General features: G+C 39.2%; 1 protein-coding gene across 1 annotated transcript; it reads right to left on the reverse strand.

Moving 5' to 3' along the window:
- Positions 1-8,392: 8,392 nt before the first annotated feature.
- Positions 8,393-117,300, reverse strand: TOX3 (TOX high mobility group box family member 3). The gene is made up of 7 exons (XM_030925017.1): positions 116,798-117,300; positions 38,320-38,385; positions 33,951-34,205; positions 21,086-21,355; positions 16,520-16,747; positions 14,788-14,868; positions 8,393-10,370 (listed from the first exon to the last, which is right to left on the reverse strand). The coding sequence occupies exons 1-7, from the start codon at positions 116,882-116,884 to the stop codon at positions 9,618-9,620; spliced, it is 1,740 nt and encodes a 579-aa protein (XP_030780877.1). The 5' UTR covers positions 116,885-117,300; the 3' UTR covers positions 8,393-9,617.
- Positions 117,301-144,179: the final 26,879 nt, after the last annotated feature.

The following is a 144,179-nucleotide window of genomic DNA, read 5'->3' on the forward strand; positions in this document are numbered from 1 at the left end:
CCCTGCATGAAGAGTTGCCATGCTTATGAACACAGACCTGTTTTGTATATGCAATTAAAAGGAAATGAAGTTTCACTTAAAACTCGAATGAATTTTATTTTTGGTTGTTTTGTAGCTTGGGGGTGATAGGGACATAGGCTTATCTTTTTACCAGAAAACGTAAGAGATTATACATATAACAATTAGACACTATAGATTCACTAATTTCATCCAGAAATATTAAAATAAGCATTATGCTCATGTGCCAATTGCCACAATTTGGCCCAATAGAACTCTGCTTTGCTGGCTTGGAGAAAGCTAGAGAACTGTGTATTTTCCACGGAACATGCCCATTCTTCTCTTCTCTTTCGTATCTGCCAAAATATTGTTATCCACATTCATTCATTCATTTGAGTGGTCCAATGCAGTTGACTTCTCAAGTCCACAGGTGATTAGAAGGGGAGCTTGCTACTGAAGGTGAGTAAGGGCAGCTGATTCCCCTAAGGATATAAGAAAGAGAACCCGGCCTTTTATATTTGCAACTTCGCCAAACCTTGTGTAAGTTTGTAAACACCATAAAATATGTTACGATGTTTACAGCATATGTCTCTTATTGTTAAGAACTATTGTGGAAGTATGAGCAAGTCTACTTCTTAAAATATTTTTTATATAATAGTTACGGCATTCAATTATACAATAGTAATTGTGAATAATTATACCAAACCCCAGTCTGTTTTATGACTACTTCTCACGCTGAGCTCACATACTCTGTATAAACACCATCTGTATCAAACATAAAACTCTTAGTTGTTGTAAGAATACAGGCTTACAAAATGTAGCTTATTAGTTCTGGGGCCAAGCAGTTTCATGGCTATTGCCTAGGCTTCCACAATCCACATGAATCTGATGATCTTCTCCAGCTGTGTTCTGTTTCTTTGACTTGAAGCCTGGTTAGTTACCTTGATAGCATAGGATCATGGCAGAAATCATGGCCCACGTGCCCGGAATATTGATACACCTCTGCAGTTCTGTTCAGCATTAAGTGCACTTACTTTGTGCTACAAATTTCTGCTCATTTCCTATATGTGTGGTACAGATTTAGGTCCTGAAATTTGGCCAACAGGGATGCTTCCTAAATTTCCCTTCACAAAGTGCTATCAGGGTCTTTCAGTGTCCCTTCCAAGTTGTTCCTCCAGAAATCTCCAAATGAAGTTTTCCCTCTGAAGAGGCCCCCTCACTATGTAAAAAGTTTTAACGGAGAACAGCAACTTTTAAAAGATGACTGATCTCTGAACAATCTTTGGTCCAAGAATTTAAACCTCTATTGACAGCTATCTAACCTACTCAAGACAGCCTGACTTTGAGAGGACTAAACAAAGTACACATTTTGTTTCCAATAGATAAGTGATTCTTCAGCAGGAAACAAACTTCAGATACAACCTACAAACAAACAAAAATAACTTCGCAGAAATTTAACCCAATCTAAGAAAGATAAGTTGTGCCCATCCTCAAAAGTCATTGTGCTCAGATTTGTTGTTTGTCTTTAGCCATTGACTGAGCCTAATCAGCATATTTCTGGGTGTTTGATGATCTAGAAGTCAATATCATTGTCACCTTTTTAGCATTTTTTTTTTTTTTTTTTTTTTTTGAGACGGAGTCTCGCACTGTAGCTCAGGCTGGAGTGCAGTGGCATGATCTCAGCTCACTGCAAGCTCCATCTCCCAGGTTCATGCCTCCCGAGTAGCTGGGACTCCAGGCACCCGCCACCACGCCCGGCTAATTTTTTATATTTTTAGTAGAGACGGGGTTTCACTATGTTAGCCAGGATGGTCTCGATTTCCTGACCTCGTGATCCACCTGCCTTAGCCTCCCAAAGTGCTGGGATTACAGGCGTGAGCCATCGTGCCTGGCCTTTAGCATATTTTAATCTTGAAAATGTTCCTTATTAGAAGGCCTGATCTCCTTGCTAACTAAGACTTTAGGATTTAAGCTAGGAAAAAACATACTTTTTCTTCTCTGTTTTTTTTTTTTTTTTTTTTTTTTGTTACAAAATTTCTACCTCCAAGCAGTATAAGTAATGGTTTTGTTGCATGCAAAAGGATATTATTGTATTTCCCCCATGGAATTAGTTTCTGATTTGGAAAGAACTACAACTATATTCACATTCTTTGGCCAAAATATTCTGAGCATCATTTAAAAGTTACAAGCTAGGTATGCCAGCATTTGGACACAATTTATAAAAGTGTTATTATGGACAAAATGGTGCCATTCCTTCTAGGTAACTGTCCAAATATCCAAAGATAGATGTCTTAATTTGGCATCCAAAAAACACACACGGGGTCAGACTGTATGTAGGTAATTTCCGCAGATGCTATTATTTGTCCCCTGGGATCCCACATATGCAATACCAATTACAGAGGAGAGGAGTAAGAATAGTCAAAAAGGGTGAGGGCTGCAACAGCAGGCCTGAATGATTTGGACTAAAATCTTATATCAAATTTGCAAATTACCAATTAAGGCAGGTTTAGAGCATGGCATCATTTTCGCTCACTATGACAAACTGGAAATTAAGGTTCTCTCTGCATGTCAGAAGCATGACAGTAATGACACAACAAGAAATGCTATCAGAAACATCTTTCCTGGTAACAACATATCCTTTCACACAAGGCAAACTGCCTGGTAAGAAAAAATAGGCCAAAAATCTGAAAATAAACATAAGACCTGGATCTCAAAAACACCGCTACTCAGTTGCCTCTGGATAAGTCACTCAAATACCTTGCAAATGAAAGCCTCAAATACCAGAATGCTCATACCTGGTTCTGGAAGAATATGTTTAAAAATGTCATTCACTTCTACTCAATCTTAGCAAGTGACCATTTGCAAGGTAGCTTTAGTGCTCTGTTCATTTAAAACAAGGCAATAATAAAATCTTGTGGACTCGGGACATATCTCCTTTGACAAATGAGTGGTAGCATGCACTGCACTTAGTAAGGGGCATGTGGTCTCAGAAATTGAGTGGTAACTCATGAAGCAGTATACAGTGTTGTTGCTGCGTAATTCCTGGGAAGATACATCCCTATACTGTCTTAGATTTTTCATGCTCAACGTTGGAGCGGTTCATTGGATTCCATAAATAATATACAACAATGAACACCTACCCGATGCTCACCCATCTCAAGCTTCCTTAAATCTTGTTTTTCTTTTTAAACATATAGAAGGATACTATGCCTTGGTACTTTTGTAGTCCCTCCAGTCGTAACACTTGAACCCCACAAATCAAAGCTGTTTGCTTGAATAAAAAGAATGACAGAGAAGTAGAGAAAATAGACTGGAAAGCATTCACACCAAAAAAAGTGCCATGTGGCATTAAGCCCCTTTGAGAACGTTGGCTACTACTTGTGGCACTCACTCTACCTTACTGCCTGCCTCGCCATGAGGAAAGCAGAGCAATGTTTCTGTTCAGTGTTGTGATGGATGTGTCATCTAGCTAGCTACACACACAAACATATATTTACACATCTTATATACAAATATATGATAGGCATAAATCTGTATCAAATACATATGTCATACATATAGGAATATTTGACCTAGAGTGAGGACACATCCATTCCATTTCTGGCTATCTCTCTTGAAAACAGACAGATATTGAAACAAGCCGCCACCACCCCCCGTGCCTCAGTTTCCTAATTTGTTACATGAGGTTAACTCTGCCCTATCTAGAAAGGGAACCAAATGAAGTAATACACAGAAAACTGCTTTGAAAAGTCCAGAGTGCTATACAAATGCCAGGGATAATGATATGTTTCACAAAAGAGCATTATTCCTTTGCTAAGAAGGGTACATCCACATTCACATTTTCTATCTGTGAAGGTTCTTCTTTGAAATTAAATTGAGACCGTAACCAACATCTCTCCCAGTGCTGCTTGAGGTTTTACTCAGCAACAAAGCAAGGGCTTCTTTCATCCTTCATCACATTTGAGTTCAAGCACCAAGAGGTACTTTTTACCAGTGGTGAAAATAGCTTTCTTTTCACAGCAGAAACAGAAATGATCTCTCTCTTGATGCTAATGGAAGGATAAGGCTTATTCTACAGTTGCCAACACACACACACACACACACACACACACACACATACACACACACACACGAAAAAAACACCTTGATTTGATTTGGCTTTGTTGATGGTGTGTTCCTGCACCAGGAAGATGGGAATGGCATGAGAAAGAGGAGAAAGTACATGAAGCGATGGCTTCATTTATGCATATGAATAATTAATATTGACATACATTTTCAAGTGGTCATCTTGTTCCATTTTTCTTTCAGCTTTCAGTGCTCCCTGAACACTCCCTTCTAAAAAAATAGATGAAACCCTTCAGCCTTCATGCATTCAATTAATTCTCATCATACCTGCCTTATTTGGATGCCTTCAGTACTTTTTGAGTTCATCATAATTCCCCAGCAGATCGTCTACAAATCTGACCCCTCACTTGCTCTCCTGTGCTTTTCCTGCTCACCTCCACAAAAGCTGTGTGTCCGATTTTGTTTGATTTTCTTCTGCTGTTTTGAGGTGCCCATGCTTTCAACCTGAATGGATTTTCGCTGCTCTCCCCTTGGCTGGAGATGTCTTCTACTTCTACCAGGATAACTTTTACCTTGGCCTGTTGAGATCCTACACAACCTCCAAGGCACATCTTAAATGCCCATAATTTCTTTTTTTTTTTTTTTTTTTTTGAGACGGAGTCTCACTCTGGGCCCAGGCTGGAGTGCAGTGGCTGGATCTCAGCTCACTGCAAGCTCCGCCTCCCGGGTTTACGCCATTCTCCTGCCTCAGCCTCCTGAGTAGCTGGGACTACAGGCGCCCGCCACCTCGCTCGGCTAGTTTTTTGTATTTTTTAGTAGAGACGGGGGTTTCACGGTGTTAGCCAGGATGGTCTCGACCTCCCGACCTCGTGATCCACCCGTCTCGGCCTCCCAAAGTGCTGGGATTACAGGCTTGAGCCACCGCACCCGGCCAAAATGCCCATAATTTCATGTAGCTTTCCAATAGCAGCCTCTCCTCTTTCTAAATACATTTTAATTTTCTCAGATTAAAAAACACACCTTTAAAATGGCTCTTAGAGGCACACAAATCATTGGGGTCTGGTGGGTATCTTTTCCACCCCAGTAAAAAATGAAAGCTCCTAAAGTTCAGAATGGCTTTGTTATTTTATTATTTTATTTTTTAAACATTTATTATGAAAAATTTCAAACATATACAAAATAAACAGAAGGCACTGTTTGTTTTTGCATCTCTCTGGGACCTATCACAGTGTTTTGCATGTAGCAGAGGTAAATTTAAGTAATTCAGGCCTTAGGCAAATGGAGCTGTCTGTCTGCATATCTGACATCATTGTCTCCTGGATGGTTAAGCTTTTCCTCAGTTACACATACTGACACACAACCCACACACCTGTAGGATCACAAACTACAAGGATTAAACCCGCTCACTAGCTTTAAAATTCAGGGAATGTCTTTATTTTGAGGTCAGTTCAGATAATCAGTAAAGCTAACTATATTCGAGGGGATGGGGAGAAAACATTTATATATTTAAGAGTATTTTCTAAGAGAATTCAAGTCTGGTTGTATATCTGTTTGATTTTCTTAGTAAGGCACATTTTTTTATGAATGTGTAATACCTGAAGAATAACGTACAAATATGAGGGTTTTCTATTAATACCAGGTTTTCTTCACTTGGCATTAACATTTTTCAATGTCTTCCCTTCCCAAAACCTCAGACTCCTAAAAGTCTATTTTAGTATTTTTTTAACTTGCACCTACTTAGCCCATTTTTTGCTACTACTGAGTGTGTGTGTGTGCGTGTGTGTGTGTGTGTATGTGTGTGTGTGTGTGTATTTGGGAGAGCAGTCAGATCCTTAAAGCAAACCAGAATTCTGGAGTGATAGATTACATGTCCATGCTGTGTCATATCCAATTATCTCAAATTGACTGTACACTGCATTATTCTGTTAGTGCATGGAAGATCAATAAATATGGGGAAAATCCAGCCCAGCTCTCCACTTTCCCATCTGATTCTAGTAGGTCTGAGACGGATCATGCTACTGTGATGTGTACGCCACAGCTAAGGCAGGCAGGTGGTGCATAGACACCATTCAAACTTGGCCTATTCAATCCCAACTCCTCTAACTCTCCATTCATGCATAGCAAAACACCATCTGGTCCTATTTTGCCTCCAGCAATCACAGCTGACCAAAAACGATAATAACAGCTGTTGCAAAACAAAAGCCAAACAAAGGGGGTGGGGGGGGGAAGGAAAGGTTATATTGAAGTCCAGTGCTGAAAAATGCTCCATGAAGTGAGAAATGGGAAAGAAACCATTCAAATGTCTAAAGCTCACTGAATGGACACAGTGGAGGACTTCTACTTAAACTTGAGATATTAATCCATCTGTCTAGAAAGCCTTCAAACCTCCGTCAGGTGGTAATATATTGCAGAAATTATGCTCCATGAAGGCATTTAAGCTTTTGTTCTTTGAGTCGGGAACTAATGACCCCATGTCAGCTAAAAATGAAAATGCCTTATGTTCTTTCATCATACAGCAGTACAGATTAATGCAAAAAGGGAACATGTTTAGCCAGAGTAATAAAATAATGTCTACATGGCATTGGGAGAGACAAGGGGTGTGTGTGTGTGTGTGTGTGTGTATGTGTGTGTGTGGGTGTGTGTGTGTGTGATGGAGGTGGTGCGGGTGAGGGGGTGTCTGTAGACCACTTAAGAGGGAAGGCATTTAGGCCACTTAGGTGTGACACTAATCAGATACCACATTTCTCATGTCTATTTTTCATTATCCTGATTTATTTCTGACCTCTAACAAAAGAAAAAGTGCACCAAGTACTTACTTAAGTCTTAGGAATAGAAACCAGTCATATGTATAAACTGAAATGTAAATGGATACATAACATGCTTTGTGAATCCTGAAAACAATAATGTGGTAACAAGGTTGAGGAATTCTTTTCATGATTCAAGCCTTTTGACATTTTAAATATATAGTTTTGTCTGGTGATTAATTTTATAAACTGTAGTCATTAAGCTTTTTTTTTCCTCTGGAATTGACCGTCAGTGGCTTAGCAGCATTTAATCAAATGTGATAAAACCTAAGATTTATAAAAATCATTTAATAGATGTTACAACACCTGCTTCTAACTGCAAACAGTTGAAAACAGACTTCACTTGCAATTAAGTCTTATCACTAGTGACATTTTTTTCCAAGCAATACTTCCTGGGTTTTCAAAATGACAATTACAGAACTAATACACAATTACTGTCACATGTAGTTTAGCAATTAATTTTGAAGACATTTGTCTAAAGGTTTCACAACAGAATATAAAATGGTTATTGTTATGTAATGTTAGTTTCAATTCACAGAAAATCTTTTACCATTCGAGCTCTACTTCTGCTGGGTCTGATGCTAGCAGATCATTTCTTTGTGGAATACAATCACTCCCTTGTAGCTGTAATTAGGCATCATTCTAAGGCTGTTTGAACACTGATACCTGTCAACTAATACATCTTATGAAAAGCTTCAATTTAGACATAAATTTTTCTACAGCAAGAAATCCATAAATTTATAATTAGAATCTCTTGCTGTTCAATATTTGTACATAATACAGAGTAGGAGAGGATTATGAAATATTGAAAGCTGAATTCATTATTCATAACCCACAACATACAGTAAATATTCTCTGAAATACAACAACTTTGAGGGATCCATATTCCATTATTTTTGAATGTCTCACACACAGCAGCTATGGAGCGCACCACGCACACCCTCATTCTTTCCAGATTAGGATTCTGGTCAGGGTTGACACTTGCTGTTTTTAATTTTCATTTTATCATAAGCAGTTTAAGACTGTTGCCAGTGGTAATTTGCAATTTTTATCAAGACCTCTTCATTATAGCTTCTGACAGGACAGATGCTGTAATTAATCATGCAAGACAACTGGGGATAGTGGTCACACTGCTCTCAAAGAGGAACCGCTACAGAGCAAGAAAAGGGGGGAATAAATGGGCACCGAAATAATTATTTTGGCTTAAGAATTAGCATTCACCATCCATTTTAATAGTAATAACATCACAATACCCAGGTAGTTCTAGCTCCCCCCCCAAAAAAACGATTACTTTTTTCTCTATATACTTACCTTGTACTTGCATCTTTTAAAAAAGACGATTAAACAAATATTCCCAATGGGTTGTTTTGGTTTTTTCAAGGATCTTCATTTCAGGCTATGCATTGCGTATTCTTGGCCATAAATATCATATTTCCAATTGAAAAATGGAAGATGATGCTTGGGCTGAAATGAAACTTGGTATGGGGCATATTTCCCCATCTTACATGTATTCAAGGAACCAAAAATGAAATCTGACATATCATTTTATTTGAAAAGTGAACAGTTTCCTTGTTGTTGCATCAAAATACAGTCCACAGTTTTTACTGAAATGTGTTTATTCTATAGCAAGATAAAAGCATTTTTGTTTTAGTTAAGCAAAATACAAACAACTTAATTGCTGCTATCATAACTCATAAAAAAGTATAAAACAGCATAAAAACACAATAAGCAACGTAGCAATGAATGGTTTATGTCACCAGTGTTTACGTTAAAGCCTCATTTAGGAAAACTTTACAGCACATGATATGAAAACTTACAACTTTGAAAGAAAATATTTACATTGATTATTCAGATGTGGTGTGCCTTTTAAATAGTCTACCGGTATTACATCATAATAAAAACTCTTGCTTTTTCTTTTTAAATCTTAACTTTTGTAATAACTGTTCTCATTTAAGTGCATTTCCCTTTTAAAAATACAGTGTTTTTATTGTTCGAAACTTGTCACTCAAAACACGGAATATAATATTCACATTTCTTTTCTTCTAATTGGAATGAATATAATGGGCTAACAGTGGCCATAGATATTGTTACAACATATACTGTGGTTTGATTTGGAGAAGTCATAGATAAAAAGTGTAAATAAGTCAATAATTGAATTTAATCACTTGCATTTTTTTTCTGGAGAGATTTAGGAAAAAAATAAGAGCTTTGGCAAAAGTCTGTGATTTACATTATTTTTTTTCATGACAAAAAAATGCCATCAACTATTCACGTCATACAAATGTTTGTATGAAACTGGATCTTCATATTTCAGGTAGTTACAACTGTGCTTTTTATTTTTAGGGCTTCAGAAGTTCAGATAGCCTGGAAGTGTGGTTTACTCACTTCTAGAGAAATAAGGCCATTTTCTACGACTCAAGAGAGGCCAGTTTATAGTCATTAATATGTCCCAGGATTCATTAAACAGTTTGATTCACATATTGTAGGTATAGCCTGAATAAATTAAAAAGGCATCACATAAAAGAGCACAGCTTTTCTTGTTTAAAAACAAAGTGATTTATAGTCAGCTAAAAGATGTTACTCAGCTACACTGTAGTTCTTATTGCCTATCTAATAGACACTTGAGAGGACCGTTTGATCTGTTACACATTTCTGCATAACCAACACCAACTTACAGGTTTCAGCCACATATGCCTTACCCTCCTATGCCACTCTCCTCGGTATATGCAAATCCGTCTGCCACATGCGTCTTCAGAAAATACTGACCTGCGATAATACTTGAGTCTGTGTCTGAGACTGTATTTGCGACTGGTGCTGCTGAGAGGCTGGCTGGGGGCTCCCGATGGCAGGGATGGGGGATGTTATCTGAGAGGCGACGGGAGAGTGCTGCCGAGGAGAAGGCTGAGACTGGTGCTGCATGTGTTGCAGCTGCTGCAGCTGGAGGCGCTGCTGCAGCTGCTGCTGCAGCTGCTGTTGATTAATTTGCTGCTGGAGATGCTGCTGCTGCTGCAGGTGCTGCTGCATGTGGTGCTGGAAATGCTGCTGCTGCATCTGCTGCTGGATTTGCTGATGCATTTGGTGCTGCTGGAGTTGCTGCTGCTGCATCTGTTGCATCTGTTGTTGTTGTTGCTGCTGCTGCTGCTGCTGCTGCTGCTGTAACTGCATCTGATGCTGCTGGGTTTGCACCGAAGGGCTCACTTGGGTGGAGGGTGCTGAGCCAACCATGGTCGTTCCTATGGAGCTTATCAGTGGAGCCCCAATGTTCGAGGGCATGTTGGCTGCAATGGTGACTGATGTGACAATCTGGTTCATGGGGAGTCTCATGGTTAAGGGTTTGGGAGCGATTGACCTAGGGAGGGATTGCTGGAGAGTCTGAGGTGATGCTGACACTGTTCCATGTTGAGACAGTGGAGTGTTGAGAAGGAGAGAGGATGTCAGATTGGTCGACGCCAGGGTCTGCTGAACAGAACGGATGGTCTGGGCTTCTGCTGACTCAGCAGCAGCCTGCATTTTGGGGGAGAAAATTCCAGACTGTTACAATACATAAGTATTTAAAATATTTAAGCATTTTTAGATATTATAAATTGATTTTTTTAAATGGCCACCATTATTCATGCCCTCCTGTATCTGCACTCTTTGTCTTGTGACTTTTTCACTCCTCCCAGAGGTGAAGTCAAATCCCCTACCTCCTTGAGTCTGGGCTGCTCTAGTGCCTTTGCTTTGGCTGACAGAATGTGATGGCAGTGATACTGCCCCAGTTCCAAGATGAGGCCTCAAGCCTGCCCCTGCCATGTGCATGATGACAGACATGTGGCCCAGTTACCCACCCCAAGAGTCAGTTCACTGCCATCCAGTCAACTGTGATCAATGTGAATGAGTCCAGCCCCTCCAACATGCAAACTGACCCCAGACAGAAAAGCAAGACTAGCTGATTCTACCAAGCCTGGCCTAGATCTGAAGAACCAGCCAGCTAACTGGCACTCTCTGAGGATAAATGCTCATCTTGTACCACATCACTGAGCTTTGGGGATGGTTGTTACACAGCACTATTGTGGCAAAAAGATAATTGATACACATATTTAAGAGCAACAATTCTTCTGCATTTAACTCTGTACTAAGGACTTTACCATTGAGTACCATATGTTTAAAGACAACAGAGTACAGGCTGCCTGAGTTCAAATGCAGTTCTCTGACTTAATGACTCTGTGACATTGGACAAGTTAATTTACTCATCTGTTCCCATTTTCTTATCTGTAACATTGGGTTATACGGTTTCTTTCTTTCTTTCTTTCTTTCTTTCTTTCTTTCTTTCTTTCTTTCTTTCTTTCTTTCTTTCTTTCTTTCTTTCTTTCTTTTCTTTTCTTTTCTTTTCTTTTCTTTCTCTCTCTCTCTCTTTCTTTTTTTTTTTTTTGGAGATGGAGTCTCACTCTGTCACCCAGGCTGTAGTGCAGTGGCATGATCTCGGCTCACTGCAACCTCTGCCTCCCAGGTTTGTGCCATTCTCCTGCCTCAGCCTCCCAAGCAGCTGGGACTATAGGCGCCCACTACTACACCTGGCTAATTTTTTGTGTTTTTTAGTAGAGACAGGGTTTCGCCATGTTAGCCAGGATGGTCTCGATCTCCTGACCTCGTGATCCGCCTGTCTCGGCCTCCCAAAGTGCTGGGATTACAGGCGTGAGCCACCGTGCCCGGCTGGGTTATATGATATTTTTCTTGTGCAGAGGTCGTGAGAATTAAATGAACTCACATGTTAAGCATTTAAGAAAGTGCCTGGTCCACGGGAAGCAATAAATATTAGCTATTTTTATTACTTAACAATTACTATTACCAGAAAATGGCCACTGGAATACTTGAAAGCCCTGTATTGTGTGATTATTTATAACAAGGTTCACTCAAATATAAGAAAACCGTTATTGGTTTCCTCAGAGATACCAAACTGAAGTTTTCACAATTTTAGAAATGTTTTAGTTCATCAACTATTTTTGAAGATTTCCAGAATTTATTAAAGGAGTCATAGATAAGGGGGAAATATTCAACTTCATGGGACCAAATCGCCTGTTAAAAGATAAACAGCAGATATGGGGCTGAACATAGAGAGAAACTACTGCATTTTGTACTAAAAACACTTCACTGCTTCCACAAAAGGAAATTCTTCCACTAATGCAACAGCGATTGGAATGATTCATTCCAAAGACAATTTTTTCCTTGTATTCTTCATTTGATTAGGATGTTTTCAGGGGAGTGTTGTAGGGGCACCTAGGAGACATCAAGCAGCCATCCACTAACTTTAATAATTGTATATTTCAAAATTTTTATGACTCCGATTTATAAAATCCTGCTGTTGGAAAGAAACTGAGATGTAACCTCATATAGAGTCATCCAGTGTGTAGGAATAGCCACCTCTGATGTTTTCTGCTTGAACACATGTCATCATCGTAAGGCACTCCCCTTCAGTGGACAGCTCTCCACATTACAAAACTCAGTGGGGCTGCATGTTCCTGAACGGTCATGTTCTAAGGTCTTAGGGTAAGAAGCAACCTATAAATATTCAAATTTGTCTTCAAAAAACCATTAAATCACCCATAAAGTAGAATACACACAGTAAACATGTACATAATTCTTATATACTATAGTAGTTAAAAATTAACAAGCTAGTCTTAAAGAAAAAAACACAAAGAAAGTCTGTATTTCAACACCTGGGCAGCTCAGTTGCACAGTTGTGCCTTTAAGATGCTGCCTTAATGGTAAATGGAGATGGGTGGATGATTGCACAGAGTTCTTCCTTGCCTGTCTTCTTGCTCCTTTATGGTTTAATAGTAAGCTTCCATGAATCTCTTTGGTTGTTGTAAAGATTAAAAGTGATAGCAGAGTCACATCTTAAGGGGGGAGGTCTGAGGCTCCGCGTGTAGAGGCATAAGTTAAATGTGCATATGATGCAACCCTATTGATGTTTCTGATGCTGGGGCTGAACTCTCGCTCCCTGTAAGCTCACCCCTTGGATGATTTCTCCTCTCTTGGGCACAAAGATCGACTTCATTTCTCTTATATAACAGCCCTTACATTTGAGAACTAAGATCATATGCCTCCAAGTCCTTGCCTCCCTGATTCTTTCAGTTATTCTAACATGATGTGATTTTCAGTCCTCACCATCATGGAGGCAATGCTCTAGACAGACATCAGTTGATTGTCTCTCTCTTTACATTGTGGGATCCAAAACAGAACCAATTCTTTAGAAGTGGTCTAACAATCACTGTACAATTCGATGCTGCTTCCGGTGCGATCACTTTATTAGCAGCTACTTCACACTTTGGGTTCAGGTTGTAATTATTCTAAACTTATACCTAAAGGACCATATTAGTTGCCTCACAGTTCTTTGAACAGAGATTTAGGATCCTCTCAAAGTGCATTTACTGAATTAAAAAACAAACAAACAAAACCCTAGTATTTTAAATTAATTCCTTCTAAATTCTATTCTATTGATTTTTTTTTTTTCCTTTTTGGTATCATTGAATTTCGTCTGAAAATATTTCTGAATCCTGATCCTAGCATGCAATGTATAAGTTTTAAGTTATCTCTTCTAAGTCACTCACAGACTTCATGAGCCCAGTCATGGTTAATACTCCCTGAATGCCTTTTGAGATACTGGATCTTAGTTTAAATAAATCCATATACAGTCAATTATTCATGCTCTAATGCACAAAATCACCTATACCTGCTCTGGATAAATGAATGAATAAGTGATCCACTTAAGAAGTACATGCACACTGTTGCTCTATTCACTTCACTCCATCTAATTAACCACCAACTATACTTTAATTCTTAACATCTGCAGCCCATACAGTCAGCTGTTCTTTGCCAATGTACAAGCCTGAGTACAACATCAGTATATCTTCTAGTATGTGTCTTCCAGAGTCTGAGAAAGAGGTTTTGCTACTGACCTGATAAATGTTTTCTCTATCTAATGAAGTGGGAAGTGTCCTAATAGCTGTCAACAAAGAGAGGAGGATCTCTGTTGATCTGATTCTGAGCAGCTGCAAATGCTAGATCTTGATACAAGTACTTAATACAGATAACATAAAGAAGAAACAACTCAGGTAAAAAGAGAAAAAGGGGAATGAACCCTTTTAAAATGTCTTTGAGACCCTAGGTTGTACTTGAGACAGCAACAGTGACAATGAAATTATATCTCTACTTGTCAGAAAAAATTTCTCTAGAGCAAAAATATATTATATCAAATTATCCTTTCTAAAACCTCTAAAATCTATAAAGGCAAGAGAAAAAGCTAATTAAATGTTAATATAATGTAACAACTCATATTCCTTTGGATTAAGGTAATTATAATCTACAGTGACATTTGCTTGGGATATTGGTGCATTTTATAACACACCAGGGTCCACTGTATACTCTCTATATAATACATATAGTTTTTGTTTAGTACTTGGAATATAATTTCATTTTAAATGATCATGAGGTTTATTTATTTATAGGATATGGAACAGTTCGGTCAAAAATGCAACGCCCCCCCATCATAGTAATATAACCACAGGAGAATTTATAATATGATGTCCAAAAATGCCTGACAAACATACCTCCCAGTTTAAGCAGAGGACATTAACACAGGTCCCAATCCCTCACCAGAAGAAAGCATAAGAGCCTATTTAAGATTTACGTATATAGCTACATACACATATATAAAGATCAGGGAAATCTCTCAGAAACAACTTAGACTCGGCTGCTTAAGTTAACTCATATTTTCAGATCATCATTTGGGTAATCTCTAATGGAAACACCTAAGTTTACAAGTTGTTCAAGATGTCTTTCCATCAACTTTTAGGGGAGCTGCAGTTATGTTTTCAACGCTTGAGGGCTGTTTTCCATGCTGTAACTATTTCGGACCCTGGCCGCCCCTGCCCAGGTTTACCTTAGAAACGAGGCTGGCCCTGTATGCCGCCAGGGCCTTCAGGTATTCTTTTTTGGCAGCTTCTGTTTTCCTTTTATATACCTATTAAAAGACCACAATTAGCACCACCTTTAGCATATAAATTCTCAGCTATAAAACAACTGCTGCACAAATTAGGTCACATAAACACAACTCACATAAAAAGGTTGGTCTCCTTGGCTTTGATTTTTAAATGTTAGCGTGTGCGCGCGCGCACACACACACACACACACACACACACACACACACACAGATATTAAAACAAAACAGAACCCTGCCACCCTCACTGGAGCACAATTTTTATATTTACTATTGCAAATAAGAAAAAGATTTCTGGTTGCAATACGGATTCCTTGAGAATCACTTTTTCCTGAGAACAGCTGAAAATCTCATGCTAAGGCAATAAATAAGGTAGCAAGAAGAGTAAGTTTTGCTGCAAATGGCTAACTTTAGAGAAAGTAATGAGTTTCTCCATCAATGTCTTCTTTCCCTCAGATACCTTTCTAAACTATACTAAAGCCAGAGGATAAAAACAACAGGTAGAATGATGAAGACAGAAGAGAAAAGAGCAAAGCATTTCAACCCTGGTTTTCTTTTGGAGCAAAATTGAAAGTCAGAAATCATCCAAGCTGGGAGATTTCCATTAGTGACCCCACTGAGTTACATAAATAAAATTCCAGCATATTAAACATGATTTGGGCTTCTCCTTTTCTTAAGTGGTCTGATAGTTGGGTGTTCGATCAACATGCATCTTTCTCTCCAGAGTTTAAAAGTTAGGTGCGGCACTTTTCCAGTCTCTCAGAATTATATTTCTGGGACAGAAAATCACTCTGCTGTCTACAGTAATAAACTCAGTGCAAACTAACAAGAAATTTCTAATATTGCACTATCCCAACAAAACAAGCTCCTAGGAATGAGTTCCTGAAATCAGTTCATGATTTGTAAATAAAAATCAAGGACTTTCCACTCTTCGTTCTTAAAAAATATTATTCTATTTTATCACTCATAAGGGTTGATCTATTCTTCTGTGGATACGTAAAAGTTAACTTCTATTAATGGTCATTGGAGTTTCATGCAAGGAGCAAGTGGGGGGACCGACCCCCAAGGAACCCATTCTTCTCTTCATTTGTGTGGAGGAGTTGCAAGGGGAAGGAGAGAAGACCAAGCCCCTAAGGGAGTATCTCCCACCAGCATGGCTAATTTCTGAATACCTCTCATACTGCCTTGCTTTAAAATGAACTTGGAATAAAATTTCAAATGCCTGGTGACAATAATGAGACACGCAGAGGCAGCTTCAAAGTTTGGAAACCCACCAGGACAGCACAAGGGTTCAGAAAGATGATCAATGGAAAGGCAAGCGGGATGGACCTAATCCCTTTGTAGTGCCCTTTTTGAACAAAAGGGGAAACATTCCACATTATTTAAAATGAAAAGATTATCATCAAAAAGTTTATGCTTGCAGGATACTGCCTGGATTTCTTCCAGTCTTCCTCTGAATGGGTTCTGAACATGCACCCATAAGCTGACAGAGAAATCAATATAACTGGAGAGCTGTTTAGATTTATACATCTAGGTTTTAAAATTCCATCGCTTAGAAAAGGCTTTCAAAAGAAGCAATCATATTAAGTGAACACATGCACTCGGAAAAAGTGTGAGGAATATTTTAAATGATCATGAGGTTTATTTATGGAGCCTTGATGGGTCTTTGTCTCACCTGCTTTTGTTCTTCTCCAAGGCTGTCCCACATAGATGCTACAATTTTTGAGACCTCTCCAAAGGTTGCATTGGGGTTTTGACCTTTAATTGCAGCCTGTGTGTCTCTGAAAAACAGGGCATATGCTGACACTGGCTTCTGTGGCTCATTGGGATCTTTCTTTTTCTTTTTCTTTGGAGTCTTGGGCTTCTTGCCAGAGTCTGGAGCAGCTCTTTTCTCTCCAATGGCCTGCAAAGCAGGAAGAAAATTCACTGCCTAGAATGTACTTGCAGAGAATGCAACAAGACTTAACTCAGATCCATAATTGTTCTTTGAAGGTTTTGTTAGGGCATCATCAACAGATGAATCACCACCAAAACCGGGGGAGGGGTAAACTTGCTTGGAGTTAACCAGACAGCAGAGATTAGCATTTAGAACATCAATTAATGAGACCCAGAAGTATCTTCAATACATTCACAACATACGCTCTAAATAGCAATTATGAGTAATGAAAAACAGAACACTCTGTACCAGGCAATGCTATATATATGCTATACTACACATGTATATACATCAGCAAAATATTTTGTATTTTCAGAGGTTTTAGAAGTAAAACCTAAATAATATTCAAGATGTTGATCATATTCAAATATTTTAAATGAGGTCCCTAGCCATAGTCACATGCCATATATGTGATCTGTCTGAATTGATTTGTTTTTTGAGGCTGATTTTTTTATTTTACCAGAATGTCACTTTGCTAGTGGCTCTCCAGAAACTCAAATGGAAATTAGCACCAATTTCTATACTTGCTCCATAAGGACAAGGTCATCTTTATTTTCTAAAATAACAATAATTTTCTAAATATTAACGGCAAATGTAAAAATGCAAAACTACTTTAAGTGGAGATAAAAGTGAAATTGATACTCTCCATAAAATTAAAAACCTGTTAAAAAAAAAAAAAAAGGAAGCAATAGGTGATACTTAAAAATCACTAAGAAGACTAAAGAGAAGATGTTTGTTATTTGTGTCAAGTAACCCTGCTCACAAGAATACTACCATAAAGACTCACACACATTCACCAGATGAACTCTGAGAGATCAGAACCATAAACTGATACGGGTATAGTTTCCCAATTTAAAGATAACACAGCTCCATATTCACCCGCTACCATCATCTAAGTTCACTGATCATTTAATAAACTTATCAGAGAAGCAGGAAAATGATTTGTAAATGTTTTATTCCCCTAGATCACAATATCAAAGATAATTTTGCAGTTAACTTCATCAAGAATCCTGCAATGTTTGACAAAATCTGTTTTCAAAGCCAGCCTTGAGCAAGATCAACCAAGATAGATTCAAGTTACTAATAGATTGGCTTTCGCCGGGCGCGGTGGCTCAAGCCTGTAATCCCAGCACTTTGGGAGGCCGAGACGGGTGGATCACGAGGTCAGGAGATCGAGACCATCCTGGCTAACACGGTGAGACCTCGTCTCTACTAAAAAATACAAGGTGGCGGGCGCCTGTAGTCCCAGCTACTCGGGAGGCTGAGGCAGGAGAATGGCGTAAACCCAGGAGGCGGAGCTTGCAGTGAGCTGAGATCCGGCCACTGCATTTCAGCCCGGGCGACAGAGCGAGACTCCATCTCAAAAAAAAAAAAAAAAAAAAAGATTGGCTTTCAATGGCTTGAATTCTAATTCAAATTTTTCCTAGAGTATTATTTACTTTCTAAATGAGGGTCATTTGGAATTTTTACCATTTACTAAAATTCTTAGTAAGGAAATTTTCTTAGAGAGCTCTGAACCCTCAAAGAGTTAAGAAACCACGCCTACCTCTAGGTGAGCCTATTGTTTGCACTATTTAAGTGATAACAGCATCCACACTTTATCTGAGTAGTTGATAAGCTTCAGATGGTTTTAAGTCATATCTCTCCTCTCCTCCAAAATGTCATCTTTCCTAACTCACACAATTAATTCAATAATTCTCTAGAGCCCATAGTCTTTTTTCTAAATTTTCAAAATAAGTGAGACTTGTTTAATTCTACTTAATGAACGTGAATTTCCAAGACAGTCAGATGCCTTTCAGTTAGAGCTTCACTTGGAGCCAAGTTTTCCTTCAACGAAGAACATTATTTAAACGAGAAAAACTATATACAGACACACACATTTTTCTAGTTGAATCCAACTATATTCTTCTCCTGGAAGAAAATCCGGCACTGTTAGTGCCACACTACCCTGACCAATGGCAAGATGCTATTACTTTCCAGGGGAGCTTTTTTTCCAAGTGAGAGGAGTTCAATTTCATTCTCTGTAAAACAATATTCAAACGTCAAACACCTTTGATGCCTTTCTTGGATAACCATGATGTGCCCTAATCATTATTACTTTTTAAGAATAAACCAGAAACGTGGAGTGTCACCATTTAAATAAAAATTCAGAATTAATTCTCCTAAGGAAATTTTTGTGCCATTGACTTAAAAGGGTTCGGACCGAACGCTGGAGAAAAAGATTTACCCCAAAGAGACATAATCAATGATAGTTTTAATCTTCCTTTCTCAGCTAAGGTTCAATGAAGATAAATTGGCTTTATTGTCGTTACGCAAAACCTAGACCCTCACTTAAAATGGAGCAAGCTAGGAGTCCCATAGGAGGTCCTCTTAAGACGACAATTTCTGTTTGGTACAGCGGCAAGTATGAAGATCCGTGGACGTGAGTGGAGGGAAAGGAATCCCTTTGAATTGTAATGGCTAAGCGGTTACCTAACCCCATCTGTTCATATCCCTCAAGAGTCTTTAACCATTACTTCTCAATCCTCTAGACTGAGGTTCTGTGAATGTGAGAAGACTGTCAGTGCATTTACCATTCCTGGGCCCAGTGGGGGTGCTAACGTGATACTATAGGACTAAACGGTTCATCTCGAAACCCCTTCGATTTCCACAGCGTCACTCGAAACTCCCTCCCCTGTTCCTCATCACTCTTAATCTTCTCTAGCTCCTCTTCTTCCTTTTGCTACTTAGAAATAAATGATGCTCAGGGTTCTGTCCTTGACAGAAGTCCTGATTACTTTCACATCTTCTCATCTATGTGCTGATGGTCCCAAAATCTATAGCTCCAGTTCCCATGAACTGAGTTCTAGACTCCAATGTAAGCAACTCAAATTCAACTCTAAAATCCCAAACTCTCATGTTCCCCATGGGGGAGAACACTTCTCTCTTTGTGGGTTGCTCCTCTCATTTGCTAATAGCCATTCTGGCTCTCAAACTAAAATCCAATTTGTCTTTTCCTCAAATTCAGTAGATCACCAAATCCTTAAAATGTTTATGATTCTCACTCCTAAAATGCCTGCTAACCTGGTACCTCCTGTCCATTCCCTCCCTTGATGAAGGGAAACATAACAAAAGAGTCTTCTAATTAATTGCCTTTTCTTTGGTGCCTCCCTTTGTAAGGCATTCTATATATAGCCAAAATTATCTCTTTAAAGCATAAATTACTTATGCTGTTCCTTGATGCAAATAATAAATCTCCTCTTAGCTACCAACAGAAGAAAGACCACCACACTGAAGCCATTTTGTTCTTCAACTTCTATTTCTATCTTCCCCCATATCAAACTTCATTACACCTATAAATAGCATGTACATCCACCGTTCCTCACAAGCCCCCCACCAAAATGCTGGCCTCTGTCTTCTGCCTCACAAACTTTTATTCATCCTCTTAGACCTAATTCAAATATCACTTTCTCAGTAAAGTCTTCCTCAAATCATTCTCCCAAGCAGAATCGATTAGAATCTCAGCACACCAGATACATCAATTATATCACTAATCACATCTGGAGCTAGTTTTAAACATTGCTATTCATCTCCAGTGGGGAGTCTCACGAGCAGTAGTTCTCATAAATCTCTGTATCACAAGAACCAAACAAAATGCCAAGCACAGAGTAGGTATACAGTACATAATTAATGAGTGACTAATGAGTAATTATGTACTATTACAGCACTCTTTTTCATTATTCTAAGCATTTGGAAAAGTCATACCTGGAACGCAGTTTTTGTTTCAAACTATGTATCATTTAAAATTATACATTTCCCATGACGAAGGCAAAAATGTAAGATGATGAGAATGAACTCAGAGATAAACATCACCGAAGGCTGTCAAATGTGGCAGCAGCTTGACCGACACACTGTATGAAACTTGCTCACATGGACATTAATTTAGAACCAGAGCAGTTTAGAATTTCTGGAATGTCTAGAATTTCTAGAAATTTTTAGCAGGGAGTCCAAGCCCTCCTTTTGCAGATTAGAAAAATTGGGCCTACAAGAGTTAAATAACATGTCCAGTGCCTTACAGCTATACTAGGAGAAGCCAGATCTCTCAATTTCCAATCCAATATACTTTCTACAGAAAATAAATGAAACACTGAAGTAAAACAACAAACCATCATACATTTAAATGCTACTCCAAATCTATGAAGAAAAACAAGGTAACACCATGAATGAAATTCAAACAGCATGGGGTGATCCCATATTCTCTGGCAGGTTACACACTAAGATCCCATATTCTCTGGCAGGTTACACACTAAGGCAGTTCTAACTTACTCTGTTGGCTTCATCAGCATCCTCTTCATTGATGGAGCTGGAAGGGGAGGGAGTGGCCGATTTGCTTGCTGGAGGTGAAGGAGATGTGTGAGGCATACTGGCACCTCCCAAATTCAACCCTAACTGGGCGCTGAGCTGAGACTGGTTGATGGTGGTGAGCTGGGCAGGAGGCATGACCCCAGAACGCACAGCATCGGACATGTGGACGATGGACCGCATGATCAGGGAGGGATCCTGCCGGTACTGGGACACTTGTGTGTGGCTCTGATCCTAGAAAGGCAGCAGCAAAGGGGGAAAAGATATCAGTTTTTCCAGATATCAGCGAACTTATTAGATTAGCATCTCCTCAGATAGGTTTGAACTGTTGCAATGTTAATAGGTCTGACCTATTGCAGGATGATGGTCTCCGTTCATTTATTAAATGTAAGGACCCATGCCAAGAAGTTGAAAGGTGAGAAGCACAAAATCCAAGTATCTAGTCCAGAATATTTCATTATAGAACTGTCAGTGGATAAGGAAGGCAGGAAGGAAGGAAGGAGGGAGGGAGGGAGGCAGGGAAAAAAGAAGGAAGAAAGGAAATTAGCAAAACTAAATATAATCTTTTAGCTCTTGTTTCTGATTGAGGAAACTGGTGGCAGAGAAAGGAATGAAGCAGAGATCCCACCCATTCAGGCTCATCCATTAGTTTACCATCCTTCCCACACACATAGCTGTTATGAGAGAAGGCAAAGCCATTCTTTATTTTATTCTCCCAGAAATGCACAAGACATGCAGAGGATGAGCCAGCAAAGCATAGAGCTTTAGTTTCACAGAGCAAACATCTGTTTGCTTTAGGGCACCCCTTCTGTGAAATCCTCTGTGGTTAACCAGACGGTCATTCCGATTCTGAATTACATTGTCAGCGGCATCTGGAAGTCATTCAATGTCTTTTGGTTTGGATATCACTTTTTTCATTTAAACCTACTTTGTTTTCTTTTGTGCAATCCACCATGATTTAATGTACTAATGATTTTTTTCGTAAATATGTATAAGAAAAAATCATTAAAAAAAGATGGTAGAGATCATCAGAAATAGCTTTTTCTGAAACTTACTGCAGTTACTTTACATGAAACTTTCTCTGTTCTTGGTAGTCATACAGAAAGGCCTTAGAGTTGTTGCTGCTTGTTCTCTATTTTTTTTTTTTAATTCCAAAGAATCAAAAAATGAAGACACACTTTTCAAATGACTTACTTTAAGACATGTCATTTGGAGTGAGTCTGTGATTTTGCTGAAACCAAATTCTCTTGACTCACAGTGACCCAGAATCTAATTTTATACACAAGCCTATGAATTCTTAACTGTTCCTTTTTTGAGTCCTTCTGATAAGGCTTATTTTTGCTCTTTAAAGAAGCAGAATGAATTGTAAATAACTAAATTGGAGCATTTGGTTTCTTCATATTAAATATATAAATGCCACTCAATAAGAAGATCTATCAAAGAAAACTAGTTGAATAAATCATGGTCTACCCATACGTCAAAGTGTTATGAAGCTTTTAAAAATAATGAATTAGATTTATGTGCATTGACCTAGGGCAGAGTTTCTCAATTTCAGCTCTCTTGACATTTTGGACCAGATAATTTTTATTGTAGGGGCTTGTCCTGCACATTGAGGGGGCTTGTCCTGCGTATTGTAGGTACTCAGATGCATCCCCATCCTCTACCCACTAGATGCTAACGATGTCCCTCCCCGTACCAGTCATGACAATGAAAAATGTCTCCAGACTTTGCCCCGGCAGGGCAAAACCACTCCCAGTAGAGAACCACTAGCCTACCCAAGATACAGTACATAAAAGGCAAGTTAAAAAATAACTATATAGGACAGCCTCATTTCCTTTGAGGAAAAAAAAATGTGTATCCTAACATTAACAATGGTTACATTATAAGGGGTAGAATGGGAGGAGCCGGGGGTGGGGGGAGGGGGGAGAGTTGCAACTTTTTCTATGTACATGTGTATGCCATTTTGATAAGCTGTGACCACAATACAAAAGTAAACAAAAACTAAAACACTTTAATCAGAAAAAAAAAGAAGATAATGCAAGTGGTTAAAAGAGGCCGTCAACAAGTGTTAGAATATTAAATACATACATTTTCCGTTTCTTAATAATTTTTCAATAATTACTGTGAAATCCTGGAGGAAAGTGTCATGAGTATCAGAACACCACACTCCCTTGTATCACTGGCAATGTTCTCCTTCATTATTCCTACAATATTACGTTCTACTTGCAGGTGTCTTTCTGCAGATTGTGTGGATTTTATGTTATCCGTTCATCCTAATTTTTTTTTTTTTTTGGTTGGAATTTTACCACATTTACTCATTTCTCCTAGAAAATCTGAGCTATCTGTTCAGTCTTCCATGTTCTCTTAAAGTTTAACCACTGCTCCCTGATATAACTTCCACCCCAAAACTACTGGTAATTATGCCATCTAGCTTATTCTAAATTTTCTTCTTCCTATATGTCTTTCAGAATGCTTTTATTTTTTGTTTGTTTGTTTGTTTTTAGATGGAGTCTCACTCTGTTGTCCAGGCTGGAGTGCAATGGCACGATCTCGGCTCACTGCAATCTCCGCCTCCCAGGTTCAAGTGATTCTCCTGCCTCAGCCTCCTGAGTAGCTGAAACTACAGGCATGCACCACCACGCCTGGCTAATTTTTGTACTTTGAGTAGAGATGGGGTTTCACCATGTTGGTCAGGCTTGTCTCGAACTCCTGACCTCAAGTGATCTGCCCACCTCGGCCTCCCAAAGTGCTGGGATTACAGGCATGAGGCACCGCACCCGACCCAGAATGCTTTTTAAAAATCTTTCCATCTTATTTAAATCTAGATGTTTTAAAGTATCTATGGCAAATTCCAGGGCACATGTAAATGAAGTATTTTAATTCTGACTGTATAATTCTAAATTAGTTAACTGGTATGGCCATGAGAATGTGATCATCTGATTTCTGCAGTGTTCTCATTAGCAGAGAATTACTTTGCTCTCTTTGCTCCAATGCCTGTGAAAATCTGCACATATAGGTGCTCGATTGACTCACCCCACACCCAGAGCATTTTTTAGCTGGCTCTCATGGCCAAACACAAGGCCAAGAAGCATGTCTCCTTGGCTTCATCAGCCCTTCCTGAATTCCATCTGCAATTTACACCTTTATTATGGATCTTGTTGCTGGGGAGCTCTTGTTGATGGACAACCAAGGTTCACTGTACTAAAAAGGAAGTTTTACTGTGTGTTTATTACTATGTGCCAGCATTTGTGCTAAGCTTAATATGCACTTTCTAATTTAATCCCCTAGATTGCTTTCTGCATTAGATACTAGTACTATACTCATTCTTAGACACATAAGAATGATTCCCCAGGCCCCCAGGCTAGCAAGTGAATGCTTGACAGGAAACCTGGGCCCTAGAGAGCCATGGTATCTTCATGGTAGAGGTGTGTCCTGGCAGAGAGAGATGAATGAGACTCTGGGATCTCCACTGCCATCATCCCCCTTTAACAAAATCAACTCCATTTCCATGTTTTATAAATTGAGGTTCCTCATAATATTTCATTACAAAAACAAAACAAAACCAAGGTTCTTTTGAGGGTGACAGTATGGAAACCATTCCTGAAGAGTACTGGGTGTGGGGCCAAGGCTTTGCCAAAACTTAGAATCATCACATAGTCTTCAGATCCAAAAAGATGCCATCTCCCACTGGACAAGATACCAAGGACCTCTAGACTATTTGTAAAGTAACCTCTGACCCACATAATTGATGCATCAAAACGTGCTACCACTCACCATGGTTCACAGTTAGTTGATAATAACTTCCTATGAGTGAAGATTATAGTATAAGAAGATCAATGGCTAAAGTGTCTCTTTGGAAATTCAAGCTCCTTTAGGGCCACCAATTATTAACAACTGCCTTGGGGAACTTGAGGATCCTCAATAGCTCCAATCATTTTCCATAAAAGTAACCTTTAAAAGATGTTACCCTTGATCTTAGGACTACCACATAAAAAGAGAAAGATGTCAGCTCAGCACAAAAGTATTTATTGAGCACCTACTATATATTAGGCCAGAGAAGGCAATATATCAAACCTTCTATCTTCAAGAACTAGGAAATTACCATGTGATTATTTTACACATTAAACAAAATCCTGAATGGATGGACAAATTTACTACAACCAAGTGTAGGCCAGAATAATTTTTATATACCCCCATCAAAATTGCTCACAATTTTTCCCAGTAGTAGTGACACAATAAGGAAATGTATAACCATGAATATAGCCCAGAGAAATTTAATGTGCTTTTGTTAATATTACTTCTCACTTACAAAAACTAAGTCCTGAAAGATTTACCAGTGATCATTTAAAGGCAAAGCAGCTACTGGGTTATAAGAGATTGCCCACTCTCATAACCAACAATAAGAGTTGAATGCTGGTAGCTTTTTCAACTCCTTTCACAATTACATTTTATATGTAATCTTCCTTTGTATCATTTCCTAAATTTTTCAGTATTTGGGAAAAACTCATTCTCTCTTCCTTGTCTTGTTTTGTCTTCTAATTGGCGATATTAGATAAGAGTTTCTCAACCTAGGTGGTACTGACATATTGGTCTGGATGATCCTTTCTTGGGGGAGGGATATTCTGTACACCATAGAATATTTAGCAGCATCTCTGGCCTCTACCCACTAGATACCAGCAGCCGCCCCGCCCTACCAGGTTGTGACAACCGAAATGTATCCAAACAGTGGCAAATGTCAAAATCCCCTTCATTTGCAAACTACTGTATCAGACCTAAAATATCATAAAAATCATCTTCTTGGGGGAGGCAGGTAGTGAATGTTCAAAGCTTATGTTCTGAGGTATAAAGGGAAGTAGAAGCTAACCAAGCCAGGGCATCCCAGACAGAGATGAACATGTACCCAAACCTGGGGCAAGGGCAAACATACCACCAATAAGGAAATGACAGTCTAATGTGACTGGGCCAGGAAGAGCATGGCCAGCTGGCTATGAGGTTGGAACAGCAAGTCATGGCTATAAAGAGACAAGGTTTATTGTCTGGGTTAGGAAGTCTGGATTATTATTCACAGTGTAGAAGGCTGCCATTGGAATTTAAAGCATGGTATATATCTAGTGGGACTATTCATTGCAATAAATATTAACTGACCATACCTCATAGGCAACCAACCCATCTAAATCAATTGCGGACATTTCTATTTAGTTTAAATATAAATGTACAGCCTATCACCTCAATCTGTGTCTCTAAGAATACCCAAAGATTAATTTTTGCAGTCACAGAAGTTCACTCAGAATGGGTGGGCCATGGATCTCATAAAATGCTTTCACTAATAGGAGGGGCACTGCCTTCTATCTATTGGCCTGTATGATTCATGTCTGTGGTGTTCAACAAAGCCTTCTGGTTTCTGTATGTCTTGGTGTGGGTAGGGGAGTGCTTGGCTGAGGCTCGCCTCCCTCTCCACCTGAAGAAAGAGGCTCTTTGTCTTTTTTAAACAGGAAAAATCCAATGAATGGATATTTTGGGTAGTAATCCCTCATTTTCTTAAATTGCCTGAAACCCAGTCTATTATTGAACATTAATCATTTGAGTGAGCGGTTAAAATTTGAATAATGTTATATTAATAAGGAAACTTTAGATCACTAACATAAATGAAAAATTAAAATCACTCATGGCCAATGGAATGCCAAATAAACACCAGGAAAAGAAAATAATACTGTTATAGTCAGTGTGGATACTGGGGCCTGCCTAAGGCTCTGGGCCTGAGCTCTGCTTTCTTTAACTTAAGAAGGCTAAAAGAAAGGTGTGAAAGACTTAATTAGCCCCAAACTGAGTCTTTCTCCTGGACTTAATCAAGATTAAAAGAGAATTGAAAGGTGAAAAACTTTCTTACTGTGTAAATCACTATGTTATAATATCGTGTTTGTACTTCATATGAAGGTATGTCCTAGGGTAAGAGGATATGAGAAGAGAATGGATAAAACTTGCTCTAATTTCCTTAAAAGAGAAAACTCTACATATTTAAATCTTTTTCACTCATTTTTTCAGGCCGGGAGCAGTGCCACATTTATCTTTGTGCTGCACACTTAGTAGTACATAGTTATACATACTATGGTCTTGCTTTGTTTTGTTTCTTTTTGCAAATCTAAGATACAAGCTTTCACATTGACATTTTATTTTAAACATTATACATTATTATTCCATATTACCTGTTTATACTTATTACAATGGCACTTACTTCCACTTGGGTTGATTTCATCATTAAAAATTTTTTAAATTTGAATATGCAAATATGTTTAATGTATCTTCTATCTATACTTGCACATAAATATTCTCTGTAACGATCCAATATTAGGTTTTCAAAATAGAGCATAACATCCAGTTAAGAAGCAACTAACCCAAATATATTAGAGTGTGACTAAATATATTTTCACTGTGCCAGTTTTTTAATCAATATGTCTGGAGAAATGAAGTAATTAAACAATTATCAGCAATAAAAATTACTTTGTATTCATAAATATCAGAGTTAACTGCAAATAGGAAATGCAGGCCAGTAATTTTATGTTCAATTATTTAGTTATGTCCTATAGCAATGTTAAAATTTTATTTCCAAATTAACAACGATCAAATAGTTATGCATAACTACTACGTTTGTAACTCCAATGAACCCTGACACAGTCATGCCAAAAGCATACCAATGATAATTACAGACCTGCGTGCCACCACCTTTATATTCATCAAAATATCTGCACTGAAATAGATCATTTTTACTTAACAACTACTCTCAGGGTTGTAATCAGACATACCTACCCATGAAAGTTTTGTAAAAAACAGTGTTCCCTAAAGTTAATTAATAGTTTATTGGCAAAATAAAATTTTCAAGAGTTTATTATGAATACTTAATGGTAGTTTACTCATGTACCTGTAATTGCTTTTGTTTTACCAAAGGGACAGCTCCATGCTTATTTTATTCAGTTCTAAATTGACATGTTAAAGAGCAATTCCACTTTTATAGCTGGTGATACTTTGAGCCCCCTCCCCTCCATTTTAACTTAGCAGTCTAGGTATGCTCTTAATAACAAGTAAATATCCTTTCATTATCCTTTTATTCATTTATATATTGAACAAATGAAATATTTATTGAGAGCCAAGTATATTCCAGGCCCAGGGATGACACCAAACGGACCCAAGGAGCATTTGCCTTCCTAGAGCTTCTATTCTGGTAAGGAGGAGACAAGTGGGAAGCAAGCAAAGGAAACCATAGCAAAGGACGACAAGGGCAGTGAATAAAAGGAACAGGGGTAATGGTATACACAGTAATTCTCACTTCTCCAAAAAATATTTGAGCCATCATGTCAGTTTTACGTGGGAATCTGAGTGCTGTAAAAGGGTGTCTTTGCTGTCTCTGAACCATCGCTAAGTACTACAATACTTAACTGTAGATGATCTATGTTAAAAAGAAGAGACAGGGAAGTAAACCACGACCAGCCTTCTCATACCACTTTCCTCTAAATGTTATAAACCAAACAAGTAATCATGTATCACACTGCACAAGGGTTAATTAGGTTTAGTATAAGTTTGGAACACAGTCCTACTTTGACAGATGACCCTCAAGTTAACTCAACCCTAAAGACAATTCCTATCTGTTTAGAGTCAGTAGTATGCACAGGCCAAGAATAAAGAATATTTATTTTAAGCTCAGTATGGTACAAGGCTCTACAAAGAAGGCAGCTTTTAAAAGTGTCTGTGGTCTGGGTATTTTTGGCAGACAATTGTCAAGGTATAGTAACAGCTAAATTAAAGTTGGCTTTTGACAATAAGCTTCTTTCAGGCAGCAGTCAGACTGAATCTCTGTAATTCGTTGAGGGGACACTGGTAGTCAAAAAAAAAAAGGAAACACAAAACAATTTCGCAAACAGTATAATCAAGCTCTAATGATTTAAAACAGGCCAGGTACAGTGGCTCATGCCTCTAATCACAGTACTTTGGGAGGCCAAGACAGGAAAACAGCTGGAAGCTAGGAGTTCAAGACCAGTTTGGCCAACTGACAGCAAGGTCCTGTCTCTAGAAAAAATTTTAAAAACTAGCTGGACATGGTGGCACACACTGTAGTCCCAGCTACTCAGGAAACTGAGGATCACTTGAACACAGGAGATCGAGACTGCAATGAGCTATGATCACACCACTGTACCTCAGACTGAGTGACAGAATGAGATCCTCTCTCTAAAAAATATGTAAAATTAAAAAAAGAAAAAGATACACAGCACTTAGTAGGTGCTCAGTAAATATTCATTGAAGGTCAATATATGGTTTCACTTTTATAATTTAGACTTCGCGCAGATAGGTCTTATTCCATTCAATGTATATTTTTGCCTATATAAGTTGTGACTTTTATATCGTTAATTTATAGTAAAATAGCTTTTGACCATAACTTGACCAAAGTTATTCAATCCGTAAGATAAATTTGTAAGCATTCAATTCGTATGAGAAATTGCTTGTCCCCCCATGGCTAAATAGTCATCATCCTGTGGACTGTAGCTCCGCAGCGTCTATTGACAATGGCAATGAACGCGTTCATAACAATAATAAGGGCTTGTTTTAATAGAACGTTCCATGCATTAAACACATTAATGACCCATGAAATAACTGCTTTATCTGTAACACATTAAAGCAACATTGCTAAAAACAATGCATTAATTGAAAGTCTACTATTTCTCTAAACGTAAGATTTTTTGAAGTATAAAAATGGCATGAAAGTCATTTTCTTAAAAACAAATATAATAATTCAGCTTCAAAATTAGAGCCATGCCAAATGATGGTATAAAAACTTCTAAAATAAGCTTGGTAATTTTAGATATAATATTTTGATAAATTGCCATTTTTCTATCAGAAATGGTATCTGTCTGGATTATGACTTAAGAGTCTTATGAATATTTTAAAAGCTCATAATTTTCTTCTCTGCATAAGTGTCTCCTATAGGACCTTTTCCTCTCTTTTTCTCTTCCCTTTAACAGGTATGAATACTACCATACTCAAACACTTTTCTTACTTCCATCTTTTTCAATTTTCTAATACTACATTTGATATTGCTAGAGCACCACTATAGCATTTTCTGTAAATATGTGTGATCACAATTAAATCCAAAGTAGTATCAAACAGAAAATGTCAGTCCTCTAAGTATGGAAATATAATATATGAAGAAAAGTATGTGAATTATCAGTGTGTTTTATAAATTCTCTTTTGGGGGGCATACAAAATATCAGACCAGAGACAATTATTTTACTGTCTGTTTCTTAGATATCAAAGAGAATTTTGAAATTCATCAAAGCTAACCTTCTGTTATGTACAACAGGCTAAGCTGAAAAGAATGTTAACAAGTTCAATTTTCATTCAATCAGCACTACTGCTCTCTGAAATGTTTCATTGCAGGAAAGAAATAAAAATAATCTATATGGTAATTATGAGGATGAATCCCCCAGTAACTTTCAGCTACATGAAAGGTCAGTTCTATTCAAGATATTTTATCAGTCCCCTGCACATACTCCTGTCCTGTCATTTTAAATCTGAACAGCATTTTATTTTCCCATTTACAGCTACCTGCAGAATTAAGTACTTAAGCCAAATAAGAAAAAAAAAAAAGAAATGTTGAATGCTGGCAAAGGCTATAATAGCATAGAGATAAATCGTTCATCTGCTCTCTCTCAAGCCTCTAGGGCTGCAGATTTTTCTTCTCCTGGTGCACTGTGGGTATTCAAAACTTGTTCAACATGATTTCATTTCATTTCAGGCACTGCCTGAGAAAACTAAATTACAGAATCAATCATACAGAAGGTCAGAGTGAGACTTCATTACAAGTATTGCATGCTTGCATGAATATCTTTCATTTATGACTGACCCAATATGTCACAATAGCTGTCTAGTAAAAATAATCCACTTTCTGAAATTGATGTACTACTGATGTCAATGCTACTCAGCAGGCTGGGCAGATTATAGAGAGGTGTTAAAAACACACACACACACACACACAAAACCCTTTGGAACGCACATTGTAGATTTTTAGAATTGCAATCTTTTGTGGATTAAAACAATTTCCAGGTGATCATCTGAACTGACAATAACGCTTAGAGGTGACAAATTTTTAAGCAAAATATACTGTTGATTTTGACTTGCCAACCGCATCCTGTTTTAAGATACACGTATTCACGACAAGCAAATCAAGGTTGTTCTTTGAAGTCACAAATGCATCGACATTCAATTTTTCAGCAATTCGCTTTTGAATACTGGGGCATTATTTGCATATTTTGAAATGTGAATGCTAATCACTGGACTCTTTTTAATCCCCCTTTTTTGTTCCTGCCTTCTGTTTTTAAATATAATGGCATAAATTTAAGGAAGATAAACATGTTGTGCTTGTTGCCAACAATAATGCAGCTAATCAGTAATGTGACAAACTGTCACTCTTTCTAAAGGAAAACCGATGAAGCTCTGAAGAAAAGCTAGTTCAATACAACATCAACAAGCTGGCTTTTCTTCTTATATGATAGTCTTAATTCACCATGGCAATCCTTAACAGACAGCCATATTCATTTGGATAATAAAAGTTCTTACTTGCATAAGGTATGAAATATCCAACACACACTCAGAAGCTGAATGCATGATGTATAAAGTATTATTTATTATTTTTCTGGTGACCTTCCTAAGGGAAATCTCTGAGGAGGCTTCTGTGGAGTGTTATGATGTAGCCAGCCAACTCAGTACCCGGAAGGAGATACAGAAGAACCTTGACATAACCAATTTTTAACCATGCCTCTGGCGATTCTGAATTCAAGTTTATAGGTGAACATGTCAGGTAGTACATAGAACAAAACCAACGACACATTGTATTCATCATAATTCTGTCCTAGTACTTTTATTTTTTCCAACATTTGTGATTTAAAACCCCATGACATTTCTTCAAGGTGAAATTCTACTAGAATTTTCAACAAGATTAGTTTGTTTCAAGCCAAAATAAATATCACTCAGGTTCAGCAAAACTTCAAAAAGGCACCAATAAATGTGATGAGGTCCATGTAAATACCATGACAACAGCCTGCACTTAGCTAAAGTACCTATACTTTTAAAAATCAATGAAATAATTCAACTGCTTTAGTGATTAGCCATACATTACAAAAGAAGCATTAAAAATTGAGTCCTCTTTCCCAACACCAGTCCGTGAAAGCATTGTTCTTTAAGTGTATGTGAACATCATAATTATTTTATGATTCCATCTTTAGTTCTTTCCAATATAGTAAATTCAATTGACCATGAAATGAAATTTCATAGTCAAAATGCCTCCTTTACACTTTTTTATGGCAGCAATAACAGTTTTATAGCTTTAAGGCAAGGTAATTCATCAGATGTTTAATTTAAAGGCAGATTCTTATATTATTAATAAATATTTACCAATTTAATAAACTACACATTTTAACATACATTTAACTATTTCTGCAACTTAAACAAGCCTCACAGAGCATCTGTGAATGACGGTGAACCCTGGCAAACTTCCTTGGTGACTAAACACACCCATTTTATTTTTATTATTTTCTTAGCAAAACACTGCAAGCCTGGCTGTAGAGAAACAGAGAATAGAACCCTCCATTCCAATGTCAAAGGTAAAAAATATAAGAAAGTCCCCAGGAAACAATTATTTGTGATGTCGAGTAACGTTTATGAATACTTAATGACTATTTCTCGACTGTTCACTGAATTCTTTTCTGACAACAATAAAAAAAGTACAAAATTAAAACCCCGATGTTCAGCTCAAACACAAAAGATCACAGGCAAAGAAAATTATGTTGCTGCAATCTTATTTGGGCAAGTAATCTTATATTTCAGAGAGCACATTGAATCTTTGCCCCACTAATCCACTACATATTTTGCAATCATATGTTGTTATCTAGAGAATTAACAATGAAACCAATAAACATCACTGGCATGGTCCTAATGCGCACAGAAATATGTAAACAAGCAAGAGGATTTGTTTTTTGTTTTACCAACACGTCTGTTTCCTTTTATCAGGGTTTTTTAAAAAGCCCTATAAACTATTAATCTTGTTTTAAAAATGTCAACTTAGTACCTCACCTAGATAGACACAAATGCATTATATGCTATGATGGAAAAAAAAAGAAAAATCCCAGCAGAAGAGTTTAAAATACTTAAGCAGATTTACTCTAGTGATTGCTGACTATAATTGCACACTAAGAAAAATAGAACCAAAATTATTGCATTAGTTATCTTGGCTCTCTGGAGTGCCTTATTCGATGTTTATGACAATAAACAACACAATTAGGTGTATTTCACACAATCACTTGTTCTATATTTTTCTCTGCTGGGTATAAGCAATTATACTTTTTCCCTTTTTTGGTATCTCAGTTTGGTATTTCATTTGCAGTAAGAGTAAATTATGTATCGTAAGCATTATAATTCTAAAAATTCAAAAGACCTAGGCACCTGATAAGGACTTCCATTTGTAAAATCTTGCCTGGGCAAACTTTCAACGCAAGCACACTTTTGTGTTAAACTAACAGCAAGGCAAGATTAGCTACTTCCAGTCCAATGAGTTGGACTTTAAAAAAAAAAAATCATTTTAAATCACCAGAATCTTTTTGGATCATCTTGTTTTTGGTTACTGTCAACCAACCCAATACCCTTTTGTTCAATACCAGGCAGCGATCCAGTACCTGCATGTAAATAGCACTAGGATCAAATAGCACGTTTCAGAACATGGACTCTCAGATCTTTACCATGATTTGTGCAAATGATAAAAAATAATTTAAGTAATAAATGTGGGGCCTACCATATGTAACCCACTGCTATGAAGTACGCCATCTTGTTCCACGAGATTTCTTGAGATTGTAATGGAAGGGAGATCCAGGCTTTGAGGGGGAAACTGGGGTGTGAATTCACTTCCCTGGGAAGGCAATGGATCGCTGAGGGCTTGAAAGGGTAGCAGTACATCCGGCATGCCTAGGGCAGGGTCTGACTCTGGAGGAGGTGTGATTGGTGGAATTTCGAATTCCTCGTCCCCAAGGCTTGGTGTATGGAATGTCTGCTAAAAGGAAACAAAATATAGATATCTTCATATTCTGTTCCTGTATCTTATTCCTCCTGGGAGGGAAAGAGAAAGACATTGCATGAAAACACTACATACATATCTAAGCCAAATATTTATTTCTCAGATGAAAACATCTTAAACACAGATTTCCATATATAAAGTTTTGCTGATCATTCTGATTAAAGATTTAAGTCTCATTATCATATGGTTTTAATGGAGTATCCGTATTAACAGTTTTTTAATGCCTACTTAATTAGCAACATCTGTCTTTGTTGTTAGTTGGAGCATATAACAAATTGCTACTTTATTGATATGTTAGTGAAACAGCTCAAACCGCTGACACTATGCACATGCTTTATAAAATGCTGATGATTTTGTGGCATGTACACACACACACACACACACACACACATTAATCCAGAAGTGAACATTACATATATTTACTTTCTGCCACAACATATAAAACAAGTAATATTAAATTTGTGGTTTGCTTTTTTAATTTCCTCATTGGTATATTCCCAAGTGCAGTGACTACTTCTATGGAAATTGTTACTATGCGTAATACAATGTTTTATATAAGGATTATCACAGCTCATATTAAAAAGATGCCAGCGCTTTTACTTAAACTATAAGGAGGGTTATTTTCTTTTACATGAACATTTTAATATGCATTTATCTGAACATTTTCTACCAGTCTTCTGCTTTTTAAAGATAATCTAGAGAGCATAGAGCTATATTGATATAGAAATACTAACTAGATTTGATGCTGTTCACCTACTTAGACAAGTATTATATCTCAAGACCTAAATAAGTCTTAATGCATTGTTTTTCTTCACTGATACTGAGATTCTTAAAGGCAGTATTTTAAAATAGGGACTCATGATATAAATCAGGGTTGCTCTACCCAACCACACTAACCATTTTGGGGGGGATTTTTTTTGGTGAGAGGTTCTGGGGGAGTGGCAAGGTCTAGGTTTTTGGGGGTTTTCTTGTTTCTTTTTCTTTTTTTCTTTTCTTTTCTTTTCTTTCTTTTTTTTTTTTTTTTTTTTTTTTTTTTTTTTTTTTTTTGGTCAGGTGAAGGGTTTGGGGGACTACTCGTATTTTTTATTCCTAGCTCAGAGGGTCAAATTTATAGTTCATTTATTATTAATAGTATTTGAAAGAATGAACTGGTGCAAGATAATTTGATCTGCTATTAACAGTTAAGAGGACTAATTAAGTGCTGAAAATCATCATTCTTCAAGCTATCAATCATGATATAACGTAATGACCACTTGAGAGGAAAGAAAAACTCAAGAAAAAAAAAGCAACAAAACACATTTCTTACATATAGAACCTGTCAAATGTTATTTGTATCTCACCAGAAAAAAGAGGTCACGAGCTATGGCACTCTATGGTGGGACAACTGAACATCTTGAGGTTCTTAGCAGGCTCAATACATGCAAAACATCATAGCAGAATAATACATTTGAATGCTAGACTAAAATATTGGATTTTCTGACACATGCATTCTAATAATGACCCCAAAAGCTGTCAGTTTCTAACTGTGGAACCCCTAGTTCCCAAACACAAAGGGATGAATTGGCCACAAACGTGGTTGGCTAATGAACATAACCCTATGGTTGCATTTGCCGTTATTTTGGCACTAATGTGGTCTAGTAACAGATGCAACTGTAATTTGTGACTCATTTGCTACCCCATTACTGCTTAATGAAATCTAACATATCACATTAACAATACGGATAAACACTCATTCTTGATATGTGGCATTTGGCTGTTTTCATTACCACTGTAATTAACACTTGAAATATTATTTCAATAAATATTTAAAGTACTTTAAAAATGGTCAGGGTAATCATGACACAGACAGAAAACATAAAGCAAATGTGTGAATTTCAAACTCAGAGTATCCTAGTCCCTGTAGTGTTATCTACAGGACAATATCCATGAGAAGGGAATTGGTTTCAGGCACAATTTAGACTTTACAGCAGGCAAACCTAAAGTCTTCCTGAATTAGTTTACACTCATTAAAATGTTAAAAAAAAAAAAAAAAAACAAGTAAATTTACTTTTAATGCAGTGACTGGGAAATTAGGCACATGCTATAATGTAGCATTAACATTTACTTGGGCTTTTTTGTTCAAGAAAAGATGTACAGAAAAATCATTATATAAGATTACTTCCAAAACTAATATAAAACATATCTATGTTAAGCAGTCACAATTAGGCAATTAGGAAGGTTTTTATTTTTGTTAAGGAACAGAGAGAGATGTCATATGCAATATGTCCCTATGGTGTAATTTTTTTAATGACAAATTAATTTCAATTTAGGATATTACAATATCCTAACCTAATACAATAATCCAGTGGAATAACCAAGAAAATGTTAAAATGTTAAACTACCTTTAATGACAGATAATATATTAAAGTTAAGCTTTTCTTAGAGAAAAAAGGAATCCAAAATGCTGGATGTCTAAGATTATAAAAAAAATAACCATACATGGCATCAACAACAACAGCAACAACAACAAAAAGACACACTGACTTTGGTAACTGTGCCATCTGACCAATATCAGATTAATCATTTAGAGTTTATGCGATTATTTTTTACAGATATTGACTTTTCAATGTTTACCTTGAACATGTTAAAGTAGTATGTACATGGTTAAATACCATCTGTACTGAAATGTTCAAAACATTTGTTCCTTTTGATAAAAATGCAAATCTGGAGAACTGTTGTATCAACATATAACAGCCAATGTCTGACACGGTGAATTATCACAGCTGGAATTAAATTGTCTCTGAACAGCTGCTGGCAGTAGAGCTTTCATCAATGTTTGATTCAAATGTAGGGAAAAAAAATCCTACAGAATGAAACATCATGTTGTCCTTACAGATGGGGTTTGTGTTCATTATCACAAACAACACAGCAGCCAGTGCCAAACAATATTCCCTTATCTAAGCTGTCTTCTTGGTTAGAGAGAAGATGGTCACTATAAAAATGATTAATCTAGGAATACCCTTAATTCTTGATTCCCCATTTATTCTAACAATTTCTCTAAGTTAATTTCTTTCATAACACTTGCCTCCCTTTACCAAGATCATTTATGAAGCCATTATTATTTTCATTCTCTGGGGTCAAGCTAGTTCAGTTTCCTGTATTTGAATGTATCTGGAAAATGAGGACTTTTTATTACACGAACTGCAAGAGGAAATGTTCCATTTGGGTCAATTTCACTTCTGTTTGTTCTTGTTCTAAAATCTTAAATCTCACACAGTCTACCATTTTTAGGAAACCATTTTTTTATCTAATCAAGATCGAGGTTTTTCTGGAGGGCAGGCCAATGAGACCAAACAGCAGTCCAAAATCAGTAATAGGAAATGCAGTAAAAACAGCAGCAAGAAAACGATGCTTGTTTCATCTGCACCCGTAAACTGAAGATAGACCCAGAGATAATGAGGTGCTGCATTTAGATTCCATTACCCAGTTTCCCCAGCTGCAACCAAGTCTTGGAGCATGCCAGCCACTCATTCATTCATTCAATAAATATTTATTGAGCACCTACTACTGCCACGCACTGTAACAGGCTGTGGGGATCTAGCAGCAAATTACAACACTCATTTCACATCACCCCAAGCCCCAAGAAACTACAATACTCTTCTGTCACATGGTTTCCCAAACCATGGCAACTTAATGACAGTTAATTATCTCTAGATATATGTGAAGGTAAAATAGTTTCCATTAAAAGTCACTTCTAGCCTAGTTTCTAAAAAAGTAACCACTTATCTGCTTAGATACCAACACTGTATGTGTGTGTGTGTGTGTGTGTGTGTTTTAACATACATTCTTATATATTTATTTTTTGTTTGCATTTTTTTTAATTCAAAAGATTTGTATGAAGTTACTATCATTAGTAACAGTCTACAGAAAAGTGATAAAAGACTTATCAGGTTTTCTTTTCCAATAAGCTTTTCTCGTTTCTCCTCCAAAGTCGTTACCTTGTGCCACATAGGAGAGAGATAAATTTGATACTTTGTTTTTCCCTTTAAGCCTATTAAATTATCTCAATAACACAAAAAACAGGAACAAACATATTAAGACAGTCACCTACCTCACTGGCAGTGAAGAACCCATTGTTCGCCTCAGCCATATTCATATAGTTATTATTATTTCCAAACTGAAAGAAAACAGATTGTTTTATGTTAATATGGGGCATAATAAAGCATTCTGGCTGTGATTTGGAAAGAATGCTGGTATTGCTAAATAAAAGAGGGTTTTATCAGCCCAAATGCAAAACATGACAAAGGTTTCAAGGCACTATGCTATACTGTCAGCTGGTTCCCTCAGAAAATAAAGCACAGAGTTAAGATAACTCAATAACTCTATAAAATAGTTTTGTTTCTCATCAAGACTAACTGTGAAGGGAGAGGATTACAAACATTAAGCTAACTGGTCACCAGCGTGTGTTGTTTATTGACTTGGCATTTGTAAGAGGTGAGAGGGAAAAGAGTTTCCAAGAAAATCACCTTGACACATTTTAAAAGCACGTAAGGATTTTATAGCTTACTTTTCAAGAACAGATGTCACAAGTGTGGGTAGGTTAAAATGTGAATTAAAGGGAATAAAATTCAATTCCCAGGACTCAAATTCTATTTTCTAGTGAATGGGGTGTGGCATGAATATAAATAAATTATAAGACTAAAGAATATTTTTAAAATCTCCAAACAGAGCTTAGAGCGATATCTATATCCATCAGAGTTGCTGAAAACAGTGATATTTAATCTCACAATGTAACATTAAGTGCAAAGAGGTTTAAAAATAAGCGGGATCTTATGAACACAGCAATTTTTACTTCATTCTCTAACACAATGGGCCATTCATATCATCACAAATAAGACCGTATCAGCATTTCAGACTTAAGCTCTTTACTTCTAGGGACCTGTTATCAAAATGTAAAACTTGGAGTTTGGCAGAAATGTATTTTCAGATTCGAATGGTCTAAATCGGCACATTTTGTTGCTTTAAACATTCCATTATCAGTCTGGCAATATGGAAAGGCTATGTGATCGTAAAAATCTAGAGCTATATTATTTTCATGATTTTTAACTGGTGAAAGAATGTCCTTTTTATAAAGTTTATTATTTCCTTCCTTTAATGCATCAAATAAAACATAGGTTTGGTCTCCAAAGGGTGAAATATATATATATATATTCTCTAATATAAATAAAGCTAGTAATTATTTAAAGATACAATTTTCCCAAGGAGAGTGAGAGATGGGTGGATGGAGATAAACGGGTAGGTACATAGATAGATACACAGATAAATATAGAGAATACATAGAATATGGAGAGAGACACATAGATATGAAAGACTCATATAATCCTCTTCCTCAATAAACCAACACTTACTTCTTGGGGGCTCTCAATCCCTGACTCTGAAGGACTTGCATCCAGAAGCAGGATTGGCATGCTACACTTTATTATGTCAGGGATCCAAGAACTAAGCAGGATTTATATGAAAGACTCTAATGGTTCCAGAGTATCCCACAATAGCCAACACACCGAAATACACATACAACGAGCCATCCGAAAAGCTCTTACCGAGCACTCAGCTTCATTTAGGTAAACATCTTTATAAGGATTTCTGAAAGATGAATTGGCGTTTAAGAAAGACTTTTATCTGGTTTCTCTGAAGGCATGTGATATCAAAAACATGTGCATGGCTGCACATGTGCACACGCACACTCACACACATATTTTCCCTTGTTTTCCTACAATGTTAAATATATGCAAGAAAAAGTATTATATTTTAAGTATTTTATTTTCTATCATGAAATTTTTGATGAATGAATGATTCTAGAGTTAAAATCTCAGGTCTCCATGTAAATGTTCCTTTTGGATATTTACGAGAACCTGGGCTCGAGATGAGTATTCCGTGCACCAGTCCTGGCCCCTCCAAACCGCCTAACAGCCTATATCACAACTTCAACGTTATTTAAATGTAGGTTTTGTTGGGGAATTAGAAATCCATTTAAAGCAAACAGCTCATTATCAGAGAGTATTTTTTTTAAGATTAAACTTACTTATTATCTAGTAGCACCTAAAACAACAAAGAAAAATAAAATGGCTATTAAACTAAAGGCCTAAACAATTGAAAAAACAAATTAAGCTTAGAGTGAAATAAGAACTGGGTTAGAAATCCTCTTCTGAACAGTTAGTATGCGAATGTAATTACTGAAGAAACTACAGCTAATCAGCTGTGAATTGTATCCATTAATTAGTATTTGCCCTGGAGAAATGAGAAAAATCAGTAACAACGCTGGCACCGCGGTGCACACTGATGAGCGGTGCAGGCCACACGGCATTTAGTCAAGCAGGTGGCTCCAGTGGTCCAGGTAATTTGAAAAGCTCTCACCTGAAGTACTGAGCTAGCATTACAAAGCACTCCTTGCATATCTTTTGTATCTATAGAAGGCCTTAATTAATGGCTTTTAATTTGGAGACACTTGCAGATCAGGCGGGAACAGTTACAAATCATTTCAAATAGAAGTAAAGGTTTATATTCTGTATTGGGTAAAACAGCCCCTCTACAAAGGGGTCTTTAAATATTGACTTGTTGCAGGCAATTGTCTTTCTCCTGCGCAGGTACCTGGGATCCTAGTTCAGTGTAGCAAGGTAGTTAGATAATATACAGGACATCCAGTTAAATTTATCAAATAAACAGCAAATGTGCTTTAGTATAAGTATATCCCACGCACTATTTGGGGTATACTTACATTAAAAGAACTATTTTTTATCTAAGATTCAAATTTAATTGGGTGCTGTGTATTTTTATTTGGTAAATCTGGCCACCCTACAGTGGTGGTTAAACTAATCAGAATGAAAGGGTGGCATTTTCATTTGATTACCTTACCTAGTAATGCTAGCTTGATCTTATTTGTTTTATTTTAAAATGTGACCTATGAATCCTGCTTTAGTCATTTGGTGTAAGAACAGATCTGATTCTGAGAGAAAAAGTGCTCCTTTGGGGCAGGTCTCTAATATAATGACCTCAGAACAATTAACTTTAAGTGAATTGTGTACAATTAAATTTACTTTATGCTCTAAGAGACAGTGACATCAGTAAACACATTATAGTACAAAAACTCCGTAGGTCCATGGGGAAGGGGCCTTAACTGTGTTCACTGACATCTCCCCCAGAACTAACAATGCCTGGAATATTACAAGCACTCTAGTATTTGTTGAAGGGAGAGAGGGAGAAAGGTTGATCACTCATAAACTTCAATGCCTCCTAATCACCCATCCTAACTGAAGTCATTTTCACTTACTTTTTAAAGATAATAGTAATAAGTATTCAGCCCAGTGACACCCTCTACATACTTTATTTCATTTAGTTTTCCAAACTGGGACTAATTGTAATCTATTTTCCCAATACCCAGTAAGATAATTATCATCCCTATTTTATAGATCAGAAGACTGAGGCTTCTAGGGCTCAAGTAACTTGCTCAAGGTTATAGATTCAGCCACAGAAGTCTGGCCTCCTCCCTACCTCATGATCTCCAGCACTTCCGTTCCAGTATCTGCGAAAGCTTGAATATTTCACTCAGTGATCAATTCAGTTTTACTTTTTTATCTATTTTACTCAAAGCTAGAATTTCCCAGAGGTACTCAAGTCTAGTAAAATGTTCCTCAAGAAATCGTTCCATGGTCCAGTAAGTTTGGGAAAGGCTGACTTCTCTTTGATGAGTCACAATGCTTGCTATAAAGTTAAAGGCTCTAAGTCCCGCAGTTCCTTCATCCAACAAATATTTATGTGCCTATTATGTATAAGGGGCTGTGCTAGGCACTGGAGGCAATATGATGGAAAAGATGACAAGGTTTCTACTTGGATGAGCTTACATTTTTCTTTAAGGGGGAGACAGGAAACAAACAACAAGCTGTGGATCACTTCCTTTTGTTTCCCCTGCAATATCCTATGAAACCACTGTTTGGGAAGGCTTGTTCTAAGCCCTTTATTGACAATATTATTTTATTTTCCCTGAATCTTTCTTAGGAAAGCTAATATCCTAATTTTATACCATGGTAAAATGTATTTGTTTTATTAATAGGAATCAACTAAATACGAATTTTTAATTATTCATTCTAAGTCACCTTAACTTGGTCTATTTCTAAACTTTCTAGATTATAACCCTCCACTGATGTTCCCTCAAAGATCCCCTACTCAACCATACATGGGGCCATCTATGCAATTTCAAGAGTCAAAACAAAATATTCCAAATACACTAATGAATATCAGGTGAAGTAGTTAATTGTTCTAAAGGTCATATACAAACATTATTAAAGAAATCAGCTAATTCCAACTGTTTTAAAGACACATAAATGGTCACTGGGAATCAGAGGCATTTGGCATTTACAACACACACTCGTGGTGATAGGTCCTCTTCCATGCTGATAGGCTGTAATAGATGTGATCCCCAAAGATAGAGTCCCCAAAGATATCATTATAAAGCAGAACTAAATTACTCTGTGTTGAACTTCCGTATCTTAATAATTTCATAAAATAACATCTTCATTATACTTGGAGGTAGACTTGCTTTTGCTGCTTGATGAGTAATTATAGCTTGGGCAAATACAATTTATGAAGGACGTCAATTAAAAAGGAGCACCATAGGATTTTTTAGAAACTTATTAAGGACCATCGTGTTCATGGCCTGTTTGACTGTGTGAAGTGCCAAAGTAAATGAATGCAGATTGTTAAGTCTAGCTAGTCCAGCAAAGGAGCCGGAAGAAAGTGGAACAGCCCAGACAAAAACCCATCTGTGATCACAAGACGAATACTTCAGCTTGATGCGTCCACACAACATCATTTTCACTGAAATTATTTTGACACCCATGTGAAGAATTGTATAGGCTTCTAATAAAGCAGCATTAACTACAGGGTCTCAAACAGCTAAATGGCACAAACTTAATCCTAAACAAAAAAAGATAATCCTTCGAATTCTCTTTTCTTTTTCTCCCATTAGATTTGTTAGCAGACACCATCCAATTTGATGCCTCACTATGGACATCTGTCAAGTCACTTACACAAATGAACTGTGCCATGATGGATCAAGTGTGCCAAGCATGGTCACATGCTGGCGGAGGCAGGACTGCAAAGTCCACACACACGTGAAGGCTCAGTTAACTACCCCCTGGAAGAGAACTTAGGAGAGATGATCAAGGTTCAACCATTTTCAGCATTAGTAATCTGTTTCAAGACATAAAGCCCAAAGGAGTGAAAACAAGCCAATATGGCAGATGACGATGAATACTGATGATTATCGCGGATGGGTCTGGAGCACCACATCAGGAAGCAAAGCGTGACTTTGTGACTAAAGACCACTACACCAAAGGTTGGGGGTTCAACTATACTCTAGAAACAAAACATTGCAAACAACAGGCTGTGAGGTATAATATAGGAATCTACATATAATTATATATAGATATGTATACACACAAGCATATATGCACACAATTCTGCTAATTATGTATATACAATTATATAGATTTACACACACACACATACATATAATTACACACACATCCACATGATAAAACTCCTAGATGAGGATCCCCTGAGCACCACACTCATACATTCAACTGTCTACAGCACTTCCAATTGGAAGTCAGTAGGCATCTTAGACCTATGTCCAAAACTGAACTCCTCATCTCCTCAAAGCCTGCTCCACCCAGTCTTTGATGGGGAAATGACACACTTCTGGTGACTCAGGCCAAATATCATTCTTGAATCCTCTCTCCCTATCTCCCTTCCTTCATCCAATTATCAGGAGATTCTGTTGGCTTATCTTTCCAACTGTACCCAAAATGGACCATGTGTGCCTGCCTCTCAGGGTCCACCCAGGCCCAAGCCATCCATTCCCTCCTGGACCTCTGCAACTACCTTCCCAGCAAGTCCCTCTGGTTCTACCATACTCCCCAACAGACTATCCTCAACACAGAGACAAAGAGGCCCTTCGAAAATCTAAGTTTAGCCTGGGCAAAATAGTGAGACCCTATCTCTTCTAAAAAAAAATTAGCTGAGCATGATGGCATACATCTGTAGTTCCAGCTACACAGGAGGCTGAAATGGGAGAATTGCTTGAACCCAGGAGTTTGAGGCTGCAATAAGCTATGACTATGCTACTGCACTCTAGCCAGGGTGATAAAGTGAGACCCTGTTTCAAAAAAAAGAAGAAGAAGGAAAAGAAAGAGGAAAGGAAGAAAATGAAGGAAAGGAAGAAAGAAGGGAAGGAGACAGGGACAGAGGAAAAGAAAGAGAAAGTAAGGACAGAGGGAAGGAAGAAAAGAATGAAGGAAAGAGGGAAGGAAAGAAGGAAGGGAGGGAGGGAGGGAGGGAGGAAATCTAACTCAGACCATGTCACTCTTCTGCTCAAAACTCTCTGGTGGCTTCTGATTCATTCGGGGGAGATGCCCCATCCTTACAATTGCCCCTTTCTTCTTACCTTTTGGCCATCATCCTTCCCCTTGCTCACACTCCTCTAGCCTACTGGCTTCCTATTGTTCCTTCACCACCCCAGACATGTTCTCACCCCAGGGCCTTTGCACTGGCTGTTTCTTCTGTCTGGACTATTGTCCCCTTAAATGTTCCCAGGGCTCGTTCACTCCCTGCCTTTGGAGTCTTTTCTCAGATGTCATCTTCTCTCTTGACTACTCTCCTCCACCCCCAACACTCTCTATCCCTCTTCCCCAAGTCTACTTTTTCCATGAATAGTTTTCAACATCAAATAATATCATTCATTACTGCCTTTCTCCTCCCACTAGAATATAAATTCAATAAAGATAAAAATGTTTTGTCTGTCTTTTACACTGATGTCCCAGTAAGAAGAAGAGTGTTTGGTAAATAGCAGGTGTCCAGTAGGCACAAATGAATTTCTGGGTGCAAAATAATGATACTCAGAACTGCCATCCAAGCCCATCCAGACACAGTACTTGAAATCCAAGTGAAAACAAGATGTCCAGCAGCCACCACCACTAGTCACTCCCCAAACTACATCTATGGGGAAAACATGGTAACATTAAGTCTTCTGTGTTATAATAAAAGTCCTATTTTGAGCCCTAGAACCATCCGCCTAGAAAAAGGCTTTATTCTAGAGAATGCACTAACCTTTTTAAAGAGCCCTAGGTGAATGGGGGTTGGGTGATAGGGATAGGTGCCTTCGGTGGCTGAGCACAAACTGCAATGAACAACACAGATTCTGGCCTGCAGGCAAAATGCTGAGAGAAGAGAGAACCAACAGCGTAATGTCAATGGGGGCAAGGATTCAAGTGTTAGATTTGACAGCTAATTTTTTTTCTAATTTAAAATTTCCTCTTCTAAAAAAAAATTGCTTTCCATTATAGGTCAGGGTTTCTCCAAGTGTTGTGCTAAGGACCACAGAACAACCAGATGGCCGTTAAAAATGCACATTACCCGCTCCCCACTCTGGATTTACCATAGCAGAAGCTCTAGGTGGTGGGACCCTAATATATGTATTTTTAACCAGCTTCAAAGGAACTCCGAAGCACTCTAATATTTGAGAACGACTAGCCTAGTTCATTTTAGACTAATGTGGAAATTCCTTTTTTTAAAATAAACGTTTCTACACATCTCACAGAAATGCTGATAGAGCACAAGCTGTTTTGTTTATAGCAGTGAAGGCTTGGCACGCATATTTACAATCTCCTCTCGCTTTCCTGGATGACAGGGACATGCAACCATTTGTGGGGTGATCATCCAGCCCCTTCTACCCATATCACCAGGAGGAAGGATGGGAACATCCAAACTTGGATCAAGTAGGAACACAAGTTCCACTGTTGGATTCTTCAACAAGTTCTGTGGACCCACACAAGTAACAACAATGCCTAAACATATGGACTCTGCTCAAACACGGAGGCCTTGGGATTTTCATGATCTGGACACGTTTGAGTCTGTGAATCGCATAACCATCTGGACTAGTTAAAAGTGACAAGAAAGAAAAAACACCCTCTCAAACCCAACTGCACTTGTTTAATATCAGGAAAACAAATATAAGTAGCAGTGGATACTAAGGTTCCAGAATTAAGGGGACTTTTTTGTTTTGTTTTTGGGGAGTTTTTTGTTGCTTTTTTTTTTTAAGCAAAAATGGGGCCATCTTTGAGATTGGCCAAGCAACCAATCATCACCAATATTCGGAGAACAGGAAGAGATGTCTCTGATCTCCGGTTTTCTTCAAATACACACCCACAACAAAAGCCAGTGGTAACACACGTGCTGCCAAGTGACCACACCTTTTGTGTTAATTCCAGTTTGTCTTCCTCCCTTCTCCCCGAAAGCCTTACCAACGCTTAACTGAGTCCCTATTAAATGCTACTTAATAGGATATATTTAGTGGAATATATTATCTACTTCTCTGTAGATGCAGAGAAGGGGAAGATATGATTATAGATTTTAAGAGATGAAAACTCAATTGGGGTGATGAGACAAAAAAATGTATCAAGCTAAGGGCCAACTCAGTTGCAAGAGGCTTGCAAATCTAGGAGGAGGAGTCAAAAAGGAACGGCCTTTCAGAGGAACAAGACGTTTTTCAATATATAATTTTAACTTTCCTTTTAGATTCAGGGAGTAGATGTACGTGTTTGTTACATGGGTATATTGCATGATGCTGAGGTTTGGGATATGAATGATCCCGTCATCTAGGTACTGAGCGTAGTACCCAATAGTTAGGAACAAGTCTTTAACCAAGAAAGAAGGTAGACAGAGGGGCAATCCCAGGCAAAAAGGAGGGAGTGAGTGAAGCCTCAGACCTATTTGTACACAGCCTGTGTTCAAAGAACAAAGCAGAGAGCAATTTGGCTACAGGAGAAAGGGAAGAAAGCTGGAGGAGATGGCAGGAAGCCAGGCTCTGGTGGGCCTTGAAGGCTCACCTAAATATTTTTAAATATATTAAATAGGAAAGTCCACAAAGGATTTTGTTAGAGGAAGGAGGCAGAGAGAGAGAGAGAGAGATGTAAAGCCCACACCTGAGCTTATCAATAGTGTGAGATGCACAAGAGTAGTATTAAGAAAGGCTGGTGCCAAGGAGACCAGTGAAGAACACTTCAAGGCTGGCAGAAGGCTGAAAGTGTCTAGACTGGGCAGAGGCGACAGTAGGAAGAGCAAAATTCAGAGAGCACTTTACCAGGAGTCAGACTAACTTTGAATTCCAATCCTAGCACCAAACTAGTTGTGGGATGGTAGGCAAGCTGTCTCACTTGTTTTAAGAACAAGTTCAGCTTCCAGCTGAGCTACTTGCTAGCTGTCAGTGTGTACAAGCTGTTTACTCTCCAAGTGTTTCAATTTTCCCATCAATAAAACAGGGAAAAGAACAGTATTTGCCACATCACAGGGGTTTTGAGGATTAAATGGATAAGTGCAAATAACGTCACCTTTCCTTTTTCAAAATTTTTTAAATTTTTTAAGAGACAGAGTCTTGCTCTGTTGCCCAGGATGGAGTGCAATGGTGCTATCATAGCTCACTGTAGCCTCAAACTTCTAGGCTCAAATGATCCTCCCACTTAAGCCTCCCGAGTCACTTGGATTACAGGAATGTGCCACCATGCCAGGCTTAAAGTCACCTTTTGTATCTATACTAATGGCCGGGTGACATTTCAACTAGTTTTGAAGAAACCAACAGAAACCAAGCATATCTATTTTACAAACTTCTGTAGCTTATACAACAGTGCAAGAGAATTTTACTATTTAGAAAACTCCAATGGCTTCCCAAAGGCACTTAGAGTAAAATTCAAACTCCTTGCCATGGGCTACAAGTCCCTATATCATCTGGGTGCTGGCTGCTTCTCCAAACTCCCTCCTAAGAAAGCAGCTCCCACCCACTAAGCTCCAGAAACACTGTACTGCCTGGTCCTCAGTTCTTTCTCTGGGCCACTCATTGCACCTGCTGTTCTTGCCTGGGCTGCTCTCCCTTATATCCCTACTTTATGTAGGTCTCTGCTCAGTGTTCCCTCCTCAGGGAGTCCTCCCAGGTCAGCTTAGCTAAAATGGGGCCCTCCTCGCCCCTTGCCCATTCTCTTCCTTTATATCTCATCAGAGATACAAAGTCACTCATCACTGACTAATGTACTGGATTTATTTGTCCATTTACTATTTCTTTCCATTCTGGGATAGACAGTCCATTTCTCTAAGTCAATGTTGTTTCCTTAGAAGAGTATCTGGGCCACAGGAGCTGCTCAGTATGTTTCTGTTGAATACGTAAATGAATGAGTGAGCCAGAAACATCCAAATTCAAAACCCAGCTCTACCACTTACAAGCTGGGTATCATCAGGTAAGTTGCTTCATGTCACCTCTCTGAACTTCTGTTTCCTCATTTCTAAGGAAGAAAGGATAGAACTACATGGGACTGGGCTTTGCAAAAAGAAGGGAGACAACATAAACTCCCAGGAAAGGATCTCATACAGAGAGGCACTTGATAAATGTCAGAGTTGGAAATGAGAATCCTGGGAAGACAGGAGTTCAATGATCTGGGGAAAATGAATGGGTCATTGAAACATTTTGTATAGCATTTATTAAGTGCCTACAATATACAAGATACAATGGTAAATATTGGGCTAAAAATAAGACCCAGTTTCTACCCAAGAACAGCTGTAATAGAAAAAACAGATATGACTCCCCATGACAGGTAATACATGGAGGAGATATTTGAAGCACTCCCCCTGGAAAGTCAGCAGAAGTTTTCAATAAGAGGAGCCATTGGAGTGGGGTCTTAAAGGATGTGTAGGATCTCACCTGTAAGACAAAAGCACTCTCGTAGATAAAACTACTTGGGCAAAGGCCTACCTAATGTCATCAAAATGAGACTTGCATACCAAGAAATGAAGATGTATGCACTCTAGGCAGGAAGGACAGGCTGATATAGGAGCCTGCAAGTATACACTGTGCTTAGGAGAAGGCTGACATAGGAGCCTGCAAGTATACACTGTGCTTAGGAGAGGGTTAGTTTGAACATGCTTATTAATAAAAGGAGACTTGCAAATCTTTGCAGGTAGGGAAGAGATTAAACACAAAGGAGAAGGAAGATCAGACCATGACAGCAGAAGATAGAATTTGAGGCATAATTTTCAGAAGGTAAGAAAAATGTCTATTCTGCATGTCTTCTCTTGTATTTGGCAAACCAGTGGACATCTCCTATAAAATGACAGCAACTTACAAAAGAGATGTGCTTGCTCTGTTTTGGTTTTTATGAGAATCACTGAAGTGACAGCTAAGAGAATCCATTAGTCCAGATGGAAAAGGTGGTTACTTTCTCTGATGTTGCTAGACTTGAAAAGACAACTTCTCCATGGACAGATGTGACATGCAAGCTTCTATTACTAGCAGTATCCTCTCTTGGGTTTAGAAAGGCTTGTGACCTGTTATAAATCCTAATATCGCTGGGAGGTATAACAACTTAGCTCTCATCTGCCACGGGCACTTTAGTGTGAATTCATTCATAATAAGTAGTTCTACTGATGCACACAGTAGGTATTCATCTTCAAGGATGCTCAGAAAACAACTCTTTGGAAAAGCCTTCCTTGGCACCACCTTCCTGTCCCCTAGCTGGACTGGATTCTCCTCCTTTAAGCTCCAAGGCAACCTGTGCATTGCTCTAAACTGTGTTAAAATGATCTGTTTCAGTGTCTGTCTCCCTGCTAGAGTCCTTGGGAGCAGAGGCAATGCCTCATTGGCCATTGCAACTCCAGGGCCAGGCACACAGTAAGTGCTCAACTGATAATGCAACGGCCTCAGAATCAACCCCAGGGAGGCTTGCACTTGGCAGCTTCAATGTGGTTAAAGACACTTGTTACTAAGCCATTTATTTTTCCGTGCACATGATGCAGTCCACATCAAATTCAGGTGAACCATTGCAATTATGGTTGCCAAAGTACTGTCAAGCCTTAAAATAAAATAGAAATAAAAAGTCACATAAGATAAAATTTGAGTTATTTTCCTTGTACTGCCAGACTTTGTAGTTCTTGCTGCAATCCAGTGACTAAGGACCTTAGAGACTTTCTGCTGAAAACAAACTTTCAGGCCTCTAATGACATGACGTATTTATACTAGACACCCTGAGTAAGTCTCCTGGGCATCACTTCTTGCACAACCATGTGAAACTTCAAATGTACAAAAGGAACAACAAATTAAATAAAATGTTCCTCAGTATTTTTAAATGAAAACCTTTTAACTAATTACAAAATTTCTTTAGTTCAGGTAACTGAACTCTTTCACTAACCAATAGTAAAAACACACGCTCTCTAACTTCAATAAATCCCTCTGAGTATGAGTTAGCGTGAATTCCACCAAAACATCAATGACTTCCTATACTGTCTTCCATTCTTTGATTTCTAAAGTATAAAATGTAATGCTCTTAAACCATAATCATGTTCAGGTGCCAAAAACAAATGTCCTAATACACAGATGCAGATAAAGCTATAAACAGTTATAAACAGATAGGTATAAACATCAGTGATTCTCTACCGGGGCAATTTTATTCCTCAGGGGACCTTTGATAATGTCTGGAGAGAGTTTCTTTATCGTTAGGACTTCTGGCATCCAGGGGATAAAGGCCAGGGTATCACTAAACATCCTGCAGTGCACGGGGCAGCCTCCCACAACAAAGAACTGCCTTATCCAAAATGTCAACAGAGACTGAGAAACTCTGATATAGATCAATCCATACATTACACATAAATTTGAGACTTGAGGCATTTTACAATAAATATTACAGAATCATTCCTTCTACACTATCCAAATACAGTGTGTTCTTTCTTCAAGAGGGTATTGTGTTGCCTTTGGATATATCTATTTACAAGATTACTGACTACAATTAAAGATTCTCTTAAACGTGTTTCAAATATATATCAACTAGTAGGTTCTCAGCAATGAAGTTTTCCATTTATATAAACACCCAGTTGCTTTTTTTGTTCCTGCTGAGAATAAGCCAAGAAACAAATAGTTTAACATGTTCTTTTAAGGCTAACATTTTTAAAGGATCAATAAACCAATAAATTTTTAAGTATTATAAGGGACTGAATGTGTTTATTTTCCAGTCTTAATCATATTTGATAAACCAAATACCTAAAGCCTACTTAACTCACAAATCATCAATGATAAGAAGTTCATAAGCATATATAACATATAATCATTTAAGCCAAACAGGATTACATCTGAGGTCTATTAATGTCTCTTAATTCACAACTATCATTGCTTAAGAGAAAGTCTAAGATAGCTGATAAGAAATTATGGGAATCTATGAAACCACTGGTACCAGTCTGGCTTTAGAAACATGTCAGGGCTAATGTTTTACTGCATAGTGGCAGAGAGCTTTTGCTCACACTGCAAGAATATCTTGATTACTTACATTTTTCTGTGATTTTATGATTGCCAGAATTCTGTAGGGACAACTGTTTACCAGATGGGTGATCATATAGCTTTCATTAGTTCTCTGTATTTTACCAGTTGTGTTTATCTAAAATCTTTTACTAGGAAAGAGCTCACATGAGGCTCTAAATCCCACTTCTGATGAGGTCTTAGGGCAGGAAGGATAGAAATCACATTCCTCCCAACTAACTATTCCAAAATCTGTAACTTAAGATTTTATATCTTATATTTATTTTCAAAGAAGGGTTTTTGCTAAACCTATATTTTAATTAGTTTGAGTATGTGGCTAATGGCTTCTTAAACATAACCATAAAATAAAATCCCTTCAAAGTAGGGGCTGTTGGCTTTCATCTTGAAGACAAATAATAGAACTCACTCAAGATGTAAATTTTAATCTGGTGTTCAGCTACAACTTATTTTAGCATTTTATATAAAATAACCATGAATTTAAGTATTCCTAAATTAGGGAGGCATTTTATTCTTGGGATCCCAAAGAGTCTCTGTATACTAATACATTTAAGATTACCTTAACATTTCCTTACAAACATTTAAAAAGATGTGATTATTCAGCAATCTGTAAGTAGCTCTTCTTAAATCATATATTAAATTTTACTCACCAGCAAAAATCAAATTCTAAAAGAGGGACTCAATTGTATTTAGGTGAATTATGTCAAGTTGTAAATGCAAAAGTGACCAAAAGGGAGTTAAAACAGATGTAAAAATTCTTAAAACAACCACAAAAGGATATCAGTTAGGGTGCATTTTAAGCTAAAGACACTATATGTACTTTCTAAATATTTGTTAACCCTCTGGATATGCCACAGTTAAAAATGCAGCATATTTGGAGAGAAAATTCTTGCTGAGAAGCTAAAAAAAGGGAGGGGGGGCACACTACTTACCTTTAAAGTAAAATGTTAGCACCTTATTTACAGCAACTCTTACACAAAGTGTACATATTACCATACACACTGGCTACATTTATTCCTAACAAAAAAGAATTATTTTTCTCATTGCTACTAGTGGAAAAATATATATGGCACACAGGAAAAATTAAGACACATTCCACAGTGCTGGTTAATAACGGAGGTGAATAGTAGAATCCATCTATAAAGCCAATCTATAAATTTCTTTGGCTATAATAAAAATAAGTTAGAGGTATGAATTTTAAGAACTGCAGCTGCCTTCATATCAAGATTAATATTGAAAATAAACCCCGTATAATAGGGCCCCTGGGATAAGTAACAGATTCCTTAAGGGATGTCCATCTGGCACTAGCCATAAGCCGCTCCCTTTTCCACTGTGCTAAATACTCCAGACCAAAAATATGCCCTCCCAATAAAACCTCCCAGGAAAACCACGCCTTCAACAACGACGCACATTGCCCACACTGTTTCACTTCCATGTTTTAATGACTTTAATAAGATTATAAGGAGGTGACACCGAATATCTTAATGCATAACTGAAAATAAAAGGGTGCATATCAAAGGAAAGCTCTCGACACAAGGGATCAGAATTCCCCACGGAAAAATAAACCCTCCAGAGAAAACAGAAAATATGTTACATTAAGTTGAAGTGCTTGACTCTTGCATTGCCTAGAAGAGGAGAGCTGGGAAAACGCCACGGGTGTACCTCATTCCAGCACTGTACAATTATAAACCCCCTTCAGGTGCCTTGGCCAAATGAGCCGAGATGAAACCTATGTGTTGCCTACCCATTCACTGTTGGGTGAAAAGCTAAAGTTGCTTCCTCTACTAGACAGGGCAGTTTTTGTTTTGTTTTGTTTTGTTTTGTGTTTTTGTTTTTGTTTTTGAAACACAGTCTCACTCTGTTGCCCAAGTTGGAGTGCAGTGGTGCGATCTCGGCTCACTTCAACCTCCACCTCCTGGGTTCAAGTCATTCTCCTGCCTCAGCCTCCCGAGTAGCTGGGATTACAGGTGCCTGCCACCAAAGCCGGCAAATTTTTATATTTTTAGTAGAGACAGGGTTTTGCCATATTGGCCAGGCTGGTCTCAAACTCCTGACCTCAAGTAATCCTCCCACCTCGGCCTCCCAAAGTGCTGGGATTACAGGCATGAGATGACCCACAGGGCAGTTTTTTTTAATACAAGAAAAGTAACCTTGACAAGAAAATATTTAATTCCTAGTGGTAGAACCTGAAGTTAGCACTTAATGTGGTCAACTGGAACTATATACAATGTTGCTTTGTAACAAATACTAACCAAGGAATCCTCACACTATCCTTGAGAAATTGGAATGATAGAAGATCCAGATAATAACATGGGGTTATATAAAGTGGCAGTAGTTACTGAAGCAGAAAACATATTTTTGAACCTAAACAAAATGTAATATATTTTAAAAGGAGCCTAAAGTTCATCATACCTTATGGACTACAATACTTTAGGGAAATTTCTTTAAACAAAGTCTTTCCAAGAGTTTTCATTTGTCAAAGATAAATATTCTAGAAAGGTTTTGTGTCTCAAATTTGTCAATTTAATTTTAAACAATTCTGAAGCAGTTTGAATGACAAAGGAAAATAGTCATGGTATAACAAAAAAACATGATTCAAAACCATATTCAGTTTGACAGAATTCTTTTTTTTTTTCTTTTTTTTTTTTTTTTTTTTTTTTGAGACGGAGTCTCGCTCTGTCACCCAGGCTGGAGTGCTGTGGCCGGATCTCAGCTCACTGCAAGCTCCGCCTCCCGGGTTCACGCCATTCTCCTGCCTCAGCCTCCCGAGTAGCTGGGACTACAGGCGCAGCCACCTCGCCCGGCTAGTATTTTGTATTTTTTTTAGTAGAGACGGGGTTTCACCGTGTTAGCCAGGATGGTCTCGATCTCCTGACCTCGTGATCCGCCCGTCTCGGCCTCTCAAAGTGCTGGGATTACAGGCTTGAGCCACCGCGCCCGGCCCAGAATTCTTTTATTCTTCTGCTTTTCTATGCTTTAAGTGTGTTTTAACATTAGGACCTACTAGTTCTGCAAAAAAAAAAAAAGTATATATTTATTTATAATGAAACTGCCCAAGAAGGATTTCATTAATCTCCATTGACATAAAGCATGTAAATAAACATAAATTCTGAAAATAACAAACAGCAATAATCAAGTTTTACTGTTGATTCATTTACTCATTCTTACAACAAATATATTCTGCTTAACTCCTATGTGCCAGAAAGTTTGCTAAGGTAGTGAAAAGACATTAGAAAAAAACCTATGCCTTCATGGAGCATCTAGCCCAGTGAAGAGAAAGAAGATAACAGTCAAATAGCTATAGATATAAGTGAATAAATGAATGAATGTCAGACTTCTCCTGTGAATTATGCCATAAAGGATACAACTGTTTATGGGAATGGAAATTAGTTCAACCTCTATGAAAAACAGTATAGAGATTTCTCAAAGAACTAAAACTAGAGCTAGCTACCATTCAACCCAGCGATCCTAGTACTGGGTATCTACCCAAAGAAAAAGAAATCATGATATAAAAATGACACCTGTACTTGTTATGTTCACTGCAGCACTATTCACAATAGCAAAGTCATGGAACCAACCAAAGTACACATAAGTAGCTGACTGGATAAAGAAAATATGAGATATATATATGTCTCCCATGGAATACTATGGAGTCATAAAAAAGAATGAAATCATGTTCTTTGCAGCAACATAGATAGAGCTGGAGGCCATTCTAAGTAAACTTAACTCAGAAACAGAAAACCAAATACCACATATTGTTACTTAAAAGTGAGAGCTAAACAGTGGGTACACATGGACATAAAAAATGGAAATGACAGACACTGGGGACTCCTAAAGTAAGTCAGGGGGTGGCGAATGCTGCAGAATTACCTATCAGGTACAATGTTCACTATTTGGGTAACAGGTACACTAGAAGACCAACCCGACCAGTTGGGTTGCAATATATCCATGCAATATAACCATGTGACAAACATGCACCTGTACCCCCCTGAATCTAAAATAAAACAAAATTAACAAAAAAGGAAGCATCTAGGGTGGAGAATAAATAAGAGTGGGCACTGGCAGATCAGTTAGGAAAATCGTGCATCAGACCAGATGACAGATGATGATAGCATGACCCCAGATGGTAATGGAGAGAAGAGAGCGAAGATGGAGGAAGCTGAGTCATGGATGGATCCCAGGAACTTCCTTAGGAGTGTTTTCCCTGGACTTGATGATGAATTGAGAGGGGTGAGGGAGAAGAACCATCAAGGAAACTTCTAGGTTTGGGGCTGGCATAACTAGATATGTGGTCATTCATGAACACAGGGGAAGCTGAACAGAATCAGTCTTCCAGCAGTGGGCCAAAGCACGGGTGCATTTTAAACATTGTTGGTGTTGAGGTGCCAAGAGATGTCTGTCATTTACCAGAAAAGTCTGGAATACAGTGACCTTTTCATGTGAGACTCTGTGAGACACATGGGTGCTGGTGTTCAATGAATGAGGCTCCCTGTACTGAGATTGGGAAGGGAGAACCTCCTAAGTGAGATGAGAAGAGGCCTAGAGGAGAACCCTGAAGAACACCAATGTCTGATGACCAAGACATGTATCCCAAAAAGAAGCCTGAGAAAGGGCAGCAAGGGATGTGGAAGGGAAGCCTAGCAAGGGTAGGATCCCTGACATCAAGAGAAGATCTCACTAAGGAGAAAGTGATGCCACAAAAGCTTAAAGTACAATGAAGCTGAAATAGATCTGTTGGGTTCAATGACATCAAAGACACTTTGGTATTTATCAACAGCACAGAGCAGAAGTATAAGGGAGGGATGGCACCAGCTGCCCTCCAGGAGTTGTGAAAACAGGACAAACATGCATGTACCCACACAGAACAATATCAAAAATAAATTCAAATACTCAACTCCAGTTTTGGTGGGAGAATGGGAAAGTGGCTGAGAGTAAGAGGGTCTGCTATGGCCAAGGAAGAATTATAGATATAAAGAAATTGTGGGCCGGGTGCAACGCCTCATGCTTGTAATCCCAGCACTTTGGGAGACCTAGGCAGGAGGATCAGTTGAGCCCTGGAGTTCGAGACCAGACTGGGCAACATATTGAGACACCTGTTTTTCCAAACACATATTTTAAATTAGCAGAGTGTGGTAGTGCACGCCTGTAGTCCCAGCTACTCTGGAGGCTGAGACGGGAGGATCACTTGAGCCCAGGAAGTTGAGAGTGTATTAAGATATGATTGTACCACTGCACTCCATCCAGCCTGAGTGACAAAGCGAGACTCTATGTCTTTAATTAATTAATTAATTAATTTTTAAAAGAAAAGAAAGTGGTGACCATCCACCATATGATCTGGCTTTGTTCTAAGGGGAAAAATAACAAGCATTATGCCCCTAGCATATAAATTATTCCTCTGTAGATAAAGAGTCCAAAATAGTACATAAATGAAAATCCTTGGAACAAACGGACAAAACTATTTTCTTATAATAAAGCAGAAGATGCATCTTTTGGGATTAGTGAGAAGGACTTGTGCACCATGGGATGACAATAGTTGTACAACTCGGAAACTGTTGGCTTCTGGTAGTGACATGCATGGCGCCAAGCTCATCCCCCAATCCCACATTCCTCTCCATCAGGGCCACCAGAGCAGCTGAGTCAGATGGAAAAAAAAAAAGAAAGAAAGAGAAAAAGAAAAGACATCCCTTCATCATGAATGGTGGCAAAATGAAGAAAAATAAGCTTCCTCAATACCCTTTCACTACTAGGGAATGTCATATATCAGAAGGTAAAGTAGATTGCTTTCACCTCAAGAACTAATAGCTCTAAAACAGGGACATTTCAAAACTAAACACACATGTATTGCGCGAGAAACACTTCCATCCCCAATTTTATATGCCCACATCCTTTAAGTATGAGAAAGTATCTGAATGTGTTCATACGAAAATGACATCTACTAAAAGAAACAGGATTAAAGGATAGCTTTTGTCTCTAGGACAACAAAACGTATAAGCCCCAAACTACCGTTGTCCTGTATCTTCTCAATAAGGTCTTAAAAACAGGAGAATCAGACGAGGGTTTGCAGTTAAAATTGACACATGAAATATTAACTGGGAATTTAAGGAAATTTCTGACAAAACTTGAAACCATTGTTCAACATAATTTGGTTTTGATAAATGTTGATGTTAAGACTCTTTGAAACTGACACTTGTATCTGTGGAGCAATGTGAATTTAAGTCTGTGATTTTGGGAATCAAATATTTAATGACTAATAGGGAAAAGCAAATTCTTCTTCCCCATGATTCTGATATGTCTAAAAAAAATGAAACTGACCCACATTGAATCCTTTCCCCTTTCATCTGAGGTCCTATCAGTTACCTTAAGTAAGCCAAAGGGAAACTTCCAAGGGCCAAAACTTGACAATGAGTAACTAACTCATTGCGCTTTCTGCATATGGATATATCTGCCTATGTATCCTGGTACATATATTTTATTTCTTGACTACATTCCACATTTTCCCAACTTCAGGCTTTCTCTTCCATTGGAAACTCTTCTTGCCACTTCCATTTTAAAACACCCTGCCCCTAGCTAGTGGTCCCCTGCTGAAATTCCATGCCTTCATCAGTGTCCCGTGTAAACCACCTCCCCTACTGCAGGAACTTTGCTCAGCTCAAGCTACCAGATTTACTGACTCCCTTCTCTGGAATGTCCAAAGCTCTTCCTTTCCATCTCTTTTGATGACACAGCCTGTGCTGATAATGGTTAATTCTTCCTCTGCTCCATCCCACCACCCCCATGCCCACTATAGTAGAAGCTTCTGAGGGCAAAGATCATCTTATTGCCATGACTTTTCTGCAAGTCTAATGCTTTATCCATAGAAAAGACACAAGAAGTGTTTGGATTTAATTCTTCCTTCTTGTATAAACTTTCTTTTTAGTGGAAGAGGCAATACCAAGTATAGAGAAGGAAAACAAAAGTCAGGAAAAAGATTCAAATCTTGGTATTATACTTACTTGGGTTCTAGGAAGCAAACCAAAAAAAATTGTCCACACCTCTATGATTGACTCATTTATTCAACAAATGTGTACTAAGTTCTCATTATGGAATAGATAGACACACAGAGAGAGACATACAGACACACACACGACTAGTATACCTTGGAGACATAAGCATCAAAAATGTCTCTCTCCCAATAGGCATGAGTTTTTTTATTGTTAGGTTTCTGACTCAGCAGAGCCTCTCCAACCACTCAGCACCTGTAACTTTTCCTATCCCATTTCCCCACAGCAGCTCTGCCGAGGTTTCAGCACCAAATCTCACCCACTCCTTCACTAGTGGACTTTGTCCCTCAATGCATAAACAGAGGCCATGAGGTATACAGTTCTTTTGCAACTATCACCCCAAACCAGAACCTCAAATCATCCCCTTGTTTTCCTTTGCCCAGCAAAACATGTTCTTCCATACGTGTCCTGAATGCCACTCCACAATGGTTGGGTTTGGCTCTGTCAATTTACCTCTCATTTGATTCTTCCATTTTTCCCACTCCACTGTTTCATCCTAGCAAAATGTTCCAGTCCCATTCACCCTTAGAGTTAGGGGAGCAAACACTGCTGAGCCCCTCTCAAATTAATCTCATACCTCCCTCCCCCAAGCCCACTACCTATGTGTCCATCTCTACATTGTGATCTGTCCCTCTACACCTTTAACCCTCCTAAATCTGTCTTCTTCTATTTGATAAGCTGTGATCATTAAGTCTACTGTGGACTTCTAATCTGCAAAGCCCATGAACATGTCCCCCATAGTATCTAGGTCTCAAATGATCACTTTTCCCCCTCTGACATTTTCAGCTATCACCCTCTGGAAAGAGTTATTTTCATTTGGGAACAGTCACTCTAAGCCAGTGATCTTATCCCCTGGAAAGGTTTTCAGCTTCTTCTTAACACATCCTCTAAAAACTCATCATGTCCCAATGCATCAACCACGAACAAATCTCCAGTTTGAATATCTTTCACTATACTGAGTTGCAAATTTCTAACTCCTTCTGAATATTGCCTTGGATGACTTACTAACAACTTATATTCAACAAATCAAACACAGAGCTTATCTTATGCTTATGCTCCTATACAGAAATCCATCACTCTATTAAATTTCCTTTCAAAGCCACCACCTTTGATTTTCTTTTATCCTCCACATGTGGTCATTCAACTACACCAACCACACAAACATGTTTCACATCACTGTGTGTCTTTCTAATGGTACTACCAATCCTAACCAATCTTCAGATGCCAATTTCCCCCCTTCAAACCCTTCCTCCACACTGCACCTAGAGGTACCTTTTGATATAGTTTAGATTTGTGTCCCTGCCTAAATCTCATGTTGAATTGATGACAGGCATAAGCTACCGCACCCAGCCTATGATGTGATTTTTTAACCCAGTATGCCAAGGTAGGAGGTGACTGGATCATGGGGGGAGATTTCCCCCTTGCTGTTCTTGTGATAGTGAGTGAGTTCTCAGGAGATCTGATAGTGTAAAAGAGTGTGGCACTTCCCCCTTCACTCTCTCCCTCTCTCCTGCCACCATGTGAAGAAGGTCCTTGCTTCCCCTCTGTCTTCTGCCATGATTATAAGTTTCCTGAGGCCTCCCAGTCATGCTTCCTGTTAAGCCTGTGGAACCGGGAGTCAATTAAACCTCTTTTCTTCATAAATTACCCAGTCTCATGTAGTTCTTTATAGCAGTGTGAGAATGAACTAGTATGCCTTTATTTCCATTTGTCATTTATATTGCATTGTTTAAAATAATGGAAAATACTGGAAAGCCTGAGGACTAACATAAAAGGTATTTCTCACCCCACCCTCAAGATGAACACTTCACAAGGGGGAACCAAAAATTATACTTAGTATATTTTTTTAAATTGAAAAGTATTCTGTAATCATTTTCTTCACTGATACCTTCTCAGATGTAATGTTTGTTTGTTTGTTTGTTTTATTTTGAGACAGGGTCTTGCTCTGTCACCCAGGCTGGAGTGCAGTGGCATGAACATGGCTTACTGCAGCCTTAGCTTCCTGGACTCCATCAATCTTCCCATCTCAGCCTCCTGAGTAGCTGGGACTACAGGTGCACGCCACCATATCCAGCTAATTTTTTTATTTTTTGTAGAGACAAGGTCTCTCTATGTTGCCCAGGCTGGTCTCAAACTTCTGGGCTCAAGTGATCCACCCACCTCAGCCTCCCAAAGTGCCAGGATGACAGTTGTAAGCTACCACGCCTGGCCTAAGATGTGATTTTTAACACAGTATGCCAAGGCATGACTACTGCATAATTTACTTAATTGGTTTTCAGTAGGGTTAGTCTCCCAGTATGGAAGTCTGATCATACATGTCACTGTCAGGGTTAAAATCCTTCCACAGTTACCCACAGCCTAATTAAAACTCCTTTCCTTATTGAAGGAAAAAGCCATTTACAAATCAACATCACTTTGTTTACACAGCCTTATTTCCTTCTGTTCCTTCTGCTCCTCTACTCCATTGCCAACCTCATCACCTCTACTCTCATAATCCTTCTCTTCTTCTTGGTTCTTCCAATCCCTTTCATAGAAGGATCCTTTTCTGTTAACATCCAATAGGGTGAGCTCTCCTTCCTCCTGCCCCTACACTGAGGCCCTTTCACACTGCACTATGATTGGTTCCTTTGTCTTTTTTCCTAATTAAGCTGTGAGCGCCCCCAGTAGACGTGGAATGTTACCACATAGCTAAAGACTCACAACATTTCCCCAAATCTGTGTTAAATAAATGGGAGTATTTTTTTTTTCATTTAGATTTATCAGCACAAAAGGACTTATTGTGTAATATTTCTAACAAGAGCTCACACGTATTGAGTGCTAAGTATGTGCTGGTATGTATAACCTTGTTTGATCATCAGAATTGCAATTTTACATGTCTTTGGGTAATTAATGGACTGATCTGCTTGTCCCACACACTGACTGGAAATATCACAAAGGAATTACATCTCTTTTTGTTCCCTCTTTTGTTCTCAGTATTGGATACACTATGTGGAACACTGTTGATGCTAAATATGTATTTTCTGCATAGATGAAGAAATGACGCTGTGAGGTCATTTGCAGTGTTATCTCCATCCTTAGAGAGGGGAACTGAAGCAGAAGTACTTTGGTTGGGGTTTCACATCAAAGATGAGAAGATGACATGCCAGTATGTTTCAATATTCTGTTCTAATTTTTCTAATGGCTTCTTGCCTCTCATGAAAGAAAGTACCACGGCCACAGATGAAGTTGTGCTTGGGGCTACACACCACATTGCCAGGAGCAGTAGGAAGCATTGAGCTTTTGCAGGACTCCAATCTGAACAGCTTTACTAGGCCCCTTGACACAACAAAGGCTGACTCTGAAGCAGTCCTCTTCAGTTGTTCCTGTCTTTGTAAATGAAATCTATTTCTCAAAATGGGTCTGTACAATGAATTCTAACATTAAAATTACTTTGTCAATATTTGGGAAACTTTTTAATAGTGCTGTGTTGTTGGTCATTTTACAAACATATATATATATATATATATGTTGTATATAAATGTGTGTGTGTATATATATGTATGTATATTCCTTAATTTTTTCCTTTCAGGGAGAGTGTTCATGAGAACCTACATTTTCATATACTGAATCTGAGACCTAAGACAGATGGCCAATCAAAATTAAGTTACTCTTCATTTTCCCAGCTGAGTTAGGGCTCCACATGTTACCAGGTGTTATTAGATATGACAAGAAAAAAAAAAGGCCCTATCTTGGCTTCTGATTTGCAGGATGATGAAAAGCCCCTTCCTTTTTTTTCCTCAACAGTAGATTCTTTCAACTCCCAATTGTGTTTTCATGAGAGGCACAAGGTAGATCAGAAAACCCAACTGAAAAAAAAAAAAAGTTCACTCCAGCTTTCGTTCTGAGAACAGTCAGATCAAAAGAATTTTTCTGAAGGCAAAACAGGTGGGTTTTGCCCCTTTATACTTACAAGTGAAACAAACATGTACTTTGTACTTTCAATGAACACAGAACAAGTGGACAGAACCAAGCTTTCCTGTGCTTAGTCAATATTCATACCCACAAAGGACTCCAGTCCTACAAAAGAAATAGGCGCCTGGAATCAGTGACTTATAACTGGGGCAATGAGAACAGGATCTCAATAGCAATATTTCAAGGAACTTGTGCAGAATAAGGTGCATGTGAGAAAGACATGTAAGGTAACACTGAGAACTCTTTCACCTTGGACATGCATATACATATACGGACAGTCACACCTACACACACATCATACACCCACATACACATCAGCCCTTTTTCTCTGAGAATCCAGCTCTTTGGGAAAGTGAGAGTGCAATCTTTATTCAAGTTCAGCGTATCCATAAATTGGACCATAAAATGAAAGTGGTAATGGTGAGTTCCCAGGGGAGGTTAAAAAATAAATGTATATATAAACTACAGGGTGATGCAAAGCAATAAAGTACATTTTATGCCAAATATCACCTGAAGAGAATTACTTACTGGCAAGAATAAAGAGAGAAAATTGGTTATAAATATTTGACAAACCTAAATGTTCTCATTTGTTCTCCCTAGCCCCTTTTTTTCTCACAAGAAAATGTCCTCCATATCTTCTTCCTTTTATCCCTACTGCATCACAGAATCACCTTAAAAACACTGCCTAAAGAACATGGCTTCTCATCTAAACAGCCTTTGCTTCCACCTCTTGAAATCCCACCTTTCCTACAAAGTCTCCCTTTTCATTTAGAGTAAAGGTGGTAATTATTTCCCAAACTCCTACCCATTTAAGCACATAATTACCCAGACAGTTCTTCAGTCACTGCCACACTCCTTATATTCAATGTCAATACTTCAGATGCTTTTCCACTGTTGATAATTCTCCCTGTGGGCACATGCTCTTTAAACATTTATCTTCACCAATATTGAAAGACTTGAATTTCATATCTTAGGAGAACAGATATTTTCTGACTGATAATCCAAAACTCCCCTATAACCCTTTCACCCACAACTGAAATAATAATTTTATTATCTCTTCTTCCAACTCCCAAAAGAATCTTCTAATACTGACAAACAAATCTGCTTGTCATATGTGGCAGCTAGGCTAATTATTTTCTAAGAGTCATGCTCCTCTTACCATGGTATATAATTATGGGCTGTTTCCAACCCCCTTGCATTTTGATGGGGATTGGGGGGCAGGCAATTTAGCTCTTACTAACTAGTGCAACGTGAGCAGAAGGACGTTTCTCACTTTGGGGCCAAAGCAGCTGAGCAGGTGTGGCTTCTCCACCTTCTCTATGTCCCGGTCCACCCCAACTGGGTGTTCGAACCTAAGACAAGATGGCAGGGCCTCCACCAGCCTGGGTCCCTCCTCCACTGCCTACCAGAACAACCTTGATGTTAATACTTGAACAGGAAATACACCTCTATTACATTTACCTCATTATACATGGTGGGTCTATCTGTTAACAGCTGTTATGATATTCTAACTGAGCCAACATCTCCTATTTCTTTATTTCTACTTTCCATATCCTTTAAGGCCATCTCAGTAGTTCTACATTTGTTAGATTATTCTGTGCCCCTCTTGCCCTTCAAGTCTCTGATTAAATCCATCTCTCTAACAAAAACTTGCACTCAAGATCATCCTCTCAACACTTTGAGGATGTTTCTATTATATTCGCTTACATTTGGTTACATCACCCATTCAACCTCTCCATCAACAAATATTGACTCAGCACTCTTACATCAGATGCAAAATTATTTCACCAATCTGATTATCTGATTCTAAAGAAGAGAGGTTTTTTTTCCGTTTGTTTGCTCTTTGGTGACAAACCATCCACCTGTGGCATAGGCCAGTAAGTATGAGTTGATGTCAACTGGCTAGTAATTGGCTTGGTTACACCACAATTCTCAGCACCATACAGGTAGGGGAGATCTTCCATGGAGAAATGACTCTCCTAAAATAGGCGTACTGCCTGCTGTGGGTGAAAGGGCCATGGGTTTGCAGTCTTGGGCACATGGGTTCAAATCCCATCCACTTGCTGGAGTTAGGTAAGTTCTTTATAAGGTCCTTCTCTACATTCTCATTTCCTTATCTATAAAACAAGATAATACTGATGCTAACCTTGCAGAATTGTTGTCCATCAATTGATAAAACAATGTGAGAAAACCCCTTTTACCTTTAAGACATCATAATACAACTTTGAAGGGAGTTGGGAGCCCAGAACGTGCTTATGGAAACAGAAGAGCTTCCTAATTCCCCTAATTCCCGTAATGCCTTATGTTCTCTTCAAAATTCATTTCGTCACAGGATATAGAGAACAGCCATGTGATTTTCCAATAATGATTATCAAATAATTTGCTAGTGAAAGAAAGGTAAGTACTAAAGCTACCACTCTGGACCAACTTTTTCAAATCTCACCAGGCCTAAAGTGTGGGGAAGGCAGACCTTAATAACAGTAACATTTATTGGCATTTCAGTACATTTCACCTTGATCAAAACCCTACTGGGGAAGTATTATTTTCTCCTCTGGTTACAGGTGCAGACTCTCAGAGAGGTTTAGTATCTTGTTTTAAAATCACACAGCACATACACATGTGGTGTATGCAGAATTTGAAGCCAGTCTGTATAATACCAGATGGTATGCTCTTAACTACCACGACGATGTTAACACATAACTCATGCCTTTCCAGAGTACAGTTAACACATATATAATCTCCAAATTCTTCCACTAGGCACTTGATCCTAAAATTTCACCCAAAATTCATCTAGAAATTCTCCAAATTAAGTCATGGTTGAGAGGGAGGAAAAGATTGTCTATAAATCTCTATTTCAGTGTAATGAAATTTGGATATTACATTTTCTTCCATTTATTTTCAGTAGAATTTACTCTCACCTCCACCGCATCATCAACAATTATCAAATATTGCCATCATGAACTATGGAGCAAAAAAAAGAGGTGCTGTATCAGTTTTACTAAATGCTGTTCACAGAAAGAGTATCAAATTCTACCTATCAGTTTCTTTTATTCTTTCCTAACTAAAGACTTAAAAGCCAAATAAAATAGTAACTGGGAGCTTAAAAAACATGTAAAATACCATATAATCAAGATTGCTTAAATGTATAAAACTGTCAAGCAGATTATCCTTTATGCAATTCAAATGAGCCTTTGGGAGACAGAATTAACTGAGGGCAAACAAGAGCTTAACTTTAAAAGACAAAGAGTTGGCTTATATCAAGTTGACACTTCCAGATAAGAGACTGCATTATACCAGGTTATACTTGCAGTAATAATTTTTGATTGGCATATCATTTGCCACTAACTGCTGCCTGGCTTCCACAGAGCACACGCAACATACTATAAACTGTTATGAAAGATGTCTTTGTATTGTTCAATATTTACAGGGTACGTTATTTTATAAATGCTCCAGTTGGCAGAAGTTTCAAAAGAAAAAGCATTAAAACATTTCAGATCAAAATGATCCCCTTTGCCTTACAAAAGAAGCACTTTCTAAAGACAGGTGACAATTCTGTTCAGAAATTTTCACACCAAGGCTAAGTAAATGTTCAGCGGTAAAAACAGAATTGCTTTGTTCAGCTGCACAAACAGATTTCTACATTGCCTCTATTTGCGTATTCCTGAATATCCTCTTTCAGATCCCACTTTTATGGGAAGCAAAATCAATTTTCTTTTGGACAAAAAAGTGAGATCTGGTCTAATGATTTTAATCTTTTAAATAAACATGAACTGAACTTGGAGCACAAGCTTTTCCCTTAAGAAAAGATCTTTGTTGCTCAGAAAGATCTCTTTCAACCCATGAACAGTTAATGCCCACGACAGTCTAACCTGGGAAAAAAAATGGAAAATACGTATTTATACCTATGTTATTTCTTTGTTAAAAAAGGAAAAAAAAAAAGCAAATGTTTAAAAACAAAAACAAAACCCCTGCAATCAAATTATCTTGCCCCAATGTAGACTGATGTTAAGTTTAATTTTTGAAGCAAATTAGGTTCCCCAATTCTATTTTAAACAAATAGAAAATGAGAAACAGAAAACTATAACATAAAACTTTTATTGCTACTTTGCTAAAAAAGCACACTCATGTTTATGAAATAGAGTCTCCCCTAGCCTCAAAAGGCGAATTATTCTGAAAATCGGCAATACTTCAGGATCCTCACAAACACCAGCCCAGTGCAGCCTTTCTAGGCCTGTTTCAGCCCTGCTAATAGTTATTGTTTGTACAACTGTAACTAAGTACATTACCAACCAGTTGTTCAATCTATATAAATTTAAGAAACACACATTGCCAAGGAGTGACTCATATATCAGTCTATTATATGCTACAGGGCTGACTGTATTAAACAAATCACTCTGCCTACAGCTAAAGAATAGAAGCTATATACAGAGCAGAGGTTATTGTCTAATTTAAATCTTGGCTTGCTTCCCAGTGCTGTACAAGATTCCAATTTGTGGAAATGTTGCTCTCTGCTACTGCCAGAAAGGCTGCAGAAAATGGTATTGGGAGCCTTCCAGAAATATGTCTGCAAAATGCCAATCAACAAGTCACTAAAGATTAACAGTATGACTGTACCAAATTAATTTAAATTATAGAAACATATGGCTAGGATGTTTGCTTTGCACTTAAGACAACACCTACCTCACGAAGAGCTAGGTTTATTCCACAGTACAAAATAATAGCCCAATGTTCATATTGCTGCAAAATGTGATCATCAACTAATATCTCAGGAGTTAGATGTTCTTACAGAGTCAGTTTTTCTTTTAATGTGTAGGGCCTTATCTTTAATATACTCAAAACATAGGGGAAAATACTTTTCATAACAAGGTATTTTTTGTCCGCAAAGATATAAAGAAAAAATCAACATTATTCAGCAACTGAAAACAATTTGCTCTATAATGGCAGAAAAATTCTAGCTTTATTGAGATTCACCATAGAACCCAGAGGATGATGCAATCTACTGCACATTATTCCCCATTCTAAAATACGATATTGGGCTAAGAATTTAATATATGGCCAAGAGAAATTCACCAGTTATGTGACCAAATCACGAAAATCAAAAGACAACACAATTTCTACCCCGCCAGCTGCTCTCAATATATATGATATTCATGCTGCCTCTCCATTATTTTCATGGGAATCTTTAATATATACAATCATGTCATCAGCCAAAAGGGGGGAAAATCAATGGCACTTCAAGCCGTAGTTATACATTAGTGTACACTGTATTTCAGCTGAATAGGGAAGGGAACTGTTTTATGTTTCTCTCCACCGCTTTTCTATTATTGCCTAGCTAATGGAAATACATCAAACAAATGTTCTACAAGAGCAATAAATATTAAAGTTGACCTATCCATCTGGGAAAAATGAGAACAATACTGCTCACTTTTAGCCCAAATATGACACTGATAAATGAAGCGATGAGATTCCATCACACTTGCAACAACCTGGGCTGGGAGCCCCCGCGTGATCCTGGTACCAGCAATTTTCTTCATTCATCTTCATTAGGCAGTCACTTGACCTGCCTCCCAACATCCCTGTCAAATCAGAACCTTTGTGGGGGGTGTGGGGGAGGTTGTATTTTCTAACAATGTAGCAAAAATGTGCTCTTTGAGTTTTTAAAAAGGCCAGAAGAAGGCCTCCATGAGCAAGAAAGGGTGCGAACAAGTCCTCTGGAAACAAAGAGACATCCAATGTAACTCATGATTAAAAGGGAAACCACAGGATAAAACTGGTCCATGCACATCCCGCTTCCCCGTGCATCACCACAGTGGCATGGAGGGCCTCCGAGTGTGCGAACGAGCACACCCTGTGCCATCAAAAGACAATTACGTATTCAAATGAAGGATGTACGCGGGGCCTTATCACAGATGTAGAAATGCTTTCCATTTCCTTCCTCAATCACAGTTTCAAGTGAGCTGGAACAAGAAAGGAGAACATTCTTACCCTAACACAATGAGCGAGTTTCATCACATTAGCAGTTTTACATTACAGTCCCATTATTTTCTATTTCAACGGCATAATAAGAGAGGTGCTGATTTGATTATTCTGTAATAGTGAAAATGAATACCAATGCAATATAAAATTGCTATTATAACACAAAGCTACTAATATGATTCACAAGACCCCCTGGAAATTAGGTTTTATAACTATGATCACAGGGGAAAAATTAGAAAGCCAGTAAGCAACAGAAGGGAATTAGGTGCTCCACACCAGAGCCTTAGCAATGCAGACAGCTGCTCAAATGAAGCCAGGCAGCATTTACTTCGGAACGACATGCAAAATCCAGTCCCTGCAAATTATTTGAGAGGTTTTCCTTTGTTTTTCTTCATGGCAAGTGTTCCAGATACTCAAAACGTTAACTCAAGCTGTGTTCAAGTACAGTATTAAGGCAAGGTTCTCTGGTTCATAAAATAAATACAAGACAAACAAACAAAAAATCATAAATGAGATGATGCTAGGGAAAGTATGAAGAATCTATCACTTCAGGAATCAGATTCTTAGAACCTGATTGATTCTAAAAATCCACAAGGAACAAAATTGCCTGAGGATTTTAGTCAAAGGCCTTTTTTTAGACCTGGCCCTCACCCTAAACAACAAGGATGCTAAAACTGGTTGTGATTATTTCTAAACCAATGTCCTCCACAGTAGTCTGGAAAGATCTAAGACCCACCCCAGCATACTCTCACCTGGACGCCATGGTTCTACTGAGCTGAAAATATGTTTTCCCTATGGCTTCAAATACATACCTGCCTAGACAGGCAGAGGGTGAACACAGATGCTGCTGAGCAACTTTCCAGCCACCTTAGTACAAGGAAAGGATGCAAAGCTCTTTATAAAAGCTCCTTCCAAGTCACTTCTCCATCAGGTTCTGAGAGTGCACAATCTGAGATGAGCAGAAAACCAGGACAAGTATCAGTCTTTGACCTGAACACAAGGGTCGCTGGCTACAAAGTGACAACTACAAATTTCTGCTTCTGATCCAATGTAACAAGAGATATGTTTATGTTGGCCAGAAGTTGTCCATCTCTGCAGAGACAGGGAGCTCTGATACTGGAAATGAAAATGCTTTTCATGGTTTTCTTCTCCAAATAGAAGAGATTCTGCTATATTTAAGAGATTCTTAAAAATGTATTAATGTTTAATCTGTAAAGGAAGTCACATTACATCAAATGTTACACCATATCTCTATGCTTCCTTCTCCTGTGTTTTAAACGTTTAGGTTATTAGAGGAGGCAGCACTATGACTGGAGCAAAAACCAAAGAGTATGTAAATAAAACAGGTACATCCCATGCACATCATCTTAGCCTAGGCCTTAACTCCTGGCACAGACTTCTTATCCAAAAATACCCTGTTAATTGAGGAGTATGGGTACCAACTAATAAGCATTTGATCATATGAAGCAATAATATCACATGGCAGTGTTTCACAGGGTTTCTGGAGAATATTAAAATGTGGCCATATTTCCCAAGCTGGGTACCACAGGAATATTCCAAGAGTTATAAAGGTGAAAATCTATAATCCTACTAGATATCAAAGGCTGATCAAGACCTTCCTACTATTATCACTGGATTTTGCTTTCTCATTTCCCTCTTAGAATAATGCATATGCCAATATATCTTAATAATAACAACTAATGTTTATTAAACACCATTTATATTCTAGACGTTATGCTAACCACTTCCCATTCATTGTCTTATTTCTTCCTCACAACAACCTTAGAAAATAGAAACTATCATATTCTAAGACACCATTGATTATAAGATATAATCTAATGACAGACATGTTAAAATGTGAAAAATATGTGTGCCTAAGTCAGTAACATGCTACCATTATTACCATGCCCATTTATAGCTAACTTGTCCAAAGTTACACACAAGAAAGTCTGGACTCAAACTAACAACTGTTTGAGTCTGAAGTCTTAAGTGCTAAATAAGTAATCTCCAATTATTTTTTTACTACACACCTCTGCTAAAGATTTTCATATAAATAATAACAGTTAACACTTACATATAACTTGCCATGTGCCAGGTACAGTTTAAAGCACTTTCCATATGTTAACTCATTAATTCCTCACAACAGCCTATGAGACAGGTACAATCACTGTACCCACTCTACTGAGGAACAAACTGATCACTTTGGCCAAGCCTACATGATGATGCAGACAAACAGGTCTCCAAGTCTACACTCTGAGCCACTGTACTGTCTCTTTAATAACATGGGCACCCACTTCCAACATATGCAGGTTTATTTATTTATAAACTATAAACACAGTTACCACCATCCTGATGTATTATGTGTATTTCAGAACATACCAAAAATTATAACTAAAAATGATAAATAAAAACAGAGAGAGTGCTGGGCATGGTGGCTCATGCTCCTAATCCCAGCACTTTGGGAGGCTGAGGCAGGCGGATCGCCTGAGGCCAAGACTTCGAGTCCAGCCTAGCCAACATGGTGAAACCCTGTATCTACTAAAAATACAAAAATTAGCCAGGCATGGTGGCGGGCACCTGTAATCCCAGCTACTCAGGAGGCTGAAGCAGGAGAATTGCTTGAACCCAGGAGGCGGAGGTTGCAATGAGTTGAGATCGCGCCGCTGCACTCCAGCCTGGGCGACAAAGCAAGACTCGTCTCAAAAAAAAAAAAAAAAGAGAGAGAGAGAGAGTTACTAATATTTTATTCTCCAATCTTAATGCTCACTCCTAAAGCTATGTGGATTATACTAGTGAAAGTACGGCATTAAGCCACTAATGTAAACAGATTCTTTTTAAGAAGCCTCCCTATCGAGAACGGTCTATAAGAGACAACCATGTCAATAACTAAAGTTCCTTCTGCCTTCCCTCCTGGGGCGGGCTAAGATGGACTCTTCTCACCATCCCCAATTACCAGCAGGAAGGCAGCAACAGAATGGGGAAGTAGGGTAACACAGTTTCCTGTACTTTAAATACCCCCACCAAGTAAAACTTGAGCCATGCCAATGAGGGAGAAAGTGGCCGCATTTTCCCAGGTGACTTAGTAATACACACTTTTCTGACACACTGCAACTCCATTCTTTCCTAAAAGTTCCTTCCAAGCCTACAGTAAGACAAACAGCTAAGCACTCCTGAGTGCCTACTATTTGCCAGGCTCTATGCAACACCAGGAACACAAAAATAAAAGCTATGGCCATTCAGGAACAAGATTTCAAAATAAAAAATAGGAGGAAAATCTAACATGGATGGAAAAAGCCACACTTCTCCATGCTTCAAGTTTAGCTTCCATTTTTAAAATGTCTGTCCTCATATGTTAGCCAGAAAGCCAGTTTCCAGCAAGACAAGCAGCAATAAACATTATGCAAGTCAAACCTACAAGAATGGGTCTTCAAGAAAGGGAAATAATTTTCAGTCAAAATCTAAAAATCTATTCTCAACAAAAAAAAAGCACAGATTGAGAAACTAATTCAATAGCAAAAAAGGAAAATTACCATTGATCCAGGTTGCCATGTTTAATAAAAAGCAGTAAGGTCTTAAAGAAAATATTAGCATTGAAGCTCAACCAAATAAATTACTTTGTCATCAAAATGGAGAATCCCAGAAAGTTTTCTGACATATAATTTTTAACAAAACTAAGAGAGTAGAGGAAGTATTTTTTAATATTACAAATTTTTTGACACCAACATAAGAATTCCATGATATCCTAAAGAGCAATGAACCCAGGTAATGCAGTTTCTAGAAATTTTAAAACACTGTCAAATAATATTGCTTCTTGCATTAAGTATAACATTGGTTTGCTAGAATAATCCTAACAATGACAATGCAAGTTACTTTAAATCAGGGTCAAAAAACTTTTTTTCTTAAAAGTACCAGATAGTCAATCTTTTAAGCTCTGTGGGTCATCCATAGACACACTGCAACTATAGAAACTATATCACCTCTGTTGCAACTATACAAAAAGCAGGAAAGCAACCACAGATGACAAACAATACATAAACAAATGAGTGTGACTCTGTTCCAATAAAATTTTATTAATAAAAACAGGCAACTGGCCCATGGATAGTAATTTGCTGAACCTTGGTTTAAATTCTTATTTGTATCTTTTTTTTAAAGATTATGTTTTTTAGGGTCTTTCCATCATGAAAATTATGTTTTTATTAAAGTGATTTGGGAAGTATTAAAATACAGAATAAAGAGCAAGCCTTGGGCTATGAAGTCAAATAGGACTGGGTTCCAGGACTGCTGTGTGACTTTGGGAAAGTGGCCTGCCATCTCCAGGTGTCAGTTTCCTCACTTGTAAAATTAAGATGCTGACAGCCCTCACCTCACAGGGTCACTCACTGCAAGGACCACACAAGTGAATATGCATACGGCACTTAGCATAGTTACGGATAACCCTGCACCTACCCTATTTTAGCAATTGCTATGAATTTTCTTCTAGCTTATCGTTAATGATACTATAAAAACACCCAGCATAACGCCAACATAAGGACATGCTTATGTTGAATGAATGAGCAAATGAAAGGAGGGAGTGCAATGGCAAAATTTTACCTTAGTTTCCAAGCTAAAGTACAACCTGAATTTTTTAATGCTTTACAAAAAGGAAAGGCAATCAGAACCAATAATTAATATTTAAGCTGTATTGATAGGTTTTCTAGGGAAAATTCCACAGAGTTTGTTACTCTCCAACTTCCTAAAATAAGCAATAAAAATTTTTTTAGAGTTGTTATTTTAAGACATTATTTGAACCATAGAATGTGTTTATGGTAACAACATACATGCTGCAAATCAATCAGTTTCAATGTTATAAAATAATACCTCCGGCCGGGCGCGGTGGCTCAAGCCTGTAATCCCAGCACTTTGGGAGGCTGAGACGGGCGGATCACTAGGTCAGGAGATCGAGACCATCCTGGCTAACAGGGTGAAACCCCGTCTCTACTAAAAAAATACAAAAAACTATCCGGGCATGGTGGCGGGCGCTTGCAGTTCCAGCTACTCGGGAGGCTGAGGCGGGAGAACGGTGTAAACCCGGGAGGCGGAGCTTGCAGTGAGCTGAGATCCGGCCACTGCACTCCAGCCTGGGCGACAGAGCGAGACTCCGTCTCAAAAAAAAAAAAAAAAAAAAACCTCCAAGAATAAATGTATCGTATAATCTATGTACATCATGTCAGATAGTTTAAATAAATGTGTTAAATAAATACATCATTCTGAAGTCCATTTTGTCATTGTTTGTAAAATCCAATTGTCACATTCTGGTATTTGTTCTCCAAAAGAATCATCATTTTCATATTCACTACAGCATGAGATAAGATATTTAATAAATAATAGGTCATCATAATCCAGGGATTAAGCCATTTCTTTTAGCAAAATTGAACATGAGGGTAGCAATATGCCAACAGTTCCTAGTTGTGCAACAATTTTTGTGTTGGGAGAGGATGACAAAGTCAAGTATTTTCCCATAAGAAGTTCACACTCTAAAACGAAGAGAATGAGAAATGCCTGTTCGCACACAATGTCCCATATACACACATTAGTTAGAGACCGCAGTCATGCCCACCCTCCAGATCACATGTCACTTCAAAGCACAGATGAGACTTAAAGGATGGAAGAAATGAGGTTTGTTCCATGGATGCGGTGAAGGAGGCTCTTAGGGGCCTATGGGAAGGACAAGTAAAGGATCAATGAGACAGAAAGGCAAGGCAAGGCAAGGGACTCGATCTCGGGAGGTGGAGAGTGGAGATGAAAGAAGTCCAATGAAATGGCAGTCACTGGAGATATATTTAAAGAAGAGGGTCTGTTTGTTTGTTTGTTTGTTTGTTTGAGACGGAGTCTTGCTCCGTTGCCCAGGCTGGAGTGCAGTAGCATGATCTTGGCTCACTGCAACCTCCGTCTCCCGGGTTCAAGCGATTCTCCTGCCTCGGCCACTGGAGTAACTGGGATTTCAGGCCTGTACCACCATGCCCGGCTAATTTTTGTATTTTTAGTAGAGACAGAGTTTCACCACGTTGGCCAGGCTGACCTTAAACTCCTGACCTCAAATGATCCTCTCACCTTGGCCCCACAAAGTGCTGGGATTACAGGTGTGAACCACTGCGCTCAGCCAAGAAGAAGGTCTTTTAAAGAAGTAAGATAGGAAGATCTGTTAAAGAGAGAATTGCATGGGAAGGAAAAGTCCTGGCTAGGATTCCCTGAACATTCTCATTTCACTACTCTCTTGTTAGTCATCAATGCAGTTAAGAATCAAGGCAATCAAATCGAATCACGTAGTGATTAATTTGTGCCATCAATAGCTCTAATTTTGTTAACCTCTCATTCCAATAAAAATAATTATCTGGTTAATCCATTTCTTCAGAGGGATTACTTGTTTGCTTGTTTCTTCAGCTATAATAAACACTGAATGCCAGAGTCACCAAACTAAGCATTAAACAAACTGATTGAGAATTTGGAAGCATAGGAACAATTACAGATGATGCTAGACAATATCACTAGATTGGGTTTTCATGAAGCTCGTGACTGGATTTTGCCACAAAAAGCACTAACTGCTGTGGCTTCCAGAGAATGGCCTCATGGATAAGCCCCAAGTTCCAAAAACTACAAAATAGTCAAAATCACATTCAACTAATTAATAATTTTATATCACAATAAGAATTAGGAATCTCTAGAAGGCTGGGTACAGTGGCTCATGTCTATAATCCCAGCACTTGGGGAGATCAAGGCAGACAGATCACTTGAGCCTGGCAGTTCAAGACCAGTCTGGGCAACATAGGGAGACATCGTCTCTACAAAAAAATATGAAAATTAGTTGGGCATGGTGGCACATTCCTGTAGTCCCAGCTACCCAGGAGGCTGAGATGGGAGGACTGATTGAGCCCAGGAGATTGCAGCTGTAGTGAGCCATGATCACACCACTGCACTCCAGCCTGGGTGACAGAGTGAGACCCTGTCTCAAAAAAAGAAAAGAATTTCTAGGAAAGTCTCAACTTTTATCTAAACCTATCTGAAAATTCAATGATGAATTTTATTAACTTAGCCCTGAACTGACACTCCTGGTCAAAACTGTAATCATTGTAGGACAAGAGCCATCATGCTAAATGCTAAGGCTATTTTATACACATCCAATATTTTGCAATTAAAAGTCTTCTCACACTAAAGCCAATGCACAAAGCACCTCTCAGTTTTAAGCTCACTAGGCTGATGCCTGAAACACAGCAAAATGCTCATGCTCCTTTACACACATGTCCAAAGGTCTAGCTACCAAAACACAGATAAAAAGGAGCATTTTCCCCCAACTAATGGAAGCAAGTCCAAGGTGAAGAAAGAGGATAGAATGAGAAAGTAAACCATCTCTCAAAGGTGAGAAATCAACACAGAGTCAACCAACGTCTTCATCTCAACCCAACCCACCAAGCAATGTATCAGATTGGATTAGAGACAGATTGGAGACGCTATGAAAGGACTGGCATGCACAACCCAAGGACCTCCTGGATTCTTGGCCCTTCTTTTAAAGAAGCGGGGTTTCTAGATAGGAATAGAACCCACAGAGTCATGGGAGTCAGCCCCCTACCATAAATTGTTCATCACCACAAGCTTATTGGTCAGGTTCATAAAGTGATCCAGACCCTTTAGAGGCTACAGGAAGGGTGGAGATAAGAGGACACTTATGCTGGAGTGGGGAATTATTGGAGAGGCCTCCAACAATGAGATATCACCTATAATTACATTAAGATTTAAAGAGCTCTGACTCTCCTTAGAATGTCCAACATCCACTGCATCTAAGAAGCACTAGTATTTATAATGTAGTACTGTTTGTATTAAATTCTCAAAAATAAAGTTATCTTGGAGGTTAATGGATTTAAGTAGCTGGAAACCCTGATCAGAGTTGCCCATAGAAATCTGAATTCTGCTCAAACAGCCCAAAGCTGACAACACAACGGTGATGGACTCTCAAAGTGAAGAGATGCATAGAGTTCCCATGGAACGTTAAAATGTGTGGCAGTTCAATTCTCAACTGGGGTACATATACACCTAAGACCTACATCTTAAAAGTTTGCAGAGTTACAGAACGAACTGGATTGTGTCTCAGATTATCAATTGATTCAAAGAATGGGGGTAGAAAGGGAGCCATAACAAAAAAAAAGTGTGGGGGGGGGCTGTTTTGTATCACAGCAAACAAGGAGATCCTGTGTAAAAGAAATTATCAAAATCATTAATGCCAGAGGGTGGTGGCTCATACCTGTAATCCCACCATTTTGGTAGGCCAAGGCAAAAGAATCGCTTGAGGTCAGAAATCCAAGACAGGCCTGAGAAACACAGTGAGAGTGAGACTCCATCTCCACACACACAAAAAAAATCTTTGCATTAAAAAATGAAACTAGAGGCTTTAAAGAATTGCTGCAGGCTACGTGACTTAAAGAATATAAGTTATCTGCCTTCTTTGTCATCCGGAGTGCTTCTGTGATTACATATAGGAAGGCAAACCTTAAAGGAGGCAACTGAAATCTTTATTTCAACATAATTGTATTCACACAGCTTAGTAAGCAAAATAAGTCACAAATAAGCAATATTGCTTCAAAAACATTTTTTTAGAAAAGATATATAATAAATTATTTTCATATTAACAGAGCAAAGGAATACCATGAATAATCCAAGATACCAGGTAGTCCAGAAGTCAGATACTGAGAAATGAAATATATCAGATAATTTTTAGAGTGTGTCTATGATCTTAATTATATTTTACTAAGCCTAATACTAGTTTTTTTTTTCTTTTTTAGAATTTCTAGATTACATTATTTGAAAGTAAATACTGTCTACAAATCATGTTAGGGAACAGAATTCCCAGGAAGGAATGAAGGTAAATCAGAAAGCTGAACTATATTACAATTAAGCTGTGATGTTTGCATAACTATAACAATATTATAAATGAGCCTGAGGTTTGTTACTGAACATGTTTAATATTTGATCCAAAATACCGAGCAGTTTTGACTAAGTGCTATAAGCAAAGAAATACACTATCATAGCAGGACTCCTGTAAGTTTCCATTGTATAAGAAAATGTTTCCTTTGTTTAATTGGAGAGTCAGTTAATCATACAAATATCTGGAGACATTATTATGAAGGCTGATTTGGAGGAAATGTATAATGCAGATACATTCTGGGTGTGAGTATTAAATTCATACAACTACTCTGGAAAACAATTCAATGTTGCCAAGTCAAGAGCATCCCCTAAAACCCATGAGTTCCACTCCCAAGTAAAGACGAGAACAATTCTTGCACATGTGCAGCAGAGTGCATACACAAGGGTGTTTGCAGGACCCGCCCATGATAGTAAAGCACTGGTAACAAATCAAATGCTCAGAGGTAGGATACTCAGACCATGGAATACTATACAGTGGCAAACCAAAAGAAAGACACCTGCATCCACTTAGACGAATATTACAAAACTAATATTGAAGTAGGGGAAAACAAGTCAGAAAATAAAATATATAACATCATTCCACTTATAAAGAATCCACGAATATGTACAACTAAGTAATATATCACTAAGGGATAAAGAGATGTATGGTAAAATTTTATATAAAGAAAAAACAAGGGAATAATAAATGTAAAATTCAGGAAAGTGACTATCTCTGAGGGCAGAAAGGGAGGGAGTTGCAATTGAGAAGTGCACAGAGAGAACTTCAAAATGATTGATAACTTTCAACAAAGTTGTATATTAGACAAATAGGTGATCATTTTATTACTATTATTTAAACATACTCATAATTTAAAATCACAAGTATAGCTATGTATGTATATATTATAGATATAAAAAAATTCAGAGGTATAAAATGCAATGAAAGAGTGTAAAAGCACAAATCTCTAGCATACTGCCAATCAAAAGATGATTGTTATTCATAAAGTATCTCAAAAAGGAACATTAGACTATTTCCAGAAATCCTGGTTGCTTTATTATTCATTTATTATTTATTACCCCAGGAAAATAAATTTTAGGAAGGTTCTACTTTGAGTGTCTTTCTTCTAAGTTGCAAATATAAATAAATGCTTATTTGGAATTATAACTATACTGGAAGCTGATGTTGCAAATAAAGCTATTTATATATAGCTTCATCATTGGTTTGAATGCTTGTTATTGCAGCCTCATTACAAAGAACATCTACAAGATTTTTTCCAAGCTAAGAAAAAACAGTGCTATAATAAGGTATCTTACATTCATGGGTAAAAATACTCCTTTTAGAGAACATAATATAATTAGTTTCTATTCCAAGTCTGTCAGTGTGCACTGTTAACCTCTGACAATTATGCATGAACCTTTTAATTAGCATGTTATCTTTGGTGCAATTAATAACTTGCACTTCATGTTACAGGCAAATTAAAGTTTTCCCACTAAAACCAAATTCTTCAGCATAGTTCTAAAAGTGTTTTGCCATTTAAATGAAATTTTAACATTCAGACCTCTTGCTCCCAAAACACATAAACCATTTTTTTCCAAAGCTAGACAGTTTTTCTCTATCCACGTTCTTTCAAATATTTTACCTAAGACAGAGAATCTCATATTAAATTCAATTTCACACTTGCCAATCACACACACCCACTCACAATTCCTCCAGATGATGCAATGTGGCCTAACGTGTATGCGTATGCGTGTACATGTGTACACACAAACGTGCATAATGTTTAAATACATATAAACACACGCATTGCTAGGTATTGGTTAAAACAAACAGGCTTGCAGCATACCAACTTATTAAACATAATGACAGATATCAGTAGTTTCACTAATGTAATTAACCTTTAGGTTTGAATTATCAAGTTCAAAGTCTAAGACCCACAGCAGCGGTTCTCAGGCTGGTACAATAATGTCAAGTCATGGTATTCAAGAGATGAGTCTAAAAGGGTCCTCGGTCCTGCCCCTCCAAGAAACCAGAGATATTTGCTGCTGGTAATGATGAGGAGGCGGTTTTAAGTACCAGATCAGCTCTATTCTTTCAATCCCTAGAAATCTGCCCCTGCCTCTTATACCTCAAAAAATATCTGTTGCATTTCCAAGGGAAAGAACAATGATATAAGTCTTGCTGTTAAAAAAAAAAAAAAAAAAAATGCTGCTACTTACAAGATAAAAAGCAAGGTGTTTTATTTGTTTTTTTCCCCTTTCTCTTAGAATAGGCAAGAATAATCTCAAAATATTTGTTTGTCAATAAAGTGATTACAATAAAGTGATAGACAAGACGTAAAGATTAGAGAAGTGAGTCAAAGTAATACTTGGGACCAGGGTCTTATAAATCTAGAGTAAGTATGTTGAGCAGAAATAGATACTAAAAATTTACATTAGAATAAAATAAAAATGGATTTAGTAATACTGGATTAAAATTGGAAATAGCTATTTAAACTCATGACCTTAAAGAAAATTCGTCTTGGCCAACTGCAGTGGCTCACGCCTGTAATCCCAGCACTTTGGGAATCCAAGGCAGGTGGATCACTTGAGGTCAGAAGTTTGAGACCATCCTGGCCAACATGGTGAAATCCCATCTCTACTAAAAATACAAAAATTACCTGGGCATGGTGGTGCATGCCTATAATCCCAGCTGCTTGGGAGGCTGAGGGAGGAGAATTGCTTGAACCTGGGAGGTGGAGGTTGCAGTGAGTTGAGATCGCACTACTGCACTCCAGCCTGGGAAACAGAGAGAGACCTTGTCTCAAAAAAAAAAAAAAAAAAAAAAAAAAAAAAAAAGAAGAAGAAGAAGGAGGAGGAGGAGAAGGAGAAGGAGGAGAAGAAAAGAAAATTTGTCTTCTAGCTCTCTCCCTAAAATGACTTAACTGGGGAGTCATTTCTACCTTCCAGAAGCATTTGAATGGAACACCTTGATATCATGCAGAGCACCTAAATTTTGGACGGCACTATGCTCTATCAGAGGAATCGGAGCTCCTCGGATAATAGCTGACTCCATGTATTGGGTCATGAAAAAATCAAGGTCCACTGGAACTTGTGATTCTCAGAAAACAACAGTGCTTTCAGGAATTCCCGGGGGTAATACTAAGGGGACCAAACAGGACATTTAAAGGGACTCCTGCAGGTCATGCTGTGACCATCTGAGCATCGACATGACAATATGAATTATAATTAATTAGAACAAGTGCATCCCATAAAAGCTGAGAGTCCAGGATACTCAAAGAGAAACAGTAAGGATGGCTGGGCACAGTTGCTCATGCCTGTAATCCCAGCACTTTGGGAGGCCGAGGCGGGTGGATCATGAGGTCAGGAGTTTGAGACCAGCCTGGCCAACATGGTGAAACCCTGTCTCTACTAAAAATACAAAAATTAGCCGAGCGTGGTGGCAAGCGCCTGCAATCCCAGCTACTCGGGAGGCTGAGGCAGGAAAGTTGCTTGAATCTGGGAGGTGGAGGTTGCAGTGAGTTGACATCGTGCCATTGCACTCCCGCTCTGGGCGACAGAGCAAGACTCCGTCTCCGGGCTCGGGTGGGTGTGGGAGAGCAGGGGAAGAAACAGTAAGGCCTACAGAAAACACATTCATATCATAATACCAAAGAAGAGTGAATATAAGGTGTCCTAAAAATAGATGGTGAAGTATTTACAGATTAGGATACTCTGCTTGTCCTATGAAGCATGTGCTTTTTTATGAGGTAAAAATCTGCATTTTTATGTGTATTTGTAGGAAAGAATGAATGCAGAGAATTGTAACTCAAATAGTTCCAGAAAAGTAGGAATATACCAAGAAAACATGAAAGACGGCAGCAGTAGTTTGAAGAGTGAGTCAGAAGGCCTCAAGTAGTTTGAGAACCATTAGCCTATATTCTAATGACTTGAAAGTTTACTGCATGGAGAAAAAATATTTAATGTAAAGTCATGTTTGCCTTTATAATTTCAAAGAATACTTAAAGCAGTATGGGAAATGCCTAAATGGACACATTCAGAACTCCTGAGGGAACTAGCAGAACACAGAGGGGAAGAGAACTTGGAATCAGATATTCCACGTTCGAGCACCACGTTGCCTATTCCCCAATTTTAAAAATGATCAGTCCTGTCATATCTGCCTCCCAGGGTAAGTCTGAGGAACAGTCCCTGTGGTTTATGTTTGTTCGACTGTATTTGCAGGTCCATCTTTAAGACAGTTTGCCCATGAAGATAGCAAGATACTTTTTATGACCCTATCTCAAAATCAGGACACATTCTGATAACGACACATAAATATTGGCTCAAATGGATTTTGTTTTACCTGAATCAAAGGGATGAAAATTTGCCCCAGAGTTATGCACATGTACCCTAGAACTTAAAGTATAATGGGGAAAAAAAAGAGAAAATTTGCCCCAAAAATAGTTGATCAAGTACCAGGAGGTTTCTAAAGGAAAAACTAGGAAGCTGACAGATTGAATGTTCAAAATGATTCCAACCAAAAATGCTCTATTACCCAGAACTTGACTACAGAAATAATCCAACCAACGTGAACTTCTGTTTTCTATTTACCCAGAGCACAGTTGCTGCTCAATACATCCATTCATACAACAAATGCCATATTCATGATCCCATGCCAGGCACATTCTATGTGCTTAATATGCAGTTAGTGACAAGAGAGGCCAAAGTCCATGCCCTTGGTGATTGGGGATAAGCAAAGGTGGATGGCAATAAATAAGAATATTAGATGAAGGAAGTAAAATAAGACTATGTCACTTAAAATGACTTGGTGGGTAGCATACTTTTGAAAGGGAAAACAGGAGAAGCTTCTCAGAAGAGGTGACATTTTTGAGCTGAGACACAAATGACAAGGAGTTGGTCTTACAAAGTGCTGGGGGAAAGAATTCCTTGTAGAAGAAAGAATCAATGGAAAAGCTCTGAGTTAGGAATGTGGCTGGCATGTTATTAAAAAAAAAAAAAGAGGAGAAAAGAAGGCTTAAATAAAGTGAATGCCAAGAAGTGTTAAGATGTGAGCTTGCAGGGGAAGGAAAGAGCTAGAGAACACGGTGTGAGCAACATAGGCGAAAAGAATAAATAATACCATTCTTCACATCCAAAAGCCGATCAGATTTCTTTTTCCAATGCCAAAAATACACGTAAGTACATAATGTCACGTTGCATACCACTATGGTGGAGCACAAGGAAAGAAGAGCTATAATGCAAACAAACAGCAACTGACTCTTTGGGGAGCTTAAGAAAAAAGAAGTCCAGACACCAACACAAAAGGCTGAATAAATCACAACCTTACTCAAAGAACAATATTAAGGGCATACGCTGTAGAAAAGGCAACTGGTTCAATGCTTCTCATGCCCTCTGAGAGCTATCACAATTAATGGCATCATCTTCCAAACAACAGGTAATACAATGCTACTTCTGTGTTATAGAAACATTTGGGTTATAACTGGAGATGTATGGTATATTCATCACAAAGATGATAATCATTTCCTCTTTGCATATTCAATGTACAGAAATCCCTAGGAATAGGCCTCTGCTTCCCAAATATTCATGCAACTGGAACTGTTACGAGGGTAAAGGCATGAATTAAAATTATAGAAATCTAGATGAAATGGAAATTGAAAATACACTAAAACCTAAAGTCACCTATAGTTAATACGGGATAATATATGCAAAGTTCCTAACAGAGTACCTACAGTCTTACAAGGGCTGAATAAATGTTAGTTTCCTTTCCAAGTAAAAGTGACCTGATTTTTCTGTGTTGCTCCCACTTGAGATCTAAAGCTAAACCTCTACTGAATAAAAGCAAAGTGACTTAGAATTGAGATAGAAAGGCCAATCTAAAACTGAAGAACCTAAAACGTCAAACTTTTAAAATAAGGGGATGCTCACTGCTTATGTGACTCATTAAAAATAAAAATACCTAGTGATTGTGAATTTAAAACTGTAGACTTATGATTTGTGCATTTTTTATATATGTTATTCTTCAATTAGAAGTTTAAGAAATAATAAGGGGAGGCCTATATTAAACCATTTATATAAAAGTTTCTCAACCATAATGGAATGATCAAGATGTCTAGGATAATTTGAAAGTATGTCTCTATTTCCCAGAAACCTTGACTTCGAAAAGTTAAACTCTAAATATTTGTACAGAAAGAAGTATTGTGGGTTTCGTTCATTATAAGTCATTGACCACTGCAGAAAAGGGAGAGCAAGAGATTTACATCTATTTTTCTAGATGTTTTATATGCATTAGACCTGGCAATGAACTTGAGGTGGGTATTACTATCTCCTTATCTCTAAGGGAATCAGAATAATGTAAACAAAGACATGGAGCTAAATAATGCAGTCAAATCCTGGCTTACTAGGCTCCAAATCCATGTTGTTCCACTTTATCAGACTGCTACCCAAATATTCAAGTTTAACAAATTCCAAATTATTGGGGCCTAAATAGACACCTTTTTGATTCAATATTGCCCTTCTTCCCTTGTATTCTGAATATCATGTCAACCATGAATGAGAAGCCAATGCTTACAAATTTAGCTTCACATGATGAGTTTTGAGCCCAACTGATGCCTAACCACTAAACCACTTATATAACACACGTCATCATTGGAGAAGCCATTTAAGGAATGAGAAAAACAGGTATTGTTTTCTCTGTATGGCTGTAAAAGCTGAGATAAGAACAGTTTTGGCAAGTTCAATAGAGCCAAAAATAGAAGGCTTGTGAAGGCTATGGGAGGATGAGCACATTGGAGGAAGACCAGTAGGTCAAGAATCTAAGAAGAGGTATTTATATGGGAGATACAAATTACCTTGAAGGAAGAGCAGAGCCCCAGAAGAAGAGAAACAGAATACAACAGCTAACTATAGAAGGACCCAGGGCCGGGCACGGTGGCTCATGCCTGTAATCCCAGCACTTTGGGAGGCTAAGGTGGGCAGATCATGAGGTCAGGAGATCGAGACCATCCTGGTTAACATGATGAAACCCCGTCTCTACTACAAATATAAAAATTAGCCTGGCATGTTGGCGGGCACCTGTAGTCCCAGCTACTTGGGAGGCTGAGGCAGGAGAATGGCATGAATCTGGGAGGAGGAAGTTGCAGTGAGCCGAGATCACAGTCACTGCACTCCAGCCTGGGCAACAGAGTGAGACTCCGGAAAAAAGAGAAGAGAAGAGAAAAGAAGAGAAGAGAAGAGAAGAGAAGAGAAGAGAAGAGAAGAGAAGAGAAGAGGACAAGAGAATATAAGTTCCGTGAAAACAGAGCTCAAGTCTGTTTTGTTTTGTCACATTACCTATTTGATACTCAATAGGTAATTTAATTTCTGAGTGAATAAATTAAGCAAATGAATAACTTAAAAGTACAGCTATGAATGTAAAAAAAAAGAAAGAAAGAAAGAAAAGAAAAGAAAAGAAAAAATTAAGTGGGGAGAGGCATGCCTATGGCCTTGTCCTTGGTCCTGAATAACTGGCCGGATAGTATGGTTTCCTAACCCTAGCTCATGGTGTTCAAATTCTACTAGTTTTTCTTTGTTTGAATTTTCCATCTTTATGAAATTAAAAACTATAATTTTTGAGCTGCAGAACAAATCATTCCATGTCTCATTTTCTGAGTTTACATAGCTGGCTGCGTGTACTTTCAACAATTCTATCATGCTTTGACACTTAGAAATATTTTCCCTACTGGCTTTGGGAAGCTGGGCGGTTTGTGTTTACCATCCTCCCCTGATGTTATGCTTTAGTTTAAAAATAACAGTCATTATCACTCAATTATTCAGTGATCAAGTGTAACACCAGGTGCAAACAAAAGTTCTGACAACACTAGAACATGCTCTTGTTACTGCAAACGATTTAAGAGCTTTGCATTTATGAAGCTAGTGATCATGTTACTCTAAATTAGAAGCAAGTAAAACGGAAAAATGGCATAAGCTAAATTTCTTCTTTTCGTTTTTTACTTCCTTTTTCTTTTTAAGGATACCTATAGCAAACAATATTAGCTTTCTATTTTCTCCACTATTTGCACTAGCATTAATCAACATCCAAAAAGTGTACAGATTATTTTAATTTATCTTTATAATCAATCTTCTGAAATGCTAACTTGAAAATATAAACAGCACAATTACTTTTTTTCTCTTTTCTTTCCCATTTGAAAAGTGTGCTTGTGTGTGTGTATGTATCTGAATCTGTATATGTAAATCAAATACACACACATATACTTGTTTTTAAAAAATCCTCAAAGAATCACTCACATATTACAGAACTGAAGGAATATTTGAGCTCACCTGGTTTAAAGTGTTGGTATTGTAAGATCACTTTGAAATTTCACAGTTATTCAAATGGTAATGAATATTAATACCTAAGAAAATCAATCAAAAATTAACATTAAGACATTTAGATTTTAAAAATCATCTCATTTAATATTTTTTACCCAGTTTCAAATTTCAGAAACTAGGTCTATATTGCCCTATAGATCTAAGTAGCACTATAAAAGAAAAATTACAAAGATTTCCCAATATACAGATAGACACATAAATGAAAACTTTTAATTGCAAGAGAAAGGGAACTGGATTCATCAGTTATATGCATTTAGAAAAATCTGTCTCATTCATCAGCAGCAATGAAGGAGAAAAGCTGGCAACAGAGCCAAGTATACTTACTTTCTAAGTAGCAAATAATTGGAGGCATTTAAAAATCTTTTTCACTAAAATATACATTTTTTCTCAAACTCCAGATTTCTGACATTTCCTCATTCTACTGATAATGACTTCATGTGAGCAAATGTAATGAAAGATTGAAAAACCTCAGGTATATGCTAACCATAAAGGTTTACCAGTATGATATATCAAACATTTATATACTTATTGGTTGATATAAACAAATATGCATATCATACATACCATGTAAACAGATGAGCAGATCAGTGGCTGGGCGTAGGGGATTGACTGCAAAGGGGTACAAGGAAACTTTCGGTGATGGAAATGTTCTATATTTATATTGCGGTGGTTGTTCACAACTGTACATGTTTGTCAAAACTTCCAACAGCACATTTAAAATTGGCAGATTTTATTGTATGTAACATATCTGACTCCCCAACCAAAAAAGCCAAAACGCTGTTATACCACAACACCTAAAAATAATTCCTATAGAGACTTACCTAGAACATCATGAACACTCAAATATTAACCATGACCCAAGAAAACACTATAAAGTGTGCATAAACAGTGATTCTCCTATAAAATCTATACACACACACAATATGTTAAGGAGTGAGTACAAAAATTAGGGTAGCTACCATAATACATGGCAGAAACAGATTTCCTACCCCCTGCCATAACTATCACTTACCAATGTTCAATCAAATTTAAGAATTGGGGGAATTTCAGAGAGTATCCTAATTCACTTCCTAATTCACTTCCTCCAGATACCACCAGTCAAAGATTCCCATGGTTCCCAGAGCCTTCACTTGACATTCATACAACTTTGACCAGGAAAGAAAGGTGCCCCACCTCCACCTGTGCCTCTGCCTCTATACTAGAAAGGATTAGACAGAGAAAGAGATTCAAATATTGGAAGGAAAAGAAGGTATTGGGAAGCCACGATGGTTTGTTGGGGCAAAATATTCTCATCAGATGGCTCTCTTCTCGGAGGTGCCCCAGCCCACCCTCAAGGGTGTCTATAAATAGGAGAAGAGAGGGTGTCTATAAATAGAAGAGAAGAGCACTAATAATGATGATTGTAACATAATCAAATAATTTATGAAGGATAAAACATCAGAGTCATGAGAGCTCTGAAAGACTACATGCATCTTACATACACGTTGAGTATTAAAAATCCTAGCTGCCCTCTGCAGTGATGCCCCACCGAGAAGACTAATCCATTGGAACTATTGCAATCTGATCAGATTAAACACACCAAGGTCACTCTGAAAGTATGGAGGAAAACTCTAAATTAAGAACAAAATAATACTTTAAAAATATAAACCAGTTTAAAAGTATCAAAAACACTTCTATTTAGTCCATCTCTGATCTCTCTCCCAAACCTCAGACCAAAAGAGACACAGATTTTTGCTTCTAAAAACAAAGTATATTTTACCAACAGGATAATATATGTGCTTTCAATTTTATTTAATAAAAAGTAGGGCAAAGTAAAAAACAGGTGCCTCCACAGATGGAGTATACTAAAAACATGTAACACTTCTGATAATGTTGAACCAGCCCCTCCCCTTTTGGAATTTGAAACATCCCGAAAATCCTGCATTTTTCAAATATTGCTAAATGTTTAGAGTCTAAAAAGATGAGATTCATTATTTTGCACAGTAACACATCTTCAAATAATATTTCAGGCTAGTTTTGAAGAACTGCAATTGATATCTTTTCCATATATACTTAACCTCCTACAGATTTATTTGATTCTCAATAATTACTATTCTCTGGTAAAAGGCATATGTTATTACAGTACACTGCACTCCCACAAGCTGCCCATTCAGTGTATTTTAATAAATCTCTGCCAGAGCTGTATAAATTTGATCCTGTTTAAATTTAATAAGGATCAGAATATATCAAAGCACAAATACCCATGGGAGAAATAGATATTTTGCATAGTTATTGAATGGCCCATTCAGGGATACAATATGTAAGACCCAGACCATCAACCTTGAATTAAAAAGAGAGATTAATGTGTTCAAAGCCAGCTACTTGTTAAATAACATATGAAATTAGTATTTAATAAAACATCTTCTCTATATTGTTGCTAATGGTATCCATCCTAATACAGCTTTAATATCAATATTCTCATACAGAATTCTAATATTTACAAGAATTGTCAGCAATGTATTTCTTAAATATCTACATTATCTTGATAAAATGCAACGCCATATGAAACAGAGATGAAGAATACCTCATAGTAATCTGGAATTGCTGAGCTTAATGTTCATTTGAATAATATAAATAAAAAGAACAACCACTTTGCTGGATATAGTTTTCACAGATTACTAGCTTGATGATCAATAATGAACTGCTTTCCCAAACATTCTCTTCTATAGCTGGATATGTTTCTGATTTGAATCATATTTCAATAATCATTAATATCCTGTGGTTGAGCAAATCATTTCCATTTTTTCCAACTAAAATTTACACTTGAGTGTAAACACCAATGGCAATGATTAATGAGCCTGGATTTAGAGGCTGTTAGAAGATACAGGGAGCAAAATGTCAGGTATCAGGAAATCCTTCCTTATAATAAGGACGACTCACAAGACAACTATTGCCAGGAAGATCAAAGGGAAATGGTATCATGAGAGGCATGTAGAACCAACCTGTTCTAGCGCTAAATGCACCAGACAGATGGATGGGCTAATCCGTCTTCAGTTATCTACAAATACTGTGGAGGCCACAAATTGTTTAAAACCACTGAAACTGACATTCACTCATGCATGTTATATTTGAATCTACACCTCATTATTCCCAACCACTTTCATCTTATTTAAACTAGAAATGCAAGGGTTAGTTCATTCATCAAACTGATAAAATACACTATCCAGTTAGCCTGTCCAGATCCATTAGAAACCTCACCAGAAGATTAGGTCTTACTTTCAGATAGGTAGCTATCAGTTAACAAAGGCTCTCCTCAGTGTGTCCGGCTCCCAAGCTAGGTTGGCCCTAATCATCCTCCACTACATCTTCTATGAGTATGGAAATCCTCTCTACCCTCTTCTGACTCTTCTGTCCTCTGCTGGATGGGGTTCAGTGAGAGAAACTCATCCTAGCTAAGCAGACAAGAAAAAAAAAAAAAAAAAAAAAAGGTTGGGCAATCAGCATTTTTTTTTTTTTTTTTTTTTTTTTTTTTTTGTCACACTGAGACGACATCACTTCTTACCAAGTAAGAAGTAGTAGAATGGGCTGGGCGCAGTGGCTCACACCTATAATTGCAGCACTTTGGGAAGCCAACATGGCAGGATCTCTTGGGTCTAGGAGTTCAAGACCAACCTGGGCAATGCAGTGACAGCTTGTCTCCTCAAAAAAATAAAAAAATTAGACGAGCAGGGTGGCATGCATCCACAGTCTCAGCTACTCAAGAGGCTGAGGTGGGAGGATTGCTTAAGCCTGGGAGGTCAAGGCTGCGGTGAGCACGGTGAACACTGGTCACACCACTGCACTCCAGCCTGGGTGACAGAGCAAGACTCTGTCTCAAAAGCAAAAAAAAAAAATAAAGAAGAAGAAAGAGAAGTAGTAGCAGTAGATGAGCTACAAATACAATGCCCCAATGGCTGAAGGAAACTGAAGTATGAATGCAGATATGACATGTCTCATGTATCTAATTTTATGAAATATCGATATATAAAGTCCAAACATAAAGAGCAGATCCATAAGACTAATGAGCATATTTAAAAGTTCCTGAAATCGTATTTCTAAATATATTTAAAAACCAGCATTGGTTGAATGTCTTCAGTTTTCCAATTAAATTGTGTAATTTATTATGCTATAATTTTTCTTAAAAACTTTCATTTTAAAAGCCCAGGCTTGGCAGCCTGGCCAAGACTAGCACCTTATGTTACACAAAATACAGTGCTCTGCCTCTTAACAAATATAGATGTAACCACTGCCAGCTGTTTACAGCAAGCAAAAGCTGGGAAACCCTATTAGTTGTTATGTTTGTTCTTCTCGTGTTAATAGACTTATGTTCAATGATAGCTCTTCTTCCTAGATCCGTGTCTGCCAAATTTCAGTTATTTGTATACCAATTTCATGAATTTTGCCATTTAAAGCAGGTCCACACTCCTCCTTATCCAAAACCTTGGGGCCAGATGTATTTTACAGTTGAAAGTTTTTAAGATTTAGAAGAGTAATATGGCGCATATTCCATTTACATAATACCTCTAGTGGTCTGAGGCAGCACCCCATAATCAAACATGTGGACATTTTTATAGCAAAATGTCTGAATATTCACATAAAGATAAATACAAAAAAAAAAGTTTCATGTGAATTCAGGCCAGGTTTTGCTGCAAATGTGTAACCCTAAACTTTTTTTTTTTAATTTGTTTTTCAGAGCATTTAGAATTTAGAATTATGGCTAAGGTATAGCATTGTGAGCCTTTATTTTTCTTTTTCTTTTTTTTTTTTTTTTTTTCTGAGATGGAGTCTCACTCTGTCCCCCAGGCTGGAGTGCAGTGGCACGATCTCAGCTCACTGCAAGCTCCACCTCCCAGGTTCACACCATTCTCCTGCCTGAGCCTCCCAAGTAACTGGGACTACAGGTGTCTGCCACCACACCTGGCTAATTTTTTTTTGTATTTTTAGTAGAGACAGGGTTTCACCGTGTTAGCCAGGATGGTCTCGATCTCCTGACCTCGTGATCCGTCCATCTTGGCCTCCCAAAGTGCTGGGATTACAGGCGTGAGTCACCGTGCCTGGCCAAGCCTTTATTTTTCTTTAATTCATGCATTTGCATAAAAATTAATGTGCTTTTTTGTTAACAAAAGGAAACTTTATGTCATACCTGGAAAACCAGTATTCCTTTCCATAAATAGCACATAACCATCAAAAGAAATATAATAAATACAAAATAATCTATTTAATTCTAGCAAACCAAAGCTACAGAAGGGTTTGTAACTGGGTCCTGCATGATCTCCTCTGTTTCTCCCTCTATCTTCCCCTATAATGTGTCTCAATCTCTCTGCTAAAAAAGAGCTTAGCAAGTATTAGGTGTTAAAGACATATTCGCACCAAACTGAGAATTTCTCACTGATGTAATAAGGAAGTCTGAAAGGAAAATGGAAATGCTTTCTATGTAATTCAATATGGTTTAAAAACATATCCTTGTAGCTAAGAATCAAGCTACATCCTACCAATGGTAGAAGCCCAGAACCACCTGCCTAGCTTCCCTCTATCCTATGCCAACCAGCACACCATGTTTGCTCATGTCCCTGGCCAACCCTACCTTCTCTGCCAGATATTTGGAAACATACAGGGGTTGTAGTATTCAGCTGAAAAATAAAAAGTTCTGTGGTATAAGACCACAGGGGTCCAGGAAGTGCTTCATTTTACATAAAACTCATTTTACTTTATGCCCCTTAAATATGTTTTGCCTTTGTGCAAGGCCATCTGTGCAGATGACAGTGTTACCACTAGAGTACCTAAATATGAGTGCAGTGACCAAATGTGCACACACAGCTTCAGGGGATGCAAGTATGTTCTACCCGATGATCCCGGGTCCCTTCAGAGGCCTTTGGATGGTTCTGAGCAGTAGAACTCAAACTGTGATCCCAGGAAGGCAGCATCAGGGTCACCTAGCAACTTGTTAGAAATGCAAATTCTTGGGCCCTACCCCAGACCTACGGAATCAAAAACTCTGGGTGTGGAGTGGCAATGTGGATTCCAACAAGGCCTTCAGGTAACTCTGATGCTCAGTGAAATCTGAAAAGCCTGTAGGTAACGAGCCTCTGGAACCCGCCTGCTGGTTTGAAGGAATCCCAAATCAATCACCTCCTCGCTTACGACTTTGAACAAGTTATTTAATTTCAGCCATGCTTCCATTTCCTTTTCTGTTAACTGGGACATGAATAGTACTTACCTTGTAGAGTTGTGGAGGATTAAATTTATTAATACAGATAGGGTACTTAGAATCGTTCACGGAAATACTGCACAAATATCAATAGCATTCCATGTAAGCTACAAAAAACCTTTACTTACAGCTAAAAATAATATTTTCCCCAAATAATAAAGACAATTAATAACTACAAGCTTCATTTGACATTCAAAATGAGGTTCATAGGCTTTGTCTCCTAATAAATTGGAAGTGTGGAACTTCAGCAGAGATAGCCAAATGCTATCACAGGCCAGATGCAGACTTTAGACAGTTTCCAAATAGTGCTAACATTTAAAAATTTTAAAATATCACAGAAATCAAAATTTCTGGTTCCCCTTGAAAAATCAGGACCTCGGACAACACTACCCTATGATTCCCTAGAGCTACGAGGCAGGCAGAGTAGAGTAGCAACCACCTCCTTTGAAGAAGCCTGGTCTCCCACAGTCTCACACAAAGGGACAGGTCAGCTGCAGTCATGCACCATCTTCCTCATACCTATGGCACGGGGGTTTGTGAGCCCATCCTTCTGCAAACTCTAAGGCCTCTAAGTGTGTCCTCTGTGTGCAGGGTGACAGCTGTCCCACTGGAAAAGCAAGGGAGTTCCCAGGACATGGTCTTTAATGCAACAACTGAAAGAGTCCCAGGAAACCTGGGACAAGATGGTCACCCTATCTATGCAGATGGGTCCCAAGTCTACAATCCAAGTGTCTCTCCTATCTGGTCCCTGTTTCCAAGTACCATGAGAAGCACTTGTTGTTGTTGTTTCTTTTTTGCAAATCCCACTTTTGCCTCAAAACACACATTCCTTCATGTTTATAATGTGCTATTCAAGCACTTCTTGGATGAAGGCCTCCTCTATAGCAGGCACAGTCCTGGACACTGGAGATGAAGCAACAAACAAAAGAGACAGAAATCTCTGCCTTCACCAGGTTATGTTCTAGCATGGAGGAGAGAGAGAATGAAATTAATAAGGCAGAGGGAATGTTGAATGGTGGTAAGTACCTGGAGAAAACGGAAGCAAGGCAGGAGGATGGAGAGTATCAGGGAAAGCAATGAGGTGCCCATCAAAGTCCTCCCTGAGAAAAGGGACATCTGAGGAAAGACTTGAAAACAATGAACAATTGAGCCATGAAAATATCTGAAGCAACAGTATTTGGGGCAGAGGTAAACAGGCCAGGGCCTTGAGGTGGGAGTGTGCCAGGGGTTTCCAAGTGATCAAGAAGAGCTGTGTATGCGGCAGGAGGGAAGCAAGACAGGCCTCGACGAGGTCAAGGAAACAATGTCCACCACTGAGTTAAGACCAGGCTTTCCTCTGAATGAATCAGGGAGCCACTGGAGAGCTCCATGCACAGGAGTCACAGGGACCTAGCTTACTTATTTTTCTCAAATATTCATCGACATCTAATTGTTTTGACTTGTTATTCAAGGAGGGCCAATCCAAGGAAACTAGATTCCCCATCTTCTGTAATTTCAGCATCCCCTCTCATTGAAGACAGGAACCACGTTTAACATCAATGAATCCTGTGGGAATAAAGACTGACAGGGAACCAAACAGCAAAGGGGAAGACTTACCTCAGTTTATCTATGTGGATTTATATACTGCAGGCTAATATTCTATTTCACTGGAATATTTGTGTTTATGAAGACGTTCTGATGAACAAGACTTTTTTTCAGTTCATGAAATTTTCAACATAAAAGAACCCTGAATTCCTATTTTGAAATCCATTGTGCCATTTTTATTCTGCCTGTATTTTAATATAGCATCAATATTTAACTACTCATTAAATGAAGTGTGACTTTTATAGTGAAAATGTCAGTCTTTGCAGTTCATTAAATTCATTTAAAGTATAGCTGCTTGATTTTTTTTCCTGGAAGAATAAAAGAACTGTGAATTGAAGACATAAACTTTAAATTTAAGCATGTGTTTTCTTCAAAATTAACATTCAGGATCTGTAACATTATTCACGAGATTGAGGGGCTGTTTGCATCTTTCTGCATTTACTTAGTGACTGTCGTCTTTTATAGAGTATAGAGCTGTTTATCACAGTTGGATATGACCAGTGGAATGTCACTGTGGACATTAAGATGTCATAAGCTATTATGAATCTCTAGAATTCTGCAAGTAGTATTAAAAAAACATTATCTTGAACTATGGCATCAGAAAAAATAAACCCTGGAAGATGTGAAATTTAATAACTCACTGAATCCAATAGGGTCTAAAAGTGGTCTATTTCAGTTTTAAAAAATAATTCTGATAAGATTTTAGACTGCCTGAAAGAAAAGGATATATTAAAAATGGAATTTGAGAAATGAATTCAAATGAATTTTTTAGATGTTTGCAATTCTTTCTTCCTAAAATTACTATGATTTACATGTATGGAGCAGTAAATGCAAATGGTTTCCAATCACCACGGGTACGTGTACTCAATTACAAAGTCTCTTAATGAGCATTGAGAAGATTTCAGCATTCACTGAACAAGACATAAAGGAAATGAACTCTCCGGTGCCCTCCCCTTCCCACAGAGGGCTGAAAGGAACTCACTCTTGTTACAAGAACATGGCCACTCCTCCCTCTCTTCCTCTCCCCAGTCCATCCCTCACCCCAGTTTCAGCCACCATCCAAACAGAAATCGCAGCATGGCCCTTGAAGCACATTGAGCTTAAAAGTGCCTAAAAGATAAAGCCTAAACTGCAGCACGACAGGCAAGACCTTTCAAAATCTGGCCTCGACCCTCCTCTCTGGGTCTCCTTTCTGAGAACCCCTATTTTCTGCCTTTTCACAACTCCACACTTAGGCATGATGCTGTTTTCCCTCCCTGGCTCACCCACCCCAACGTTCTTCTGTGGTGGTAACCTCCCAGAAAGTCTCTTGAGTTAGAGTGATCATTATTTAAAAATAAAATAAAATCCTACTTTGTTCTATTCTGGTTTCAAAAACCTGAAAGGCAAGATATTTGAGGGAAAAAAGAGAACATTGTTTTGCTGCTTTTTAAAAAATAAATTTGCAGAACCTGACAATCCCATGTTTTGTCTGTGCTGATTACATTGCAATCTAATCAGGTACAGTAAATAAAACGACTTGAGAATCTTTCTGATGAGTGCAAAGGCTGATGATATTTTGTGGGTGGAGGCCTATCCATGTATCTTCTTTTAGCATACTAAAGATCCATTTAATTACATTTGGGGAGGGGGGTTCTCTTTCTTTTCCTCTGTCCTTTTTTCCTGAAGTTCTCCTACTGGAAAGGAAATGGAAGAAAACCTTATGTGGAGTCCTGAGTGCCTATCTAAATTACTAAGACAATAAAGCACATACAAAAGAAGATAATCGAATGCTACTTTGGGTACCTGGACGCTTGCTAAGAGCATGCATCCTGCCATCAGTAACATTACCATCTACACTCAGAGGGCCAACACTAATTTCAAATCAAGAGCAATGTCAAGGATTTATCACTGTATCCCACAGCATCTTTGCTATCAAAGACAGTTGGGGCATGAACTACAAAGGCAATAACTAAAAAGAGGGGCTCATCTCACACCTCTATTCCTCTCCAACATTGGGAAGTCCATTTGAGTTCCATAGAGTGCACATGCCAAAATGCAAGAGCGTACATGCGTGCATGCACACACACACACACACCATTCCAACATTTTCCAATATTTTGTCACTCCTTCTCTTCCTTGTTATGGGTAGTAGCAGTGATAATGTACTTTAATGGAAACCTGCCTAATGAACCCCAAAGGAAAATTATTAGGAAAAAAATATGCAATATATCACATTGAAAGATGCCCAAATTAAATTACTTACTTGTTCCTGTTTTTAAATAGTGCAAATATTACTCTGTCCACAAAGAACTAAAGGTTTGTTTGTTTGTTTTAATCTAGATCTTCCAGAATTGGCTGTTCAGGAACTGCCCATGTTGTCCAAAGTAGCTACTTATTATAAGAATTTCCCACTGCCTTTGAAATATTCCCTGACATTCCCATTGGCTTAAGTATTCTCATACTTTTCTGCCTAAATTTGTAGTTTCCCAAGTTTAATTACCCCAGAACAATCTGGTCATCAATAACCAAATAAAAGAGGATGGTATTTTTTTCCCTCATAAATCTATTCATCAAGATTCGACCAAGCCCGCCTGGAATGTCCAGGGAAAGCTTCAATAATCAGGGAGAAATGAGTTGCAGAAACTCAAAGAGAACAGAATAGCCAAGGCAGGAGATTACGAAGCCAGGAGATGAGGGCACACTGAATTAAACATTCTTAAGCAGACTTACATACATAATGAATTGGTCAATTCTGTCCAATGTTTCTGAAAGAGATTACCCTTCCAACAACCCAAATGAGTGTTCAAGGATGGTAGCTCGGATGGATTCCTGAACAAAATAAGTGTTAATCACTTTATCTCCCCCAATCTTTTTTGTGAAGAAGAGCAACTTTTCATTTCCATAAAGCCTTGAAATCGCTAGCTGGCATGGGATGGGGGTGGTGGGGGAGGGCTGGTTAGAGGATACAGACAATGAAGTCCCTGAAAGGGGGGATTTCCTGACAATAAAACCCTGATCAGAGCCAGAGAGGGGACATTGTTGTCTTCAGCACTCCCCTTTCCTTTGGGAATTCCAGGCCTAGTAGAGAGAAGAGGGTCACAGTGACAACTGCTTTGGGAAGGCTCTAACCAGGTAGTCTTTGCAATTTACTGCTTGGGAAACGCTGGCCTACAACAATACATTTTCTTGGAATGTGTTCTTTTAAACAAATTGCTACAGACTTTCTTAAGACATCCTGTCAATTGTTCCAAAAATGTGTAATCAGCTTATGAAATCTTTAAGCAAAGAACACTAAATGTTAGCATAAAATCTCATAACTAGTTATGTATTGAGATTCTCCTACACGCCAGGCACAGTGCTGGGTACTAAACACACAGCAGCGAACAAACCAAACACAGTGGTCACTACTCTCTGGAAATCACAGTTTAGAAGGACAAAATTGCTTCTTTAAATCTCTGTGCACTCCATACCAGACACAGTAGCCATCCCATAAATATTTAAGGAATGAATGAATAAAAAGACTTCAGAGCTCGAGGTTCATGTGATTCAAGATTACAAAATATTTAAAAAAGTAAAAGTAAAGAAAAAACTAGCAGGTATACTAGGAACAACCAAACATACAAAATAATGAACCGGAGTGTGCTCCCACAATATTAGGAGAAATGGAACAAGAAATCAAAATCCTTTATGTATTGCTTCTATTTATTATTTTAATATCATCGTTGCACAGAACCAGTCATTGGTGCTATTTTAACAATTCCTCCCAAATAGTTTTGTGACTTAGTTCAAGCACCCAGAGACACAGCTGGTCCCCAATTGAGTCAATTCCCCTGTTGAAGGACAACTATTTCCTCGAATGAACAAAGACCTTCTCTTCTTAATCCGCTAGATCACACAGTTTCGTAAGTTTGAAACACAGTTTTGCTAACCTAGAGATATTCTCTAACAGAAAGAGGGAGACGGAAAAAGAAAACATTTGCAAAGTGCTGAAACAGGTGTAGATTATTTTACCTGATCCAGGTGCCTCCTTCCCTGGTGACTATCTACTCCTCAGAATGAGTGCTGGCCTTCTTAGCTATTCTGAGGAACACAATGATGGAGGCTCCTTTTAGCTCCATCGGGCCCTAGAGAAATAACTGCCCTATATTTAGATAAATGCCCTTTGTAACAAAGGAATAACTCATCCCAGTTAGCACTTTCTAAATGACAGAACCAGAAAGTTTTCCACAATATTCTTCTAGCTCAGTGGTTCTGAACCACGGGACATTTGGCAATATCTATAGACATACTTTGTTGTCATAACTGGGGGTTCTACTGGCATCTAGTGGGTGGAGGCCAGGGATGCTGCTAAACATCCTATAATAAACAGGAAAGTCCCCCAAAACAAAGAACTATTTGGCCCAAAACATCAACAGTGCTGAGATTAAGAAATCCTGCTTAAGTTATACATTAAACAAAGAACAGCGGGGTCATCTACAGTGACCTCAGATAGTTTTGTTAAAATATTCTGAAGTAGGATTATTCTCCCAGAGTCTATGTTCAGCAACTTATGCACATGTTAAAAACTGACCTGATCTTAGGATGTTAATAATATTTTAGAATAATAATGATGATAATGGTAACATTAATGAAATGCTTGGTATACAGAGTTACAGTCCATATTTACAATGACCCTATGTTACAAATGTTATTAGTGTACTCTAGAAGGTAAGTATATTAATCACATGCAATAACTCTATGGAGTAGGTGGGTTTATAACCCCCTAGGAGGTGTGCGCTATGGGCAAGACTTGATCTGTTCTTTTTCACCACCATCTGTCCAGCACCCAGCAGAGTGAAAACTCCATTTCAGAAATGATGATGCTGAGAGGCTCAGGAACATGCCAGAGATCACAGGGCCAATAAATGGTGGAACCCCGGTTCAAACCAGGCAGCCTGCCTGGTTCCCTAGCCCTTCTCTCTCGCACCCTGCCAGCTGGCCAACAGCTTCATATGTGGAGTCATTGAAACCCATCAGACCTCTTGAGTCTAACCTTAGATAAGCAGAACCAATCCAAGGGGGAAGGAATTAGTCTGCTTTCCAAAGTTACCAAAAGTTTCCCAATATTCAAGAGACTGATTAAACAATCTAGTGACCCCAAGACAATGGTGAAATGCATTTGTATTGCCATGAGCCACTTGAAAGCAATCTAAGAGGGTGGCTGGTTTTATAAGAGGTTAACTGCTTCTCTCAGTTTGAGCAGGACTCATGTGGCACCAGCCACCAGGCAGGCTTCCTGAAGCTAAAACGGCCACTTTCTCAAAGGACAAATGCCCTGCATGAGTGCAGAAACTCTTTGCAACCACTCAGGAGCTAACTCAGGGATCATGGGATTTACGTGTGGACCAGATGACAACTTGGCCATTAGTCCAATGGACCCCCAATGCCAAGTAAACCTTCGTACAGTCTTTGGGTAAAATCTAGATCAATGCTGATTATGTCAGGAGGTCAACTTTCAGGAATTTATACTTTTTGAATGATAAGAGAGTTCAAACATTAATTTAAAGTTTCAGAGAGTACACTAATTTTCCTGTTTTCATCATTTCAGTAGATTCTATAATTCTAGGGGTAAATATCCTATCAGAAACAAATTCTAGCAAGTACTGTAAATAAAGAATTGTATCCACCTTTATAAAAAGACTAAAAGAAGAAGAGATAAGAGCTTGTTTTTTAGTTTTACAATATTGACATAGTAGGCTTTATTTTTTTTTAATGTGGAAATTTCCCTTTTAGAACGATAAGAATAGTAGCCTGGACACTATACAAACATAGTTATTATACTTATAAGTACTTTAAGTATTTATTCATAGCCTGTCTTTCTGTACAGAGGAAGTGAGGTGACTTTTAAAAGCATATTTGATTTTTAAAAGGTAAGTAATAGGTGAATCAAAACAAGGAAAAAGTAAATTTGAGAAAATAATAAAGCCTAGATGGCCAGCACACAGGAATGCATATCCTACTGCCTGAGACAGCTACTTAATGGGTTTCCTGTTTGACTTCAAGCTTCTTGGCCATCAATGCAAAGAAAGAACAAGAATGGTAAGATTAGTACCCAATAAGATACAGCAAAGTGGATTTTTTTCAGTTCTTCTTGATATAGTAACCTAAGAAGATTCTCTGTAAATCATCATCCAAAAAGACACCATGAGGTGTAATGGGCCATACATTGTAAACAGAATTTTTTTTTAAAAAAATGATGTTCATGAAACTATTACTCATGGTCCTCTCAATACAAAGTGAAGCCTTAATCAGTGTGCAGTTCAATAAAGCAGAGAGGGCCTGTGAAGGCAACTGTGAAGTGGGGTGCCACATAACATGCCATTGTGAGCATTCAGCTCTCTCACAAGTCTGGCAGAAATCTCTCAACAAATTAGGTTATCTGGATGAATGGAAGCATGGCATCTTCTTCAGGCCATTCTCCTTAGATATATTATTTCCTCCAATAGATTTTATTAACACAAATGGGGCAGCAGAGACTTCAAGAAGGACAAAAATCCTGTGTCAAAACCATTATATATATTGGCAACTTTTATCATCAGGAAAAGCATCTCAGGAAGTCGGATTCTAATGTATGGGTAGTGTTACAATGGAAATTTTAATGTGCAACTGAAATCAGGCCATGAGTTTTGTCTGTCATCAAATGTATCTGTTAACTTAGGGTTGAACTGCCCTGCCCCATGCCCCACCTTTTTTTTTTTTTTTTGACAGTGTCTCACTCTCTTGCCCAGGCTGAAGTGCAGTGGCATGATCTCAACCCACTGCAATCTCCGCCTCCCAGGTTCAAGCAATTTTCTGGCCTCAATCTCCTGAGTAGCTGGGATTACAGGTGCCCACCACCGCGCCTGGCTACTTTTTATATTTGTAGTAGAGACGAGGTTTCACTATGTTGGCCATAGTTGGCCAGGATGGTCTGGAACTCCTAACCTCAGGTGATACGCCCTGCCTCGGCCTCCCAAAGTGTTGGGATTACAGGCATGAGCCACCATGCCTGGCCCCATTTTTTTTTTAACTATACTTCTCTTTTCCCTCTCCACAACTGAATGGTCTTTCTCCCTTATATAAGAATCTTCTAGATCACTCCCATCTATTACACTCTTCTTGGTCTTCTGTTATCACTTCTTATTCATCTCACTAGCTTTTAACTTGGCTAGGTTTTCCTTTACTCGGTTTCTGCCTTGGACTTCCACAAGCTTCACCCTAATAATCATGCAGCCTTGAAAAACATGGAGGAAGGAAAACACTGTCACCTGCCATCTTGTACCTGCTTAAAGCTCCACTATTTTCAGTGTTTAAACTATGAAGAAAGGCTCAGATGATTAAAGCTGTATAGTCAAAACTACAGTGTCTTACAGGAATCTAGGATTGAGACAAGACGTAAAAAGAGGAACATGTAATATATTATTTTACCCCATTGGCAATTAGAAATCGCTAGCCAAAGCCAGGATTGGGGAGGATATTCGAAAAGTTATTAATGCAGACAGAGCAAGGCTTTTATGCCACCAAGAAAGTTATTTATTATAAACAATGGGTTTGGAGTCACACGGACAATAGCTATTTTAAAAACAACGAATATATCCAGACAAGGTGCAAAAATATAAAGGCAGGCAATCCTAGTTTGTGGTGCTGATCTAACCACTGCAATGACGGTCAATAGTGACCCTGAGCAGAACTCAAACAGTTAAGAAAACTCACCAGCTGTTTTCCAAGGAATTTTATTTTTGCTTAAGGGTGTAAGTTTGATACTAAATATGGAGGGTGTTCAATGTCAAGTAGAGGACATAGCAATTTACCCTGCAGGCCAGTGTTCCCAGTGTCTACTATCCATATTGGATTAACTTAAGTGATATATAAAGAAAGTTTTTTAAAGTTTAATAGCTATGCAATTATTGTATGGGTAATCTTTACACATTGCAAGCAATACAGGGTCGCCATATGCAATGGTGATACAAATTAAAAAATGGGTCAATGTAAAAAATTATAAATAATAGCAGTGATAGGTAGATATAGTGGAAATGAATATGGCAAATCTGAGAACGCATTGCCCTAAACAAAAGCAAGACATTGGAAGTGTTCAGAAGGAAAATGATAGCTGTCTAAGCTATCCTTTAGAAGATTAAATCAGAAGTAAAGCATAGATTCCACTGAAGGTGAGAAAAGATGACAAGCAGGGAGCAAGGCCTGGGCTAGGATACTGACGGCTGAAAGAAAAGAAAAAGATTATCAGAAGGAAAATTAAGAAGACATGAAGACTCCCTGGACTAAGGAAATGAAAGAAACCAAGTAATCTAAATTAATTTTGAAGTTTTGCACCTGGAAATGATGTGGCACTGAAAAAAATAGATATTCAAAGGGGAGTTTGGGGGGCAGTGGGGATGCAGGTTGCCCTCTGGCTTATGCTGGATTTGAAAGTACGGCAGAGAGGGAGCGGTCATAGCCTGGAGAGAGCCACTATGCAGGAGATGAGAAATGTAGATCACAATAGAGATGAGGATTTGAGACCCTGGGGTAGATTGCAAAAATGGCCACAATTCTCCACACCTCCGTCTATCCATGCCCTTCTGTAATGTAACTTTGTGGCTCCTCCCATCAAGAAATGGATTCTGTGTCCTCTCCCCGAGAACCTGGGCTGGCCCAGTGACTTGCTTTAGCCAGTAGAATGTAGTAGAAGGAACAGTGTGCCATTTCTGGGCCTGGACTCAAGGGTTCTTGTGTACTTTCCTGCTGTCTCAGAATACCGCCATCATGAACTAGCCCAGGCTGGCATGCTGGAAGTGAAAGACACATGCCAGAGAATTGAAGGACTCCGGTGGACAGCCAGCCAACCTCCTGAAGCAAACCCTCCCTGCCTATCTGCAATTGACTGCAAACACATAAGAGAACCCAGAAGAGGAGAAGCACTGCCCTTCTGAGCCCAGCCTAAATTGCTGATTTGCAGAATCACAAACAAAATATGTGTTTTTGAAGTCACAAAGTTTAGAGGCGGTTTATCACTAGTGATTGATAACTGAGACAAACAACACAGGTCTGCCTAAAAAGTGTAAAACATACAGAGGCAAAGGAGTAAGAGGTCAAGATTTAGCAGGACATTCCCAATCCCTGGGAAGAAGGGGGAAAGCTCTAGACAAGATGACAGGGCAATGGCGATCAGAAACATTCAAGTATATAATATCAGGGAACCAGGAACATGGGGGCAGGGGACACAGAGGATAAAAGTGGGGTTAGAAGTCAAGGATTCATCAAGGAGGTATAGCACTGGGCTTAGCAGAGCATCTGCCTAGAGAAGGCACTAGTATTTTTGCAAGAATGATTGAAGTTTGATCTGTCAAGGCAGAGCTTGCTGGAGAAGAGTGAGAAGATGGTGTCAGTAACATAACAAGGAATAGAAGTGGTCTATGGAGTGTTGAAGAGGGCCTGGGTGGGAAAGATATGGAACCCCAAGTAAAGATTACTTGCTTGAAGAAACATTCAGAGGGATGTTGAAGACGAGGTCAACAGAGTTGGACAAAAGTGTAAATGTGAATGGTCCTTTCTCTAGGACCCTACAATCACAAGTGTGGCAGGGACCATCCATGCCAGCATCACTTGCGTACTTGTAAGCAATGCTCACTCTCAGGCCCACGCCAGACCTATTACCTGTCTTTTATCCAGATCCCCATGTGCCATTCAAGTATGAGAAGCTCTGCTCTAGGAAGTACAAAGACAAGGAACTGAAGAGCATTTAATGACATCTTGAGAAAGTCATTCTGCTTTGAATTCCCTTTCAAGCCCCCAGAAAAAAATAAGACAAAGTCTTGGCTTGGTGCTAAGCCATCTTCCACACCTACCTCCCTAACACTTGCAAATCTCCCTTTTCAACAGAGTTCAACAGAGAGCAGAGCCTTAGGCAAGCAAGGTCTCCAGTGAGATTTGAAAAACACTGTTTACACCCCTTTTGTGTTTATTTTTAGGATTTTCTTTTATGTGTGGAAAGCAATCAGGTTTTCCATTTGCAGTAGTCTTAATTTCACATTGATTTATTTAAGAGGAAAAAAGAGGTAAATAAAGCTATGTAGCATATAATAATGTGGATGCAAATGAGAAGACAGCAAAAGTTGTTACGAGTGAGGTAGCACTCAAAGCGAAGACTGGAAAATCTACAGTGGAAGTCAGAAGACATCTGGGCATATTCGAAGGTAGAAAGGCAAGAGACAGGAAAGATGGGAGCTGTTTGCAGAACCAAGAATATTCAACAGGCAGGAAGGATTGTTGGAAGGATTTATCCCAGAGCAGAAACTGCCCTCTCTGGGTCTGGAAGAAAGAAAGAACTGGTCCCTAAATGGGTGAGGATGACAAATGAGAGATCTAAGGCAGATAATATCAAATTCTTCGTAAGTAAAAGATTGGAGAGTCCCTCTAAAATGAGGGTAAGTTGGTTTGACTGGGACTGGAAAAGAGTATGAAAGACTTGGAATATCCATTGTGGACAATGCCCAAAAGAATAAACAGATGAAAAGAATTCGGCAGCAAAGACCCAGGGACAGTCAGGCAACATTAATTTTTACTAAGGAAAATGGACACAGTTTATCCCAAAGCTGAGAAATGAAACTCTAAGGCTGACACAAAAAATACACCAGCAAAGAAAAGGGGGCGGAGGAGATTAGGTAGTAGTGGCAAGCATAGCTGACAAGTCCTCATAGTCAAGGTTACATAAAGAGTCAAAGGTTGGCCAGGTGCAGTGGCTCACGTCTGTAATTCCAACACTTCAGAGGGCCAAGGTGAGAGGATCACTTGAGGCCAGGAGTTCAAGACCAGTCTGGTCAACATAGCGAGACACCATCTCTACAAAATAATTAAAACTTAGCTGGGCAACTCCTGTTCTTCTCTCATCCCTGCCTAGGCAAAATCTGCCACCAAGTCATCTTCACATCCATTGTTCTCTTGCTGCCACCAACACATCAAATACTGATTTTAAAAAATTAAAAATAAAATGTAAACTTAAACACTTCTAATAGGGATCATCACAACTGCAGTCCAGCTCCTTGAAAATGGACAAGTAACTTCACTGTGGCATTCCTATTGCCTAGAAGTATCTGACGCATAGTATGTCAACACATATTCACCCAAATACTAAAGCACTTGTAGTCCTAGCTACTCAGGAAGCTAAAGGAGGAGGACTGCCTGAGCCCAGGAATTTGAGTCTGCAGTGGCTATGATCACACCACTGCACTCCAGCTGGGGCAACACAGCAAGACCTTGACTCTTAAAAAAAAAAGGGTTAATGGAAAAGCCCAGTGGACTGGACTGTGGGAACAAGATTCTCAGTGGATATAGGGATATAGGGAGCGAGAAATAAACTAGGTTTGATCAAAAAGGAAAAACATCACTTTTTTAAAAACTGGTTTTTAAAATATCAACTAAATATTAACTAATGCTCAAAATTTTGTTACCAAGAGCAGGAACTTGATAAATGGTGCTATAAAAACTCAGGAAAATTTTTGAAAAGAAGAGAAATTTGGGCCTAAAATGCAGGTAATCAATTAAAATTAGGACATAATGATATGAGGTTCTTGCAAAGAACATAAATCACTGGGTATTTGCATGCGCAAAATAAAATCCCAAAACTGAAGAAAGGCCCGGAAAGATATAAATCTTATCACAGTGTATCTCTGTCACCAAAAGAGGATCCTCCAAGAAGCACATAAAAACTAAAACTTTGAAGTTTAGGAAAAAAAAGAACACTACAGTAAATACATAAAATTTCAAACTTTGAGATACCCCAAAAGGGTTTCTCAGACCTCACCCATCACTCACTCATGCACAGCACACCTACTGAACTACCTGGTGTCGCTTCCTCTCCACCCACTCCTTCCATAGTAATTGAGAGTTTCACTGGGCACATGGCCAGCCACAATATAAAATACATTTCCTGAGTAACCGGGTGTGGCCATGTGATGCAGGCTAGCCAGTGAGATATAAGCAAAGTGACATGTGGCAGCTTCTGGAAACCTTCGTTTACCCTTGATCCACCTCAATCCCCTTCCTCCTTCTTGCTGGCTGGACCATGGAGGCTGACTGGAGGTCAACCTTGAGCCATAAGGATGAGGGTCACAGGATAGCTAGAGGCAGCTTGGCTCTTCAGTATTTAAGAGGCCCCCACACTAGCCTTGGACTACTTCCCTCTAGATTTGGTTAGGGAAACAAGAAATGAATATCTACTTCATTTAAGACATTGCTGTTCAAGACTTTTTCTATTACATGTACATTGAACCCTAATGTACCCTCTTTGCTATTATGGGGGCCTCCTATTCCTTGACCAAAATTTCTTCAATGGCCTGAATACTTGGATTAAAAGCAGTCACTTCAATACCTCATTTCCCTCAACTCCTGTTCTTCTCTCATCCCTGCCTAGGCAAAATCTGCCACCAAGTCATCTTCACATCCATTGTTCTCTTGCTGCCACCAACACATCAAATACTGATTTTAAAAAATTAAAAATAAAATGTAAACTTAAACATTTCTAATAGGGATCATCACAACTGCAGTCCAGCTCCTTGAAAATGGACAAGAGACTTCACTGTGGCATTCCTGTTGCCTAGAAGTGTCTGACGCATGGTATGTCAACATATATTCACTCAAATACTAAACTACAACCAGATCTTCTGCTCAACAGTATTTTTATTCATCTCTAGTTCACTTCTTACCACATTTTATGTGCCAGACACTTCTCTAAATGCTAGATGTACCATGTGCATCAAATTAAACACATCCCCTACCCTCAGGAAGTTTACATTTCAGTGGAAAGAGATCAACAAGGAGCAGATGAATAAATGAACAATCAAGAAATTCAAATGGGGTATGTGCTATGAACAAAATTATGAAGGTAGAGAGATATTAATTAGAGGGATGGGGAAAGTATATTTTAGAAATTGAGATATTTTTATATGGTCAGGACATACTTGAAGGTGACATCTGGGCTCAGACATGAATGCTGAGAAGAGGCCAGCCAAGTGCAGACATTTGGGGAGAGGGCTCCAGACAGAGAGAACAACAAGTTCAAAAAGATGGGATGAAGGCTGGTACCATTAAAACACATGAAGTGAGGGCAGAGGGGAGGAGTGGTAAGAAGAGGAAGTAGGAAAAGTACACAGGGATAGATCTCAGGCTTGTCAATCAATTCCCATGCCCATACATATTGTTATCTCTCTCTCTCCTCTCTTCCCCAACATCTTTTCTACTGAAATAGATATACACTATACATATATATGTGTGTGTGTGTGTGTGTATAGTACAATATATATTTCTTACTCTATATCCATACAGCCACTGAGAATCTTGTTCCCGCAGTCCAAGCCACTGGCCCTTTCCTTAACTCTTGAATTTTTTAAGAGTCAAGGTCTTGCTGTGTTTCCCAGGCTGGAGTGCAGTGGTGTGTGTACATATATACATATATATACACATGTGTGCACATATTTATATATATATATGTGAATCTTCTGTCATCTTCTGTTTCTTTCCTATTATTGCAAATAAATAGTTACCAAGCCTTCATTTAAGGATTTAAGGGCTAACTCTCCTTTATCTACAGTCTTCGTTCCAACAGCAACTGACCACCCAATCCATCATTCAATAGCTCTCTCACTCTCTCTCTAATCTCTTCTTCACACATGTTCAGACATTGTCTTGAAAATATCTTTTCATTAGCCCCACTTCAAAATGTCACCCTCTACCTATACACACACACATATGTATGTAAGCACATACATATGCAAATGTACCAAGACACACACATATACACGTAGTTTACTAGTACCTACTCAATACAACCTAGGATCTTTCACCATTCTAGTGTCTCCACAATTTGTTCTCAACCAACCACATCTCCCACCATGGAAAGAGAAAATCTCATATCCATAGAATATCCAGGTGACCTATAGGTTTCTTGAAGGCAGACTACATCCAATCTCAGCCCCAACAAGAAGGGCATTCCTAATATAAACAATATTTATGATATCTGCATTACATAAACACAGGCTCATTTTGGTTTCCACAAAGAATAATAATAAACATAGACAGTGGAAATCTTCAGAAATCTTCAAAGTTATCAAGCTTCACTCCAGTTAGCAGTTTCAATGGACTTTGCTTTCCTATCCTACACCCACATTCTCTCATTGTGACATCAGCACTGTTTTTCCTCCAAAGAACGACAGCTCCATACTCTTAGCTCGTGTGGCTTCCAAGAAGATGCCAGTGTCCAGCTCCCCCACTGGCATGCCTACATGGCTATGAGCCTGGGCATGGGACCCAAGTCTATCCAATAAGACTTGATCCAGAAAAGTTGCTGAAACAAGCAAGAAAGCATCTCTCCCTCTTGAGAAGGCTGAGCTGTGAGAATGTAACTTGGAGCTGCTGCTGGACAACTTCCCACTGCTTGAGTACACCCTGGCTGATTTAAAAAACAAAAGAAAAAGAAACGAAAACAACGAAAGCAGAGCTAATATAAGAAAGTCTTGATAGCATCCCTTGAGACTCTAGATCCAGCTATGCCTGAAACAAAACTTACAATCCCTTTTCTATTTAACTCAGTTTCACTGAAGTCTTTTTCTCACTTGCAACCAAAGCATTTTTACTAAAACAATCATTTTAACCACTTTTGCATTAAACTTTTTTATTAGAATTTTTTAAATAAGTCAAATAATAAAGGTTGAATCTCTCATTAAAGATAAGTTGGCATCAAGGAGCGGCATGAAGGATCTACCGAGTATATTTTATTAACTGTTCGATATTTCTAGATTTAACTCATCCCCTTTTGCAAGAAGATCAACTTCCAACCAATCATACATATTTCATAAAAGTTTTCTAGTCAGGTCAGCATTTTGAACTTCTACTTCCTACACCTAGGAGATTTTTTAAAGAAACTGTAGAATTTTTATTATTCTACAGTAAATCCCTTGCTTATTACAAATTAGCTGTAGAAATTGCTGCAAAAAATCCCACAATATGGTAGTTATACTACATCCATTTAAAATAAATTCAATTTTAAAACTCACTCTTATCACCATATTTGACATAATTCTTCTGCATAAACAATTTAGTCAATGTAGATAAGGCTACATGAAATTTTCAGTATTTGGAATAGAAGGATCCAGCTTAAAACCTCACTCCCCCAAAAGAATGAGTGTAGATCATTCAAATATGAATTTAGAGTAAAAACTCAAATGTGTCTTCATATTAGCCCATTTGTGTATCTTCAAATTCTTCTTTTATAAACAAAGCAAAATTGAATTAAGATTAAAGATAGAATGTTAATCATACAAGAAGGGCCATTTTCCAGGGCCTGGCGTGTTTTACACAAGCATGAAACATATTTAAGAGAACATGGCCTCCCTGAGGAAGAGATTAAGGATACAAACCTAGGAAACAAAGAAAATAAAACGATCTACCTCAAAGGGATAAGATTAAACCTGTGAGAAGCTCATGCAGACCTTAAATGAAAGCCTCTACTCCTTATATTTTTAAACAGGGTTTTTTTTTTTTTTTTTTTTTAGAGCACTAAATCCACCTTCAAAATATATTTGAATTTGTAAGCATACTTAGCAAAAATCCTATCCTTTCTTATTAACCATACTCAAAACAGATTCTCTAAGATAGTTATGACACCATTAACATTTCACAAAACCCAAAAAAATACGTTTCCCAGAAAAATAAATGTTTTCATTCACGAACGGCTAATATGGTTTTAAATTATGTTATTGAAAATTTCGCATCATTCCCCCTTAATAACCACTTAAGAATGTTTCCTTCCAAACAACTATTAAGAGAGAAAGGATGCTTCATCATGCAAACACACACACAAACACACATTCCTTGTTTATGTCATTGTTTTTAATGGTGCAATAGGATTTCCAAATTCTCCGAGTTTCACGTTACTTCCTAAATTACTGCCTCACTGACTGGGAAGCTGAATTGGCAACACCAGCCAATCCTCAAGTCCAAGGATGTTGTCCTTGCTTTTCCTGTCGCCTTCCTCTTGAAGGACTCAAATTCATTTCCATTGCTTTAACACAAACAGAAAGACTCCAACTTTGGTTGTTCAGCCCTGAACTCTCTCTTGAGTTCCAGTGCATGACTCTGTAAGAATATACCACTGAAATATCCAAAATGAGCTTTATCTGGTTATCTTTCCTCAAAACCAGCTTCTCCTCTCTCTGTTCTGCTTCCACTCAAGGTCTTACCATTCGTCCAGGCCCCAAATTCAAACACCCTCAATCATTTCTGCTTCCTCTTTCTGCCTTCCCAAGTCGGGAGGTTCTCTTTAGTGCTTTCTTTTCTTTTGCATCCAAATTCACATATCCTTGATTCAAATCCTTCCCATACCTTACCTCAACTGGGTGATGGCATCCTACCCAGTCTCTCCTACTCTTGCCGGGGCCTACACCAATCTACTCAAAAGGTCAGATCCATCTTTACAAAAGTAAAACTCTAACCAAGCCATCAGTCCACTTAACATTTTTCAGGCGAGGCGCAGTGGCTCACGCCTGTAATCTCAGCACTTTGGGAGGTCAAAGGCAGGAGGATCACTGGAGACCAGGAGTTCAAGACCAGTCCTGGCAACATAGCAAGACCCTGTCTCTGCAAAAAAAATAAAATGAAAAAGTTAGCCAAGCATGGTGAACACACACCTGGGGTCCCAGCTACTCAAGAGGCCTCCCAGGAGGCCTGAGTAGCTGGGACCACAGGTATGTGTGGATCTCTTGAGCCTGGGAAATCGAGGCTGCAATAAGCCATGGTCACTGCACTCAAGCCTGGGCGACACAGCAAGACTCCATTTCAAAAAATATGTATGTGTATATGTATATTCTTCAAATGCACTCAGATGCAGACACTGTTGACTGTCTTTTCAACAGCCTTCTTCCTTGCTAACAGAGCGTAACACTAATTAATTACACTCATGTGGCAATGCCCAACCTCAGGGATGATGCTGGATTGGTCTAAACTGATCACAGTAATCTTCCTCTTTGCTAGTGAGTGGCCTAGGGTTGGTACACAACCCACTTCTGACCAGTAAGATAAAAGGAAGGGTCTAGTGGAAAAAGTTTTCCTTCTTGCCAACAGATGTAGAGGAAGAGAAAGTACTCATTTGCTGCCACTCCCACCACCATCACCTTGCTTCTCATTTTGTGTTTTCATGTGAGGATGTGACACCCAGAGCTACAGCAGCCAACTTGTGGCCATGGGAAGACTGCTAAAACTCCAAGGACAGCAGAATAAAAAGAAAATCAAAGAAGGGCTCTTAAAGACATCAATGAACCATCCAAGATAGCCTAGCACTGCCAACCTAAAGACTTCTTTGAAGATAAACCTGTGTCTTTTATGGTTTATGCCACCGTTTTTTCTGTTATCTGCAGCCCAAAGCACTCTAACTGATAAACTTAGAAAGAGCAAACTCTTGACCTTACCACAGAAGGCCCTCTGCATGATGTGCTACTCAAAGTGTAGTCTACAGACCCACAACCTTGGCATTGCCTGGGAGCCCAGCCCTGGGCCCATGAATCAGAACCTCCAAGGGTAAAGTCCAAAAGTCTGTGTTATAACAAGCTCCCAGCTGGTTCTTGTGCATGGTGAAGTTTGAGAAACACTGCTCTACAAAGTTATCACAAATTACTTTTTACCATCTCAGCTACTATCCTACATAGGATGAGGTGCACTTGATTTGCAATTTGTCTGGTGATAGTAACCTTACTGGGTTTGAGCATCATTTGTTGCTCCTTTAGTTTCTTCTCCTCTTAATCAAAGTCTTCAAACTTGAAGCCTCCAGGACCCGAGAGGATTACAAAGGTCTGAATATAAGACAGGCTGTGAAGTAGGCCGTGATGAACTACGGGGTACAGGCACATCTGAAGGACACCGAGCAGACGTTGTCATACAAGGAAATTGGTTCAGTGTTTTCACATTTCTAAAGAAAAGCTGGAATCCAGATTTATATGCAAAGTTATTTAGATATAGACAACCAAGGTTGTTTTAATACTCTGCAGATTAAACAAATTTTCAAGTGGATTCACATCCAGCTGAGTTTGTGACATGAAGTAGAGATTCCTTGAAATATCGACACATACTTTGAAAACTGTGACCACATACATTCACTGACTTCATTTAAAATGACTAAAATTAATTTTCTTTGGCTAACTATATGCTAGTCTCTACTGAGCACAGGGTCTTCATCAATAGCCCAGCATCTGGAGTGGTCAAATAAAGAGTTTGTGGACCTCTAGTTAGGGGCAGCAGGACTGTTTTATCCATTAATCACTATAGACCACACACTTAGAACTGCAAGCTTCTCATGGGTCCACAACAACATGAGAAAAAAATAAACTGGCCACACAACACCAGAAAACTACAAAATTACAACTAATAGATGTGAAGCTAAATGTTTACAAAATGTAAACATATGTCAATGGATCCATATCAATTCGGATACGGTATCATATCACATTAGATTAAATGCAGGAAAGTGGATGCATTTTAATGTTTGATGGGGCGTGGAGGGGAGCTCAGATCAATAGTGCTTAGAGCTGCCAAGGTTCTAAAAAGGCCCTGGGTACCAACCTGAAGCCAACCATTCTGTGGTAAGTCTAGTCTTCACAGGTGTCACAAATTTCTTTATGCAGCTCTACTCTATTCTATTCAACTGTCTACATAGTTGGACATGAGAGTAGAACTGTCCACATAGTTGCACATAAACCATAAATGACTATTAAAAAATTATGTTTGGATCCTCATCTACACATGAATTTAAGACAAGAAGTGCAAGAATCAGCACACAAGCAAGTTTTGAGGGTCCCACATAATGATTTTAACTATTTTTTGTTAATTTATTACAACATTTAAAATTCATGATAATTCACATAAAAACCCAGATTATCATCCTCTTGAAAAAATAATTGTAAAGTATAGAGATATCGGGCCCAAATGTTGGCAGGGCAACAGTCTACTAATGCTGATCAAGGCTACCCCTTTAAATGGGGTATGTTCTCTACTTGGCCACAAACCCTATCTCCATGTAGGCTAACTTACTGTCCCCCCCAAGAGACAATTGAGTTTATGTTCCCTGGTCTAAGGCTCTTAGAAAAACCTTATTTCTTTTTCACAATGTGGCTTCAATATCTTACGTGAAGACTTGTCATGATAGGATATAGGAATCTCTCAATCTAAGAAGAGTTTCAATCAAATTCCCCTCTCAATATGTTCTCAATTTGAACCACCATGATCCCCAAGAAGATGGACAAATGACAAATTACCCTTCAGTTTCTTTTGCCCTTCAAGCTAGCCAAGGCAGAAGCCCAATCAGGTGGAGTCAAAGCACTAATATAAGAATGTCTTAATTAAGCAGAGTGATCAATAAATAATACACATAATAATTAGAAAGCAAAGTCTGGGACTGATAGAATAAAAACAACATAGCACTGATCTACGTAAGGATGAGAGGTCAATAGCCATAATTCAAAAGGAAAAGCCCTAAAAATATGCAGAAATAGCTAGTAAATAGAGTTTAGTCCAAGTTCGTTAATAACTCACTATATGATTTCACCTCACACCTACATTAAATACAGTATCTTATTTTGGGATGGCAGAATTCTGACAACTACAGGTTGAGTATCCCTTATCTGAAATGCTTAGGACTAGAAGTTTCAGATTTAGGGGTTCTTTTGATTTTGGAATATTTGCATAATACTTACCAGTTCAGCATCCCTAATCCAAAAATCTGAAATCTGAAATGTTCCAATGAGCATTTTCTTTGACCGTCACATCAGTGCTCAAAAAAGTTTTGGATTTTGGAGTATGTTGGATTTCAGATTAGTGCTACTTAAATTATATTTGCTAATTGATATTCTGTGTATTATTTTCTTACTGGTGAAAAGACAAAATGAACTCAGGAAAGAAAAATTACAAATATATAGTCAAAGAGTCACCAATTCATTTGAGTAACATAATGAGTTTTTATTTCTTAATATACGGGGTTTAATTTGTTAACCACACCAGAAAAAGAAATGTTCAAACAGTCAACTTTCTACTTGAAATTAAAATGGAAATTAGCCCTTAGGAAACAGTGATGACTTTAAGTTTATACATCAGTGGCTGGTTCATGAATTATTAACTGATTTTAATGATCCTGGCTATATTTTATTTGAAGTTATTCTCCTACTTGCAATGACTTTTGAACCCACAAAACTCTTTCATCCATTCTCCATAGACACAGTACACTTTCATGAGCGCTGACATTTGAAAAGGATCCATATACTCACAGAATGTAAAGATAATACACATGCATATAATTTATACAAAGGACTCTGGTCATTTGTTAAAGAGAGAAATGAATGAAACCCTATTATTCACGGTTTGTAAATAAATTTAAAGATAAGCGCTAACTTTCACTTGTTAAGCCTAGAGCCAAGAGTTCTGTGTTTCTTCTAAAGTTTCCCAGATGGTCATTAAAACAAGAGAGGGCAGAAACATACTTTCTTTGAAATCCATCATTTCCTATCCAGAAAGATAATACATGTCATCAAAAGTTAAGTCTTTAGAGATTAATTAATAATTTGAGTATTTTCAAATAAAATAAATGCACGTCTTTACATGCTAGTTTTTACATTTTCAGTATAAACCTATATTGAACAGCACCACTTCAGACACACAAATTAGCTGTGAAACAAAATGCTATAAACCTTTAATTAGCACTTGCTGCTTTATACCCATAAAGTTATTACTTCCTCTTCTACTATATTATCTGTAAAGAAAAATTATGGAAAATTAAATTGTGTTTTTCACTTCTGAAAATAAAAGTAGCAAAATATAGTATTGTGGCTCAGTTTAAAGATAGTTATATTTTTACCTGCAAGGAAGTCAATACAAACATCCCTTAAAATAAGTATAATTTGATTCCTACCAATATTAAGCGCTATGTCTAACTTTTGTAACTTGGGTACACAGAGCACTGATGACGATCAGATTGCTAAATAAGTAAGAAAGCAAGTTATTTCAGGCAAATAGCTGCATTAAGAAAATACGACAGTAAGCCAACTTGCATCCACACTCCTGAAGCTGAACAAGCATCTCAATAAATAATGTCTGTTTTCAAGCTTTATATACCCTTCCTGAAATAAATGTTCTGAGCTTAAATAGACTCAAAATAGCCTTTCTCAGAAAATAAAAAAGAGACATACACAAAACACCCCCAATTTCCTCTGGTCCCTTGAAGTACCCTTGGGATCCCAGTGAACAGAGATTTGCCACGCATTGCAGTCACTGCATTTGTACAATAGGTTTCTATTTTGGTGTCATTCGAGTGTTGCTGATCTTAAATCAGAGAAAGAAGGAGTTACATTAGGCAAGGTAATGGCTTCCAAAAATAAGAGCATGCCCAGTTTATACAAGGCTTGCATCCACATGCTAAGTTGTAAGGAGAAAAATAATACCCCACTGGAACAATTAGGTGGATTCTCAGAAACACTACATACTTAATTAGGCTGCCTAAGTCCCTTACTGAGCATACATGGGGGACTTTTTAAAGCATTTAATAACCTGAGTAAATCCAAAATCAGAGGACACAAACTAATCCTTAACTCTGGCTCCAGCGATCGGCCTTTTCTTGCCTCTTTTTAAATGCTTAGCGTAGCCCTTAGAATGCGGAGAGCAGGAACGCTCCAACCACCAAAGGGTTAAAGCACAAGGAATAAAGTCCCCTCGATCTATATTTGTTGGGAGGCCCCTCTGTGCCAGACGCGGAGCTGGGCGATGATGACACTGGAAGGCGAGCAAGAGAGACCCTAATGTTTTTTTACAAACTTCAGCACTGGAGTTGGGAACGGAGTATAAACAAATAGAAAGGAACACGAGCCTCCATCAGCCACGGGGCACAGCAAACTGTTCCTCACTCTAGATGCAATTCCTCCTCTTCCTGTTATTTATTCATTAGTTTTGTTTAGCACCTTTCTTTTAGCAGACTCCTTATTTCCTCCTGTTATCCAAGCAATCATAAACAAACTACGATTTGAAAGAAAAAGGGAGGAGGGAGGAGCAGGAGGAAGGGTAAAGAAAATCACATTCAAAAGGTACAGGCCATCCAGAGCCCGGCTGTTTCTCTGAATCTCGCCCTCAGGGTGATGTTTTCGGCAAATTCGGCGTTGGGGGCTTCAGGGAGGACAGAGGACACCGAGGGGTGGTGGTGGTGGTGGTGGTGGGAGGGCGGGGGGGAATTCCGCGCGGCCCGGGTACCAGGGCTGCGACTCTCGCCCGCCTCCCTGCTCCGAGGGGCGCCCGCTGCCCTTCTGAGGTCCACCTAGCCACCTGGAACGCTCGGTCCTCGAAGTTGGCGCAGGGGGAGGTGGAGAAGGTGAGGTGACTCCAGGGTATGGTGTGGAGGTCTCCAATCCCGATCTCCCCGAAATGCAAAACTTACCACCCCCGCCCCAGAAAGAAAATGAGAGGAGAGAAGCCACTTACGCTAAGCGGGGAGGGGCGGGCACCCCGGTTCCGAGGTCCAAAGAGCCCTAGCGAAAGGGCAGCAAAGGCCACCTGCGGGGTCCCACCACTTACCCCACTCCCCTGTCCAAGGCATACTCAAAAGTTTGTTCCTTTCCGTCCGTAAGCTGCCCCGAGGCCGGCTCTCGAGTAGGTGGGGGAGGTAAGGACTGGGAGTGGGGGAGGGCAAGATCATCGGACTAGGAGATCAGGGACCCCCTGCGTTGCCCCCCCCACTCACTCCAGGGGGGCTGTGATCGTGTTTACTAATAACAGCAACAAACAATCACACAGGAGCCCCTCTTTTAGTCCTCGGGCTCTCTTCGCTTCTTTGGTGCAGCAAAGGAGAGTCTGGCGGGGAGGTGGGAGGGAGCGGAGAGGCTGAGGGGAGCGCCGGCTGGGGGACAAAAAGCGGCGTGGGATGGGGCAGAAACAGAAGCGGGGAGAGCTGGACAGAGACGAAGGCTCAAAGGTAAAGGAGTAAACAGGGGAGGAAAGAGGCCAAAGAAAAGTGCAGCAGGCGGTGAGCCTGAGCGCCGGGCGCGCCCGGGATGGGGAGGTGGCCCCCGCCCACCCGCCCCCCGGCCCGGCCCGGCCCGGTCACCTTGCTGTAGCCGTAGTACCCCAGGCACTGTGCGAAGTCTAGGCTGGCAGGGTCCCCGGCCGCCGCGGGGTAGAACCTAACATCCATGCCGGAGCCGGGCCCGGGGCCGGGGGCCGGGACTGGGGTTCGCCGGGGCCGGGACCCGCCTCCTCGCCGCCGCTAGATCCACCGTCGGGGGCGCCCGGGGGTGGCGCGCTGGACTCGCGGTCGGAGGAGCGCCGCGACCGGAGCCCGAGGAGCCCGGGAGTCGCGGCCGCCGCACACAAAGGCGCGGCCACGCGAGCCGCGGGAGAGCGGGAGGCGGCCCGGGGGACGCGCCCCGCCGGGGCACCGAGACAGCGCTGCGCGCGGGCCGGGCGCCGAGGGCGCGGGGCGCGGCGCGGGGGCCCGGGACGGCGCGGCGAGTTCAGGTGCGCTGGGCGAGGCTGGGACGGCGGCGGCGGCGGCTAGCCCCGCTCCTCCTCCTCCTCCCCGGGCGGACTGAGGAGACGAGCCGCGGAGACAAGGGGCCCGGCCCCTCCCCTCCTTCTCCCCCTCCTGCCTCCACCGCCGGTCCCCTCCCCGCGCCGCCGCCGCTCCGCCCCTCCCACCGCGGGCAGCTGGCTCGCCGCCCGCCCCGCCGGTGCGCTCCTCGGCCCGGACCGCCTCCGGGCGCGCCCACCCCGCCCCGCCGGCCCCATCACCCCCGCCGCGGCCTCCCCCTCTCCGGGGCCCCTCTTCTCCCCACCTCGCCCCCCTTCCCGCTCCGGTCCTCTTTGTCCCCGCTGCCTCGGAGCGCTCCTCTCTCCCCTCCTTTCCTCGGCCGAAGCGGACGCCAGCCCTGCGTCCCGTGTGTCCCACCCTCCTCCTGCGCGACCACCGCTTCCCCGGGCCCCAGCATCCCCAGGCCCTCTGCTCCCTTCCTGGCGCTTTCCTCCCCACGCCCCGCTTCCTTCCTTACGGGTGCCTGTGCCCGGGCCCCTCTCCTCGACCCCGCCTTGCCTTTCGAATGTCCCCTGCGTGGACACACCTAACCCAGACGCCAATCTGCAAGAGTGTCTCCCGGTAACCGGGAACCGGGACCCCAAGTTCACCTGTAGGATTTCCCAGAAGGGGTGTTGGGGCCTGACCTTTCACAGGTAGGCAGACTTGAAGCTTCCCAAGTGAAGCCTCATGTCGGTTCTCTTCGTATTCTCTTTGCTCTTGTTTGTATTCGAAAGGCATTTGAGTAACTGGATCTAGGCAGATCATTCACTGCTCTTAGAGAGAAAATGTCCCTATTTTCCTAAAAGGTCCTAGCTGATTAACTTCCCCACTCTGCACTCACCCACCCCCTCTTTATTTCTTTATCTTTCTTAAGCTCCATCTTTTTATTTATTTATTTTCTCATCGGCTTTATTGCTTTGAGTTAATCTGAGAGTTTGGCCTTCAGCCTTGTCGAAGAGAAGAGGCTTTATACTAGATGGGAACGTTGTGGAGAGGCCGTGAGATCTGCCCCCTCCCCAGTTTAGTTATCTGCGAGCCACTTTAACCAGAACGGAGACATTCTGAAATACTTCCTATGACACTCGCTAACAGTTTCGTCCCCTGGTCACACCTTGCTGGCCCAGGGCCTGAGCTTTTTCAGACAAGCATGACATGGGTTTTCTTTTCATTTCTTCTGTTCTCCAAAGTGGATCGGGCTTGCGACACCTGTGTGTGTACCTTCGCTCAATATTATCTTTCTGGAACGGAGCAGAAAAAAATAAACTTCAATTAGGTGAAAGTTTCTGTATTTGCTCTTCTCTTAGCAAAAACTTGGGTCAGGAGACTGCATGAGAGCGCAGTGTGTACTCAGAAAAGAAACAACTGCTCACATTGTCCCTGGGTTGACTCCTATTCCCACCCTCCCGAAAAAGCTTTGGTTTCCCCTCCCTAGTCTCCATTTAACGTTGACAACCCAGCGGCGCTCCCTAATGGCCCAGCAGGTTGCACAAATTGACAGTAAGCTGAGATATTATCAGGACAACACCCCATTGAGTAAGTTCTTGAAACGCAGAAGTGGAGGCCCTTTCTGTGGGCCACTGGGCGCCTGTGGCCTTTCCACCAATCAGAGCTGGAGGTTGCAGTGGCCACCTGTTGTCTAGCAAAAGAACATCTTTTAAGTTTCGCTATTAGTATTTAACAATAGCCTATAGAGCACGATCTTGTCACAGGAGAGGAGCAATGTGATGATCTGGGGTACCAAAAAAGAATTAAAAAAAAAAATTTTTTTTTACAGATAGCTCTTACAAGGAGCCAAAAGTCTGGAAAGCTAAGTTTTTCTTTGCAGACTCACAATCCTCACCTTCTGCGCATTCTGTTTTGCATCTGGAGCAATCTGAGCTTGATTAAAGGACGAGGAAAAGTATAATCAAAGTTACAGAGACTAAACTTGAACTTGTAATCAGACTTCGAGGATCAGGAATATAAATACGCTTCGCAGTGGAAACCCGCTAGCTGCAAGAATGGGAATTGCAAGTGGGCTGATGTACTGCATTCAGCTTTGGGCGGTGGAGCCTAGAAAATGAAGCGAGAACTTTACCCCTAAGGCTCTCAGGAGTTAGGAATGCTCAATGACAATCCCTAACTTCTGGCCATTGTTTTGGAAAAGTCTTTCTCTTAAATTTCCCTTCCCTGTTAGGATGCAAATACTTTTGAGAAGGGAACAATACTCATCCGTCTGCATTTTATTATTTGATTTAGGATGTAAGGTAAGCAAAAGATCTGAGTTTAGATTTTGATTGGGGGGAGGGGAAGAATTCGGGTGATGAGCTGAAGACGTGTATGTTGAGGCATTTCGAATGAGAAAATCACTGGAACAGAAAAAGGGCATTGGGCAAGGCTGCTGACTTGACGATTTTGCCCGATCTCCACGCATTTGGCAGCTAGCTATATTTATTTATGTATTTATTTATTTAAGTACCTACCATGTGCCAGACATGATTTTAGGCACTTGTGAATGAGAAAGAGGATTCGATTCCCAACATGACACATATAGAAGTCCTCAAAGAGGACTATGAATTGAGCTCTTGGAACACAAAATACACACGTACTCACATGCACACATGTATACATACCCTGAACCATCCCAGTCACCTGTCATGGCACAGCCACTAGCTGCTGTTGAGAGAAGCAACATGAAAAACAAACTCACATACAGTGTGAAGGATGCCAGCCTCTACATCCCCATGGTATTTGTATAAGAAGGCTCAAGGGATGAGGTAGTGCACACTGCTAGATCATTGCTGGATCCCAAGAACCTCAGACCATGCTTGGTGCATAGTTTGTTTGCAGGAAATAAATATTCATTAAAGAAAGAAAGTTTAGAAAGAACATGGGAAGGAAGAAGGAAAAAAATCAGAATGTTTTAATAGTGTAATTTATTTACACTATTTATTTGCAGGGAACCTTAAGGCAGGATTTGAGAAGAGTGTATCCAGGGCCTCTGATGTGAATTAGAACAATCTACCTTGGGTGGGGTGAGGGCCTTTTGCACCCTGCTGTTGTAGACTCTTCGTAAATATTAAAACCAGGATCCTATGTGGTTTCCTTTAGAACTGATCTGATTACACTCTCCATTGCTTTCGCACTATCATCTAATTTTAAGGGTTCCAGTGGTTTTGAAGACTATCCATTAAAAACTTTAGAATGATGCTTTAAAAAATTAAATGCAATTGTAACTGCCATGGTATTTGTTATCTTAAGGGTGTCACTGTTTTCAGTCTGTCAGCAGTCTTGTTTCTGAAAGCCATAGACAAAGGTTTCCTTTATACTGGATTAGCCTTGAATTTGAAGAAACTTCTCCAAGAACATATCTTAAATATGCTTTGAATTTATGCTGAACAATGCTAACAGTTATTGACTTAGAAGGGCAGCAGAAGAATCAATTCTGCAGCCAAATTGCAACTTCTGGGCTTAAGAAAATTCCTTTAGGGTTTTGAGATGATTTGGATCAAAACTGTCCGTCTTATAATGCTTAATGTTTCTAATTAAATAGTTGATGTCATCCAAAAATCCCTTAAAAATGGGGAGAAAATACACAAACTTTACGTTGTGGGAAAACTACCTTACATCTTGACAGAAGCTGAAACCTTTCTCTACTTTATCTGGTTTCAAATTATGCAAGAAAGTCCCCATGAGGACTTCATTAAACCTGCCAGAGTTTTATAACCAAAACCTCACTGGAACCCCCACTTTTACAAATCTATGAAAGTAATTTAACCCCTCCGTGTTCTGCTTGCCCAAGATGAGACACAAATACTATTAAACAGTATATACAGGTTAATTCTCTTGAGTTTGGGTGATGAAAAATCCTATCCAAATATTATGATCCTTGCAATATGTAATGTAACCAAATTATCGGTAGCTCCAAGTGGAAATTAACAAGGCCAGGGCTACTCACATTTCTTCTCATCTATTCTCATAGTAACAGCTAATGTATTATATTGCTAAAATATCTTATATTCAGTTTTATATCTGAACTTGGTGTTGTGTCATAAATCGTAGCATTCCTATCCAGCCTGGATTCTTAATATGTGTATCTTCATGAAATTTAGGAGAGTTTCGTATCTGCGAATCAACACTTCACATGCATAGTCTAAACCACATGCAGATAAAAGCAAGTCAGAACCTACCAAGACTCTCACCATAGTGAACCTACACATGGTATAGAGGAAGAATTCTTACCTGGGGGACCTGATGACACATCACCAGTGCAGGACATAAAACGAATTACCATAGAGAGATCTACACAGGAATTACAGTGTGAAAAAAATCCCCAAGCATAGCCATTGTTAGCTTCAGTTTTCAGTGAATCTAAACTCTTCTGGTCTGAAGATGTGAGCTATTTTGATATTTTTACTTTGGTCAAAAAATACAGAAATCTGGAGAAATGGGATAAAAATAAGCAAACTTTTCCTTCATGATAACAAATATATATTCAGTTGTGTACATGAGGTTGTTTCTCATATTACTACAAACAATTTTAGTCCTATTGGTCTCTACCAGGCACAAGAAGAGCTCTAGAAAACTAATCATTTTGTCAGTTGACTATTACTTTTACTAAGAATAGATACACCCAAAGGTTCTGACAGATATATAGTAATTATGGAACAGTAACCTCCAACACCCTGGTAGCAAAATACTATTAAGCCAAGAATTCATTACCACAAATATGAAATGCAGCAAGTATTTGCTTGTGACCTAAGTAGCTCTTCAGTAAAGCTATTTTAGAAACCAAAACACTCAACACAATCAGGAGGTGTGCAATTTTCACTGTATTTATACTCTGCCTTTAAAAAAATTATATTCACAGAAATTCTAAACTGTCGTCCTGCCTGTTTTCTGAAATATATTCTATTTCTTTTAAAGTGAAAGAATGACCTCTTTTGCAGGAACAATTTTCAGAGACAGCGTGTTTATCAAATGGTTTCTCTGCTTTCATAAAAACAATTTATTTTCACTGAACTCTTCAAGATAAGCATCAAAACCAGGAAGAATGTACAATGAAGTTTATAATTTCACTCCAGAAACAAATACTGGGTAGCTTTTATTTTACTTAAGTGAAAAACTTTTTTTTTTCCGCCAAGGAGACAAAGGTACTAATGGGGGAGGGGGTTTATACAGGAGTGAAAATCAGGAAGTCCAGACAGTCTTCAGCAGGAGGGGCCCCTGGTGTCCACAAAGACCACCTACTGGACAATGAAAGCTGAAGACCCAGTACTTTCTTCGCAAATGGGTGGGGGTCAGTCCACAGTTTTATTCTTCGATAGGGGACAGCTATAGAGGCATTAAGGAGAGAAAATCATTAGGCAGATATTAATTAAACCCTTCTATGACACATCTGTATACCATTGCACATAAATATCTCTCATAGTTGGAACTTTGGATGGCAATCCTTTCTTTGATAAGCATCCATGTTTCTAGGCTTAATTTATATGACATGTTATTTTTTAATAACCATAGAACAATAAAATTGTAAAAATAACCAAGAAAAGAACTGAGTCTAATAAAGATTCTGTTTCTTAAGAAATGGGAAACAATTGCATTTGATCACAGAACAGCCAAGAACTAGCAGCAAAATAATCTCTCCTAATTTACATAGATCTGTGCGTGCCAAACAGATGAGTGTTTGCTTTTCGAGTAATAGTGCAGGTGCGTATCCTGCAGTGACTAAATCTCTAACTCATCAAACTGTTTCGCTAGAGTGGGACATGCCCTCTTTTTCTGGAACAGTTTCAAGTTTTCTCCCCAGCATTCCAGCCACCTGTTTATGGAGTTCATCCTCGGGAGAAGATGCATGCAATTAGAAACAAGAAAATGAAAATAAATGACCTTGTTTGTTATTTATAACAAAGAAACTCAGCAAAATTAATGCTGTGAAGCTTGACCTCCTGACCCTGGAAAAAGAGCCACCTCATGGCTTTGTGGTCAATGGACAATAGTCTGGCAGCTCCCATTGTCTAGCCACCGTGGCTTTTGTATGGTCATTAAAGCCATATATCCAAAATATTAAATGTTTTATGAGTTAGATTAGAGGATTTGCACTTTTTTAAATGTGTATTTTAAAAACTGAGGTTAGTTAGCATGAGAGATTTTCTTTTTAAAGAGAGCAGGTAAAAATCATTTAGCTTCACCCACTCCCTCTATCCTGTATCAACAACATGTTGAAGGAAAGGACAAGATTGAAAAACTTTGAACTAGTGCTTTGGGAATTGAGGAATGGTTAAATATATAATAGAAATCAAATAGAAAGGTGGCTTTGAAAGTGGTTCAGGGAAAACATTGTGTTTCCTCCCTGTTGAGGCCACAGGGAAGAAAGGGAGAATTACAACGTTCTGTTACATAAATGCATTGTGGATGATGCCCCCTAGAGTTGTGCAATGAAATAGCATTGCTGTTTTCCCTTCCACCTCTTATCCCAACCCACACATCCTAGAAGCCCAGGGCAGGCAGGAAATGAAGGTGGCAATGGAGTTTTGAAGACTCTTCAGAACCGGTGCTTGGGTGGAACATCTTGAGGTAGGATGGCTACTGAAAATGACACTCTAGTAACTTGTGTGGGTGATTCTAAAGTTGGCCTCCCCTACTGTCTCTTGTCTCTTTCCCCATTTGGTCTCCTCCTTCATTCACCCACAACAAATCCATGAGCGTCCTGGATTAGTCTAAACCTTACAGTAAAATCCCTGTTTGATTTTTTTCCATCCAAGTTGCTTGTTTATTGGCCAATCTGCCCAGTGCTACTACCTCTTTAATTGTTTAATTTTTCCCCAGGAGGAAGTAACTATTTATTTAAGAAGGATCTCTACTATTCCTCAAAGTATCTTCATCACTGTGAAATAAAGTCAGTTTCATAAGGCATGCAGATTGTCATGCAAACACCACCCTCAGCATTCTAGGTCATACCTCCTCACTTTCCCTTTTCTTTCTGATCCCCTGAGGGTAGCTCATTATATGCCCCTCCCTACCCCTTCTTGGGGATGCTGCAGCCATACATCTGAAGAGATCATTAGAATTACGAACTCTGGTTGGTGTTTCACACACCTACAACAACAACAACAACACAATTATAGCCACTGTAGAGCCAATGTCCTGGTTAACGTTTGTGTAACTGGCCAATTCTCAGGCCCAGAGAAAGGAGTTTAAGGAAGTTTTTGGATCTCACCAGTCTAAAACTTCTTCTGCAGTCCAAAATCACATTTCAACTATCGTTTAACTGAAAGACTGAGACCTCTTAATCTGGAACCATCACTAACTGAATTCCCCCTGTGTGCTTAAGCACCAAGTTAGAGAGCTGTGTTCAGTGCTAGCGAGAAAGAGTAGAGTGTGATTACCACATCTTACCCACAGCTGAAACGTGTGTCATTTATTTTTGAACAAGTGTTGACTGTGCCTTTCTAACTATATGGTACTACGTTTCCAGAAATAGGAAAAAGCATGATCCCTGTTTATACTAAACATGACAAGATATGAGGAAAGTAGTAATATAATGAAATATTGTAATCAGTGCCATAGAAAAAGCATTCTCAGGCTAGAGTAGTCAACAAACATTTATTTACAGAAATCGTTACAGATAATATGTTAGTGTGCTGCTTAGAAAAGGGGGGATCATTTATGATTAGGATAATCAGAGGAAACTTCATGGAGAAGGCATTTGAAAGTAGATAGCATTTTGGGGAGGCAAGAGGGATGAAAAAATATTCTAGCGGAGGGAGGTTTTGAACACAGTTATTAAAGAGAAAATATTCCATGTGTGGTGGGAATTTGGGGTGGCATCAGCCATTTTTTGGGCAAATTAAGCTTCAGTAACAAATATAACCTCTAATATCTTACTGGGTTACCAGCACAAACGACTATTTCTCAGACCCCGTTCCAGTCCACCACTCATCAGCTGCTGTTCATTTGCACATCTTCATCTCAGGACCAAAGCTGAAAAAGAAGCTTCTATCTGGGGCATGTGGTTCTTGTAGCAGAGGAAAAAGAGAGAGTGGAAACCAGCTACAGCTGTCAAAGTTTCTGCTCACATCATTTCTGCTCACATCATTCCCGCTCACTTTTCACTGGGCAAAGCAAATCAGATGGTCAAGCCCCATGTCAATGGGACAGAAAGTATGATCCCTCTGGAGGGACTGGCCTGCTAAAGAGTAAGGAGGACCCCCCTATTTTGCAATAATGTAGTCGGTGCCATGGAAAGAGTGTTTTAGAGACCTACCAAAAGTTTCAGGCAGCAAGCAAAATTGTTTAGCGGGAGGAGTAAGTGAGTGTCGAGGGGAAGAGCTTGGTGAGATAAGATGCTGGGAAGTCATAGTGGGAAGGAGACAGGCTGGGAAGTGAAACATTACCAAGTTTTGGAGGCCGGGCAGCTGAGTTAGATTCCATGCAAGAGGATGTATGATGGCATGAAAAAACACGGCTGTGAGTTCTGATCTAAAGTTTGTTTTGACCCATATAGAGCAGACTCATTTAACATTTAATTAGTTTATACTGTATGTCAGTTGTGGTGGCATGCAGACATTTGCATAGATCTATATTTTAAATTTTGATCCTCCTGACGCCTCTCTGGGTTAAATAAGTATTATTCTCTTTGTTAAGCTGAAGGAGGCTCACCGAGGTTGAATGACTTGCTTAAAGACACAAAAGCAGCACATAGAACTGTGATGCAAAGTGAGGTCTTTCTACTGCATCACTGCAGGGCAAAGAAATTAAAATGTCACCTTTCTTTAGTATTGACTTGTTATTCTTTATCTTCTCCTTATATACACAGTCTGAAAGCAAGGTTAATATGATGTTTTTTCTCCTCAAGCAGAAGTTGCAATTAAAATGATGTTTATATAACTACTCCTTGCATAATACAACTTTATAAGTGAATAAAAAAGAGACAGATCTTTAAGGTATTTATTATAAAATTTTGTGACAGAGACAGTTACTTCTAACCAAATATATAATGCTCCCCACTATGTGTTTCTCAGTTTTTCCTGCTGTTAGGTGAGGAACAGCTGAGGCAATTAAGAATTGGTATTCTTCCTCCATATCTTTCTTGACCTACTGTGGTGTCCTGGGAAGACACATGCACCAGGTGGAAGAAGACAATTCATGCCTTAGAATTCGCGTGAGCCAAACCACGTCTTGATGGTATTGCACTACAAGATATCCAGTGTCTATTTGTTACAGCAGCATAGCCCAACCTATCCTGATTAATACAGATCGTTCTGACTTTAATTGATACAAGGAAAGTGACCGTACCTGTCTTGCACATCCTCTTATCCCTACTGCTGAATACAGGACCTCGCACATAATATATGCTTAATAAATTTTGATTACAGGAAAATGAATGAATCTCAAATTGAGTCTGGACTCTATTATTTGGTTAAACCACTTATTAACTGCTTTTAGAAACCAGTGATTGATCAATCTTTCTGATATATCATTTCATCAGATCACTCTTCAGATCAAGACTTTATTACATATTTAATCAATTTAAAACTCCTTCCTCTGACATTCAAGGCCCTCATAATCTCACCTAGATTCCTACAATTTTACTAATTTATTGCTCTAATCCAATTTAACCTATCACTACTGGCCTGTGCCCCCTGGTCACTATATTCACTATATTCACTGTTCTAGGGACAAACATCGTGTGTTCTTAGGCAAATCATTTCAAGTCTCTGAGCCTCAGTTTCCCATTCTGTAAAATTGTTATTTGTAGCAAAAGACATAATGCATACAAAAAGTATAAGTTATGCAAAGTTATGAAAATCCAAATTTATTTTGTACTTGTTGTTGGTATATATTAAATTGATAGATCAGAGGAGTGACATTAAAAAGGGTGTTGCCATTTCAGTAACACATTTGTCAAAATCTCCCATGACAATCTTGCAGAGAATTGCTGTCTAGGGAGAATTGGTGAAAGAAACCAGGGAGACCCTGTTGGTTACCTACTCTAAATTCATTCCCTTTTTTTTTTTTCCTTAACCCTACCTCTATTTTATTTAAGTTCTGCCCTTCTCCTTGGGACCATATTTATCCAGGGAGGATCCTTTATGATGGCCCTGTTTTCACTGCCAATGATTACTGTAGTCATGGACTCTGATGCATTTCTGGTTAATAAGATGTGGAAAAGAGTATAAGAGGGTTTCTAAGAAGGGTTTCCATGCTTTTAAAAAGAAACACTCAGAAAATATATAATAACTTCTTCTTCTGGACAGTGTCATGTCTTGAAATGTTGCAGCCAGCTCATCAGCATGAAAGGATCTCTAGCCCGGGGTCAGAGCTGACACACTGAGATGAGAATGGAGGGGCAGAAACACAGAAAGAACATAGATCCTTGAGAATGTCAGGAATCACTGATTAACCCTGGAGCTCCTTCTGTCCTGATTTCTAGTTATGTGAAATAACTCATAATCTTATCTTTTGAACCAATTGAGTCCTAGTTTTCTGTTACATGCAATGGAAAGCAGTGAAACCCTCTTAGACTTGCTATATGAGTCCACTAGGGTACCCATAACAAAATACTATAGGCTGGGTGGCTTTCATAACAGAAATTCATATTCTCACGGTTATGAAGGCTGGAAGTCCCAGATCAAGGTGCAGGAGGTTTAGATTCTCCTGAGGCCTTTCTTCTTGGCTTGCGGACGGCCACCTTCTCGCTGTGTCCTCATGTGACCTTCCCTCTGTGAGTGCACATCTCTGGTGTCTCTTCCTTTCTCATAAGGTCACAAGACAGATTGGATTAGGGCCCACCCTAAGGGCCTCATTTTAACCTAACCACCTCTTTAAAGGCTCTATCTCCAATTTTTTTTTTTTGAGTTGGAGTCTCTCTCTGTCACCCAGGCTGGAGTGCAACAGTGCAATCTTGGCTCACTGCAACCTCCGCCTCCCATGTTTAAGCGATTCTCCTGCCTCAACCTCCTGAGTAGCTGGGATTACAGGCACATGCCACCACGCCCTGCTAATTTTTGTATTTTTAGTAGAGACGGGTTTCACCATGTTGACCAGGCTGGCCTTGAACTCCTGACCTCAAGTGATCTGCCCACCTCGGCCTCCCAAATTGCTGGGATTACAGGCGTGAGTCACCACACCCAGCCAAAATATGAATTTTGTAGGGGACACAGTTGAGCCTATAACATTTGCTCAAGCAAAAAAAAAAAAAAAAAAAAAAAAAAGGGAGTTTATTTTAAAATTTCAGAATAAAAGCTTCACAGAATCCAAGTGCACGTTATCAAAGTCAGACATCCAGAGAACTGGGAAGCCAATAGGTAGCTACTCTCTTCATGTTTTTCCCTCTTCGTGGCTTCAAATTTATATTTCTCTCAGCATGCATGCTTTGGCTTTTTCTTTCTCCTCACCCCTCTGCTTATACAAAGCTCATCATGAGTGCCCGATGATGGTAGCTTCAGCCCCTAAGTCACATGACACTTACGTTTGGCTACCCCCAGCTAGCAAACTCAGGCTCCTTACCTCTTTGCGAAATTCTTGAGATAGAGAATCTGATTGGCCCAGTTTGCATCAAGTGTCTACCCTTGGTCCAATAGGCTGTGGCTAGGGGCATGGGTCAGGTGGTACACAAGGGCTACCTCTTGTGATCTGTGGCTAAGTTAGCTCACCCAGAAGACTTGAATGGGAATAAATTCTTTAGCAACTTTAGTGGAAGAGGGTAATGTGGATATAATTATAGTGTAGTCAAATGGATTTGAAGCAGATGAAACCGTCATACACAAAGGTGTTGATTCATTACTGACAGGCTGGAAGACATCTTTAGTAAAGTCCCACTTTATCTTGCCCTCGGTTCTGATTCATTTCTAATGTTCTCAATATTTTAATAAACAGATTAGGACATAGAAAATATACCTACTGAACTCTCAGTTAACAAAATGATGGAAACATTAGTTAAGATAATTAGAAATGAGATTCAGACTCAAAATCATCTTAAAGGGCTAGAAATCTGGGTAGAATCAGTAAGATAAAAATTAGCTCACATAAATATTAATTTCCAAATTTGGATTTCAGTGTTCACTTGCAAAGTGATGGAATGGAGTTTTCAAAATGAACTCTTAAATAAATCATAACGCTCTGTGGATATTTGTCTCTCTTTCCAAGAAGGAAGTCCTTTTTTTTTATTATTATTATACTTTAAGTTCTAGGGTACATGTGCACAACGTGCAGGTTTGTTACATATGTATACATGTGCCATGTTGGTGTGCTGCACCCCTTAACTCGTCATTTACATTAGGTATATCCCCTAATACTATTCCTCACCCCCCGTCCCGACAATAGGACCTGGTGTGTGATGATCCACTTCCTCTGTCCAAGTGATCTCATTGTTCAATTCCCACCTATGAGTGAGAACATGCAGTATTTGGTTTTCTGTTCTTGCAATAGTTTACTGAGAATGATGCTTTCCAGCTGCATCCATGTCCCTACAAAGGACATGAACTCATCCTTTTTCGTGGCTGCATAGTATTCCATGGTGTATATGTGCCACATTTTCTTAATCCAGTCTGTCGCTGATGGACATTTGGGTTGATTCCAAGTCTTTGCTATTGTGAATAGTGCCACAATAAACATACGTGTGCATGTGTCTTTATAGCAGCATGACTTATAATCCTTTGGGTATATCCCCAGTAGTGGGATGGCTGGATCAAATGGTATTTGTAGTTCTACATCCTTGAGATATCGCCACACTGTTTTCCACAATGGTTGAACTAGTTTACAGTCCCACCAACAGTGTAAAAGTGTTCCTGTTTCTCCACAGCCTCTCCAGCACCTGTTGTTTCCTGATTTTTTAATGATTGCCATTCTAACTGGTGTGAGATGGTATCTCATTGTGGTTTTGATTTGCATTTCTCTGATGGCGAGTGATGATGAGCATTTTTTCATGTGTCTGTTGGCTGTATGAATGTCTTCTTTTGAGAAGTGTCTGTTCATATCCTTCACCCATTTTTGATGGGGTTGTTTTTTTCTTGTAAATTTGTTTGAGTTATTTATAGGTTCTGGATATTAGCCCTTTGTCGGATGAGTAGATTGCAAAAATTTTCTCCCATTCTGTAGGTTGCCTGTTCATTCTGACGGTAGTTTCTGTTGCTGTGCAGAAGCTCTTTAGTTTAATTAGATCCCATTTGTCAATTTTGGCTTTTGTTGCCATTGCTTTTGGTGTTTTAGACATGAAGTCCTTGCCCATGCCTATGTCCTGAATGGTATTGCCTAGGTTTTCTTCTAGGGTTTTTATGGTTTTACGTCTAACATTTAAGTCTCTAATCCATCTTGAATTAATTTTCATATAAGGAATAAGGAAAGGATCCAGTTTCAGCTTTCTACTTATGGCTAGCCAATTTTCCCAGCACCATTTATTAAATAGGGAATCCTTTCCCCGTTTCTTGTTTTTGTCAAGTTTGTCAAAGATCAGATGGCTGTAGATGTGTAGTATTATTTCTGCGGGCTCTGTTCTGTTCCATTGGTCTATATCTGTGTTTTGGTACCAGTACCATGCTGTTTTGGTTACTGTAGCCTTGTAGTGTAGTTTGAAGACAGATACCGTGATGCCTCCAGCTTTGTTCTTTTGGCTTAGGATTGTCTTGGCAATGCAGGATCTTTTTTGGTTCCATATGAACTTTAAAGCTGTTTTTTCCAATTCTGTGAAGAAAGTCATTGGTAGCTTAATGGGGATGGCACTGAATCTATAAATTACCTTGGGCTGTATGGCCATTTTCACAATATTGATTCTTCCTATCCATGAGCATGGTATTTTCTTCTATTTGTTTGTGTTCTCTTTTATTTCACTGAACAGAGGTTTGTAGTTCTCCTTGAAGAGGTCCTTTACATCCCTTGTAAGTTGGATTCCTAGGTATTTTATTCTCTTTGAAGCTATTGTGAATGGGAGTTCATTCATGATTTGGCTCTCTGTTGGTCTATTACTGGTGTATAAGAATGCTTGTGATTTTTGCACATTGATTTTGTATCCTGAGACTTTGCTGAAGTTGCTTATCAGCTTAAGGAGATTTTGGGCTGAGACAATGGGGTTTTCTAAATATACAATCATGTCATCTGCAAACAGGGACAATTTGAATTCTTCTTTTCCTAACTGAAATTATTTCTTTCTCTTGCCTGATTGCCCTAGCCAGAACTTCCAACACTACGTTGAATAGGAGTGGTGAGAGAGGACATCCCTGTCTTGTGCCAGTTTTCAAAGGGAATGCTTCCAGTTTTTGCCCATTCAGTATGATATTGGCTGTGGGTTTGTCATAAATAGCTCTTATTATTTTGAGATACGTTCCATCAATACCGAATTTATTGAGAGTTTTTAGCATGAAAGGCTGTTGAATTTTGTCAAAGGCCTTTTCTGCATCTATTGAGATAATCATGTGGTTTTTGTCTTTGGTTCTGTTTATATGCTGGATTACATTTATTGATTTGCGAATGTTGAACCAGCCTTGCATCCCAGGGATGAAACCCACTTGATCATGGTGGATAAGCTTTTTGATGTGCTGCTGGATTTGGTTTGCCAGTATTTTATTGAGGATTTTTGCATCGATGTTCATCAGGGATACTGGTCTAAAATTCTCTTTTCTGTTGTATCTCTGTCAGGCTTTGGTATCAGGATGATGTTGGCCTCATAAAATGAGTTAGGGAAGATTCCCTCTTTTTCTATTGATTGGAAGAGTTTCAGAAGGAATGGTACCAACTCCTCCTTGTACCTCTGGTAGAACTCAGCTGTGAATCCGTCTGGCCCTGGACTTTTTTTGGTTGGTAGGCTATTAATTATTGCCTCAATTTCAGAACCTGCTATTGGTCTATTCAGGGATTCAACTTCTCCCTGGTTTAGTCTTGGAAGACTGTAAGTGTCCAGGAAATTATCCATTTCTTCTAGGTTTTCTAGTTTATTTGTGTAGAGGTGTTTATAGTATTCTCTGATGGTAGTTTGTATTTCTGTGGGGTCGGTGGTGATATCCCCTTTATCATTTTTTATTGCATCTATTTGATGCAATCTTTTCTTCTTTATTAGTCTTGCTAGCAGTCTATCAATTTTGTTGATCTTTTCAAAAAACCAACTCCTGAATTCATTGATTTTTTGGAGGGTTTTTGTGTCTCTATCTCCTTCAGTTCTGCTCTGATCTTAGTTATTTCTTGCCTTATGCTAGCTTTTGAATGCGTTTGCTCTGCTTCTCTAGTTCTCTTAATTGTGATGTTAGGGTTTCAATTTTAGATCTTTCCTGCTTTCTCTTGTGGGCATTTAGTGCTATAAATTTCCCCCTACACACTGCTTTAAATGTGTCCCAGAGATTCTGGTATGTTGTATCTTTGTTCTCATTGGTTTCAAAGAACATCTTTATTTCTGCCTTCATTTTGTTATGTACCCAGTAGTCATTCAGGAGCAGGTTATTCAGTTTCCATGTAGTTGAGCGGTTTTGATTGAGTTTCTTAGTCCTGAGTTCTAGTTTGATTGCACTGTGGTCTGAGAGACAGTTTGTTGTAATTTCTGTTCTTTCACATTTGCTGAGGAGTGCTTTACTTCCAATTATGTGGTCAATTTTGGAATAAGTGTGATGTGGTGCTGAGAAGAATGTATATTCTGTTGATTTGGGGTGGAGAGTTCTGTAGATGCCTATTAGGTCTGCTTTTTGCAGAGTTGAGTTCAATTCCTGGATATCCTTGTTAACTTTCTGTCTCATTGATCTGTCTAATTTTGACAGAGGGGTGTTAAAGTCTCCCATTATTATTGTGTGGGAGTCTAAGTCTCTTTGTAAGTCTTTAAGGACTTGCTTTATGAATCTGGGTGCTCCTGTATTGGGTGCATATATATTTAGGATAGTTAGCTCTTCCTGATGAATTGATCCCTTTACCATTATGTAATGGCCTTCTTTGTCTCTTTTGATCTTTGATGGTTTAAAATCTGTTTTATCAGAGACCAAGATTGCAACCCCTGCTTTTTCATTGTTTTCCATTTGGTCAGTAGATCTTCCTCCATCCCTTTATTTTGAGCCTATGTGTGTCTCTGCATGTGAGATGGGTCTCCTGAATACACCAAACTGATAGGTCTTGACTCTTTATCCAATTTGCCAGTCTGTGTCTTTTAATTGGAGCATTTAGTCCATTTACATTTAAGGTTAATATTGTTATGTGTGAACTTGATCCTGTCATTATGATATTAGCTGGTTATTTTGCTCGCTAGTTGATGCAGTTTCTTCCTAACATCGATGGACTTTACATTTTGGCATGTTTTTGCAATGGCTGGTACCTGTTGTTCCTTCAGTGCTTCCTTCAGGATCTCCTGTAGGGCCAGCCTGGTGGTGACACAATCTTTAAGCATTTGCTTGTCTGTAAAGGATTTTATTTCTCCTTCACTTATGAAACTTAGTTTGGCTGGATATGAAATTCTGGGCTGAAAATTCTTTTCTTTAAGAATGTTGAATATTGGCCCCCACTCTCTTCTGGCTTGGAACGTTTCTGCCAAGAGATCTGCTGTTAGTCTGATGGGCTTCCCTTTGTGTGTAACCCGAGCTTTCTCTGGCTGCCCTTAACATTTTTTCATTCATTTCAACTTTGGTGAATCTACCAATTATGTGTCTTGGAGTTGATCTTCTCGAGGAGTATCTTTGTGGCGTTCTCTGTATTTCCTGAATTTGAATGCTGGCCTGCCCTACTAGGTTGGGGAAGTTCTCCTGGATGATATCCTGCAGAGTGTTTTCCAACTTGGTTCCATTTTCCCCGTCACTTTCAGGCACACCAATCAGATGTAGATTTGGTCTTTTCACATAATCCCATATTTCTTGGAGGCTCTGTTCATTCCTCTTTACTCTTTTTTCTCTACACTTCTCTTCTCTCTTCATTTCATTCATTTGATCTTCAATCACTGATACTCTTTCTTCCAGTTGATCTAGTCGGTTACTGAAGCTTGTGCATTTGTCACGTAGTTCTCGTGTTATGGCTTTCATCTCTGTAAGTTCTTTTAAGGTCTTCTCTGCACTAATTATTCTAGTTATCCATTTATCCATTGTTTTTTCAAGGTTTTTAGTTTCTTTGCGCTGGTTACGTAGTTCCTCCTTTAGGTCTGAGAAGTTTGATCAACTGAATCCTTCTTCTCTCAACTTGTCAAAATCATTCTCCATCCAGCTTTGTTCCATTGCTGGTGATGAGCTGCATTCCTTTGGAGGGGGAGATGCGCTCTGATTTTTTGAATTTCCAGCTTTTCTGCACTGCTTTTTCCCCATCTTTGTGGTTTTATCTGCCTTTGGTCTTTGATGATGGTGACGTACTGATGGGGTTTCAGTGTGGGTGTCCTTTCTGTTTGTTAGTTTTCCTTCTAATAGTCAGGACCCTCAGCTGTAGGTCTGTTGGAGTTTGCTTGAGGTCCACTCCAGACCCTGTTTGCCTGGGTGTCAGCAGCGGAGGCTGCAGAAGATAGAATATTGCTGAACAGCGAATGTTGCTGTCTGATTCTTGCTCTGGAAGCTTCGTCTCAGGGGTGTACCCCACTGTGTGAGGTGTGAGGTGTCGGTCTGCACCTAGTGGGGGATGTCTCCCAGTTAGGCTACTCAAGGATCAGGGACCCACTTGAGCAGGCAGTCTGTCCATTCTCAGATCTCAACCTCCATGCTGGGAGAACCACTGCTCTCTTCAAAGCTGTCATACAGGGGCACTTGCCTCTGCTGAGGTTTCTGCTGCTTTTTGTTTTGCTATGCCCTGTGTCCAGAGGAGGAGTCTACAGAGGCAGGCCAGCCTCCTTGAGCTGTGGTGTGCTCCACCCAATTTGAGCTTCCCTGCGGCTTTGTGTACCTACTTAAGCCTCAGCAATGGCGGGCGCCCCTCCTCCAGCCTAGCTGCTGCCTTGCAGTTAGATCTCAGACTGCTGTGCTAGCAATGAGGGAGACTTTGTGGGTGGGGGACCCTCTGGGCCAGGTGTGGGATATAATCTCCTGGTGTGCTGTTTTCTAAGACCCTTGGTAAAGCACAGTATTATGGTGGGAGTTACCCAATTTTCCTGGTGTTGTGTGTCTCAATTTCCTTTGGCTAGGAAAAGGAATTCCCTTCCCCCTTGTGCTCCCCAGGTGAGGTGATGCCTCGCCCTGCTTCAGCTCTCTCTGGTTGGACTGCACCTGCGGACCAGCGCCAATTGTCTGACATGCCCCAGTGAGATGAACCTGGTACCTCAGTTGAAAATGCAGAAATCACCCATCTTCTGTGTCACTCATGCTGGGAGCTGGAGGCTGGAGCTGTTCCTATTCGGCCATCTTGGGAGCGCCCCCCTCCCCCCGCCCAAGGAAGTCCTTTTTAATTAGTCGCATGCTAAAGTTAGTTTGGCTAAGTAAATGTTTTCCTAGGGTTGGAAGATTTCTATAATTTCAGTTTCCCTTTTGTTTGCAGATCAAGTAGTTTAAATGACCCAGTAAATAATTTGGAGTCACCACAGTTAATTCATCAACCTTGAAAATCCTTGAACCAAGAGGCCCCTTGATACTGTAAGGAAAGGCTACCATAATTAATAGCATAATTCTAACCAGGGTACCATACCTTTCCCTATATTGCTGGATATTCTGTAAGCTCGGCTTTCCCAAATCAGGAAACAGAGATAAGGGTAAGCTCACTTTCCGGCTATTTTGTTATGCCTTTTTTATTTCTTTCATCTTTTGGAAATGACTTTATGAATTTCTTCTTATTATGAAACACATCTTTATTGAAAACCGGAGTCCAAACATTACAAAAAAAATATGTAGCATAGAAAGTGAAATGAAATACTACATAACCAATGTAAATGATTAGGTGACTCTTCTTTCAGATTACATTCCTAAGCATTTTCTAAAAAATTATCAATATTTTTATTTTAATGAATATAGGATCATGCCCTACATATTATTTTGTAATTTGCTTTTCCCATGTAATAATATGGCCTGCAGGCTGTAATGATAGACTTGTTTGTTGCAGAACAATCCATTAGCCAAGGGCAACTCGAAAAGTCTGACAAAATATTCAGTTGATTTGGTTTGAAGGCATTAGAGAGCTACCATGTCAGCAAGGACTTGAGGGGCTAATATTTTTGAGAAAAGGGAAGTACAAAGAGGTGTGCTCAACATTCAGTCTGCTTTGCTCTAAAGGTCTTTAGCTGATTCACAAGTAGTGACTGAGAGCAGAGAAGCTGAGCTAGGCTTCTTGCAGTCTTATCATACTGAGGGAAAAAATTAGAATTCAGAGCCCTATAAGGAAAAGAGTCCGTGATAAGCATCCCAAGGTTTTAGTTGACATCCACCAAGGGCTGTACCCTAGAACATAGGGGTGAACCAGAAATAGACCAACCCTCACAAAGAACAAAGTCTAGCTTTGATTAAACATTATCCCTGATTGGATTAGGTGATCTGCCTGTATGCTAACCATTTACTAAAAATAAAAATGAATCTTCTTTGAAAGAAAATAAAATTACCAAGAGGCTCAAATTATCTTAATCTTATGTACACATCTGGCATCTAATTTCAAACTACCAGTCATTTAAGGAGACAAGACCACATGATTGAAGAAATAGATGAGAGGGGCAGACCCTAAGAGTGTCTGGATATTGGAGTTACTAGACATAGACTTTAAAATAACCGTGATTACGTGGTCATTCTCTACTCATATTACTCAAGAGGTACTTAGTACATAAACTTGGCACATGAGCTGTGTATATAATACTCCCTCAACAAATATTTAATGATATGAACTGATAATCCAAAATAATGGTGCTAATATATTTGCAATTTTAACCCTAAGTAATGTATGGGCAATTGGGGTTTCAGAACACCCTATTAAGTCTTATTGTCTGAGGGCTCTATTAAGTCACCTCAGGTACCTTGAGATGATTTAATGGAGTCCACAGACACTAAGTTACATGGAGAAAGTCACTCTCTTTTCTGTTTTTTTTCTAAGAGAAGATTCTCACTCTGTTGTCCAGACTATAGTGCAGTAGTGCAATCATAGCTCACTGCAGCTTCAAACTCCTGGGCTCAAGTGATCCTCCTGCCTCAACCTCTTGAGTAGCTGGGACTACAGGCATGCACCATCATATCCAACTAAGTTTCTAAGAAAAATTTTGTAAAGACAGGCTCTCACTATGTTGTCCAAGCTAGTCTTAAACTCCTGGCCTCAAGTGATCCTCCTACCTTGGCCTCCCAAAGTGCTGGAGTTATAGGTGTGAGATACCTGGCCCCTTTTCTATTTCCTTTTAGTCCTTCTGATTGTGTCATAGAGGAAATCTCAGCTTGGTGCTAACATGTCTCTTATACCATCCTAAGGCTATTTGATTTTTTTTTTTTTAACAGAGAAAGATCTCAAGATTGGTAGTCAGTATCTTGGTATCTCTACTCTGGTGTTCTTAAGGAAAATGCTATGGGCTCCTTTGGACATCTGGTGAAGTCTATGAACCCTATATCAAAATAATGCTTGTAAATACCTACAATAAAATACCTAGTATTACAAGATAAAGAATATGTTGAAATAGAGTTCCATCCACCATCCTCTTGCCACTACGGTTTGTGATTGTTGCATTTATTTTCATGGTTACTTTCTATTTATGGAAAGTGCAGTCGGTTTCTGTTTATAGCCATGACATACAATTTGCATTTTAAATACACTTACTTAAATAGGGAAGATGAATTAAGGAAATAAGTAAGTAAAAGTAGGAAATATGACAAAGCTAAAAGTGGTGTGCTGTGATTGAGTGAAGAACGCAGACTCAACCCAAGAGGTGACTTTAGTAATGGGAATTTCAGGCACCCTTTCAGGTCGGGGACTGCACTAAACCAGGCTTGACACAAGCCTCACTTGTCCATCAGTCAATGTCCATTGATTGAGCAGCCCCACCAAGTACCAGACACTCTTCCAGGTGTGGGGGCAGGGCACCGAACAAAGCGATTTATTCTCAGGGTGTTTACATTGTAGGGAAAGGATACAGACAACAGGCAGGCCAAAACATTCGATTAAAAGGTAACTTCAGATACTGATTTTTGTCCTGAAGGGCAAAAAGGTGACTAGGAGGGTGACTAGAGAGGTGACTTGGGGTAGGTGTGGGAGAGGAGTAATGGGGTTCATGGCTTGGCCTGGGGCTGCGTTAGAAAAAGACCAGTCTCCCACTGCAGCAGTGCCCGGAAAAATGCAGATACAAGCCAGGATTTCTGGATCATTACCACGAGGAAAGGAATAAATGTGTGTTCTCTTTCAGTTGCTCCTCTTGACACCTGGGTAAATGGCTGTTTACACAGGCAGATCACCCAGCCGCTCCCTCAAAGGTAAACAGCTGCTTCCTGCCTCCCCTGCTAGCACAGATTGGGGCCTTGAAACAGTGTGTACCCAGGTGAAAGAGGAGGTATTCTCCATTTAGGTTTTCATTCATTCGTTCAGGCAAGATTTCTTGAGTGCCTCCTAAAATTCAGGCACCAAGGTAGGTACTGGGAACACAGTAAGGAGCAAGAAAGAGGTCCCTCCTCCCCGACCTCTCTTGCCTCTCCACTTAGAATCCAAGCTAGAAGTGCCTCAGAGTCTCAGGCCACTCCTCTCATGGTACAGATGGAACTATCAGAATCAGAAGCGGCAAAGTGACTTGCCCAAGATCCGGAGCTAGCCCACTTCAAGCAAGTCAGGTCTCAAAACGGTGTCAGCTGCTTTCACTGCCTACTACCTCACTTGCTCAATCTTGGTCAGTATTTGAATTGACACTTTTTAGTGTATTCTCCATTACTAAACTATTATGGCTTAGGTAAGGAGAAACCAGAGGTCCACCCTACAAGCACACTGAAATGTAATCCAATTCTAAGTCCCTATATTACAACATGGACTATTGTGACTGACCACATTTGCCTTATATTTGCCTTCTTCCGCAGGGATATACCCAATTTCAGTTTCCCGTGTTGAAAAATAACTATAAAGCCTCCAGTTGGGACAAACATACATTACATTTAAGCATACCTTCCATTTTTTATAATGCATTATATTTTTAATTGTTTCAATCACTGTGAAATTAACAAATGTTCGTGAGCACCCACTGTGGGAGCTCACAGTGTGGGAGCTCCGCCCTGGTGGAGGTCCTGGGATTTAATGATAAACCAAAGACAAATATATGCTCAATCTGGTCTCTGCCCTCATATCGAGTCTGGGAGGTAAGCATTTGTCAAATAATCGCACATATATGATTGTGTATGTATGTATAAAACTAAATGCTTTGAGTTGTTTAATTTAAAAAAGATCAAAAAGAGGTTTGCTTTGAGGAATGAGATCAAGGAATAAAAACTAGTCACTTAAAAAAAATTACATATATAAACATAAATTTACCACCATAATAGATACTTGTGTTAGTTCAGGTCCTCCATGACGCACACTAAGATGGGAATAAACAGGTAAGGGATTTATTGGGGAAAATGCCTGTGAGTGAAAACTGGAGGTCAAGCACAATGGCTCATGCGTGTAATCCCAGCACTTTGGGAGACAGAAGTAGGTAGGCTGCTTGAGTCCAGGAGTTCAAGACAAGCTTGGGAAACACAGCAAAACCCCATCTCTACAAAAAAACATACAAAAATTAACCAACTTTGGTGCCGCATGCCTGTTGTCGCAGCTACTGGGAGGCTAAAGTGGGAGAATCACTTGAGCCAAGGAGTTCGAGGCTACAGTGAGTCATGATCATGCCACTGCACTCCAGCCTGGCCAACAGACCGAGACCCTGTCTCAAAAATAAATAAATAAACGGAAAAAAAAAAGAAAAAGAAAATGGTGGGGGGAGGCTGGAGAAGGCCAGGAAAGCCATCAGACAGGGAAGCAGTTCTGTGAAGAAGAGAGAGGAGGATGGATGCATGGGTGGTCTTACATTCAGTGTCATCCTAAGGAAATTCTGGCAAAGGCACAATTGCCCATCAGAAGAGTCCTGCTTTTTCAAGGATGGAACTGGCTTAGTTTTCCTGCTGGGCTTAGCTATAAGCTGGGAACAGCCATTGGGAAGTGTGGTCTCTGCAGACATGTGGTGATGGATTTGGAGTACAGCAGCTGGGGCTGTCCATCAGAAAGAGATCTATGAATTACATGCTCATTGCCATTGCAATGCTACAATAGAGCAAAACACAATAATAACAAGATAAATTAGCGGGACATGATCTGGTCTAGGACAATGAAGATTGTTTCAGAAAATAGTCTCTTGTCTTACATTCACAAGAGGAAAGTGCAATGTTCCAGAAAGAGAGTGGCAAGTGCAAAGGCCCTGTGGCAGAAGGCAGCGTGGGATGGTCAAGAAACTGAAAGAAGGCCAGAGCAGCCTAATGGAAAGAATATAGGAGAGAGTGGAATGGGAGGCTGACAAGTGAGCATTGCTGGGGACCCCTACAAGGCCTTTAAGCAGAGGACACTGTTTTAAACACACATCTAAAACTCAGTACTTACATGACAGACATAGGGCAAAGAGTGGAGTACTAGGTGTGTGCCTGGGTTTCCAGGTGGCTGAACTGTAGCATGACTGGTGGGACTGAAGGAGTGGAGAGGCTAAGGCCTTGATGTCACCTACTTTTGTTAGGATTAGAACAGAGGTCACAAACTGTTGGACCCCAGGGCAAATTTAATTTTTTTTTAATTTTAATTTTTTTATTTTTTGAGACAGAGTCTCACTCTGTCATACAGGCTAGAGTGCAGTGGCACAATCTCAGCTCGCTGCAGCCTCAACCTCCCTGGCTCAAGCAATGCTTCCCTACCTCAGTCCCCTGAGTAGCTGGGACTACAGGCACACGACACTCCACCCGGCTAATTTATTTTCTTTTTCTTTTTTGTAGAGATGGGGTCTCACCTTGTGTTCAGGTTGATCTCAAATTCTTGAGCTCAAGCAATCCTCCCATCTCGGCCTCCCAAAGTGCTAGAATTACAGGCATAAGCCACTGCACCCAGTCCCAAAGGTAACTTAAAGATGTGTTTACTTTGACCCAGGCAGTAGTTTAAAAAAGTTTTAATTTGTTGTTCACATTTAAAAATTGGACAATTTCTACATAAAAATCTGAATTACTCATGTCTCTTAAAAAAATAACATCTAGCAATGGTAGGCCCACATTCCTGCCGGAAAATAATTAGCTGGGAAAGAGTAGGGACTGCCCACTTTGGACATGGTATAAATAGCATGGGAGTTAATCAATAAATATTTGCTAAATGAATGAATACATGAATGAAAAGTCAGAGACCTATAGGTCATCATGGACTGTGGTAAAGGAACCTGTCTGAGCCTGAAAGAGAATGTGATCTAAGATTAAATCCAGGATGTGCTGGTAAATGTTTAACAATCAACTCTTCGGGGAGGAAAAAAAGTCCCAATTTGTAGTGTTTGCCGATTGTTGTGATGTAAATACTCCCATCATGACCAATTTCAAGCTACCAACGTGCTGACACTGAACTTGGAGTTGGAAGGAGATGAACAGGCATAATCAGGTCTCCTGAGATGGTCCAAGCTGGCCCCAGCACACCACTGTTATATATGAGGCTAGAATTACCATGTAACTGGAATAGCAACTCTCTGGACCATATGCCTGGAACATAGCAGGTGCTGAATAAATGTTTGTTGATCCAGGAACTGACTGTGTTGAAGCCCACAGATGGGAAATCATTACAGAAGGCAGGTAAGAGTAAAAAGAGGGGCAGAGAATTGGGGGTGCAGACCTCTGAACTGTAAGTCAGAGGAATGTTGTACATGTTTTCAGATCCCTCACTGATCAAATGAAGGCAAAGGGTTCGATCTCTCCGAATTTTTAGAGGGACATGATGTAACTCCATGATGTAAGTCAGTGATTTTCAACATTAAAAAGTGCAATTATTTTTTCAAACTAAATATTACAAATAAATTCTGAGAAAAGGAAATGTAAGTCTGTTGAGAGCCCTGATCCTGTAACTAGTTTAGTCTTCCCTGAAGCCCTTGTAGTAGCCTATTCACATGGGGACTCCCCAGTGAACATTTTCTCATATCCACAGTCTTGTGAAGGTCCTTCATCTTGAATCTGGACTGGGCCTATGACCTGATTCGACTCATAGAATGCACAGATGAGAACAGGCGGATTTCTGGCATAAGCTCAAAGAAGGCACAATGGCTTCCAGAGCCCTGAGCTACTAGTAAGTCCAGCTACTGTGCTGGGAAGGCCATGGAGAGAGGCCATGGAGAGCTCATAGAGAAAGAGAGGGACCCTGAGACTACATGGAGCAAGGGAGAGGAACACCCAGCCATCCCAGTGTCCCAGCTGAGCCCCACTCCAAACCCATCTGCCAACTGAGCACATCTACAAAAGTAACCACTGACAGGCCAGCACAAGCCCAGTGGAGTCCAGTTCAAATTGCGGATTGTAAGCAAATAAAGCAGTTGATGTTTTAAGGTTTTTAGATGATCTTAGAGTTTAGATTATGTTAAATATGTGAGATCCCTAAATAGTCATAAAAAATTGATCTGTACAATGGAGAACTGCACAGCTATTAAAAGAAGACGGCAAATCCATGTTTACCGACATGAAAAAAAATGACCAAGATTTACTCTAACATGGGAAAGCAAGATTCAGAAGAATCTGTGGGGTATAGTACGGGATTTACCATTGCATAAAAAAGGGAAGGTAAGTGTGTGTGCGTGTGTGCATGCATGCGTGTGCGTGTGTGTGTGTGTGTGACTGTAAATTTGTAAATGCATAGAAGATTTCTGGAAAGATAATTAAGACATTAGTAACAGACTGGAAGACTTGAAGAAGAGGGGAGACTGTGTATCCTTTTGTGCATATTTTCATTGTATATCCTTTTGTACATATTTTTACCTTGTTTGCAGGTGTCCCTTATTCAAATCATAGAAATAACATTTTAACAAAAAAGTGAGGCCTGCTTATATAATGTTGCACACAACTAGCTACCACACTATGGGAACACACTATTATATTAAACTTGATGATTCGGGTTTTGCCTAAATTTTACTCAGACTCGAATACAAGAATAGAGGAAAGAATTTAAAACCCATCTGGCTAATGCATACCCTTGCCAACTATTCTATTAGAAAGGAAGATGGCAGTGGGGAGGTGGTTCTTACGATAGAAAAGTTCTTGGCCTCCCTGGTGCCTGAGGTTGGGTTCTCCAAGAAGCAGAGTCAGAGTGAAGGATTTTAATGAGAGTAATCTATGTGGGAAGTGGTCCCAGGAAGCATCAAAACAGAAGTGGGGAAAGGACACAGAGAAGGAAAGGAAGTCACTGAAGGGGCTGTGAGTTACCATTGTGGGCAACTGGGGTTTCGTCCCACTGGAGACCTCTGGGAGACACTGTAGGACATGTTTCAGAGGTCCCCCATCCAAAGTGGGAGGAATCTGAAGAATTTATCCTCTGCTCCCAGGGGCATCAATTCTCCAGCATTTCCAGTCGGCTCTGCTTGCTGGCGGAGGCACCAGAGCAAGTGCTGCTTGGGGGAAGTTGTCAGCGTGTAGAGGAAGTGAATACTGAGCAGATACAGGCAGGGCACTGTCAGTACATTTGCTTACCTAGACAGCAAAGCCACGGACAAAAACTCGTGTCCTTATGTGGCAGGGAGAGAGAGAGCGAACCATACAGGGAACCATACAGGGAAGTCAGGGAAGTGCATTACTTTATGACAAGTTGATTTTTTTTTTTTTTTTTTTTTTTTTTGAGACGGAGTTTCACTCTTGTTGCCCAGGCTGGAGTGCAGTGGCGCTATCTCAGCTCACTGCAACGTCTCCCTCCCAGGTTCAAGCAATTCTCCTGCCCTCAGTCTCTCAAATAGCTGGGATTATAGGCACCTACCACCAAGCCTGGCTAATTTTTTTTATTTTTGTATTTTTAGTAGAGATGGAGTTTTTGCCATGTTGACCAGGCTGGTCTCAAACTCCTGACCTAGGTGATCTGCTGCCTCAGCCTCCCAAAGTACTGGGAT

Source organism: Rhinopithecus roxellana, chromosome 20, assembly GCF_007565055.1.
Source record: "Rhinopithecus roxellana isolate Shanxi Qingling chromosome 20, ASM756505v1, whole genome shotgun sequence".
In the NCBI taxonomy this organism is placed as follows: domain Eukaryota; kingdom Metazoa; phylum Chordata; class Mammalia; order Primates; family Cercopithecidae; genus Rhinopithecus; species Rhinopithecus roxellana.

Excerpts from the sequence above, each read along its gene's own strand:
- TOX3 (XM_030925017.1), bottom strand. The coding sequence starts at position 116,884 with ATGGATGTTAGGTTCTACCCCGCGGCGGCCGGGGACCCTGCCAGCCTA. Across the intron at positions 21,356-33,950 it reads ATAGCAGTGGGTTACATATG|GATCAGAGCCACACACAAGT; the intron begins GTAGGCCCCACA and ends CTGCCTTTCTAG. Across the intron at positions 16,748-21,085 it reads ATGCTGATGAAGCCAACAGA|GCCATTGGAGAGAAAAGAGC; the intron begins GTAAGTTAGAAC and ends CCTGCTTTGCAG.